The 144,179-nt window shown below is 37.3% G+C and overlaps 1 protein-coding gene across 1 annotated transcript; it reads right to left on the bottom strand.

Moving 5' to 3' along the window:
- Positions 1 to 34,505: 34,505 nt before the first annotated feature.
- On the bottom strand, positions 34,506 to 114,790 carry LOC149834556 (mitochondrial inner membrane protein OXA1-like). The gene is made up of 9 exons (XM_090011480.1): positions 114,253 to 114,790; positions 102,221 to 102,311; positions 101,011 to 101,055; positions 100,809 to 100,867; positions 43,335 to 43,410; positions 42,940 to 43,071; positions 41,589 to 41,696; positions 35,131 to 35,185; positions 34,506 to 35,030 (listed from the first exon to the last, which is right to left on the bottom strand). The coding sequence occupies exons 1-9, from the start codon at positions 114,726 to 114,728 to the stop codon at positions 34,786 to 34,788; spliced, it is 1,287 nt and encodes a 428-aa protein (XP_089867606.1). The 5' UTR covers positions 114,729 to 114,790; the 3' UTR covers positions 34,506 to 34,785.
- Between the last annotated feature and the right edge of the window lie 29,389 nt (positions 114,791 to 144,179).

The raw sequence follows: 144,179 nt of genomic DNA, 5'->3' as shown, positions 1-144,179 counted from the left end.
GAGTCAGATATTCAAATTTTTAGAAACAAACTGGTATTTAGATTTAAAACTGACTCAATTACTCAGAAAACGGGGTCAGAAGGAAAAAAAGGGAATATTTACAACATTTTGAAAAAATTGGGGTGTTCACAGATGCCCCTCTTTGCTACTAAGCCGGTTGAAAGCCGAGCTTAGTGGCAAAGAAACACTCCAAATTTTGAAAAATGACCCAGTCAGCAAATCTGAATTGGGTGTGGAAGAATTTATTCTGAAAACATGGCTTTTCAAGCTTAAAACCTTATCCTGAATGGCTTGGGAGAGACAAAATCCTCGGAAATGATATGACTAAATAATAGAAATGAGGAAATCGTGATGGGACTTTGGGCGAAGATCCCGAAATGATGAAAGATAAGAATTTTGATCAAGTCTCATGGGTTAGACAAGATCAACCTTTTGTAAGGAATCAGGTTTAGCCCTTAACCTGGATGGGACGAAAATGTATCAAGATAATCTGAATGGGGAAGGGAATATGAGTAGACTTCGATGGGACATTTTTGGAAAATGCCTTGCGAGATGAAGCTCAAACATGATCCTTTCCTGGATGGATATACAAAACATGGATTCCTATGTGGGGAGAAACCATGATGGGACTTGGAAGGAAACACCTCGTTAAAACGAGAAATCTCGTCGGAACGAGACTCAAGTTTAATCCAAACCTGAAAAGGAAGATACCTCGAAGGGTGAGGTTCAGGCTTAACCCTTAACCTGAAGGGGACGACCAAATGGAATCCTCGAATGAAGAAACCATGATGGGACCTTCGGAGTTTAGACGAACAAATCCGAAAGGGGTTTGCGAAAGGAGGAAAATGAGGTTCCCTAAAGCTTGGAAAAGGGACGACCTTGGGTGTCTCATTGCTGAGGCTGAAATAGTTTTTGAAATTGATGACCTCTCGCAGAAGGTACAGGTTTGACCCTTAACTTGAGTGGGTACAACCATGTAGAATTCTCAAATGGAAAAACCGTGATGGGACATGAGAGATACTTCAGCTGAATGAGGCAACTCTTCTGGGAATGTGAGAGATGGAAAATAAGGAGATGTGAGGCAATTCTTTTGACAAGATGAACGATGAATAAGATAACATGAGGCAAACTTTTTGATGGTGTGAAAGATGAATGAGGCGATCCTTTTATCAAGGAGACGAATCTCTTGACAAGGCGGAAGATGAAGAGGGCGATCCTTTTGACAGGAGCAAGGTGATTTTTGACAAAGCGAAATATGAGGATGGCAATCCTTTTAGCAAGGAGAAGGTGAAAGCGAAATATGAAGATGACAATCCTTTTAGCAAGGAGAAGGCAAATCTCTCGATCAAAGCGAAAGATGAGGAGGGCAATCAGAGAAGGTGAATCTTTGGAGAAGGCAATCCTTTTAGTAAGGAGAAGGCGAATCTTTCGATCAAAGCGAAAGATGGAGAAGGCAATCCTTTTTTGACAGGGAAAGACAAATCTTTTGACAAGGCGAAAGATGAGGAAAACAATCCTTTTGACAGGAGAAAGACAAATCTTTCGGCAACGCAAAAGATGAATAAGGCAATCCTTTTAGAAAGGAGAAGGTGAATCTCTTGACAAAGCAAAAGATGGAATAAGGCGATCCTTTTAGTAAGGAGAAGGCGAGTCTCTCGACTAAGCAAAAGACGAAATAAGGCGATCCTTTTAAAAAGGAGGAGGCGAGTCTCTCGACATAGTGAAAGACGAATAAAGTGATCCTTTTAGAAAGAAGAAGGCGAGTCTCTCGACAAAGCGAAAGACGAATAAGGCGATCTTTTTAGAAAGGAGAAGGCGGGTCTTTCGATCAAAGCGAAAGACGGAGAAGGCAATCCTTTTGGCAAGGAGAAGGCGAGTCTTTCGACAAAGCGAAAGACGAATAAGGCGATCATTTTTGGAAAGGAGAAGGCGAGTCTCTCGATTAAAGCGAAAGACGAAGAAGGCAATCCTTTTGGTAAGGAGAAGGCGAATCTTTTGATCAAAGCGAAAGATAGAGAAGGCAATCCTTTTAGAAAGGAGAAGGCGAATCTTTCGATCAAAGCAAAAGATGCAGAAGGCAATCCTTTTGGCAAAGAAAAGGCGAATCTTTCGATCAAAGCGAAAAACGGAGAAGGCAATCCTTTTGGCAAGGAGAAGGTGAATCTTTCGATCAAAGCGAAAGACGGAGAAGGCAATCCTTTTAGAAAGGAGAAGGTGAATCTTTCGATTAAAGCAAAAGACGCAGAAGGCAATCCTTTTGGCAAGGAGAAGGTGAATCTTTCGATCAAAGCGAAAGACGGAGAGGGCAATCCTTTTAAAAAGGAGAAGGCGAATCTTTCGATCAAAGTGAAAGACGGGGAAAGCAACACCAAGATGTATCAAAACATACATCAAGTTATTATTTCTTATTAAGAAAGCTGGAAAATATTGCCAAAGTGATAAAATTATAGTTGATTCAAGGTAATTGAAGGTAAGCACTTTTTGAAAGGAGTTCTCTCTTCTACCTAGAGTATTACTCCCAACTGGGTTAACTCTATTAAAGTCAAATTTTTGTTGTTGGTTTTCTTCAAGGAAGCTATCAATTTCCTTGATATGAAAAGAGAGAAAATATTCTTAGCTTCGTAAAAGCATTTGAATGAAAAGATATTGATAAAAGAATTTCACATAGGTAAAGAAGATTCTTGACAGTTTGGGCAGTTTGATATCCTAGGCATTTTCCCATGATGATCTTTTTGCTCTCTTTTGAGTCATGGGGCTTTCTTGGGCTTTTACATCATCCTTCATTTTGGAGATGTCCTGACTTTTCTCTCTTTTTCGGGGAAGGGTACGTCACAAACTCCTTCATCTTGGAGATGTTTTGATCCTTCTTTTATCTCAGGCATTATATTGATGATATATGCTCACAAGGTCTTTAGATGATAGCAGAAATCAAATATCTTTTAGGGTTTGTTGGTAGGTTCATCACACTCGCCTTCATCTCGACGGTGATCTGAATTTTCCCTGGAAGGATCCTTCACAAACTCCTTCATCTCGGAGATGATCCAAATCTTCTTTGGTCCCGGAGATCTAACTCGACTATTCGTCTTCGACAATTGAGAGATCCCTTTTGCGGATATTTGATTGCAACTTTAAATAAACGTGAAAATATGGATTGAGTGGATTCTGTTTATAGCTCAGGATATTTCCACTGTCTTACTGCCAAAGAATAATCTTTAAAAAGGTGTCATAGCTATGATCAATATCAGCTCACTTATGGCTTTTCAACATCATTGAATTTTCCTTCGCCAGTCATATCGAAGATCTTTTCTTCATCCTCTTGGTTGACCAACAGAGAATTTGAAGTTTGAGTCTTTCTTCACAAAAGCTTCACCCTTTTGGAAAGAACACTGAAGGAGATTTGAGGAAATTCTTTATGTAATAAAAGCTTGAGATCACAACTATTTTATGGTAATTTGGCAAGATATTCCTGAAATCCTTGATGACGAAAACTTTGCTTAACATCGAGTTTTGACACATCAGTGGGATTCTGGAGAAGAATCCAACACGAGGTTGAATTCTGAAGGTAAATATCAATTTAGAGTTCTGAAGGCAAGCTTGGCATAAAACTGGATTTTGAAGGTAAGCTCTTGAAAGAGCATTCGAATCAGGACTCAGATTCTACAAGGAAAACAGGAAAATTCGAGTCGAAACTCGAGTCTTCAAAGAAAAACTGGAAGGTTCGAGTCGGGGCTCGAATCTTAAAGGAAAACTTGAAAATTTATTTATTGAAGGCAAGAAAACTTGAGATAAAACTCAAATCTTCGAAGGAAAGTAGGAAGGTTCGAGTCAGAGCTCGAATCTCAAAGGAAAACTTGAAAGTTTATTTATTGAAGGCAAGAAAACTCGAGATAAAACTCAAATCTTCGAAGGAAAGCAGAAAAATTCGAGTCAGGGCTCGAATCTCAAAGAAAAACTTGAAAGTTCATTTATTGAAGGCCAGAAAACTCGAGATAAAACTCAAATCTTCAAAGGAAAGCAGGAAAATTCGAGTCAAAGCTCAAATCTCAAAGGAAAACTTGAAAGTTCATTTATTGAAGGCCAGAAAACTCGAGATAAAACTCAAATCTTCGAAGGAAAGCAGGAAAATTCGAGTCAGGGCTCGAATCTCAAGTAAAAAGTTGGAAGTTTGAGTTGAAACTCGAATCTCAAAGGAGAGTTGACGAGGAGAATTTTTTATGAAAGATTGAAAAAAATAGGGAAAATTGAGGAAAGATTGATGAAGATTGGTTTGAAATTGAGAATTTGAATAACTTGAAGGTCAAAATTGGATTTAGAGCTTTGATTTTTGATGAATGGTTAGTGCAAAGACTGAACCTGAGGGGTTAACTGATCGGTCAGCCAGATACTAGCATGAGCGCTAGATGTACCAGTGCGAGCACTGGGTTTTGAAATTGTACCCGCACGAGGTCTGGCTTTTCTGACCGAGAGTCAGAAGAGGAGAGCAGCATCTTCAAGACATTTGAAAATTGAAGTGAGAATGATTGACGGGATTTCAGGATTATCCTTTATCCTGAAGAGGGAATAGAATAGACATTTGAAGAAAATTTAGGAAAAATGATTCAGTTTTTATCCCTTAACCTAAAAGGGTAAAGAATAAAATTTATGAAAGTGGAGAAAATTGAATAAATTTATGAAAATTTTGTTTTTGAAAAGAATTCTCACAGGTAGCCTTGTTGCTCCTATGAGGGGTTTCAGGATTATCCTTTATCCTGAATGGGAACACCTTGAACAACGAGGGTCATGTTACGACAATGATGCCATACATGATATTTCAAGTACAAGGTTTTGATGATGAGCAAGTGGAATCAACTGCATTTCAGCTAAGGCTATGAAGAAATTGAAGAATTCAGTGAAGAATCTTTGAAGACTAGTGTGCAAATGTTTAATTCATTAAAAGTCTTAGATTCTTGTAAGAGCCTTACTTAGAGTGCATATTTAGGTTGCATTTCACCTTAAAAGACTTTAGAAAAACTTTTCTAAAAAGAACCCTCATGAAAATCTTTTTAGAAAACACTTTTCTTAAATTTTCATGTTTATTAGTCGACCAATAGACTTACCAGTCGACTAATCCTTTTGCGCCATATTTTCTAAGAAGTCATTTTTGTCAAATTAGTCGACCAAAGGTTTTATCAGTCGATTGGACAGAATGTCTGTTTTCTGGAAAATTAGCAGCAGTCGACTAATGGTTTTATTAGTCGACTGAACAGAACATGTGTTTTCTGAAAATTTAGCAGCAGTCGACTAATGCTTTTTATCAGTCGACCGAACAGAATGTTTGTTTTTCAGAAGATTTTAGCAGCAGTCGACTAAAAGGTTTTTCAGTCTACTGATGATATTATCAGTCGACTAACTTTTCTCAAGTCGACTAAGTTTCAAAAGTTCAGATTTTCAAGCGGCTCGATTAACAGATCAGTCGACCGACGATAACTGTCAGTCTACTAATAACTAACTATTAGTCGACTAACTGATGTTTCAGTCGACTAATTTTGCCGTTTTCCTGAAACTTCAAAAAGGCATGTCTTTTCATTTTTCAAACGTTTTGATCATTCGAAATTGACAGTTTTGATACCCTTTCATACCCTCAACGTATGGAAAACTTTAACTATAAATATGAGTGCATTGTACACTAAAAAATAACAAGAATTCAATCGATTTGAATCATTTACTTATTGTTTTTCACTCCTATTCATTCAAGTATTTGTTTTCTCACTCACGTGATATTTTCACTTCAGTTTTTCACTCAAATCACTTTGAGAGATAGTGAATTCGTGAGTAGAGTATTTCAACAACCTCAAAAGCCAATTGCATCTCATTTGCATTCAAAAGGAAGGCTCATAGGTTGTATTGTAAGTTGTTATTTCTTTTCTGTAAAAAGAAGGACTCCTTGGTGTAAAGGAGTTGTTTGCTTTCAGTAGGGTTGTTACTGAAAGTGGGACCGGTTATGGTCTGTGTGATCTTGTAGTTTACAAGGTTGATAGTGGAAATCTCAAGCGGGTTTTGCTTGGGGACTGGATGTAGGTCGGGTTAGACCGAACCAGGATAAAATCTTGTGTTCTTTGTATGTTTGCTTTGAGATTTGCAAAATCATTAAATATTCCGCAGACAATTTTTTAAAAGCACTATTCACCCCCCCTCTAGTGCTTGTTGCCTAGATCCTAGTGCACTTTCATTTGGTATCATAGCACATGTTTGCTATTACTTTGATTTGACCATCATCTAGCATGGCAACTACAACATCTCAGCACAAAGAAGGAAGCTACTCTGTTCGTCCTCCTCTCTTCGACGGAACAAACTATGGATACTGAAAAGTAAGAATGACAATATTCTTGCAATCCATGGATCTCGATATCTGGAGAGTTGTTTCAGAAAAGTACCAAACTCCATCAACTGATTTCAGTCGATGGACCGGTGATGAAAAGAAGACTGCTTCACTGAATGCCAAAGCCATGAATGCATTATATTGTGGCGTTGACAAGGTAGAATTCAATCGCATCTCTCAATGCTCTACAACAAATGAAATTTGGCATACTCTTCTAGTAACTCACGAAGGTACGTCAAAGGTAAAGGAATCTAAAATTGCTTCTTTAGTTCATAAATTTGAATTATTCAAAATAAAGCAAAATGAATCTATATCGGACATGGTAACTAGAATGACCGATATAACTAACACTTTGAAATCCCTTGGAAAAGAATATTCACAAGTGGATTTAGTCAGAAAGATTCTAAGGTGTTTAACTCCTGAATGAGAGAGAAAAACCACTGCTATTGAAGAAGCAAATGATCTCAATACTCTCACTCTTGAAGACTTAGTTGGTAACCTAATGGCATATGAGGTCCAACTTCAAGACAGACAAGAAGAAGAGCCTAAGAAGAAATCTCTTGCTTTTAAGGCTACTTCTGACTCAGAAAATTCAGAAGAAGATGAAGATGAAGATATTGCCCTCATCACAAGGCAATTCAGAAGATTCATCAAAAAGGGGAGATTTCAAAGAAAGGTAAAGAAAGCAGATTCTTCCAATCCCAATAAAGTTAAGTGCTTTAACTGCAAAAAGATAGGACATATCAAGAAGGATTGTCCTCTTCTCAAAATCAAGCCCAATGACCAATTAAAGAAGAAAAAAGCATTTCAAGCATGTTGGGATGATAGTGACTCCTCTTCCGATGAAGAATCAAATGAAGAAGTCGCCAACATGTGTTTTGTAGCACAAGAAGATTCGGTAAGTCAATTTGACTATGATGAGTTATTTAAAGCATTTAATGATTTATATGCTAAATTTAAAAGTCTTAGTTCTAAAAATAAAGAGTTAAAAACTGAAAATTTAACTCTTGACTCTCAAAATAAAGTGTTACTTCAAGAAATAGAAGATCTCAAGAAGGAAAATTCTTGCCAAGCACTTGAGATAAAAGAAATTGGAGTTAGAACCAATCTCTTACAAAAAGAAATATCTAGTCTTAAAAAAAAGTCAAATGATCTTCTTTCTATAGTGACCAAATTCACAAATGGTCAAGAGAATTTAGAAAAACTTTTTGGTTCTCAAAGATGCTCGGTTAATAAAACCGGATTGGGATATAGCTTCTTTGATACTCAAAATAGACCAAACTATGTGGTGAAAAATCAAAGACATTATTCTCAACCTTTTGTTCATAGAACTAAACTTTCTAGTTCTAATAGAAATGCATCTAGATATGATTATTCTAGACATGTTTATTCTAAATCCTTTTATAGAAAGAATATTTATTATCAAAGGAAACCAAAATCCAAATGGATATGGGTTCCTAAGACTAACTCTCATGGACCCGAAAATAGAAAGGGATCAAATGCTCTGTTTTCTGATTTTGTTGTAGGTACACAACATAAGGAGCAAATGGATATTGGACAACGGTTGTTCCAAACATATGACTGGAAGGCCGGAGTTATTTTCCACCCTCCAAAATAAGGATGGAGGAACCGTCACCTTTGGTGACAATAACAAGGGAAAAGTGATAGGTATTGGTAATATTGGTAATCCAAAATTTCCCTTGATAGAAAATGTTCTTTTAGTAGATGGTTTAATGCATAATTTAATATCTATCAGTCAATTATGTGATAAAGGTTTTCATGTTTCTTTTGAAAATGATTTATGCTTAATTTATGATTTTCAATCTAAAAAGATCTTTTTTAAAGGTAAAAGAAGAAACAATGTGTATGAACTATATCTAGATGAATTACCCTCTTTTAATGAAAAATGTCTTATTGTTTCAAATGAAATTCAATGGTTATGGCACAAGAGACTTGGACATGTTAACTTTAAAATTATTTCAAAGTTATCCAAGAATGATCTTGTAAGAGGTCTACCTAGAATACCATATAAAAAGGATCACTTATGTGATGCTTGTCAAAGGGGTAAACAAATCAAGAGTTCTTTTAAAGCAAAAGATATAGTTTCAACAAAACGTCCACTTGAACTTTTACATTTAGATCTATTTGGACCATCTAGAATTCAAAGTTTGAATGGTAGCAAGTATGCTTTTGTTATAGTAGATGATTATTCTCGGTTTACATGGGTGATTTTTCTAAAAAGCAAAAATGATGCTTTTTCAGAATTTTCTAAACTTTGTAGAAGAATTACAAATGAAAAATCTACATCTATTATTAAAATTCGTAGTGATCATGGTGGTGAATTTGAAAATGAATCTTTTCTAAGGTTTTGTGATTTACATGGTATATCTCACAACTTTGCTTTTCCTAGAGCGGCTCCACAAAATGGAGTTGTTGAAAGAAAGAATAGAACTTTGCAAGAATGTGCTAGAACCATGCTTCAAGATAAAAATTTACCAAAATATTTTTGGGCTGAAGCAATTAATACAACATGTTATGTCTTAAACCGTGTTCTTATTCGACTAATTTTACATAAAACATGTTTTGAATTGTATTATGATCGTATACCAAAGATCTCATATTTCAAAATTTTTTGTAGTAAATGTTTCTTGTTAAATACCAAAGATAATCTTGATAAGTTTGATTCAAAATCAGATGAATCAATATGTCTTGGATATTCTTCTAGAAGTAAAGCATATCGTATTTTCAATAAAAGAACATCTTGTATTGAAGAATCTTTACATGTTGCATTTGATGAGAATTGTGAGCAGGTTATACCTCTAAGCGAAAGAGAAGAAGTAATACCTCAAGAAGAACCCTTGATAGAGAGTACTTCTCAAGAAAATATTCCTCTTCAACCGGTTTGGAAAGAAGTTCCTAATCATCCACATGAACAAGTTATTGGTGAAATAAAGAGTGGTGTCCAAACTAGAAGGCAGTTAGAAAAATATATTGCAAATGTTGCTTTCATATCTAAAATAGAACCAAAGAATATCAATGAGGCTTGTGTTGATGAATTTTGGCTTTTGGCCATGTCTGAAGAACTTAACCAATTTACTAGGAATGATGTTTGGGATCTAGTTGATAGACCAAAGGATCATCCGGTAATTGGAACAAGATGGGTCTTCCGAAATAAGCTGGATGAAAATGGTGAAGTCATTCGTAACAAAGCAAGGCTAGTGGCACAAGGTTATAATCAAGAAGAAGGCATAGATTTTGATGAAACCTATGCACCAGTGGCTCGATTAGAGTCAATTCGAATGATGCTTGCTTTTGCTAGTTACATGAACTTCAAGTTATATCAAATTGATGTTAAGAGTGCATTCTTAAATGGACACATCAATGAAGAAGTTTATGTAGAGCAACCTCCAGGCTTTGAAAATGAGAAATATCCAGAAAAAGTCTACAAATTGAAAAGAGCTTTGTATGGACTCAAACAAGCACCAAGAGCGTGGTATGAAAGACTACGAAATTTTCTAGAACAATCTGGTTTTTCCATTGGTCGGGTAGACTCCACTTTATTTATTAAAAATCTTAATTCAGATATTCTTATTGTACAAATTTATGTTGATGACATAATATTTGGTTCTACTAATGATTCTCTTTGTAAAGAATTTGCTAAAGCTATGCAGGAAGAGTTTGAAATGAGCTTGATGGGCGAATTAAACTACTTCCTTGGACTTCAAATAAAGCAAACTGAAGAAGGAATCTTCATCAATCAGGCTAAGTATACAAAAGAACTTCTCAAAAGATTTGGGATGGACTCATCGAAATCAATAAGGAATCCTATGAGTACAACTACTTCTCTTGATAAAGATGAAAATGGTAAAAGTGTAGATACTAAGCTCTACAGAGGTATGATCGGATCTCTATTATACTTAACTGCTACTCGACCTGATATTATGTTTAGTGTTTGTATGTGTGCAAGATTTCAAGCTAATCCAAAGGAATCTTATTTAACTGTAGTAAAACAAATTCTTCGTTATTTGAAAGATACTTCAGATTTCGGTTTGTTTTACCCAAAATCATCTTCCTTTGATTTAGTTTCATATAGTGATGCAGATTTTGCAGGAAGTAAATCTAATCGCAAGAGTACTAGTGGAACTTGTCATTTCTTAGGAAATTCCTTAGTCTCTTGGTTTAGTAAAAAGCAAAATTCAGTATCACTCTCAACAACTGAAGCAGAATATATAGCGGCTAGTTTAGCATGTTCACAAGTACTATGGATGAAACAAACCTTAAAAGATTTCGGTTTGAATTACTCCACAACAACTATTTATTGTGATAACACTAGTGCTATAAATCTTTCGAAAAATCCTATTCAGCACTCAAGAACTAAGCATATTGAAGTTAGACATCATTTTTTAAGAGATCATGTTTTAAAAGGAGATATTTCGTTAAATTTTATTTCCACTAAAGAACAACATGCCGATATCTTCACTAAACCTCTTAAAAATGAAGAATTTATGAGAATTAGGAGAGAACTAGGTATTTGCTCATTTTTGGATTTATAAAAATGTTGATTTTTGAACAAAATCTCAAAATCGCACTATATTAGTCGACCGATAAAATTCTAGTCGACTGGTGTTTTAAATTTTGGAATGTATCGCACCATATTAGTCGACCGATATATTTCTAGTCGACTGATGATATTTTTAGAATGAGTCGCACATTCTTAGTCGACCGATAAAGATTTAGTCGACTAAAATTTTTTAAATTTTTAAATGAAGGGACCCGATACCCCTTGGATTTTTTTTAACACACATTTTTTTTAAAAAATGCATCGTTTTCGTACCTTTTTGTTTTTCTTAAAAACGAAACCCTTAAAAATGAAAACCCTCTTTCTCTTTTGCCTCTTTTTCTTCTGAAAAACCCTCGGAGTGTCGTTCGATCCCATTTTCGCTGGGATTTTTCTTGTCGTGACAAGGAGACGTCGGAGTCTTCTGGTTGTGATCTTGAAACGCCGGAATTCTCCTGCAGTAACTGGCGCATCTTCAAAACACGCCGGAACCCTCTTGTGTGACAGTGCATTGCCGGAATCCCCTTGTGGCCGACTTCTCACTCACCGTCAGCCATTGTATCCTCCTCTGGTTCTGTTTCACATCGCCGGACAGCGTTCTACTTCTGCCGGAAATCATTTGGAAGCCGTCATTGTTTTTGGTAACTCTATTTTTTAACCATGCCTCGTACGAAGTCTGCATCTGCAAAAGGTTTAGGTTCTCCTCCTCCTACACCTTCTTTAAGACATGGTTTTTCACTAAGATTACTTCGCAATCCTCTTCTCTATGATACTTTTGGATCAATTTCTGCACTACTTATTTTACCAGGCCGAAATGTTCTATTTCACTTATTTTCTCGTTACAATATAAGAGAATTATTTCCTGGAATTTCACATCTTTTTTATGCTTATGCAGATACCCTTCACTATCCGTTTCTTATTCACTTGTTTTACACGAATTTACAAGTGAATCATGAAACTGGAGTTTTGTCCTCTCTTGTTCGTGATGTTGAAATCGAGTTTGATTTAAAATTACTTGGAGAAATTCTTGAAATTCCACCTTCAGACACTCTTTTCAACACTATTGAATTGAATGATGAAAGAGTTTTTGAACAAATTCTTCTTCCAGGAGCACCTCACTGCCCTCCTTTCAAAAAATACTAATCTTCAAACTCGTGCACGCATTGTTGGACGAATCCTTGCCCACAATGTTCTACCCAAAACTGGTTTTTTTGATTATTAATACACAGATCTATCTACGGCTCTTTATGTTTTATTTGGAAATATTTCTGTCAACTGGGCCAATGTGTATTTTACAAATTTGTGGAAACAAAAACCATTTCTTCCTTATGGTTGTCTTTTAACCCTTATTTTTAGACATTTCAAAGTTCCTTTAACAAATGAAAAATACATTGAGCAAAAAGAGTTCTTTGATCAAACAATTTTTAAAAGAATGAAAATTAAATATCTGCCTCCTTTAAATGTTGATCAAACTGAACCATCTGATCCTAATGAACCATCAATTTCTGAACCTTCACCTTCTGCAACACCTTCATCTCATGCAAAAAGAAAGAAATTTTCGACAAGTCAAGACCATGATGAAGTTATGCAGAGACTGGAAGCTTTAGAGTTGCATCAACATACTTTTCGTGAAGATGTAACTCAACAACTATCTTCGATTCAGAAAGAGATTACTTCAATCAAGGATTTGCTCAACTCACTTTTCTAATCTTTGTTGTCTGAACTTTCATACTTTATGGGTTGTAATATTTTAAACTTGTATCTCTATTTTGCTTATGCTATTTCTGCCCTTACTCTTTTTTTTATTCTGACAAAGGGGGAGAAAAAGATGATAGCAATTACATTGCAGGAGATCTTGCATGAGAAATGCAAAATTAAGAGAAAAAGAAAGCTTTGAATGAATGTATTTCTAAATTCATGAAGAAATGATGAATGGAAATGCAAACCAATCAATATGTGATATATGTGCTTTAAATGTGCTAACTTTTAATGTTTTGCAGCATATTGATAGGGGGAGTAAAATCTCCATCTATGCATCTAAATACTTCATCTTTGATTAAGTTTGTCATCATCAAAAAGGGGGAGATTGTTACGACAATGAAGCCATACATGATATTTCAAGTACAAGGTTTTGATGATGAGCAAGTGGAATCAACTGCATTTCAGCTAAGGCTATGAAGAAATTGAAGAATTCAGTGAAGAATCTTTGAAAACTAGTGTGCAAATGTTTAATTCATTAAAAGTCTTAGATTCTTGTAAGAGCCTTACTTAGAGTGCATATTTAGGTTGCATTTCACCTTAAAAGTCTTTAGAAAAACTTTTCTAAAAAGAACCCTCATGAAAATCTTTTTAGAAAACTCTTTTCTTAAATTTTCATGTTTATTAGTCGACCAATAGACTTACCAGTCGACTAATCCTTTCGCGCTATATTTTCTAAGAAGTCATTTTTGTCAAATTAGTCGACCAAAGGTTTTATCAGTCGACTGGACAGAATGTCTGTTTTCTGGAAAATTAGCAGCAGTCGACTAATGGTTTTATCAGTCGACTGAACAGAACATGTGTTTTCTGAAAATTTAGCAGCAGTCGACTAATGCTTTTTATCAGTCGACCGAACAGAATGTTTGTTTTTAAGAAGATTTTAGCAGCAGTCGACTAAAAGGTTTTTCAGTCTACTGATGATATTATCAGTCGACTAACTTTTCTCAAGTCGACTAAGTTTCAAAAGTTCAGATTTTCAAGCGGCTCGATTAACAGATCAGTCGACCAACGATAACTGTCAGTCTACTAATAACTAACTATTAGTCGACTAACTGATGTTTCAGTCGACTAATTTTGTCATTTTCCTGAAACTTCAAAAAGGCATGTCTTTTCATTTTTCAAACGTTTTGATCGTTCGAAATGGACAATTTTGATACCCTTTCATACCCTCAACGTATGGAAAACTTTAACTATTAATATGAGTGCATTGTACACTAAAAAATAACAAGAATTCAATCGATTTGAATCATTTACTTATTGCTTTTCACTCCTATTCATTCAAGTATTTGTTTTCTCACTCACGTGATATTTTCACTTCAGTTTTTCACTCAAATCACTTTGAGAGATAGTGAATTCATGAGTAGAGTATTTCAACAACCTCAAAAGCCAATTGCATCTCATTTGCATTCAAAAGGAAGGCTCATAGGTTGTATTGTAAGTTGTTATTTCTTTTCTTTAAAAAGAAGGACTCCTTGGTGTAAAGGAGTTGTTTGCTTTCAGTAGGGTTGTTACTGAAAGTGAGACCAGTTATGGTCTGTGTGATCTTATAGTTTACAAGGTTGATAGTGGAAATCTCAAGCGGGTTTTGCTTGGGGAGTGGATGTAGGTCGGGTTAGACCGAACCAGGATAAAATCTTGTGTTCTTTGTGTGTTTGCTTTGAGATTTGCAAAATCATTAAATATTCCGCAGACAATTTTTTAAAAGCACTATTCACCCCCCCTCTAGTGCTCGTTGCCTAGATCCTAGTGCACTTTCAGGTCAGGTTTATCCCCTAACATGAGGGGGAAAAAGAATAAAGGAAATACCTCATGGGAAAGAGGCATCAGGTTTATCCCTTAACCTGAAAGGGTAAAAGAATAAGATTTATAAAAAATGGGGAAAATTGAATAAATTTATGATAATTTTGTTTTTGAAAAAGAATGCTCACAGATAGCCTTGTTGCTTCTGTGAGGGGTTTCAAGATTATCCCTTATCTTGAATGGGAACACCTCGGACAACGAGGGTCACGTTTATCCCTTAACCTGAAAGGGTTGAAAAATAAAGGAAATACCTCATGGGAAAGAGGCATCAGGTTTATCCCTTAACCTGAAAGGGTAAAAGAATAGAATTTTGAGAAAAATTAAAAGAGAAATTTATAGAAATTTACAAGAATAAGAAGGGATTGATAAAAATTGTTTTGTAAAAAGAATTCTCATAGGTAGCAATATCGCTCCTACGAGGGGTTTCAAGATTATCCCTTATTCTGAATGTGAATACCTCAAACAACGAGGGTCAGGTTTATCCCTTAACCTGAAAGGGTACACCTCGAACAACGAGGGTCAGGTTTATCCCTTAACCTGAGGGGGAATGGGATAAAAGAATACCTCATGGGAAAGAGGTATCAGGTTTATCCCCTTAACCTGGAAGGGTTAATGAATAAAATAGATTTGACCAAAAATTGATGGAAAATCAATAAAATTTGATAAAATCGAATAAAAGATGAAGAATTGACAATTTTGACAAAAGATTAATGAAAATTGATAAAAATTAAGAAAAGAAAAAAAAAATTATTTGATCCTGCCTGCATGTGGGATCTTTAAAGTGAAAGGAGAATGTTTTAAAAGACAATTGAGAAATCATTTTGAGAAGAAAATCAACCACGAGAAGGATGATTACCATGAGAGTTGATCCTTAAAAAGGGGAATCATCATGAGAGATCATCATGAGGTTTGATTTTAAAGATAGTGGTTTGAAACCAATTTTGAAAAAGAAAACCAACACTAGGGATGACTTTGAAAAGAATGGTTTCGAAACCTAATTTGGAAAAGGAAAATCAACGTGATAGTTTATTTTGAAAAAGACTAGACCAAAATATTTGAACTTTTGGTAATTCTGAAGATTTTGGGAGAAATCTTTGAGATTTTATGATTTTTAAAAAAAAATCCTCATAGGCAATATCATTTCTCTCATGATGGAGGAAAACGAATTTTTGAAAATAGATGACAAAGATTTAAAATTTTGAAAATAGCAGGCAGAATAAAAAAGAATTTGAAGAAATCAGAAGAAAAAGAAAATACACCTGGGTTTTAAAAAGAGGAAATTTTGAATATTATATACCCAGGGTTTTGGGAAATATAAGGAAGATATAAAATATCAGACAATCACAGATATACAAACAAGGATGTACAAACAGCACTCCCTAGAGGCTGACTCTAAATGCAAATATTTGAAATGGCTGATAGGACCTTAATCCTAACTCTAAGATTTAGATCATCTAATTTCAATCAAGGTATGCCGATATACTCAAGTCGAAGCTTGAAGTACGTGGAATAAAAATATTTCTCTGGTTCTAATGTAATGGCTTTCCAACATCCTTGAGCACCTACCGATATACCTCAGACTATGGCCCTTAGGTACATGGTAGGGGGCGCGAACCCAAATAAGTGGTCCAGTTGTGAGGCTCTCTCCCGAACTATGGTTCAGTGAGACAGCCCAGCAACATGAAGACCGAGACAATATAGGCAGGGATGTTTTCAAAAATATGCTCAACATGCAATAAAATCAAAAAGCTCTAATGCAAGTCCTAAAGAGATAGATTTAAAATGAAAAGAAGCATATACTTGCATACATTGTTTGCATTCAATCCCTAGAATTGAGGAGAGTTGTATTTCAGACTTTAAGTCTAATGTGAGCATGGAATAATCTCCTCAATATGGTCCTACCAAACCATACTTAAATCCTATATGCAATGATGTCAGCTTAGAACAGAGTCTAGGCTCCTAAGGTTTGCATGAAAATGAAGCTAACATTTATAGAATAAAGACTTAGATAATATCAAAGCAAAGCAAAAGGGCATAATTCGACCAGACGGAGACCTTGTCCCATCTCGGTCGCCAAAACTGTGATCATCGCAAAATTTTTCCTCTCTTTGTGGTTTCTCTCTCTTCCTTCTCTTTTCCTTTTCTAACCTCTATTTTCCTCCTTTTTTAAGGGAGAAGAATAAAAGACAGAAAAGAAAGAGAGAATAGAAAAGAAGGGAAGAGAAGAAGAGGAACTCTTTTGCGGGGTCTCACTTGACCTTAATTTGAAAATATTTAGAAAATTAACTCGCCTCCATTTTTTAAAATTTGCAGGAAAAATGGAGAGACGGGATTCGCTCGTCGGTACGAGGTTCGACCGTTCCTGGCGCCTTTAACAGGGGTAATCAAACCAAGGATCGAATTTATGCCTTTTGCTTTGCCTAAATATTATATAAGAATTTATCCTAAGTCTAAAATGCACAAAGAATCATGCTTGTGCAATGCAAGGATGTATGCTCTTTTTGAAAATTGATTTGGAAATTTCCAAGTGTTCTGAGATGAACTTGACAATAGGGTGAAGAAATGGGTTTTGAATGGTTGAATCTAACTTAGAACTTGAGATAGATCAGAGAAGTTCTAAGTCTTTGAAATAATCAGAGTTGGAAAAATAAATCTTGATTTGAAAAGAATGACTTTTGAAGCTGAGATAAAAGGGAAAAGGAAGGAAATTTTAAAGTCAGAAAAATGGACTTTGAACTTAGATTTAGGAGAAGAAAAATGGAATTGAATTTAAAATTTGAAATCAGGATAGATTTGAGAAATCCAAACGATATTTAAAAATAGAAATGGATTTAGGAAGTTCAGATGAGATCTGAAAATGGAATTGGATTTGAAATCTAGAATTGGGAATGGAATTGGATTTTGGATCCTGAATAGAATTGGATCCAAGATCTGGAATCCAAGATGGGATTAGATTTTGAATCCTAAAATGGATTTTGGATCTTAAAATGGGTTTAGGATATGAAATCTGAGATCCAAGATAGATTTGGACTTTGGATCCTAAGATGGATTTTGGATCTGAAGTCTGAGATCCAAAGTAGAATTGGGTTCTGGATCCTAAAATGAATTTGGATCTTGAAGTCTGAGATTCAAAGTAGAATTGGGTTCTGGATCCTAAAATGGATTTGGACCTGAGATCCAAAAAGTGGAGATGGTACTTGGAAATCTGGATCCAAATTGGGATTTTAGATCTAACTTTGGATTTGGATTCTGAAAGTCCAAATGGGACTTTTGAAGATGGATCTGGGTTTTGAAAACCCAGATTGAATTTAGAATTTAAGAAGGGTCAAGTTTTGAGATTTAGAATTAGTCTCAAACTTTGATTTTGAATTTTGAAGATGATAAAATAAAACTTGATTTTGAAACAGAAGATGACTTCAAAGTTAAATTGAACGTTGAAGTTTGATTTAGAATTTGAATTTTTGGGATATACAAATGAATTTTAAAGTCAAATTGGACTTCAAATTCGAATTTTGAATCAGAAGATGGATCAGAAATCTCAAAGTTTTTAGATTGAACTTTGAAATTGGCCTTGAATTTAGGAATGTAAAAAAAATGAATTTAAAATTTCAAAAGTCAATTTAGACTTTGAAATTGAATTTTGAAGTAGAAGAATGATTTTGATTTTGATATTCAAGATTACTTGGATTTTTGAAAAGGAATTTTGAAAATATGATGCAATTCTATCCTAAATGGTGAATGAATTTAAGTAACTTTGAAATTGGAATTTGAAAATCATATTTCATTCTTTAAATAAATAAAAAATGAGATTGAAGATATAATACATCCATGACTATGGTCATTGAATGTATTATATAATAACCACACTTAAATTCAAGTGAAGAATAAAATATATTTTTGGTGCTTTTATAGAATTTAAGATGAAATTGTAACTCTCAATAAATAAAATTTTAATTTTACTAAACATGCCAATAAGTTGGACTGTTATTTATAGTAAAGGCAAATCATTGTTATGTTCGCCCTTCGTAAATAAAAATCATAAAAGCGATTAGCGTTGTGTACAGTGAAAACACGCTCTTTTCTTTAATGTGACATTCTATAAGTGTATAAATCTATTTTAATCAGTGTATCACATAAATGCTACTGAACAAATCATTGTAATGATCGGCCTTCATAAATTAAAATCGAACAAGCGTTTATATAAGGCTGAAATGATTTGCATAAACATTGATAAATGGCTGAAATGATTTGCACAAACATTGACTGTGCAGTTTTACCGTGATTTGTACTCATGCACAGTGTGATTTTCATCCAGTTGTGGCCGACATAGATGTCATTGTGTAAATCATTATACCATCGCGATTTACACAATGATGTATGTCTTTTAGACAATGAGCTTTGTCTAAGTGAACGACACGTACCATCACGATTTACACAATGACGTATGAAGGCTACGTGCTATCGCGATTTGTTTTTATGGGCTATGTCTATGTCAACGATATTTCCTAATCACTTTTACGGGTGATTGGGGTTTAGAGTTTAGGGTTTAGGTTTTAGGTTTAAGGATTTTTTGTTTTACTTCAACGATACAAATTGAGTTAACTTCATAAATACAAATTGATTTCATTCACAAAGACAAACAAAAACATATCATTCTCGTTGTAACTTCATAACTACAAATCTACATGATTTACCACCTCATTCATATACAAAAAATATTAGTATTTAGTTACAATACATCATGACCAATGGTTTGACTTAGATACAATGCATGACCATCATCATCAAAGAAAACAGATATCATCACCAGTATGAAACCCACGTCCAGAATAGCGATGTGCTTCTAATGTAATCTAGGTGCGAGAATGTGGAAAGCTATTTATGGGAGAACATTTCCGTCAAACCCATATCTATCTTTTAGAGACTCTCATTTTTATAGAAGAGATCACCAAAACATCTATATCGTTCATCGTCGAGTTTATTTCCTGCTGCAAAACGATTCTATGTGCAACTGAGGATACATCCACTCCAAGAAAATGAGCTCATTAGTAATGGCAGTTCATTGCACCATTTTCCTTGGACTGAGGTTGATTCTTAGAGACTCTAGCAATGGTGCACTCTTGAGAATATGCTTCACAAACTTTAGCTCAGGCACTGTTGTAAACACCCTAAATTTTCCAAGTCCATTCCAAACACCTTCATTTCACAAATGTCAGTCCTCTACAGGGCGATATAGAGTCCCCCCTAGGTTTACCTTAGTCTAGAGGTCAGTTTTATCTCATTCAGCCAATAAAATTACTATTTTACCCCTAGGTCACCCTTAGTCCTTTCGTTAGCTAGGTTCAACCAAACTCATCTCACGTTCAGAGAAGTTAGAATGTCTATCATTTCTAGCTCTCTTGAGCTCGCGAGTAGCGAACCCTAACCGTTTCTGGCCATTTTCAGCTAATTTAGCTCATTTCAGGCGAAATAAGCTTATTTTAGCTCGAATCTTAACCAAATTGTTCTCGAGTCAGTCAAATCCATTAGATCCCATCCCAGTGAGTCTAATATAAGTTCACCAGGAGTTTGAATGGTACAGTTCCAGTTCAAAGTCACTCTTTCACACTCAGACCTTCATTTTAGCTCAATATAGCCCAGACCGAGCTGACTCCAGCTGGTTGAGCTAGTGTTTTAGCTCTGAATTTAGTTCATCTGAGTATAACTGACTTCAAATTTAGTTTATTCCAATCCAATCCAGTTCAAATTAGTTCAGACCAGTCCAGTATCGTGTTTCTGCCCCTACAGGGCGAAGACCCAAAAAAATAAAATTATTCGAGACACTGTTTCCAATAACTTTTGAACTAGGACAGACCCCAAATTCAGACTCAGGTCAATTCCTTCATCCAATATTTTATCAATATTTGAGATCCATTCTATTTTAATTCTGATATTGGATCCAATGTTGGATCTGATGTCTAATTTCTTCTCGAATCTGGATTTTTCATCTGGTTCATTCAGAAATCCATATCCAGAGTCCAATGTGTTCTTTGAACCTGGAATATCTCATCAGATATCCAAGATCTAATTAAACTATTTCAGATCCATTTCAGTCTAGATCCACCTTCTGATCTATTCAGAAGTTCAGTTCAATCAAATTCTGAACTCAGATTAATCTAACATCTGAGATTCAATTTCACTTCTGGGATTCTTATTCAAATCTAGATCCAATTTCATTCTTTGAACTGTATCCACATCCAAAATCCCAATTTTATTATGAATTTAGGGGTTTTCCATTTTCAATCTCTTCAGAAATCCATATTCAGGGTTTGATTCCCATTTCAAACCAAATTCCTTTCAAATCGAGATCCAAATCCAATCTTTTTCAAAACTTTAGATCCAGATCCTTTTTAAAACTCAATTTTTATCCTAATTTTAAAATCAAACTTTGTATTTTCAAATTCAAATCCACCATTTTTGCAAAAATATTTTAAAAAATACCCTGGATCCAGTTCAAAATTCAGTTTGGATTTTGAAATGTCGAAATGGGTCCAGATCCAGTATCAAAATCTAATTTTTATTTAAAATCAATTTGAGGATTTCAAATTCAAAATTAAAATCCAATTTTTATCCCCAAATCCAAAAATAAACCTTTGAATTTTAAAAATCTCTTGAAAAATACCCTCTATCCAGTTCAAAATTCAGTGTGGATTTTGAAATGTCAAAATGGATCCAAATCTAGTTTCAAAATCCAATTTTTATTCAAGATCAATTTGGGGATTTCAAATTTAAAATCAAAATCAAAATTTTATCCCTAATTTCAAGATAATCTTTGAAATTTCAGAAACCAAAATCAATATTTTTACAAAAAATCTTAAAAAATCAATGTGGATCTAGTTTTTGCCAAAATTGGATTTTATAAATCAAGATTGGATTTTGAAATTCAATTATTTCCAAATTCCCTTTTTATTTCTCATATTTCATTTGCCTTTTTATCTTAATTTCAAAATCCAAAAATCAAAAATGTTGTTTTTAAAGAGGGGCGCCACTTGATATTTTCAAAACCAAAAAAATAAAAATTGATTTTTAACAAAACCTTTAAAAAAACCCTTGCTTTTAATAACCCACATGAGCATCACTCACAAGTGATGCCATGTGTCAAAATTTTCAAATAAATCCTACTTTGTTCATCTATAAAACAAAAAAAAGACACACATGGGCACCCTCTTGCAAGAGGGTACCATGTGTCAAAAGATTTCACAAAGGGTTATTTTTGCCATTTACAAAGTTGGAAAAGACCCACATGGGGTTTGCGCCAAACCCATGTGAGCCCCTCCTTTGCCACATGGGCACCCATGTGCAAGAAAGGGTGTCATGTGTCAAAGATTTTCTAAAAAGACTATTTCATCCATTTGAAAAAAAAAAGAGGAAATGCCCACATGGGCTTGGCATCTCCTTCTTGAGATTTTTTAGTCTCATATCTATCATTTTGCAAAATTCACCTCCATTCTCAAACTATAAATAGACCCCTTGGGGGTCTCTCTTCTCATAAGTTGAAGAGTTAAGAAATTGAGAGAACAAAAAAAGTTCTTTCTTTCCCTTCTTTTCTTCTCTCTCTCTCTCTACTTCCTTTTCCCTTGAGGTTGACAAGTTTTCCAAAGAAGAAAACTCTCCTCCTTTGTATTGGTGGCTCAAACTTAGAGTGGTGGCTGGAGCAAGGAAGAAGAAGCCTAAGGTAGGCCCTCTCTCTTCCTTTCTTTTGATTTTTTTTTCTTTTCTTTCTATTTTTTTAATTTCTCAAAAATCGCCTCCCCCCCCCCTTCTTTCTTGCAATTTCTTTCAATTTTGTGTAATAGTAATGTAGATCTAGTTTAATTCCATGTAAATTTATATTTTCTATGTTTTGATCCATTCAAATTGTGTATTTTCATTTTAGCCATTTAGAATTAGGATTTGATATTCAGTAGATCAAATTCTACATTCCATGGGCTAAATCAATTTTCATTTATGCTCTAATGCTTTTAACTTTATTTTAGATGCTTTCATTTATGTTTTTACATCATTTTCATTATTATCTATGATCTAGAATGGTAGATCTCATGTTTGATCATTGGATCAAATCACTTATGAGATTATATTCCATTCAATTATGTTGAGATGATATTTTTAATTCTGGTCTATTTTTGCCTTCATCATTTTTCATATAATTAGATGTTATTTTGATCTGATAGTTTTACTGCATCATCATACATATGTTTTAGGTATCTCCGCAAAAAATCAAATCAATCTGAGTTGGTTTGGGTCCTCAAAAAATTTGGGATTCAGACCTTGCTGTTTAGTCTCGTCCAGATTTTCTCTAAAATTAGATCAACTTGTTGGAGTGATTTCTCCCTAACCAGAGATGATCTTTCAAATCTGTAAAAAAAGAAATGTACATCATTTTGTCTAGTTTATTCATGTCAATTTACATTAATTTATATGGTATTTTCATATATGATTTTGGCCAAAAACCTCAACCCTATTATACTATATCACTTTTGTGGTTTAGTTTTTAACCCATTTTGTTAGAGTCATATATCCTTAATGGGAGATCATTTTTAAAATCTGTAAAACGAATCTTATACATATGCATGTATAGTTTCTTCATGTAAATTTTTATTCATTTATATGGAGTATTTATATTTCTTTTTTATTTTAAGTCAAGACACTATCTATTTTCAATTACAGGCATTATTCCGACTTAAAACCAACTTGTTGCATTCATATCTCCCTAATGGGAGATCATTTTTTAGATCTTTAAAAAGAGCTTTCTCCTTAAAATGTCTAATTTATTCATATTTTTCAGAAATTTTTATTAAGTTTTTATCTATCATTCGGATCAAATATTAGAAACCTATTTATTTTTCTTTCATAGTCTTTTATAGATTTTTGACCAACTTGATCAGATGAGATATCTCCAATAGAAGATAATTTTCTAGATTTGTAAAATGAAAATGTTTCGTGGTTGAATTAAGCAACTTATCTCACAAATTTGGGATAAATTGAATCATTTTAGCCCCTAAAACTCAAAAATTATAGAAACTTGACTATCAAAGCTTAATTTCCTGATTTCACAATTTATTTTTCAATGTTTTAATCATATCTTGAGTTTTAAAAATGCTTTTCGATATATGTAAATAGGAGATGCTTCCTTAAAGAGTTAGAAATCCATGGAATCAACTTTTAGCTTAATCTGAGTTATTTTAGGCTTTCATTCATTCAAAATACTCTGACGGGGTCGATTTACATATCTCAATTTTGAAATATTTTGTTTTACTTGGATAAAAAAACTCAAATTTGGGTTTTCTTCCAAACTTTTTCTATATTTTTTGGTTCTAAGATACTTTTAAGGTTATTTGTAACCTTCAAATCAAATTTCATCAATTTCTAATATATTTATGAATTTTTTCTTTTATTTTTTAGGGAATAAAAGGCTAAATTATAGATTTTTCTCAATTTTTCAATAATTGAAGAAAATCCATAAATGCCTAAATTTATTTCTAACATGTTTGCTCATTTTGCAGGATTTTTTTTCCTTTATTTTCAATTGATGTAAATTCATTCAAGTGTTGTAATAATACATTAATGAGAATTTTATTTTATGTTTAATTTAGAATGAAGCATATTAGTTTAATTTTCCTTCAGTTTAATTTGTTGCATTTTTTTCTTAATTTTCTTAAAAATACTATGGAAATACGAATGACACGTGCACCATTTAATAAAGGATAAATAACGCTAAGTAAAGTTTGTATTTACGGCCATACTTAAAATATGAATAATACTTAGAATTATTATTCTTTATTAAAATACAAAAATTGACTTACACTTTTAAGTCCATTTTAAAAATCATCATATTTTACAAAGATGCAATTTATTCCTTTATTAGAATCCAAAATAAAGATTAATTCAGAATATATTCGTAGCCATAGTCATAAATATATGAAAATTAAATTTTGTTTTAATTCTATAAAGGCATAAAATTAATTGCATTCTTTATTAGAATTTAAATAAAGATTAAATTCGAATATGTTAGTGGCCATAGTCATAAATATATTAAAATTTAATCTTGTTTTAATTTTATTAAAAGAATGAAATTTGCTTTTTAAATTCAATTTCAAACAAATTCTTTTAATGCATTCATCATTTAAGATAGAATTGCATTATTTTTAATTATTTCAAGTTATTTTTAAAATCTCCAAGTGATTTTCAAAATAATCTTTAAAACAATTTTCATCTCTAAACTCAAAATAATTTTTTTGATTTCCATTCTTAAATCCAGACTTATTTTTCGATTTCAATTTCATTCAATTTTAAATTCTATTTCAAATCTCCATTTTTCAAATTTCAAATTTCAAATTTCAAATTTCAAATTTCAATTTTATTCTCCTTTTCCATTTTCAAAATTCTAATTTCAATTTTTCAAATATTAACTTCAAAATTCCTATTCAAATTTCAAATATTGATTTTATTTTAATTTTAAAATCAATTTCAATTCTCCATTTTCAAATTTTAAATTCCAAATTTTGAATTTCAATTTTCCATTTTCCTTCAAAATTTAATTTTAATTTCAATTTTCTATTTCTTTTAAAGTTCAAATTCTAAATTTCAAATTCCATTTTCATCTCAAATTCAAATTTTCCATTCTAAAACTTCAATTTTTGAATTTCATTTTAATCCTCAGTTTAAATTCCAAAACAAAATTCGAATTTCATTTTGATTTCTAAATTCCAATTTCATTCCCAAAATTTCAATTTCAATCTTTAATTTTCAAAATAATTTTCAAGTTTAATTACATTTTTAATTTCAAACTTCAAAAGTCTTCAATTTTAAATCAAAGTTCAAATTCAATTCCATTCTGATTTTTCAAAATTCAAATCATTCCAAGTTTGATTTTTGAATTCAATTCTCAATTCAGAAATCAAACTTATACTCTAATTTCAATTTTCTATTTCAAATCAATTCATATTTCAAATTCCAAGAAATCAACTTTGAATTCAATTTCAAAATCTTCGAATTTCAAAACTTTCAAGTTCATTTCAAATTCCAACTTCTCAATGCAAAATCGATTTCTGAACTTCAAAGTCATTTCTTAAAAGATATTTTCAAATCTATTTCAAAATCACTTGGAAAAATACAAATCTCTGAAATCCTTTCCAAAGCATACACATTTTCAAAGTTCAAAATCATAGCACAAGCCTAATTCAATGTGCATTTAAGACTTAGAATAATTTTCTAGATAAATTTAGGCAATATAAAGGCATAAATTTGATCCTTGGTTTGATTATCATTGTTAAAGGCGCCTGGAACGGTTGAACCTCGTACCAACGAGGGAATGTCGTCTCCCAATTTTCCCACAAATTTCAAAACGGAGGCGAGTAATTTCAAAATATCTTTACAAAAGGTCAAGTGAGACCTTGCGAGAGTTTTTCTCTTTCTTTCCCTAAAAAGGAACAAAAGAAAATTTTTTGCAACGATCACAATTGTCCCCTTGAAGGAGAAGGAGCCAATGGGCTATATGATAAATCACTTTTACGTATTTGTCATGAAGTATATCAAAAATTAGGCAGATATTTTTTCAACTATGAAGTATGGTTTGTGAACAATAGAGGGTCCGACAGTAGGAATAGATCAAATAGATGGACATCAACATCACCCCCTGTCTATCATGTAGAATATATGTGTTTGCTCCGGTATGACGGCAATGGTTGAAGATGATTATGGTTGTTATATTTTGTGTAAGCTTCGATATACTTCACAACAAATACGCCATAGTCATGTGTCATGAATATATCGATGTATACACAGAAGATAACAACCATAATCATCATCAAAGATTATATAGGTCTTTCCTCACGGTGCGAAACAACTACATTATCAGCATTAAACCTCATCTATCAAGCACAGGTAGAAGGAACAAAGAAGAAAGAAAAATACAAGGAAGAAGAAGAAGAAGGCGGAGGGAAAAGAAGAAGAAGAAGAAGTTGCGCTGCCGCAGAAAAGAGGAAGCGAGGTTAAATAGATTAGGGTTTTAGATCTAGACAACGGGTCGGGTAAGGTTTTATATATAGATCTATATTGGGGTTTTATGTACATGTACACAAATCGACACGATGTTTAGACTTAGTAAAGTACAAATCGATTTAAGTAAAAGTTGCAAACCGATATGAGTAAATTGCGATATTATATATTGATATCGTTCACAAAGACAAACAAAGACATATCGTTGTCGCAGTTACTTCATAAATACAATTAGACATCTCGATAATTACCTACTGGTGATGATATCTGTTTTTTTTATGATAATGGTCATGTATTTTATCTAAGCCAAACCATTATGGTCTGGTAAAAAAAGACTAGGTTTTTTCATAAATGATTGTGGTTGTAAATCACATCGATTTGTAGTTTTAAAGTTACCGCGACAACGATATGTCTTTGTGAACGAAATCGATTTGTATTTATGAAGTTACCGCGACAACGATATGTCTTTGTTAGTCTTTATGAATGAAATCGATTTGTATTTATAAAGTTATCTCGATTTGTATCGTTGAATTATTCTTGATTTATACTTTACTAAGTCTATACATCGTGTGGTTTTGTTTATTGTTTTTCTTTTCAGTCATTTATTAATCAGTCATTTCGGCCATTGGTCATAATATATTGTAACTAGATACTAATATTTTTGGTAAATGAATGTGGTTGTAAATAACGTCGATTTGTATTTAAGAAGCTACCATGACAACAATATATCTTTGTTTGTTTTTGTGAACGATATCGATATATAATATCGCGATTTACTCATTGATTTGCAACTGTTACTAAAATATTGTTTCTATATAAAACGTAAGTCGGTATCATGCTATAAATCACTTCGAATTTACCTCAATTTTTTTGTTGAATTTCACGTAGATTTGTATTTATGGGTTTAGGTGGGGGGAGTGATTGGATTGGGTTGTACAACGATGTGTATATTTGAATGCTAAATGAGACAACGATTTGTTTGTGTACTTTTATCGTGATTTGTACTCATGCACATTGTGATTTTCACCCAGTTGTGGTCGACATAGACGTCATTGTGTAGATCATGATAGGACACTACATGGTATAACATCTTACAAATCGATACTAGAAAACACATAATATCTTACAAATCGATATACATATCGCGTAATATATTACAAATCGATAAAAAAATTAAGCATAATAGCTTACAAATCGACACTACAAAATACATAATATCTTACAAATCGATATATATATATATATGTGTGTGTGTGTGAAAAAATATTTATAAATCGATACGAAAATTCAGCATAATAACTTACAAATCAATATTAACAAACAAAACAATATCTCACAAATCGGTAGTATGTTACTACAATTGTGATTTGCGATACATTGCATATACTGAGTGAATGGATGAAACCGGTGGGGTAGAGGCCCTTCCTCGCATATGTAAACAAGCATTCTTGTCAACAAGTCTCATGACTGTAGAATATTTGTCATGAAGTATATCGAAGATTAGACAAATATTTTTCCAACTACGAAGTATAGTTTTTGCGCAACGATTCAACTACAGTATATGTATAACGATTTGTATATGTGAAGGCTAGATGAGACAATAATTTTTACTAATTGTATAAGCACTCAGCAATGACGATTTACCTACAGTATCAAAATTGTAGCTCTGTAGGCTAGATGCGACAACGATTTATACATGTGAATAATACATATTACAACGATTTATACATGTGAAAGATACATTATTAAACAAAATTCATACGTCATTCATATATTCCATAGCTTTTTGGATGAAGCCATTTTCATGAACGATGATCCACAAAAATATTAACAATTTTATTTTTGTGGCTCACGATTCATGAAAATGGCTTCATCCAAAAACTCTTTCTTAATAAGACCATCCAGTGTATAAGCATATTCAACTCCTATTTTGTTAAACTCTTAACAAATCCGACAATGTAGAAATTGGGTCATGCAAAGAGGCATAACAACTAACTTTATGGTAAGACTTAAACAGAATTCACACGCGATTCTTGTGTTTCATAGTTTGCTTTCGAATTGATCTGAGCTTGTCATGAAACAGAGCAATATAAGACACTATATTAAGTTTCACAAGAAATGCAAACATCCTCCCTACATTGATTACATACCAAAAGACTTATAAACTAAAGCTATCATTCCAAAAAAATTGGTCGGGAGGATTGAAGGTTACAACATTGTAGTGCATGTTTGTAGGGTATTGATGCATGTTAGAAATTACACAAGTTAGATATTGATAAGTTGCACGTAATGCAATTTACATGGGAAGCAATATAATGTATTACATACCTGTTCATGCAAAGGGCTTGGTTGCTTTTGCTTAGAGGTTGGTTGTTTTTTAGACCTTTTCTTGCCTATTTGTCCTCCGACGACTGCGATCAGAGACAGGTTTTCTTTTGATACCCTTTGCTAAATGAATTTTTCTATCATAATCTACAACGTTCACTCCTGACTTGTTGAAGATGATGTTTATGCTTCGATGCAACTTCTCAGAAGTGTCAAGGAAAGCATGATTTTTATCTCCGTTGTTCACTTTCTTTTTCTTGGACTGGTCTTCATGAGCTGAAACAGACTGGTGGTGAATTAACTGCACATTTTCAAGTAACTCTCTTGACACTTTTCTCATGCATACATAGGCTTCTTCACTTTTCAATGCCAAATCAACAACATGCATAAGTGACCTACATAGTTGTTAGTAACGAGAGGCTATGTGGCACTTCTCATCAACACGAGATTGACCGACATTATCTGTATCCAACAGTTCAATCTTTGTTTGTCTCATTCATCTTTGCATTAAATATGACTCAGGTATTTCTTGTATCTTCTCTTGATTAAGTGCTTTTAATGCATGGCGACATAAAATACCTTTGAATTCATACATTTTGCATGTACATCCAACTATTTCGTTGTCAACATTGTACGTAACATATGCTTCTTTCCTTTTCGAATGTTCTTCGCCCTCCCATACAATATGGTATTTGTGCATATTCTTGGTTTGCACGCATCCTTCTATGTTGCAATTCATGACCTGTATAACCTCCTTCTTAATTCATTCAAATACAGTTAGTGTATACAGATCTGCAGGTCGCGTCAATATTTTTATGCCCAAAGTTATAGGGCGTGTATTGAAGCATTTCACATCTTATTCAAGCTCATTTTGTCTAGGACCGTCTACAAATAATTTATAGTGTTCCATGAAGCGAAACATTGTTAAACATTAATACAAAATTTTCTTCAGTGTGGCATGCATAGATTCAGCTCTTTGTGTGCTTATTATACCTGCACAAAAGTATTGTCTTCCATATGCCAATACCCATTTCTCTTTTTTTGCATATAAATTTTGTAACTACACACAATCTTCAGGGTCGTACATTTGAATCATTTTCTCCTAATCAGACATAAAGGTGACCTCATCTATGCTCTCAAGTATACACCTTATAAACTTTTTGTCAAACTTTGTCTTCTGATTAAATATGTGTCCTATGTTCTTTGCTGCATAATGAAAGATATACCACAAAAATATGTGAAGTTATGCATTTGGCCATACATGAGACACTACAGCCGCAATTGTGTGATCACCATCTGTAAGTACAACTTCAAGTTGCTTCCCATTCATTCCCTTTGTAAATACTCTGAACAACAACTCAAAGCTTTCCTTGGTCTGGTCATACAAAAAAGCGCTGCCTAATATGCAACTCTGTGAGTGATGGTTCACTCCGACAAACTGCGCAAATGTCCATTGTTCAATATTAATCTTCACTGTCGTATAAAAAATAAGCATATCATTGAAGCATTCATAATCAATTCTTGACTTTGAATCTGCCCAAAATATATTCACAGCATATCCATCTTCATCCAGTTGCATTGCACTAAATAAACCAGGGTCAATGATTGATTTTTTCTGTAAATAATCAACCAAAGAACATATTTCTCCATTCTTCATGTTATCTGTCATCTTCCTTCTCAAGTGGTTTCTTAGATTCATAGGTGTGAATGACACATTCTCGCAACCACCATCTATGTGAGTGCACAAATTATATGTCTTCCTTGATGCAATGTCGACGCTATCAGCAACTGCAGCATGCACTTCAGTTACTTTACAATGTGACCTTAACATATGAGTCATAAATGAAGCTGTTAAATCATGGTTATGATCACTCATTAAAGTATGAACTACATATTTCCCATTCAGAAGTCGTCTTAACACCATTCTCGCTGGACATCCACATCTTGAATCTGACTTGCTCTTTGTTGGATTTTCACTTGACTTCTTCCAACCTTCCTTAGAACAAACATATGTCTTTTTCACCATGACACCCTGTGCATTTTTTGACTAAGAATATCTGGGTGGAGGATATTTTTGTCCTTTTCTTGAATCATCATTTTCCTTTTTTTTGAATGGAGGACATTTTTGTCTTTTTTTTAACCATCATTTCATGGCGAGAATATCAGGAAAGGGTACTTAAGTTTTTGCAATCGCACCGAACTCCGATGCTAAGTGATGCCGACACACACGGGGATACGAGCCCCATGTGCTTATATACGTGGCGCTCATTCGGACCCGAACACGCACTGGCAAACAGTGCGTCTTCGGGGGAGAACACGCAACACCCTCTCAAAAACAAGCAAGACTTATAGGTGGATCGATTAAGAAGTCTATCTTTCTCATACCATTGTGTCGTATCTAGCCCCTCAGTCAAGGGACAGCAGGTAGAGAGAAAGCCCTTTATCAGGGAGCAGATCAGGTGATCTGTCAACATCTTCATCGTCCGTTGCTTCATCCCACAATGACCATGATACATTGTGGACGGTGAGGATGCCTAAATCACTTTTCTAAAAGTGAGCTGGCAGATCACTTGATATGATCTTGCTTTATCAGGTTGCCCAAGTTTTTGGGTGGAGGGCTTTGGGTCTTTTCTATCTTTCATTCGGTACTCGTTACGGTAGTTTGCTTAGAGGGAGAGGGTAATAAATTAAATAATAGTTTAATGCAATTTTATTCAATCAAATATAGTGTGTGTGTTTTAATGACGAGGAACCCTGGCCGAAGCAAGGAAAACCCCAAGTGGGGCTCCATCGCTTTATCAGGTTGCCCAAGTTTTTGGGTGGGGTGGAGAGCTTTGGATTTTTTCCATCCTTCGTTCGGTAGTCGTTACGGCAGTTTGCTGAGAGAGAGAGAGAGAGAGTGTGTGTGTGTGTAATGAAATAAATAATAGTTTAATGAGATTTTATTCACTCAAATATAATATTTTTTTTAATGACGATAAACCCTCGCCAAAGCAAAGAAAACCCCGAGTGGAGCTCCACGACCGTACATTATGCTGGAAATTATGAATTGCAATTAGTTAGTCTTAAAAAGCAGACATGACAGAGAATGCTTGACTAGTGAATCCAGTGACCGTAGTTCATGACCAAGATATCAGTTTTAAAAGTCACAATGGACGGTTGTCAGTCTATTTTTGCATAGCTTTAAAGAAAGCTAATATTTCCAAAGACTTGATTGCGAGAATAATCTCCTTGAAAAAGGGTGCAACAACTCAAAGAAGAGAAAATGACACAAAATTGATACTTCTAAAATTTTATTGTGTGTGTGTCTGCACTTGCCTTCGTGCAGCATGCAAAATTTGCACTAAAAAAGAGAAAAATGAAGTACCATTCAAGGTGACACTGTTCGGCGGTTTGCTAAGAGCGACAGAGTAATGAATTAAATAATAGTTTAATGAGATTTTATTCACCCAAATATAATATTTTTTTAATGACAAGAAACCCTCCCCGAAGCAAAGAAAACCCTGAGCGGGGCTCCATGACCACCTTCCCTTAAGTGGCCCACCTCTGAAAGTTATGGACACACCCATGCGCCCGCAGAGTTAGATCAGGCACCCTCGTCTTAGGCCCTCACAGCCACCTTGCTGGCCACACGGCGACCTCCACGGTGGTACCCAAAGATGCATTGAAGATAGTGTTGTTCAATGCATTTTAAATAAATTAAAGCAATTAACTATATCTGTTTTTTTTTAATCTCATAATAAAAACATAAATATCGTGATAAAAATGTGATATTTAGATTTTATAAAAATATCAGGATATTTTAAAATTATCACATGATTTTGAAGTCTAAAACGGTGAGATAATATATCATATTTTTCATGATATTTTCAAAAAATTGCTGATATTTGTCACTATGCTTGTAATAAACTCGAGCTTGGTCTCATGACAAGCTCATGAGCATGATTTCACACCTAACAAGCCAATCCCGAACAACTTTAGCTCCCCTGGTTTACCAACCCTAGATCATCTTTTCATGAATAACAGTTTGATAGGAATGGAGTCGGAGATCAATCCTCAGGCGAGGAGAGAAAGGAAGATACGGATAGGAAAGGATGTTTTCCATCAACAAAGGTTTCTTAGCAGGGTAATGGGTTGCCTCTGCAACCATTGGTCTCAATTTGGTTGGAAATTTGAGTTTCATACATGGAACAGTTTTGGGGATTCCATACCCAATTCAATCACATACAAGGAAATTGAAGAAATTTGAAGGCTGCCAGAAGACCCCATCTCATGCTAGTCTGATCTAGTCCCCCTATGAAATTTGAGGTAAGAAAGAAATAGCCAATGGCTAGGGGTGTCAACCGGTCGGGTTTGGTTCAGACCCAGGTGAAACCAAACCCAGGCCTAATTTGAGATGATGGTACCGGGTTCAGACCCGGATCTAATCGGACTCACCATAAGAGAAACCATAACTGAAACTTATAAGGATTTCATGAACCAGGGCTGAACCATACCCCGTAACATAATATATATTTTTATCTTTTTTACATTGAAAAAATACGGATCTTAGTCAGAACTCAGGTCAGGCCAGGGTTTGGTATAAAATTTCACAAACCATACCCGGTCCATATATTAATTGGACCCTTCGAGTCTGACCCAGATTCTAATCAGACCTTGTTTATCACCAAACCCTGACCCTACACGGTATGGTATGGTATGGGTCGGGTCAGAGTCAAACCCGACCCATTGACACCCCAACTCATGTCTCTTATGCATTCCAGCATGCAAATAGAAGTAAATGTCAGGTGACCAGACCGACATTGCAAAACCAGATCCATTCTACCCAGCCAAGACTTGACTAGGACGCCAAACATTAGCTACCCTCGTGGGTTCCTAATCCCTTAGTTGAAACTCATAGGTGAAGATTGTTTTGACCAAATCTGTGCAAAAGGATGTGTTCAGCATGATCAAAATAGTACATACCCTTAGATCATATTGTTCAACATAAAGTTATGATTTTTTGAGGGTTGAAACTCATAGCTACATGACGAAAAGACATGACCAAATGGCCGGTTTCTACTAAACGAAACAAATATATCACATCTAGGCCATATGTGCATACTACTACTACTACTACTACTACTACTAATAATAATAATAATAATAATAATAAAGTTTTCACTAGGGAGGTTAGAACCCAAAAGTGTAGCTAACACCATCCCCATCTATCTGAGCCTGATCCACTAGTCCAAATTGTGCTTTGCAGATCTTTAGATACATAATGCTGGCATTACCATGCACCAATTTCGTGTACCAACTGTAGTAGCAGATTCTGAAAAGTATCTCACTGCAATCATTTTGCTCATAAAGCACTTTTTTGTTTTGACTAATCTAACTAGATGTGTTTCACATGGTCAAAATAGTAGGAATCAACTCTTGAAGGTTGAAAAATTGGTACATTATAGGCCATTGATTTGGAATAACATGATCCAAGCACCTTCTACTTACCCAAACATGCAGATCACATCTGGAGGGTCAGATGTGCAATAAACATCAAAAAATTTAAAACATTTGTGTTTTTCACTAAGGGGTTCCTTACCACGAGGGTAGCAAACATTAGCCCTTTTAGTTAATTGGAAAAATATAGACATGACAAAGACATAGGGCACTATCAGCTAAGCAAGACAATTGGGAGAAAAAAATGCATTGTACTTTTTATTTCTCTACTCCCGTCAATAATAGTCAAACTTGTATACATCCAGTGAAAGACACAAGATATCTGAAATGAGCACCCAAGCAAATACTCTGACAACAAAAATTTCAAATAGCTAATGTCTTTGCGTTGGATCTGGTTACCAACATGATCCTGAATGTGGCTTTGTCAGTCATAACAAGATTTCATGTTCTACTGTACCTAAAAAATATTTTCATACCAGGGATCAGTATCATCTGTCCACAGTAAAGCTCTTCAAATCTTTTTGTATTTCTTTCTGCCTTTCACTGTCCTTTCTAGATTTCGAAGACGTCTACTGATTACAGTTGATGAAGATATTTGTTTCTCTGAAACTTTTGCTGGTTGTGCTGGCAACACAGCAGCAGTTGTTGAAGATTCCGATTTAGGTTCACCAAAAATTGAAAATCTAGTTGGTGGACCAGGAGGGGGCACAATTTCAGGAATACCAAGAAGCTTCTTTATTGGTGGGCGTTTGATCACTGTTGCAGATTGATCCAGCAATTGTACAATGTCAATTGGAAAGAAATTTTTAATTAATTGAAAGGTGTAACATGCATAATCTGCCAAGCAAACACATACCGAACCCATAACAAAGAGAGAACAGGTTTGAGGTGACCCAGTAACAAAATATGGCCTGTCAATTAACAAACCGGAATATCCATATGAGGAACCATATGAAGGGTATAATTGTTGACAGTGCAATGAAAAAAGAAAACATATTGGACTAATTGTAACAAGAAACCGGATAGTATTAATTCATTATAGGTTGAGAACATGCATAAAACAGGTGGTGTAATTTTTTATCTTTGACATTTATCAATCAAATGAGATGCAAAATATGTCTTTGCATTCTAAGCGTATAGAATACAATAGATATGGAGTAACAGATAAAAAGTTTAGGAATGCAAACAGGTCAGAGTTCCGACCTGGGTCTGAACCAGATCCCATGAATATTTCAGATCCACACACACCCAAGGCTAGGCATTTGGCCAGGACTATTGAACAAAGAGGAGAGTGCTATGTCGGCGTGGACAGGCTTGACTGCAGCATGTGCAGGAGTGTGCCTCGGTTAGGCGCTGCTCGGGCAGCACTCACATATTCACAAATGATTGATTGGAGCTTGGGCATTGGTGGTGCCAGCTTTTTCTTGCTTTTAGGAAGTTGAAAGGTACATGTCTTTTTCTTCGATCTCCGACTCCATTCATAGAGCTGCTTATAGGAACCAACCCCTCTTCTGTAGTGGAACTTGCCTGAATAGCACAGGAGGGTGGAGACCTCGATCTGAGTCTTGTCTTTCGAATTAAGCAGCCTACAATTTATTTAATGTTCAAAGATAATGAATGGACTCAAATGAGGATGGTAGCCTTTTTTTTGTCCAGTCAAGTAGGGAATCAAAAGCCAGGGCGGTGAGTGATACGGTTTGGGTTGTGATACATGAAAGACCGGATGAACCTTGGTTGTAGGAAGGAGGTTCAACCTATACGCGACATGGCCAATGTGTTGCTCCACCTTGAAAGGATCATAATATTTAGGAAGCAACTTCAAATAGGGTCTTCCAAATAGTGATTTTTGACCGTTGGGGAGTCTTTTTAACCACACCCATTCGCCTTCATTGAATTCTCTATTTTGTCTTCTTCGGTTATAGATTTTTTCATCCTTGTTTGGACTTTCAACATGATCCATTTCAAAATACTCAAAATCTTATTGTGAGTCCGGAGTTGTTGATCTACCTCTAACACCTTTGAACTCTCATGCTCGTAAGTAACCCAATTGGGAGGTGGGTATCTATACAATGCTTCAAAGGGTGTCATTTCAATACTAGAGTGGTAATTAGTATTATAAGCATATCCTGCCCAAGAAAGATACTTGGACCACATCCGGGGCTTTTCACAAGCAAAACACCTTCAAAATGTTTCAAGCATTGGGTTCACCACTCTGGTTTTCCCATCAGATTGTAGATGGTTCACAATGCTATATCTCATGTGAGTACAACTCAAAGCAAAGTACTTCTAGAAGTTACTTATGAATGTTGGATCACAATCACATACTATGGATTTTGGGAATCCATGTTACTTGCCCACACATTCTTAAAATCCTTCTACAACTGATTGAATGGTGTAGCTTGCCGATAGGGAGAGAAAATGGGCACACTTTGTAAATCTGTCCACAACCACAAAAATCACCTCCTTGTGATTGGAAAGTAGCAAAGATTCTATGAAATCCATAGTAGGGTCTTGCCAAGCACCTTCCGATATCAATAGAGGAACCAAATGATCGGGGGTTTTGAGTGTCTCATAATTATTCGCTTGACACTTTTTGCACTTAAGGATATGGTCCCTCATGGATCTCTTCATACCCTTCCAGTAGTAGCTCTTTTTCAGCCTTCGGTATGTTTTGAATATTCCCATATGACCCACACTTATCATGTTGTGGTGCTCATAGAGGAGTTCCCCAATTAGATCACTAGCAGTCGGCACACATACCCGCCTTTGTAGTACAACGCATCCCCTTTCATTTGGAAGTAGGGATGGCTGTTAGGGGGGGAACTCATTCCTTCTTCCACCAGCTGTTGGGCTTCACTATCATTCCTATGTGTTATATTTCTTGTAATTGGGGAAGTCAGGCCTCGGCATATTTAGATATGGGTCCGAACAGGACAAGAAAATATGATTGGTCCAGCTGAAATTGGGACTGACATGACCCTTTTATCTTTACCCATTTTCAACAGATCCAATACCACATGGTCTCATATTTGGATTGGATCCATCACTTCCATTATAAGATCCAAGATAGAAATAGATCTAGATTTGGATCCACTCTTGTAGAAATTGGATCATGTCGGGTTAAGCCTAACCTATCCCATATCCAACCTGCTATGTCACAGAGATTCACCCAATGGGGTGCCGCACCTGCATTGTGATTCGCCCAATGGGGTGCTGCACCCGCGCCGACACAACACGGGTGCGGGTGCGGCACCCGGTGTGATCAACTGCACCCAGGGTCATATTTGCCAAAATGGACTCGGTCAACTTTGAATGAGTCCAATTTTGGACAAAAAAAACTATGAAAGGGGGGTACCTCGAGCCCCCCAAGTTTTATATATATATATATATATACCCTCCTGCACCCAATTTTTTTAAAGTTCCGCATCGCCACACCCGCACCTATGTGACATAGCCGACCTGTTTGTATCACTGAAAAAGATGATCAATAAAGCCAAGAAGTAATCAATAAATAAAGGTATGTCCTAAATGGCCCACAAGGGCTCCGCTCATATGGTAGGGGAAACTTGTGAATGTCACCAAGTTGATGAGACATAACAGTTTGAAACCCACGGGTGGCATCCAAAACCTGTGTTAGGCAGGCAGTGCCTTCCAAAACATGTACTTTTAGCAAATATCAGGTCCTCTAAAAGAAATCTAATGTCTGCTGCCAGATAATCGGCCTCCTGAATTTCTAAAGGTAAAGAATTTCTATTATGAAAACCATAATCTCATGTGCTACATTGAAAACTCAATGCCTTTTATAGCATAGAAAATAGTGATGCTCCCATTTTCATGATATGCTTTATGCTTAACTGCCAGTCTCCAAACAACAATATAAATATTCATTGTAGTCGGGGTTTCATTGAAAATCTTGTATCTGATGGTCTCCTTCCAGAGTCTAGTTTATGTTCATTTTTTTATAATAATAATAAATGTTCTTCATGCGAACTCTGCAAAAGTCATGTTCTTCCTTTTCATATTATAAATAAAAGAGCTTCAAAGCCATTTGAGATTATTTGTTCTGATGTTTGGGGACCCGCACCTATCCTTCTCTTTCTGGCAGTCGTTACTATGTTATCTTTATTGATTCTTATTCCCGTTATACTTAGATATATTTCTTAAAACACAAGCATGAAGTTTTTCAAATATTTCGGGAATTCCATTCGATGGTCAAAACAAAGTTTGCTTGTGATATTGTGCATATACAATGTAATGGTGGAGGAGAGTATTCATCGAACGAGTTTATTGCCTTTCTTCGGGATAAAGGAATAAGTCGACAGGTTTATTGCCCTCATACTCCTCAACAAAATGGTGTTGTGGAGAGGAAACACAGGCATATTGTCGAGAGCGCGATGAGCATGTTACATGATAGCAATGTGCCTGTTAGTCTCTGGACAGAAGTTTTTCACACATCTGTTCATATCATAAATCATCTTCCTATGGCACTTTTGGATCGGAAATCTCCCTATTATACTTTATTCGGGCAACATCTCTCTTACGATGAGCTGCGTGTTTTTGGTTGTGTATATTATGTACATGTTGATTCATCTCTGCGAAATAAGTTTCAGGACAAGGCTGTCAAGTGCATATTTGTTGGGTATGCAGATGAATACAAAGGTTATTGATGCTATGATCCTACTACAAAACGTATTAGGACCTTTAGAAATGTTGTTTTTGACGAACAAAATTTTCAGGTCAATGACTCTGCAGCGTTGCCATCTCGAGAATTAGAAGTATATGATCCATGGATGAGCGCAGATCTTTTTGCTAATACAGGAGAAACATGTCAGCCAAATTGTCCTTCCTTCGGCTTGAGTAGGGAGTTGAATGACTCACAGATGCATGTTGAATTATCTCCAGTTGAGTCTCCAGTTGAGCCACCCCCAGTAGAACGCTTCTCTGGGCAGATATACACTAGACGAGACAAAAATACAGAGTCGAGGAATGTGGAAAGCATCGCCAATGATCCGACTCAAAGGCCGTCACGCATTAAGCATCTTATTCAACGATGGGTGAGTTATAAGACCTTCTCCCTTGATTTCCAGTTGTTTATGTCTCAGCTCACAAAACAGGATGAACCCACTTGTTTTAATCAAGCTCTTCAATCCTGTTATTGGACTGAAGCTATGAATGAAGAAATGGAAGCTCTTCATGAATGCCAGACTTGGGAAATAGTCCCTCGGCCAGAAGGAAAGAATGTAGTTGGCTCAAAATGGGTTTATAAAACAAAGTATAAGCCTGAAGGAAGCATTGACAGATATAAGGCACGACTTGTTGCTCGAGGATTCACACAACAATATGGTGAAGAATCACCATCTCAATTCACGCATAACTACAGACCTATGTCACATGGACACTTAGTGTCTTGTGTCTGTATGACACGACACTGCATCAGACTGTAGCGACACTTCATGGACACAGTCAAACCTGTGCAAGACTCGTTCGACACCATATCCTTAGTCACTTATTTCTTTTTATGATCATGAATGTTTCTTTTATATTTACATGGATGTTTTTCTTTTATAACATCACATTTCAATTTTTGAGTTTAGTATTCATGTTTCTAATGATAATGATTTAGAGTCTCTAGACTTATTTTAAGAATTTGCACTCTCCATGTCCTAGTTTGCAAAACATTCTCGTTGTACCAAGTGTGTCAGTATCGTGTCCTATATCCACGTCTATGTCTATGTGACAGCTGCAGACCATGGCATTCTCCCAGAAATTTCTATCATCCTCTTCCTGTTCAAAACATTTGCTGCAAATAGACATGAAGAATATGCAATGAGCTGATTCCTCACAACATTTGCAAAGCTAGCATGACCGCATTTGTTAGGCAATTGATGCTTATACTCCTCATCTATAGCTAGTTTATTAATACAAGCAAGATATAAAACCCATGCAGCTCTGATACATGGTTTTCTTTCCAGATAATTTTGTGTCGGCCTTCCTTGTATTACTTCTTTGTAGCTTCCCATATCATTTTTCTTGTTAGATTTGTATATAGAGTCTGGACTGCCAAATTATCTGGTCCACCTATTTGTTATGGAATTCCAGAAACTTCAAATAAACATAGATGGTGAGTAATTAGCAGCAACAACACCATCAGCCACATTATATGAAAAATGGTCATGGGAGGGCTGTCACTAAAAAATAAAACTATTGATTATTGGCGACCCAGTCCACAGGTTTGTTCAAAACTAGCCATCATTCTATTCCTATATTCCAAGAGACCATATAAGCAATTGATTTTCATCCCCATATCATGCTCAAGCCCAAGATTCTCCTTCAAATTAATCAAAATCTCATATGCTTTTTCTGGCAAGATATTTAGTATGTATGTGATTGGTTCTTGGAGATTCAAATGTCGAAATTTTCCAAGCTAATTTGTCCGTGAATGTTTTATTAATTCTCCAGTCTTTTGATGCCCACACCTCCGCCCAATTTTGCCTACAAATGCAAGTTATTTAATTTAGTGCATCTGATTGACTTCATTTATGTGCATTAAACCAAAGAATTAAACTTCAACAGATCATATTCCTCTCGGTTAAAAGACCCTTTGAAGACTAAAACAATTTGACTGTTGCATAAAATGTTGATCAGCTCGACCTGAAGTTTTATGTTTTGTTTATTTGCACTCATCTCACTTATTGTTGGACAGTGCCATGTATAAAATTAGCCATGATTTTACATAAAGAATAAAATGATAACTTTGTAATGGCTGGATGGCCTTCCAAAATCATTTTTAAAACTACCTTCCAAAATCATTTTTAAACTAAGACAGATGAACAAGTCCCAGATATAAGCTCATATCTAGGTGTTGCAACATCTGACATGAAAACAATGATGCAAATGAGCTGCATACATTAAGATTAATTACTAATTTTATGTGTAGCAAAACTACATGGGGACACCTAAACTTCTAAGAGTATAATTAGAATTCAGTTACAAAAATTCCTTAATCTAGTCATCATGTGAAATGTTCAACAAGTTCAAAGTAATAAAATAGAGAAAGGTTTCATAAGTTGATTACAAAAAAAAGCATAAGTTCTCCAGGAATATTCATTGCTCAGAAAAATAATAAAGAGAATAAATGTGCAAAAGTGTAAATTACAAAGAATTATTCAGAGGACTAACTGGATTGACATGTGAATTACCAAAGTCTCAAGAAACAAGCAGTGTCCATCTCAGCATGGCATAATTTTTTAATCCTTGGCCACACAACACATCATTAACTGAGTAAATGAACACGCCTGTATCTAACAACATTACCTTTGGGAAGTTCATGGTAAATGGTACAGTAGCAACTGCAAGGATCCTGGAAAAATTTTTCATGGTGCCAGCTGCAGGATTGCCTTCCATGCCCTCTTGCAAGTTCAACTAAATTATTAAGGAGATCAGTTATCAGAATAAGCTTTACTAGGCTAATAAGAAGCTTTAAATGATCTACTATGTCCAATGCTATATGATACGACGCCATTTTAGCTTCTGCAGCTAAAATGATGCTTAAATTATACAGCACTGCTCACACTCTTCCTAGGAAAAGCAAATAACAGGCTGAAAATAGAAATCTTGTAAATTGGAAAATACTGTACACTTTGCATCACCTGCTGTATCTTGATAACATGCTTTTGGCTAGCAAAGATATTGAATTAACAAATCAGACCAAATCCTGGTCGTTCTCCTATCTTAATTTGAAAAAAATTATAGATGACACATGTTTTGTTTCTGGGATTAACTACTCTTGTTCAATCCCAAGAAAATATTGAATCAGTTTTCTATGCAAGTTAACAAAATACACAAGGACGCTAAATTAACAGAAGAGGTGCATTCATCCATTGAAGAAAAAAGAGTGTGTTGTGAATTCTCTATGACAATAAAATAGTATTTCTTTATGTATCATGAAATGTACATGCTCTGATATTTGCCTTGTTGCGGGATATCTAAAGTTCTAAACCAATACCAATGAACTCCTACATGTACACATTCGGAAGCTGCTAAGTGCGTACTACCTATAATATTGTTCTAGTATTTGACTATCATGAGGCTTAATGATGGCCCCATCACTGCCTCAGCTTATTATATAACCAAACGGGACGAGATCCGCATTTTGGAAGCAACATGAAGAGAAAAAGGATCAAAGATAACTTTCACAATAAGAATTTCATGATGTGATAATCACAGGTTTTCTGAACACCAATATGGACAGAAGTACATGTTTTAGGTTAAACAAATTTTGATGCTGGAACAGGTTTTCTATACATACACCAATATAGACTTTTATAATAACTTGATCCAAAATCACTCTAGATTAAATCACCATGATTATCACATCTATGGTGTCTGATTTTACCTGATAATGATGCATGGAACTCACATATGTTATTTGAGTTCTTATGGCATATACAAACAGCACCAAACTATTATTTGTCTAATTCAAACTTTAACATTCTACAATACCCTTCAAAAGAATTCCCAATTGAAAAAAACTTTGAAACTACAGCTCTACAAAATACAAACACCAAGGAGAACCAAAATCAAACAACCATCTTTTGTGTGTTGAAACCTTTAAACCTAAGTTAGTAGAAACGAAAACATGTTCATGAATAGAAAAGCTGCATACCTCAACAGTTGCCAAGAAAGCCAATGCTGTGATAACTGGGAAGATGTAGTAGGGGTCAGGAGTTGTTAGATCGACAAACCAGAATGCACCTCCTCCTTTGAAAGATGGGACTTTCTCAACCATATTGGAGATCTAAAAACAGCATAATAGTGCAAGTTCCAAGAATAAATTTCATTTTAACCCACACAAGTAAGATAAATTTCTCAAAATCTTCAGAGAGCTGGCCAAGTATTTTTATGAATTTAGAGCTTTCAGATGTTCACCATCTTGCACTATAAGCACCTAGGACATGCCTACAACACACACGCATGCGCACACACACACACAAACACATATTAAGCATGTAATATTTTCTGGAAAAAAAAAATCACTAAACAGGAAATTGTGAATCTTACTGCCAAGTAAAAACTGATGAAAACAGGACCTTGGATAAAAATTCCCTTCATTGGGGTGAATGGAGTGACACCATACCTACAACAACAATTTGCCAAACAAACACATAAAAACAAAAAGAATCAAGCAAAGATGAAAAAAACTCAACCAATCAAACCAACATGAGGATTTTAATTAGTTCCACTATACAAATAAAATCGCAAAAGAGGTAAACAAAAATATACACATTGCTTGCAAGCCATATTTTACCATACCTTAAACTACTTACTTTAGAAGCATTCAACTGATACAAATGATCAAAACACCCTTAAACGCAATAGCATTTTGAAAATAAAAGTTGCTTTTAAGTGTAGAGTGAACTTTTGTATTAAAGGAAAACAAGAGGTTATTTTTTAAAAAGTAACGGTGTACTTATAATTTGAATTTAAAAAAGTGAAAGTAACTTTCTTACCATTGTTTTTAATAGTGTTTTGATCATTTCAATTAGTTAAATGTGGTTAACATTGATAATAACTAGTTTAAAGTTAGCAAACCTATATACATATGTAAGTATGAATGTATGCGTGTAGGGGAAACATTTGGTAATGGTACGATGACATCATATTGCCTCTTGAAGTCATAAGCACTGGTTGTTTTGATCCAATCGGACCTCATAGACGTGTTCAGCATGTTCTTAACTGGCATTTGAATCATATTTTTTTGATGAAAAAACATGATTTTATGACCTGAGAAAGTATCACACACTGTAGGCCGTTGATTTTTTAACCCTTATAAAAACATGCTTGTATGTCGTAATCAGGAAATTCAAAACCGATTCCCACTAAGAAAATCATGTAAGTCACATCTGTAAGGTTGGTTTCATGGAGAACAACCAAAAAAATGTAAAAAGAGGGGTTTGTACCTCATGTCACCATTACCAAATGTTACCCTATATATACATATATATAGGGCTAATGTTTGCAAGCCTCGTATTAAAAAATTTGTAATATTTTTAATTTTTAATGTTTTTTGCACATTTGACCCTCCAAATGTGATCTATATGTTTGAATTAGTAGAGATCGGTTCGGTGCTTGGATCATGTTACTGCAGTGTTTATGTAAGATTTTGCAAGGATTGAAAAATCAATGGCCTACATTGTACCAAATTTTCAACCCTCATAAAATCATATTTTTACAAAAAAAATACAATCGAAGAGTTGATTCTTACTATTTTGACCATGCTAAGGAGTTTCTTACCCATGAGGGTACCAAACACTTCCCCTATATATATATATATATATATATATATATATATATATATATATATATATATATATATATATATATATATATATATATGGGAAAATATTTGCTACTAATGAACTAGAAATCATAGGTGCAAGTTGTTTCTACTCAATCTAACCACAGAGATGTGTTTAGCATGGTTTGTTTGCTAAGGATCAAGCTTTGGATCATGATTTTTTTATGTAAAAATGCGATCTTTTGAGTTATGAAATTTTGGCATGGTGCAACTTTTCGTGAAACTATTTTAAAATGTATTTTTCAATAAAAATCATTTATGCAAACCTTGCACCAAATCTTAAAATTTTGAGCGGCGAAGTCCAGGTCGAACACAGGGAACATGTTTAAAAGCTTTTGTACCCCACACAAAGACAAGCTTTATTGCCTTGAGAAAATAAACAAATCAAACATTCTACCCTATTACAGAGGGCTCAAGCCGAAAATAAAAATTATTACAACCCAACTTAAATCAAATGGCTTACGACCCTAAAAAATAAAATAAAGAAAAAGCAAAAATCTGCAGGGCTCTATCCCTTTGCGGTCTAGCTTCCTTTCTCTTCGCACGGGCACAACGCTCGCAAGATCAATCTCTTCGCACACGGAGGTTCACTTGCAAAACACAAGAAGCAAACACAAAAACAAAAGAAAACGCAGAAACACGATTTCTAAAATAATGAAGGTTAGTTATAAAGAATAAAGAAAACGCAGAAACGGATATGAATGCTTTGAACCTCACCGAGGACATGGCATTGGATAGAAATGAATGGAGAAGGATTCATGTGGAAGACCCAGAATGATTTTCTTTGTTGGTTCATATCGCCGACCCCAATTGTTTTGGGATGAAGGCGTAGTTGTTGTTGTTGTTGTTTGTTGTAGTTATAAAGAATAAACAAAAATCAATTTTAACTATAACAATTATTAAAATATCTAAGTAACTACGTAACAAACCAAAAGAATCTAAGTAACTAACTATAAAAGAAATTAAAACAATCTAAACTAACTAACTGTAAAATATCAACTTAACAAACTAGCTACAAAAGACGTTAAATCAATCTAACTAACTGATGACATAAAGCAATAAAAAAAAAACATTTGATCTAAACTAACTAACTAAAAAAATTAAAATACATCTAATTAGCTAACACAGCTGGAAAAAATCTGTAGGCCGAAAATTGACCAGCGTCAATCACGCTCATGATGTGCGTACTCAACTACGTCTGCGTGATCTGGTTCACGTGCATGTGCAGGAGTTGAACAATGTAATGAAATGGATTGAATCCAATACACACGCAAGAACACACTTTCAATCAAGTTGAATACTTGATTGAATCATCAAACCACCCACACAAAGGGTCTAACAAATTTGATATCGCATAGATACACTCTCTAAAGAGATAATGAAATACAAGGCCCAATGAAACTATTTATAATACAATGAGGGGCCAAAGGGGGCAGACCGTTGGGGCAGCTCCAACAGTCAAATGGAGCTGTCCCAATCAATCTGAAAAAGTAAAAAAAAAAACAAACAAAAAGGTACAAAAGGAAAACGACAAAAAAAACAATATCAGCCCCTAACGGGCTGACGCCTATTAATGAAAAGACCGAAATACCCCTAATGGGTATTATGAGTATTTCGGTTTATATATATATATATATATATATATATATATATATATATATATATATATATATATATATATATATATTAACACCCCCCCTCAAACTCATGGTGGAACAACCGAGAGTTTGGCAAGTAGGAAAAGAAATCGAGGTGATGGAAGCGCTTTAGTGAAGAAGTTCGCTAGTTGGTACTCTGAGGGAACATAGGGAAATGTGATGGTCTTCTTTAAAAATTCTTCCCGAACACAGTGGCAGTCAATTTCAATATGTTTTGTCCTCTCATGGAATGTATGATTGCTTGCAATGTAGACTGCACTCTTATTGTCACAACATACTCTGTAAGGTTTAGTAATGTGAAGTCTCAGGTCCTTTAATAGTTGCCGCAACCACACTAACTCCGATGTGGCCGTTGCCATGGCACGATACTCAGCTTCAGTGGAGGAAAGCGATGTAAGAAAATGGAATCATCAAACAAACTTCAAATGTTTCTTCACGAATAAACTCTCTCAAGAACCATGAAGGTTCACACACAAAGCAAACACTTAAGAACCACTAAGGTTCACACACAAAATACCCAAAAGAGAGATTACAAATGGGAAAGTGAAGAGTAGATTTTATTCAAGTGGGATAATGTTATCGTCGCGAAATTTTTCCCCCGCCTTCCCTTCCTTGCGGAAGAGAAAAAGAGAGAAATGCTTTCGCGCCTCAAACTTTGACCGGATTTTGGAAATTGTTTTGAAATACTCGCCTCCGTTTTTGAAAATTGCGGGAAAATCCATGGGATGGGGCTCGACCTGTCGGTACGAGGTTCGACCGTTCCTGCCACCTTTAACAGGGGTAATCGAACCAAGGACCAAAATTGTGCTTGACTTAGCGAAATTATCAAAGTTATGTTCTATCCTAAATGCATAGAGAATTCAGGGATGTGCTATGAGATTTTGGAAAATGCCAGTTGGAAAACATGATGTATGCTTAGAAAAACATTTGGAGTTGGAAAGAATCTCTCAGGAAAAAGGTCAATTTCTCAGGAAACTCAGATAAAAAAGGGGTTTTTGAAAACATGAGAAAGCTTATAAAGATGTGGAAAAATCAGAAATAGTTGAAAATCTTGGGAAAATGGAAGTGATTCTTGAGAAAAGATGAACCTTTTTGAAAAGGGAAACACTTCTTAGGAAAACTTGGACTTTGAGAGTTTTCTTAGGAAAATGATGGAAATTCATAGGAAAGCTCATTGGAGAAGGAAATTCAAAACTTGGGGAATCGAAATCCTGGGAATTTTACCTTTTGAAATATTTGGAAATCGATTTTGGATCTTGAAGAAAGATTGGAAAACTCTTTTGAATATCTTAAGAAAATATCATTTTCCTGGGAAAACTGTGAAAAAAACTTGTCTTTGGAAAACCGATTTTTGAAAAATCCTTAGAATTTCTTGAGAAATCGATTTCTTGAGAATGAAGTTTTCTTGAGAAAATCTTGAGAAAATCAATGATTTCATGATGTAAATGTCATGAGTGAATGAATGCACTTTGAAAAGATTTTCTAAGGGATTTGTTGGAAAAATGTACATTAAGTCAAGATAAATCCTTCACATATCCTGACTGTGGCCATGAATATGTTCAGAATTTAGTTGATTTGATGCACATGATTTTGAAAACTTTGGAAATATGATGTGCATTTTAAGATAGCCTAAGAGTGTAGGCTCAATGTGACTAGTAGAAAGATCATGGATCTGGGTCTCGTCCATATTCCGACTAGGGCCGTAAATATGGATCCCACCGAGTCCATCAACTCCCTAAGAGTTGGTGCACGTGCCATTCGTGAACATCCACAGTGCTTTTGAAATAAGATGCATGAATCACATAAGCAGGATATTTGCATAAATTCAAACTATATGACATGCATCCTAGTCTAAGCAGGAAATTAACTCTCTTATTCCAAAATTTATATTATTACATCACTAATCAAATGAAATAAATGAAAATTTGCAGACTTCAGCTCCTTCATTTGAATGTCCCTGCCAAACTTGGAGTAAGGTTAGCTCAAATATGTGGGTTTTTCCAAGATTTTCCAATAATATCATGAAATTATTGGATTTAATTGGATATAAACCCTATTCTCAAGCTTCCTTGATATTTTGAAATGATGAAAATGTAAGAAATTCAGTAGAAAACAATTTGAAATTCGGAATTGGGGTCAAAATGACCAAAATACCCCTAATTATAAAGTTATGCTTTTAAAATCAGGGTTTTTTGAAGGAAAACTTAGTAAAATCGATATTTTGAAATTCAAATTGAATCAAATGATGATGAAATGCAGTAAGAGACATGATTAAATGCTGCTAAATACATTAAGACTGTAAAATCAGAATTTGATATTTTGCAATTTATCCAAAATAACGAATTTCGCTTGTTTTTCGCTTGGATCCGGGTCCTGCGGGACCCTGTTTTGGTATTATGGATAATCCGAACCTCAAATGAATTCCAAATTGCACCAAATTCGGTATGAAGCATCTAAACACTCTGATAAACAACCTAGAATGCTAAAATTCACGAAATGATATGATTTAAATGCTAAAATTTAAAGAAAATCCTAAAATGGTGGATTTTGCCTATGGATCCGAACCAAATGCAATGCCTAATATGATAATGCAAGATTTACACCATGAAAACTTCTGATATTTTGCAGACTGCTAAAAGACCCTAAAATGAAACATTTTTGGTTTTTATAGTCTCGGGATTTGAGCCATGGTGAGTTCAGAAACAGGGATTTAATTCTGACAGAGGTAAAAATCACTCTAATCTGATACAAAATGCTAAAGAAATACAAAAAGGCCATGGAAATTTATTACATTAATCAGAGTTATGCACGACACCAACATGAACAACTTTCATGTTTATAACTTCGGCATTTGATCAACGTAAACACAGATAAAAATATAACTATTTCTGCCTGAACTAACAGAACAGACAAATGTAGCAAAACAGAGGACTGACAAGAAAAATCCGAAGCAGGGGTCAACACTGTTCTAAAAATTACAGGCTTTTAGATTCAAACAGAGGACATCTCGGACATCACTTTCACTTTTTACAGTTTCGGATTTGGAGCAACACACAAAGAGAAACCATAGCCCTAAGTCGATCCAAGATCTCAGAGGCCCAAATTAGGCTCTGACACGTGTCTCGAACTCTCGGATTTTTGTCAGACATAAAAAAAAATCAGAAAAATCTGGAAAAATTATATTAAAAACTAGACATTCTCCCGAGTTCAGGGCATTTTTCGGATCGAAAATCGGATCTCCCAAGAGGGAGAACTCGATTTTACAAGTCGGCAAATGGTTTTCAAAACGCATCCCGGGTTACAAAACCCGACTTGTCATTTTGGATGTTTACCGCAGTAAACAAATTCAAATGGCTCCGAATTTTTGGCAAAATTTCAGGGACACCTAGGGGCGCATTGTGTGATTTTTTTGGGATTTTTAATAAAAAATAAATGCATGAAATGACGTGTGGACTGACTGACAAAAACAGAGACCTACTGAAAATAAGCAGAATTGAAATAAAGGCTAAATTAATCCTAATTAATTCATGAAATATGCTAAATGAATGAAATAAAATGTAAATTAAACCTAGCCAACTACATGCATGTTAAAATCATCAAGGAAGCATAATGAAACATTTTTATGTATGTCGTTTTATGAGAATAGCTCAATCTATCACTCGGATGAGCTCTTTCTTCAAACGACTCCCGATTCGAATTATAGAATCAAATCAATGGGAAAAGAGGAAGTGCACCTTGTTTCGTTACGCAGCGTAGGAGCTCTTGAAAGGGACAGCTACCACGAGCTTCCTTCGTCCTTCGCTCCGGGCTTCGGATGGTCCACCAAAATCGAGCTCTGTTGGAATTGGATTAGCCACAGCACGAGCTTTACTCCACCTTCTTCAATGCGCCAAAGGGGGGACGATTTCCAAGGTTCGAAATCGGGTTTTAGGAAGGCTAGGTCAGATTTTCCAAGTTCACCAGAGTAAAAAAAAAATGATCTTCTAGGCTGGGCGTGAACCCTTGTTTTTATAATTTTTCTGAAAATTTTTGAAATTCAAACAGGTTCAATCTGAGCCCTCCATGTGGCGCCATCTCAGGGGGTGCCATCTGGGGGTTTGAAATTCGAATTCTGTCTTCTGCAGGGAGCCCTCAGGTGGCGCCACCTCAACAGGCTATTTTGATTTTTTGAGAAAAATAAAAAATGGAAATTTTGTGGGTGAGACACCTCAGCAGGGGGAATTTGGAATTTTTCAAAAGTTTGCTTGATTCTCTCTGCAGGAAGCTCCCAGATGGCGCCACCTCAGAGGGTGCTCTCTTGGAGTTTGAAATTCAAATTCACTTTTTGTAGGGAGTCCTCAGGTGGCGCCACCTCATGGTGGGCTACCTTTATTAAAAATAAAATAAAAAATGAAAATGGAGCCAAGTGGAGTCCTGGAATGGTGCCACCTCAAAAGGTGTTCTGAGGTGTCAGAAGGACAGAGCAGTGGGCTCAGAAGGCGCCACCTCATAGGAATTTGAATTTTGCTTTTTCTGGTGAAAGGAGATCTGGACATGTGGCAGTCCAGGATGGTTCCAAGTGTCAACATGCTGGAGGAGGTTCTTCAGATGGCGCCACCTCAGGGGGAAGTTTGAAATTCAAATGGAGGTTGGCCCTGGAGGAATGGAGGATGGACATGTGGCGCCACCTCAGGGTGGCTCCTACAATGCCATGTGGCAAGAGGGAGGAAAAAGAGGGCAGTGACATGTGTCTCCTACTTTTCTGAAAAAAATAGGGAGAGGACATGTGTCCTCTACTTTTTCTGAAGGAGTGAGAAGGAGACATGTGTCACCTTCTTTTTCTGAGAGAAGCAGAAGATGACACGTGGCGAAGGGATGAGTAGGAGGGAAGGGACATGTGGCGCACTCATAGGCCATTTGGAAAATCAGAGCTCCGGATTTTCGCCACCTAACGCCTTGTTTGAATTTTAAATGGTTTGCTTTTTCTGAAGAAAGCCAGGAATGACATGTGTCTCCTACTTTTCTGAAAGAGGTAGGGAGAAGACATGTGTCCTCTACTTTTTCTGAAAGAAGCAGAGAACGACACGTGGCAGAGGGGAGAAAAGGAGGGCCAAGCCATGTGGCGCCATCTCAGACAGGATGAAAAAGGTAGGAGTTCTTGATTTTCGCCACCTATGGGGGTTTTTGAATATTTGAATTCTAGCTTTTCTGAAGAAAGCAGGAAATGACACATGGCACTTGCCTTTTTCTGAGGAAATGAGGGCTTCACACGTGTCCTCTGCAGGAAACACTCCAGATGGCGCCACCTCAGAGGAGACAAGCCTACCTTTTTTGTAGGAATTCAGAAGTGACACATGTCTCCTACTTTTCTGAGAAAAGTAGGAAGAGACATGTGTCAGGCTACTTTTCTAGAAGGAAGGAGGGGTTGACACGTGTCCCCTGCAGGAGACACTCTAGATGGCGCCACCTCAGAGGAGACAAACTCCACTTTTTCTAGACAGGACAACCTATGACACTTGGCATCTCCTAGTAGTCTTTGAAATGACACATGGCGCAGGATGGATAGGGTGACACATGGCAGATAAAATGGGATGACATGTGGCGGCTTCTTAAGGTAGCCCCACACTGACACTTGGCATGGAAATGGGAGGAGAGAGAAAAGACAAGTGGCGCCAATCCAGGGGACAAGGCTCCTATATTTTTGGGTTTTTCAAAATTCAAATTTTCAAAAGGGGAGCTTGTGTGACACCACCTCAGTGTGGGTCCCACATTGCTTCTTTATTGAAATAAGGATAAAACCACAACTTCTTTTTGGAATTTTCATAAAATCTTGACTGATGGGCAAAACAGGAATTTTGGAAAGAGTTGGCCCTTGTAGGGCGATTTTGTAAAAGAAAGATATTTGAAATTGTCAAAAAGGGCAAAATCTGAGGTGAAGTGACTCAAATCCATATTGAAAACTATCCAGATGGTTTTCCTGAGGAAATATTTTGAAATTCAGAGTCCTGGGGGTAAAATGGGAAAATTTGATAATTTTGAAGACCCAGGGTTTTGAAATCAATTTTGAAAAGAGTTGAAATTCTAATCTGGATTGAAGATTTTGAAATCAAGACTTCTGGACCTCGAAATGACATGATGTGCAGTGCAGTGATTTGAAATGCTCATGCAATGATATGCGATGTCATGTCTTATGAAATGCAATCTTGAATCAAGACTTGGAGATGTCTGTCTCCTGTCAGGAGTAAAATTTTGAACATCTGAGTTAAAATTAGAGAAATTTTGAGAGTTGCAGATGAAATTTGGACTTTTGCAAGGTCCGGCTCAGAAAATGACCATTTTGCCCTCCAGCGATTTCAGAGGCTGGATGTTGATGCTTGATGGAAATGTCGGGGAGGTGAGTGAAAATTTGGGGTGTTTACAGATGCCCCTCTTTGCTACTAAGCCGGCTCATGGCCGAGCTTAGTGGCAAAGAAAAACACACCAAATTTGGGCTATACATAAAAATAATGCCCCAGTTAGAAGGATCTGACTGGGTGTGAAGAAATTAGCCCGAGGAAGATGGTAGATATGAAGTGAAGAATGGAGAGAAAAGATTCACTCTATGAGAGTGAAGTTCAGGTTTATGCCCTTAACCTGGATGGGACAGAAATACCTCGCATGGAACGAAGCTCAGGTTTGACCCTTAACCTGATGGGACAGAAATACCTCGCATGGAACGAAGCTCAGGTTTTGACCCTTGACCTGATTGGGGAATGGAATATCTCATCGAAATGAGACTCAGGTTTGTACCCTTAACCTGATCGGGCGGAAGATGAAATACCTCTTTGATTGAGGCTCAGGTTTGTACCCTTAGCCTGATCGGGCGGAAAATGGAATACCTCTTTGATCGAGGCTCAGGTTTGTACCCTTATCCTGATCGGGTGGAAAATGAAATACCTCTTTGATTGAGGCTCAGGTTTGTACCCTTATCCTGATCGGGTGAAAAATGAAATACCTCTTTGAATGAGGCTCAGGTTTGTACCCTTATCCTGATCGGGCGGAAAATGAAATACCTCTTCGATGGAGGCTCAGGTTTATACCCTTATCCTGATCGGGCGGAAAAATGAAATACCTCTTTGAATGAGGCTCAGGTTTGTACCCTTATCCTGATCGGGTGGAAAAATGAAATACCTCTTTGAATGAGGCTCAGGTTTGTACCCTTATCCTGATCGGGTGGAAAATGAAATACCTCTTTGATTGAGGCTCAGGTTTGTACCCTTATCCTGATCGGGCGGAAAATGAAATACCTCATCGACGGAGGCTCAGGTTTGTACCCTTATCCTGATCGGGCGGAAAATGAAATACCTCTTTGAGTGAGGCTCAGGTTTGTGCCCTTATCCTGATCGGGCGGAAAATGAAATACCTCTTTGGATGGAGGCTCAGGTTTGTACCCTTATCCTGATCGGGCGGAAAATGAAATGGAATCCTCGAAGGAAGAGACCATGATGGAACCTTTGGATTTTGCACAATAAATCCAATAGGGTTTTTGCAAAAGGAAGGAAAATGGAGTCCCTAAAGCTTGAAAAGGGATTGGTTTTGGGCGTCTCATTGCTGAGACTAAAATCAGCTTTTGAAATTGCCTTTTGCGGGAAATGATTGGTGGTTCGACCTCGAACCGAAATGGGACTGTCTATGGTGGGACAGTGGGGACACAGGGAAGTGTGCAAATTTGAGAGTTCATGCTCTCAAAGAAGGGAAGGAATCAAGTCCTTAGGAGGGATTTAAAATTGGTGTCAGGATGCATCGAAGACGGATATCAAGCTCTCACTTCACGTCAGGATAGCTAGAAAATATTGTCAAAATATTGAGAATTTTGCTGTTGATTCAAAATATTTGAAAATGTTGCACATTGTTGCAAAGATATTCTTTCTTTTCTACCCAAAGCATTACCTCCAAACAGGGTTCACTTCGTAGAATCGAGATTTGAAACCCAAATTGCTCGCAATTGACCTTCTTCAAGGAAGTTATCAATTTCCTTGATATGAACAAGAAAGAGAATTTGATATTATGAAAGCAATTGATGAAAGAGTATTGATAATAGAATTTCACAAGATTAAAGAGGATTCTTGATAAATCTGGCAGCTTGATATCCTGAGAGCTTCTCTCTTGATAATCTTTCTGCACTCTTTTGGCTCTCTGGGTTTTTGCTACACTCTCCTTCATTTTGGAGATGTTCTGACCTTTTCTCTCTTTCTTTTTCTTCTCTTTCTCTCTTTTGGGAAGGGTACGTCACAAACTCCTTCAACTTGGAGATGTTTCGATCCTTCTTGGACGATGGGTTTGGAGATCTTTGGCTGATAGCTGAAATTAAATATCTTTTAGGGATTGTCGAGAGGTTCATCGCATCTGCCTTCATCTTGACAGTGCTTTGGACCTTCCCTGGAAGGATCCGTCACAAACTCCGTCATCTTGGAGATGTTTCGAATCTTCTTTGGCCCCGGGGGTCTACTCGCCTAATTCGCCTTCATCTTGACGACAGGTGAGAGATCCCTTTTGCGGATATTTAATTGCAGCTTAGGTTATTCTGAGGAGACAGGGCTTGGATGAATTCTCGCTTTTTCTAGCGGTCAGGATATTTCCACTGCCTCGTCTTTACAAGAATAATCTTTAAAGATGTGTCATTGACTGTGATCAATATCAATCATCCATGGCTTTTCACTAACATTGAATCTTCTTTTCTGGCCACATTGAGGATTTATCCTTCCTCCTTTTGGTTGGCCAATAGAAAGAATTTGAAGTTTGAATCCCTTTTCGCAAAAGCTTCACTTTTTTTTAGAAGTAATGCTGAAGGTAGATTGAGATAAAGATTTGTGCAATAAAGATTCTGAAATCAACAAATAATTTGATTGACAAATTGACAAAATTTTCTTGAAATCCTTGGTGAAAGTGAGTATTTGAAATCCGGCTCAACGCATCCGTGACGAAAATTCTCCTCTCTTTTTCCCCAAAAAGAGAGACTCAGGCTTAGCCCTTACCTGAATGGGAAATGGGAAATACTCCTCTCTTCCCTAAAGAGGAGGTGTTTGCAAAACGAACTTTCGAAGAGAAATTGAGCTTTCGTCAAAGCTCCCTAATATTAGGCTTCTCTTATGGAAAGGGGGCCGATAATATTGAGGTCTGAAAATTGGGTCATGAAAGAAATGAGTCCATCACACTCTCCCTGCAAAGAGGGTCTTTCATGACGAAAATGGCCTAGTATGAAATTGGGGGGTCACAAGAAAAGCGAGTCTCCGTCAAGCCTCTCCCTTTAAAAGGGTCTCTTGTGTGAAATTGGAAATTGTTTTGCAAACGGTTCACAAAGACGCGAGTCCCTTCAAACTCTCCCTAGAAAGGGGCTAAGTGAACGGATTGGATAGCATGCGAAAAGAACGAGCTCCCTCGAACTCTCCCTAAAAAGGGTCTCTCGCAAGAGAAAATGATTGAAATTGGATATTGAGATTGATTGACCCGAAGGTCGAAATTGGAAATTGGAAAATTGGTTGTTGAAAATTGAATGACCCGAAGGTCGAAATTGGATGACCTGACGGTCGAAATTGAGAATTGATTTGACCAAAAAAGGTCGAAATGGAGAATTGGTTGACCGAAGGTCGAAATTGTGTGACCTGAAGGTCGGAATTGAGAATTGATTGACCCGAAGGTCGAAAAATTGGAAATTGATTGACCAAAAGGTCAAAAATTGGAAATTGAGTGACCCGAAGGTCGAAATTGGAGATTGGATGACCCGAAGGTCGAAATTTGAGAATTGAGTGACCCGAAGGTCGAAATTGGAAATTAGTAATTGAAATTGAGAATTGAAAATTGGGTGACCCTGGGGTCAAAATTGGGAATTGATTGATCCAAAAGATTTGAATTGAGAATTTGGAGGGCAAAATATCAAATTTGAGCAATTGACAGACCCTGATGATCGAAATGACTTGGATCAATAAAGGAGAATGATGAGTTCGAATCAGAGCTCGAATAAAATATTGAGATCACGAGTCGGAACCCGGATCAACAAAAGAAAATAGAAGGCTCGAATCAGAGCACAAATAAGATAATGAGATCACGAGTCGGAACCCGAATCAACAGAGAAAAATGAAGAGCTCGAATATGAGCTCGAATGAAGATAAAGAGATCACGAGTCGGAACTTGGATCAATAAAGAAAACGAAGAGCTTGAGTCAAGGCTCGAGTAAGATAATGAGATCACGAGTCGGAACCCGGATCAACAAAGAAAATGAAGAGCTCGAATCAAAGCTCGAATGAATAGGGAGGTCTTGAGTCGGAACCCAGATCAATAAAGAAAATGAAGAGCTCGCATCTGAGCTCGAATGAATAAAGAGATCTCGAGTCGGAACCCGGATCAACAAATGAAAATGAAGAGTTCGAGTCAAGGCTCGAATAAGTTAGAGAGATCACGAGTCGGAACCCGGATCAACAAAGGAAAATGGAGAGTTCGAGTCAAGGCTCGAATAAGGTAGAGAGAGCACGAGTCGGAACCCGGATCAACAAAGGAAAATGAGGAGTTCGAGTCGAGGCTCGAATAAAGTAGAGAGATCACGAGTCGGAACCCGGATCAACAAAGGAAAATGAAGAGTTCGAGTCGAGGCTCGAATAAAGCAGAGAGATCACGAGTCGGAACCCGGATCAACAAAGGAACATGAAGAGTTCGAGTCGAGGCTCGAATAAAGTAGAGAGATCACGAGTCGGAACCCGGATCAACAAAGGAAAATGAAGAGTTCGAGTCGAGGCTCGAATAAAGTAGAGAGATCACGAGTCGGAACCCGGATCAACAAAGGAAAATGAAGAGTTCGAGTCGAGGCTCGAATAAAGTAGAGAGATCACGAGTCGGAACCCGGATCAACAAAGGAAAATCAAGAGTTCGAGTCGAGGCTCGAATAAAGTAGAGAGATCACGAGTCGGAACCCGGATCAACAAAGGAAAATGAAGAGTTCGAGTCGAGGCTCGAATAAAGTAGAGAGATCACGAGTCGGAACCCGGATCAACAAAGGAAAATGAAGAGTTCGAGTCGAGGCTCGAATAAAGTAGAGAGATCACGAGTCGGAACCCGGATCAACAAAGGAAAATGAAGAGTTCGAGTCAAGGCTCGAATAAAGTAGAGAGATCACGAGTCGGAACCCGGATCAACAAAGGAAAATGAAGAGTTCGAGTCGAGGCTCGAATAAAGCAGAGAGATCACGAGTCGGAACCCGGATCAACAAAGGAAAATGAAGAGTTCGAGTCGAGGCTCGAATAAAGTAGAGAGATCACGAGTCGGAACCCGGATCAACAAAGGAAAATGAAGAGTTCGAGTCAAGGCTCGAATAAAGTAGAGAGATCACGAGTCGGAACCCGGATCAACAAAGGAAAATGAAGAAATCGAGTCAAGGCTCGAGTAAAGTAGAGAGATCACGAGTCGGAACCCGGATCAACAAAGGAAAATGATTTGAATAAAAACCCGAGTCGGAACTCGGTTTTCCAAAAAGTTGAAAATGTACCAGCTTGAATACTGGATTTTGAAATAATACCAGTTCGAGTGCTGGGTTTTGGTTCAGTATTGGCGATGATCTTTGGATCATTAGGAATTGTGATGGGACTGTTTGTTGAAATCCCAATACCGACCAGATTGTTATTAATGCAATTGAATGCAAATGAATATGAGTTGATGCATATGAATGCACAAGTGCATGAAATGAGGAATTTGTTTATCCTGCCTGCATATAGAATGCTTGAAAACAAATTTTCAAAAGGATGTCCCAGTGTAATGGGGGAGAGATAATAACAAAAACAGAACAACCACAGGAAGAATGTCATAATTAAATGAGAAAAGTTGATGATTTTATTGATGCCTTAAAAAGGATGACGACTTGAAAAAGAAAAACCACTAGGACTATATCGTCCTGACAAAATGAGAAGGCATTGGCATTGGCATTGTCATTCTTCAGGGTGATCTGGGAGAGGCTTGGTCAGGACTGCAACTCGTCCCTCCCTTTCTTCCGGCACCAAAAGCTCTTTATCGATATAGTCTTGTACAATATTTTTTAGAACGAAGCAACGTTCAGTATCGTGCCCCATTGCCCGATGGAACTCGCAGAAACAATCTTTCCATTTCCCCATGGTGACGGGAGGATCCACAATCCTTGGAAGTTTGATCATATTCTTCGCGAGCAGATATCCAAGAATTTCTTCGATTGGCTCACCTAAAGGAGTAAACTCGCGATCATAACTCCAACCATCACGCTTTATCTTCTTCGGATTGTTGGATTTCTGTTGAATGCTGACTTCTTTGACTTCTTTCTTGGTTAGGGCTACTGGATGTTCTTCTTCTCTGCATTCAACAAAGAGGTTCTTTTCAATACAGTCTTGTACAATATTTTTGAGGACAAAACATTGATCAGTGTCATGCCCTACTGCCCGATGGAACTTGCAAAACTGATTCTTGAACCTTCCCATGATGGTGGGAGGAGTTGTGGCCTTTGGGAGCTTCACTAATCCCTTAATCAACATGTATTCAAGGACTTCGTCGAGTGGCTTGTCTATAGGAGTGAAATCTCAATCGCCGCTCCAGTTTCCGCGCTTTGGTTTTCCTTGATTTTTTTCCTTTTGCTGTGGGCTGGATAGAAAAGGTCTATTCTGGATTCTAGAATACTTTCCTTTCAAATCTTTAGACTCTTCTAACTTGCTGCTTTGACTACCTCTGTTTTTGTTGTTGCTGGGTTTAGAACTGGTTGCCCTGTTGTGGTCTCCAATGATGCTCATAGGGATGGTGATCGATGCCCCTTCTTTAACAGGAACTTTTCCGAAATTGGCTGCAGCTTGCTCGGATAATATCTCAATCATCATTCTTTTGAACAACCGATATATGGCGGGATCAATCTCCCCCTTGATGGTCTGAGCTCCCTCTTTGACAGACTTTATGGAATCCATTTCTCACTCACTGTCTGTAACTAATGTGCTGAAGTAGCACGCACGGTCTTTGATCTTGTCAGGATCACACAACTATGCCAATGCCCTCTGTAGAACCACATGGGATGTTTAGCATGATGGAAAAAAAAAATTTTGAAACCAACACTCTTGAGGGAAAAACAAATGATGGAATTGGAAAGACATGTCAAAAAATTGGATAAAATTTGGAAGATATACTGGGAGATATGGAAAAGTTTTTGAAGCAAAATTTGAAATTTCAAAAATTTGCAGGCAGGATTGGAATAAGGCTGGAAATCCGAGATCCAGTAGAACGAGAGAATGAAAAATCAAATGGAGTTTTGAAAGAAATGGGATATTTGAGAAAATCATCCAGGGTTTGAGAAAAAGACCTTGTGGAAAATAAGGATATTTGGAAAAAGACCTAATGAGTTGAAAAACATTGAGAAACATAAAGAATTGAGAAAATCATACATACAATCACATCCTGCACAAACATTTATGCACATTCAGCACTCCCTAAAAGGCTGACTCTAGATGCATCAATTTGAAAACAGCTGTAGGACCTTAATCGTAACTCTAGGTTCAGATCATCTTTGTCCAATCCAGTTATGCCGATATACCCGAATCGAAATCCAAGGTACGTGGCATAGAATTTCAACTCCGGTTCTAAGGTAAGGTTTTCCAACATCCTTGAGCGCCTACCGATATACTTCGGACTGTGGCCCGCGGTACGTGGTAGGGGGGGTGTTAACCCAAATAGTTGGCCCAGTTGTGGGGCTCTGTCCCGAACTATGGTTCTGGAAGAGAGCCCAGCAACGTGAAGACCGGGTAATGATAGGTAATGGAGATTTGAAAAAATGATCACATGCAAGAAATAGAGGGCTCTAAGTCCTAGAGAGAGATAGACTTTTTGAAAATCTTTGAAGAAGCATACATTGTTTGCATTCAGATCCTAAATTGAGGAGAGTTGTATTTAGACCTAAGTCTACGTGAGCATGAAAATTTCTCCTCAATCTGGTCCTACCAAACCATGCCTAGTCTATATGCAGTCAATGTCAGCTAGGTCAGAATCTAGGCTCCTAGGCTCACATGACATTGAAAGTAAAAGAGCTGACATTTTGTGAACATAATTTTGATAATTGAACTAAGTCAAGCATAATTTAGGTCAGACAAGGACAGGTCCCATCTCGGTCGCCAAACCTGTTATCGTCGCGAAATTTTTCCCCCGCCTTCCCTTCCTTGCGGAAGAGAAAAAGAGAGAAATGCTTTCGCGCCTCAAACTTTGACCGGATTTTGGAAATTGTTTTGAAATACTCGCCTCCGTTTTTGAAAATTGCGGGAAAATCCATGGGATGGGGCTCGACCTGTCGGTACGAGGTTCGACCGTTCCTGCCACCTTTAACAGGGGTAATCGAACCAAGGACCAAAATTGTGCTTGACTTAGCGAAATTATCAAAGTTATGTTCTATCCTAAATGCATAGAGAATTCAGGGATGTGCTATGAGATTTTGGAAAATGCCAGTTGGAAAACATGATGTATGCTTAGAAAAACATTTGGAGTTGGAAAGAATCTCTCAGGAAAAAGGTCAATTTCTCAGGAAACTCAGATAAAAAAGGGGTTTTTGAAAACATGAGAAAGCTTATAAAGATGTGGAAAAATCAGAAATAGTTGAAAATCTTGGGAAAATGGAAGTGATTCTTGAGAAAAGATGAACCTTTTTGAAAAGGGAAACACTTCTTAGGAAAACTTGGACTTTGAGAGTTTTCTTAGGAAAATGATGGAAATTCATAGGAAAGCTCATTGGAGAAGGAAATTCAAAACTTGGGGAATCGAAATCCTGGGAATTTTACCTTTTGAAATATTTGGAAATCGATTTTGGATCTTGAAGAAAGATTGGAAAACTCTTTTGAATATCTTAAGAAAATATCATTTTCCTGGGAAAACTGTGAAAAAAACTTGTCTTTGGAAAACCGATTTTTGAAAAATCCTTAGAATTTCTTGAGAAATCGATTTCTTGAGAATGAAGTTTTCTTGAGAAAATCTTGAGAAAATCAATGATTTCATGATGTAAATGTCATGAGTGAATGAATGCACTTTGAAAAGATTTTCTAAGGGATTTGTTGGAAAAATGTACATTAAGTCAAGATAAATCCTTCACATATCCTGACTGTGGCCATGAATATGTTCAGAATTTAGTTGATTTGATGCACATGATTTTGAAAACTTTGGAAATATGATGTGCATTTTAAGATAGCCTAAGAGTGTAGGCTCAATGTGACTAGTAGAAAGATCATGGATCTGGGTCTCGTCCATATTCCGACTAGGGCCGTAAATATGGATCCCACCGAGTCCATCAACTCCCTAAGAGTTGGTGCACGTGCCATTCGTGAACATCCACAGTGCTTTTGAAATAAGATGCATGAATCACATAAGCAGGATATTTGCATAAATTCAAACTATATGACATGCATCCTAGTCTAAGCAGTAAATTAACTCTCTTATTCCAAAATTTATATTATTACATCACTAATCAAATGAAATAAATGAAAATTTGCAGACTTCAGCTCCTTCATTTGAATGTCCCTGCCAAACTTGGAGTAAGGTTAGCTCAAATATGTGGGTTTTTCCAAGATTTTCCAATAATATCATGAAATTATTGGATTTAATTGGATATAAACCCTATTCTCAAGCTTCCTTGATATTTTGAAATGATGAAAATGTAAGAAATTCAGTAGAAAACAATTTGAAATTCGGAATTGGGGTCAAAATGACCAAAACACCCCTAATTATAAAGTTATGCTTTTAAAATCAGGGTTTTTTGAAGGAAAACTTAGTAAAATCGATATTTTGAAATTCAAATTGAATCAAATGATGATGAAATGCAGTAAGAGACATGATTAAATGCTGCTAAATACATTAAGACTGTAAAATCAGAATTTGATATTTTGCAATTTATCCAAAATAACGAATTTCGCTTGTTTTTCGCTTGGATCCGGGTCCTGCGGGACCCTGTTTTGGTATTATGGATAATCCGAACCTCAAATGAATTCCAAATTGCACCAAATTCGGTATGAAGCATCTAAACACTCTGATAAACAACCTAGAATGCTAAAATTCACGAAATGATATGATTTAAATGCTAAAATTTAAAGAAAATCCTAAAATGGTGGATTTTGCCTATGGATCCGAACCAAATGCAATGCCTAATATGATAATGCAAGATTTACACCATGAAAACTTCTGATATTTTGCAGACTGCTAAAAGACCCAAAATGAAACATTTTTGGTTTTTATAGTCTCGGGATTTGAGCCATGGTGAGTTCAGAAACAGGGATTTAATTCTGACAGAGGTAAAAATCACTCTAATCTGATACAAAATGCTAAAGAAATACAAAAAGGCCATGGAAATTTATTACATTAATCAGAGTTATGCACGACACCAACATGAACAACTTTCATGTTTATAACTTCGGCATTTGATCAACGTAAACACAGATAAAAATATAACTATTTCTGCCTGAACTAACAGAACAGACAAATGTAGCAAAACAGGGGACTGACAAGAAAAATCCGAAGCAGGGGTCAACACTGTTCTAAAAATTACAGGCTTTTAGATTCAAACAGAGGACATCTCGGACATCACTTTCACTTTTTACAGTTTCGGATTTGGAGCAACACACAAAGAGAAACCATAGCCCTAAGTCGATCCAAGATCTCAGAGGCCCAAATTAGGCTCTGACACGTGTCTCGAACTCTCGGATTTTTGTCAGACATAAAAAAAAATCAGAAAAATCTGGAAAAATTATATTAAAAACTAGACATTCTCCCGAGTTCAGGGCATTTTTCGGATCGAAAATCGGATCTCCCAGGAGGGAGAACTCGATTTTACAAGTCGGCAAATGGTTTTCAAAACGCATCCCGGGTTACAAAACCCGACTTGTCATTTTGGATGTTTACCGCAGTAAACAAATTCAAATGGCTCCGAATTTTTGGCAAAATTTCAGGGACACCTAGGGGCGCATTGTGTGATTTTTTTGGGATTTTTAATAAAAAATAAATGCATGAAATGACGTGTGGACTGACTGACAAAAACAGAGACCTACTGAAAATAAGCAGAATTGAAATAAAGGCTAAATTAATCCTAATTAATTCATGAAATATGCTAAATGAATGAAATAAAATGTAAATTAAACCTAGCCAACTACATGCATGTTAAAATCATCAAGGAAGCATAATGAAACATTTTTATGTATGTCGTTTTATGAGAATAGCTCAATCTATCACTCGGATGAGCTCTTTCTTCAAACGACTCCCGATTCGAATTATAGAATCAAATCAATGGGAAAAGAGGAAGTGCACCTTGTTTCGTTACGCAGCGTAGGAGCTCTTGAAAGGGACAGCTACCACGAGCTTCCTTCGTCCTTCGCTCCGGGCTTCGGATGGTCCACCAAAATCGAGCTCTGTTGGAATTGGATTAGCCACAGCACGAGCTTTACTCCACCTTCTTCAATGCGCCAAAGGGGGGACGATTTCCAAGGTTCGAAATCGGGTTTTAGGAAGGCTAGGTCAGATTTTCCAAGTTCACCAGAGTAAAAAAAAAATGATCTTCTAGGCTGGGCGTGAACCCTTGTTTTTATAATTTTTCTGAAAATTTTTGAAATTCAAACAGGTTCAATCTGAGCCCTCCATGTGGCGCCATCTCAGGGGGTGCCATCTGGGGGTTTGAAATTCGAATTCTGTCTTCTGCAGGGAGCCCTCAGGTGGCGCCACCTCAACAGGCTATTTTGATTTTTTGAGAAAAATAAAAAATGGAAATTTTGTGGGTGAGACACCTCAGCAGGGGGAATTTGGAATTTTTCAAAAGTTTGCTTGATTCTCTCTGCAGGAAGCTCCCAGATGGCGCCACCTCAGAGGGTGCTCTCTTGGAGTTTGAAATTCAAATTCACTTTTTGTAGGGAGTCCTCAGGTGGCGCCACCTCATGGTGGGCTACCTTTATTAAAAATAAAATAAAAAATGAAAATGGAGCCAAGTGGAGTCCTGGAATGGTGCCACCTCAAAAGGTGTTCTGAGGTGTCAGAAGGACAGAGCAGTGGGCTCAGAAGGCGCCACCTCATAGGAATTTGAATTTTGCTTTTTCTGGTGAAAGGAGATCTGGACATGTGGCAGTCCAGGATGGTTCCAAGTGTCAACATGCTGGAGGAGGTTCTTCAGATGGCGCCACCTCAGGGGGAAGTTTGAAATTCAAATGGAGGTTGGCCCTGGAGGAATGGAGGATGGACATGTGGCGCCACCTCAGGGTGGCTCCTACAATGCCATGTGGCAAGAGGGAGGAAAAAGAGGGCAGTGACATGTGTCTCCTACTTTTCTGAAAAAAATAGGGAGAGGACATGTGTCCTCTACTTTTTCTGAAGGAGTGAGAAGGAGACATGTGTCACCTTCTTTTTCTGAGAGAAGCAGAAGATGACACGTGGCGAAGGGATGAGTAGGAGGGAAGGGACATGTGGCGCACTCATAGGCCATTTGGAAAATCAGAGCTCCGGATTTTCGCCACCTAACGCCTTGTTTGAATTTTAAATGGTTTGCTTTTTCTGAAGAAAGCCAGGAATGACATGTGTCTCCTACTTTTCTGAAAGAGGTAGGGAGAAGACATGTGTCCTCTACTTTTTCTGAAAGAAGCAGAGAACGACACGTGGCAGAGGGGAGAAAAGGAGGGCCAAGCCATGTGGCGCCATCTCAGACAGGATGAAAAAGGTAGGAGTTCTTGATTTTCGCCACCTATGGGGGTTTTTGAATATTTGAATTCTAGCTTTTCTGAAGAAAGCAGGAAATGACACATGGCACTTGCCTTTTTCTGAGGAAATGAGGGCTTCACACGTGTCCTCTGCAGGAAACACTCCAGATGGCGCCACCTCAGAGGAGACAAGCCTACCTTTTTTGTAGGAATTCAGAAGTGACACATGTCTCCTACTTTTCTGAGAAAAGTAGGAAGAGACATGTGTCAGGCTACTTTTCTAGAAGGAAGGAGGGGTTGACACGTGTCCCCTGCAGGAGACACTCTAGATGGCGCCACCTCAGAGGAGACAAACTCCACTTTTTCTAGACAGGACAACCTATGACACTTGGCATCTCCTGGTAGTCTTTGAAATGACACATGGCGCAGGATGGATAGGGTGACACATGGCAGATAAAATGGGATGACATGTGGCGGCTTCTTAAGGTAGCCCCACACTGACACTTGGCATGGAAATGGGAGGAGAGAGAAAAGACAAGTGGCGCCAATCCAGGGGACAAGGCTCCTATATTTTTGGGTTTTTCAAAATTCAAATTTTCAAAAGGGGAGCTTGTGTGACACCACCTCAGTGTGGGTCCCACATTGCTTCTTTATTGAAATAAGGATAAAACCACAACTTCTTTTTGGAATTTTCATAAAATCTTGACTGATGGGCAAAACAGGAATTTTGGAAAGAGTTGGCCCTTGTAGGGCGATTTTGTAAAAGAAAGATATTTGAAATTGTCAAAAAGGGCAAAATCTGAGGTGAAGTGACTCAAATCCATATTGAAAACTATCCAGATGGTTTTCCTGAGGAAATATTTTGAAATTCAGAGTCCTGGGGGTAAAATGGGAAAATTTGATAATTTTGAAGACCCAGGGTTTTGAAATCAATTTTGAAAAGAGTTGAAATTCTAATCTGGATTGAAGATTTTGAAATCAAGACTTCTGGACCTCGAAATGACATGATGTGCAGTGCAGTGATTTGAAATGCTCATGCAATGATATGCGATGTCATGTCTTATGAAATGCAATCTTGAATCAAGACTTGGAGATGTCTGTCTCCTGTCAGGAGTAAAATTTTGAACATCTGAGTTAAAATTAGAGAAATTTTGAGAGTTGCAGATGAAATTTGGACTTTTGCAAGGTCCGGCTCAGAAAATGACCATTTTGCCCTCCAGCGATTTCAGAGGCTGGATGTTGATGCTTGATGGAAATGTCGGGGAGGTGAGTGAAAATTTGGGGTGTTTACAGATGCCCCTCTTTGCTACTAAGCCGGCTCATGGCCGAGCTTAGTGGCAAAGAAAAACACACCAAATTTGGGCTATACATAAAAATAATGCCCCAGTTAGAAGGATCTGACTGGGTGTGAAGAAATTAGCCCGAGGAAGATGGTAGATATGAAGTGAAGAATGGAGAGAAAAGATTCACTCTATGAGAGTGAAGTTCAGGTTTATGCCCTTAACCTGGATGGGACAGAAATACCTCGCATGGAACGAAGCTCAGGTTTGACCCTTAACCTGATGGGACAGAAATACCTCGCATGGAACGAAGCTCAGGTTTTGACCCTTGACCTGATTGGGGAATGGAATATCTCATCGAAATGAGACTCAGGTTTGTACCCTTAACCTGATCGGGCGGAAGATGAAATACCTCTTTGATTGAGGCTCAGGTTTGTACCCTTAGCCTGATCGGGCGGAAAATGGAATACCTCTTTGATCGAGGCTCAGGTTTGTACCCTTATCCTGATCGGGTGGAAAATGAAATACCTCTTTGATTGAGGCTCAGGTTTGTACCCTTATCCTGATCGGGTGAAAAATGAAATACCTCTTTGAATGAGGCTCAGGTTTGTACCCTTATCCTGATCGGGCGGAAAATGAAATACCTCTTCGATGGAGGCTCAGGTTTATACCCTTATCCTGATCGGGCGGAAAAATGAAATACCTCTTTGAATGAGGCTCAGGTTTGTACCCTTATCCTGATCGGGTGGAAAAATGAAATACCTCTTTGAATGAGGCTCAGGTTTGTACCCTTATCCTGATCGGGTGGAAAATGAAATACCTCTTTGATTGAGGCTCAGGTTTGTACCCTTATCCTGATCGGGCGGAAAATGAAATACCTCATCGACGGAGGCTCAGGTTTGTACCCTTATCCTGATCGGGCGGAAAATGAAATACCTCTTTGAGTGAGGCTCAGGTTTGTGCCCTTATCCTGATCGGGCGGAAAATGAAATACCTCTTTGGATGGAGGCTCAGGTTTGTACCCTTATCCTGATCGGGCGGAAAATGAAATGGAATCCTCGAAGGAAGAGACCATGATGGAACCTTTGGATTTTGCACAATAAATCCAATAGGGTTTTTGCAAAAGGAAGGAAAATGGGGTCCCTAAAGCTTGAAAAGGGATTGGTTTTGGGCGTCTCATTGCTGAGACTAAAATCAGCTTTTGAAATTGCCTTTTGCGGGAAATGATTGGTGGTTCGACCTCGAACCGAAATGGGACTGTCTATGGTGGGACAGTGGGGACACAGGGAAGTGTGCAAATTTGAGAGTTCATGCTCTCAAAGAAGGGAAGGAATCAAGTCCTTAGGAGGGATTTAAAATTGGTGTCAGGATGCATCGAAGACGGATATCAAGCTCTCACTTCACGTCAGGATAGCTAGAAAATATTGTCAAAATATTGAGAATTTTGCTGTTGATTCAAAATATTTGAAAATGTTGCACATTGTTGCAAAGATATTCTTTCTTTTCTACCCAAAGCATTACCTCCAAACAGGGTTCACTTCGTAGAATCGAGATTTGAAACCCAAATTGCTCGCAATTGACCTTCTTCAAGGAAGTTATCAATTTCCTTGATATGAACAAGAAAGAGAATTTGATATTATGAAAGCAATTGATGAAAGAGTATTGATAATAGAATTTCACAAGATTAAAGAGGATTCTTGATAAATCTGGCAGCTTGATATCCTGAGAGCTTCTCTCTTGATAATCTTTCTGCACTCTTTTGGCTCTCTGGGTTTTTGCTACACTCTCCTTCATTTTGGAGATGTTCTGACCTTTTCTCTCTTTCTTTTTCTTCTCTTTCTCTCTTTTGGGAAGGGTACGTCACAAACTCCTTCAACTTGGAGATGTTTCGATCCTTCTTGGACGATGGGTTTGGAGATCTTTGGCTGATAGCTGAAATTAAATATCTTTTAGGGATTGTCGAGAGGTTCATCGCATCTGCCTTCATCTTGACAGTGCTTTGGACCTTCCCTGGAAGGATCCGTCACAAACTCCGTCATCTTGGAGATGTTTCGAATCTTCTTTGGCCCCGGGGGTCTACTCGCCTAATTCGCCTTCATCTTGACGACAGGTGAGAGATCCCTTTTGCGGATATTTAATTGCAGCTTAGGTTATTCTGAGGAGACAGGGCTTGGATGAATTCTCGCTTTTTCTAGCGCTCAGGATATTTCCACTGCCTCGTCTTTACAAGAATAATCTTTAAAGATGTGTCATTGACTGTGATCAATATCAATCATCCATGGCTTTTCACTAACATTGAATCTTCTTTTCTGGCCACATTGAGGATTTATCCTTCCTCCTTTTGGTTGGCCAATAGAAAGAATTTGAAGTTTGAATCCCTTTTCGCAAAAGCTTCACTTTTTTTTAGAAGTAATGCTGAAGGTAGATTGAGATAAAGATTTGTGCAATAAAGATTCTGAAATCAACAAATAATTTGATTGACAAATTGACAAAATTTTCTTGAAATCCTTGGTGAAAGTGAGTATTTGAAATCCGGCTCAACGCATCCGTGACGAAAATTCTCCTCTCTTTTTCCCCAAAAAGAGAGACTCAGGCTTAGCCCTTACCTGAATGGGAAATGGGAAATACTCCTCTCTTCCCTAAAGAGGAGGTGTTTGCAAAACGAACTTTCGAAGAGAAATTGAGCTTTCGTCAAAGCTCCCTAATATTAGGCTTCTCTTATGGAAAGGGGGCCGATAATATTGAGGTCTGAAAATTGGGTCATGAAAGAAATGAGTCCATCACACTCTCCCTGCAAAGAGGGTCTTTCATGACGAAAATGGCCTAGTATGAAATTGGGGGGTCACAAGAAAAGCGAGTCTCCGTCAAGCCTCTCCCTTTAAAAGGGTCTCTTGTGTGAAATTGGAAATTGTTTTGCAAACGGTTCACAAAGACGCGAGTCCCTTCAAACTCTCCCTAGAAAGGGGCTAAGTGAACGGATTGGATAGCATGCGAAAAGAACGAGCTCCCTCGAACTCTCCCTAAAAAGGGTCTCTCGCAAGAGAAAATGATTGAAATTGGATATTGAGATTGATTGACCCGAAGGTCGAAATTGGAAATTGGAAAATTGGTTGTTGAAAATTGAATGACCCGAAGGTCGAAATTGGATGACCTGACGGTCGAAATTGAGAATTGATTTGACCAAAAAAGGTCGAAATGGAGAATTGGTTGACCGAAGGTCGAAATTGTGTGACCCGAAGGTCGAAATTGAGAATTGATTGACCCGAAGGTCGAAAATTTGGAATTGGTTGACCAAAAGGTCGAAATTGTGTGACCCGAAGGTCGAAATTGAGAATTGATTGACCCGAAGGTCGAAAATTTGGAATTGGTTGACCGAAAGGTCGAAATTTTGGAAATTGGGTAACCAAAAAGGTGAAAATTTGGAAATTGATTGACCTAAAGGTCGAAAATTTGGAAATAGATTGACCCGAAGGTCGAAAATTGGAAATTGATTGACCCGAAGGTCAAAAATTGGAAATTGAGTGACCCGAACGTCGAAATTGGAGATTGGATGACCCGAAGGTCGAAATTGTGTGACCTGAAGGTCGGAATTGAGAATTGATTGACCCGAAGGTCGAAAAATTGGAAATTGATTGACCCGAAGGTCAAAAATTGGAAATTGAGTGACCCGAAGGTCGAAATTGGAGATTGGATGACCCGAAGGTCGAAATTTGAGAATTGAGTGACCCGAAGGTCGAAATTGGAAATTAGTAATTGAAATTGAGAATTGAAAATTGGGTGACCCTGGGGTCAAAATTGGGAATTGATTGATCCAAAAGATTTGAATTGAGAATTTGGAGGGCAAAATATCAAATTTGAGCAATTGACAGACCCTGATGATCGAAATGACTTGGATCAATAAAGGAGAATGATGAGTTCGAATCAGAGCTCGAATAAAATATTGAGATCACGAGTCGGAACCCGGATCAACAAAAGAAAATAGAAGGCTCGAATCAGAGCACAAATAAGATAATGAGATCACGAGTCGGAACCCGAATCAACAGAGAAAAATGAAGAGCTCGAATATGAGCTCGAATGAAGATAAAGAGATCACGAGTCGGAACTTGGATCAATAAAGAAAACGAAGAGCTTGAGTCAAGGCTCGAGTAAGATAATGAGATCACGAGTCGGAACCCGGATCAACAAAGAAAATGAAGAGCTCGAATCAAAGCTCGAATGAATAGGGAGGTCTTGAGTCGGAACCCAGATCAATAAAGAAAATGAAGAGCTCGCATCTGAGCTCGAATGAATAAAGAGATCTCGAGTCGGAACCCGGATCAACAAATGAAAATGAAGAGTTCGAGTCAAGGCTCGAATAAGTTAGAGAGATCACGAGTCGGAACCCGGATCAACAAAGGAAAATGGAGAGTTCGAGTCAAGGCTCGAATAAGGTAGAGAGAGCACGAGTCGGAACCCGGATCAACAAAGGAAAATGAGGAGTTCGAGTCGAGGCTCGAATAAAGTAGAGAGATCACGAGTCGGAACCCGGATCAACAAAGGAAAATGAAGAGTTCGAGTCGAGGCTCGAATAAAGCAGAGAGATCACGAGTCGGAACCCGGATCAACAAAGGAACATGAAGAGTTCGAGTCGAGGCTCGAATAAAGTAGAGAGATCACGAGTCGGAACCCGGATCAACAAAGGAAAATGAAGAGTTCGAGTCGAGGCTCGAATAAAGTAGAGAGATCACGAGTCGGAACCCGGATCAACAAAGGAAAATGAAGAGTTCGAGTCGAGGCTCGAATAAAGTAGAGAGATCACGAGTCGGAACCCGGATCAACAAAGGAAAATGAAGAGTTCGAGTCGAGGCTCGAATAAAGTAGAGAGATCACGAGTCGGAACCCGGATCAACAAAGGAAAATGAAGAGTTCGAGTCGAGGCTCGAATAAAGTAGAGAGATCACGAGTCGGAACCCGGATCAACAAAGGAAAATGAAGAGTTCGAGTCGAGGCTCGAATAAAGTAGAGAGATCACGAGTCGGAACCCGGATCAACAAAGGAAAATGAAGAGTTCGAGTCAAGGCTCGAATAAAGTAGAGAGATCACGAGTCGGAACCCGGATCAACAAAGGAAAATGAAGAGTTCGAGTCGAGGCTCGAATAAAGCAGAGAGATCACGAGTCGGAACCCGGATCAACAAAGGAAAATGAAGAGTTCGAGTCGAGGCTCGAATAAAGTAGAGAGATCACGAGTCGGAACCCGGATCAACAAAGGAAAATGAAGAGTTCGAGTCAAGGCTCGAATAAAGTAGAGAGATCACGAGTCGGAACCCGGATCAACAAAGGAAAATGAAGAAATCGAGTCAAGGCTCGAGTAAAGTAGAGAGATCACGAGTCGGAACCCGGATCAACAAAGGAAAATGATTTGAATAAAAACCCGAGTCGGAACTCGGTTTTCCAAAAAGTTGAAAATGTACCAGCTTGAATACTGGATTTTGAAATAATACCAGTTCGAGTGCTGGGTTTTGGTTCAGTATTGGCGATGATCTTTGGATCATTAGGAATTGTGATGGGACTGTTTGTTGAAATCCCAATACCGACCAGATTGTTATTAATGCAATTGAATGCAAATGAATATGAGTTGATGCATATGAATGCACAAGTGCATGAAATGAGGAATTTGTTTATCCTGCCTGCATATAGAATGCTTGAAAACAAATTTTCAAAAGGATGTCCCAGTGTAATGGGGGAGAGATAATAACAAAAACAGAACAACCACAGGAAGAATGTCATAATTAAATGAGAAAAGTTGATGATTTTATTGATGCCTTAAAAAGGATGACGACTTGAAAAAGAAAAACCACTAGGACTATATCGTCCTGACAAAATGAGAAGGCATTGGCATTGGCATTGTCATTCTTCAGGGTGATCTGGGAGAGGCTTGGTCAGGACTGCAACTCGTCCCTCCCTTTCTTCCGGCACCAAAAGCTCTTTATCGATATAGTCTTGTACAATATTTTTTAGAACGAAGCAACGTTCAGTATCGTGCCCCATTGCCCGATGGAACTCGCAGAAACAATCTTTCCATTTCCCCATGGTGACGGGAGGATCCACAATCCTTGGAAGTTTGATCATATTCTTCGCGAGCAGATATCCAAGAATTTCTTCGATTGGCTCACCTAAAGGAGTAAACTCGCGATCATAACTCCAACCATCACGCTTTATCTTCTTCGGATTGTTGGATTTCTGTTGAATGCTGACTTCTTTGACTTCTTTCTTGGTTAGGGCTACTGGATGTTCTTCTTCTCTGCCTTCAACAAAGAGGTTCTTTTCAATACAGTCTTGTACAATATTTTTGAGGACAAAACATTGATCAGTGTCATGCCCTACTGCCCGATGGAACTTGCAAAACTGATTCTTGAACCTTCCCATGATGGTGGGAGGAGTTGTGGCCTTTGGGAGCTTCACTAATCCCTTAATCAACATGTATTCAAGGACTTCGTCGAGTGGCTTGTCTATAGGAGTGAAATCTCAATCGCCGCTCCAGTTTCCGCGCTTTGGTTTTCCTTGATTTTTTTCCTTTTGCTGTGGGCTGGATAGAAAAGGTCTATTCTGGATTCTAGAATACTTTCCTTTCAAATCTTTAGACTCTTCTAACTTGCTGCTTTGACTACCTCTGTTTTTGTTGTTGCTGGGTTTAGAACTGGTTGCCCTGTTGTGGTCTCCAATGATGCTCATAGGGATGGTGATCGATGCCCCTTCTTTAACAGGAACTTTTCCGAAATTGGCTGCAGCTTGCTCGGATAATATCTCAATCATCATTCTTTTGAACAACCGATATATGGCGGGATCAATCTCCCCCTTGATGGTCTGAGCTCCCTCTTTGACAGACTTTATGGAATCCATTTCTCACTCACTGTCTGTAACTAATGTGCTGAAGTAGCACGCACGGTCTTTGATCTTGTCAGGATCACACAACTATGCCAATGCCCTCTGCAGAACCACATGGGATGTTTAGCATGATGGAAAAAAAGAATTTTGAAACCAACACTCTTGAGGGAAAAACAAATGATGGAATTGGAAAGACATGTCAAAAAATTGGATAAAATTTGGAAGATATACTGGGAGATATGGAAAAGTTTTTGAAGCAAAATTTGAAATTTCAAAAATTTGCAGGCAGGATTGGAATAAGGCTGGAAATCCGAGATCCAGTAGAACGAGAGAATGAAAAATCACCTGGAGTTTTGAAAGAAATGGGATATTTGAGAAAATCATCCAGGGTTTGAGAAAAAGACCTTGTGGAAAATAAGGATATTTGGAAAAAGACCTAATGAGTTGAAAAACATTGAGAAACATAAAGAATTGAGAAAATCATACATACAATCACATCCTGCACAAACATTTATGCACATTCAGCACTCCCTAAAAGGCTGACTCTAGATGCATCAATTTGAAAACAGCTGTAGGACCTTAATCGTAACTCTAGGTTCAGATCATCTTTGTCCAATCCAGTTATGCCGATATACCCGAATCGAAATCCAAGGTACGTGGCATAGAATTTCAACTCCGGTTCTAAGGTAAGGTTTTCCAACATCCTTGAGCGCCTACCGATATACTTCGGACTGTGGCCCGCGGTACGTGGTAGGGGGGGTGTTAACCCAAATAGTTGGCCCAGTTGTGGGGCTCTGTCCCGAACTATGGTTCTGGAAGAGAGCCCAGCAACGTGAAGACCGGGTAATGATAGGTAATGGAGATTTGAAAAAATGATCACATGCAAGAAATAGAGGGCTCTAAGTCCTAGAGAGAGATAGACTTTTTGAAAATCTTTGAAGAAGCATACATTGTTTGCATTCAGATCCTAAATTGAGGAGAGTTGTATTTAGACCTAAGTCTACGTGAGCATGAAAATTTCTCCTCAATCTGGTCCTACCAAACCATGCCTAGTCTATATGCAGTCAATGTCAGCTAGGTCAGAATCTAGGCTCCTAGGCTCACATGACATTGAAAGTAAAAGAGCTGACATTTTGTGAACATAATTTTGATAATTGAACTAAGTCAAGCATAATTTAGGTCAGACAAGGACAGGTCCCATCTCGGTCGCCAAACCTGTTATCGTCGCGAAATTTTTCCCCCGCCTTCCCTTCCTTGCGGAAGAGAAAAAGAGAGAAATGCTTTCGCGCCTCAAACTTTGACCGGATTTTGGAAATTGTTTTGAAATACTCGCCTCCGTTTTTTAAAATTGCGGGAAAATCCATGGGATGGGGCTCGACCTGTCGGTACGAGGTTCGACCGTTCCTGCCACCTTTAACAGGGGTAATCGAACCAAGGACCAAAATTGTGCTTGACTTAGCGAAATTATCAAAGTTATGTTCTATCCTAAATGCATAGAGAATTCAGGGATGTGCTATGAGATTTTGGAAAATGCCAGTTGGAAAACATGATGTATGCTTAGAAAAACATTTGGAGTTGGAAAGAATCTCTCAGGAAAAAGGTCAATTTCTCAGGAAACTCAGATAAAAAAGGGGTTTTTGAAAACATGAGAAAGCTTATAAAGATGTGGAAAAATCAGAAATAGTTGAAAATCTTGGGAAAATGGAAGTGATTCTTGAGAAAAGATGAACCTTTTTGAAAAGGGAAACACTTCTTAGGAAAACTTGGACTTTGAGAGTTTTCTTAGGAAAATGATGGAAATTCATAGGAAAGCTCATTGGAGAAGGAAATTCAAAACTTGGGGAATCGAAATCCTGGGAATTTTACCTTTTGAAATATTTGGAAATCGATTTTGGATCTTGAAGAAAGATTGGAAAACTCTTTTGAATATCTTAAGAAAATATCATTTTCCTGGGAAAACTGTGAAAAAAACTTGTCTTTGGAAAACCGATTTTTGAAAAATCCTTAGAATTTCTTGAGAAATCGATTTCTTGAGAATGAAGTTTTCTTGAGAAAATCTTGAGAAAATCAATGATTTCATGATGTAAATGTCATGAGTGAATGAATGCACTTTGAAAAGATTTTCTAAGGGATTTGTTGGAAAAATGTACATTAAGTCAAGATAAATCCTTCACATATCCTGACTGTGGCCATGAATATGTTCAGAATTTAGTTGATTTGATGCACATGATTTTGAAAACTTTGGAAATATGATGTGCATTTTAAGATAGCCTAAGAGTGTAGGCTCAATGTGACTAGTAGAAAGATCATGGATCTGGGTCTCGTCCATATTCCGACTAGGGCCGTAAATATGGATCCCACCGAGTCCATCAACTCCCTAAGAGTTGGTGCACGTGCCATTCGTGAACATCCACAGTGCTTTTGAAATAAGATGCATGAATCACATAAGCAGGATATTTGCATAAATTCAAACTATATGACATGCATCCTAGTCTAAGCAGTAAATTAACTCTCTTATTCCAAAATTTATATTATTACATCACTAATCAAATGAAATAAATGAAAATTTGCAGACTTCAGCTCCTTCATTTGAATGTCCCTGCCAAACTTGGAGTAAGGTTAGCTCAAATATGTGGGTTTTTCCAAGATTTTCCAATAATATCATGAAATTATTGGATTTAATTGGATATAAACCCTATTCTCAAGCTTCCTTGATATTTTGAAATGATGAAAATGTAAGAAATTCAGTAGAAAACAATTTGAAATTCGGAATTGGGGTCAAAATGACCAAAATACCCCTAATTATAAAGTTATGCTTTTAAAATCAGGGTTTTTTGAAGGAAAACTTAGTAAAATCGATATTTTGAAATTCAAATTGAATCAAATGATGATGAAATGCAGTAAGAGACATGATTAAATGCTGCTAAATACATTAAGACTGTAAAATCAGAATTTGATATTTTGCAATTTATCCAAAATAACGAATTTCGCTTGTTTTTCGCTTGGATCCGGGTCCTGCGGGACCCTGTTTTGGTATTATGGATAATCCGAACCTCAAATGAATTCCAAATTGCACCAAATTCGGTATGAAGCATCTAAACACTCTGATAAACAACCTAGAATGCTAAAATTCACGAAATGATATGATTTAAATGCTAAAATTTAAAGAAAATCCTAAAATGGTGGATTTTGCCTATGGATCCGAACCAAATGCAATGCCTAATATGATAATGCAAGATTTACACCATGAAAACTTCTGATATTTTGCAGACTGCTAAAAGACCCAAAATGAAACATTTTTGGTTTTTATAGTCTCGGGATTTGAGCCATGGTGAGTTCAGAAACAGGGATTTAATTCTGACAGAGGTAAAAATCACCCTAATCTGATACAAAATGCTAAAGAAATACAAAAAGGCCATGGAAATTTATTACATTAATCAGAGTTATGCACGACACCAACATGAACAACTTTCATGTTTATAACTTCGGCATTTGATCAACGTAAACACAGATAAAAATATAACTATTTCTGCCTGAACTAACAGAACAGACAAATGTAGCAAAACAGGGGACTGACAAGAAAAATCCGAAGCAGGGGTCAACACTGTTCTAAAAATTACAGGCTTTTAGATTCAAACAGAGGACATCTCGGACATCACTTTCACTTTTTACAGTTTCGGATTTGGAGCAACACACAAAGAGAAACCATAGCCCTAAGTCGATCCAAGATCTCAGAGGCCCAAATTAGGCTCTGACACGTGTCTCGAACTCTCGGATTTTTGTCAGACATAAAAAAAAATCAGAAAAATCTGGAAAAATTATATTAAAAACTAGACATTCTCCCGAGTTCAGGGCATTTTTCGGATCGAAAATCGGATCTCCCAGGAGGGAGAACTCGATTTTACAAGTCGGCAAATGGTTTTCAAAACGCATCCCGGGTTACAAAACCCGACTTGTCATTTTGGATGTTTACCGCAGTAAACAAATTCAAATGGCTCCGAATTTTTGGCAAAATTTCAGGGACACCTAGGGGCGCATTCTGTGATTTTTTTGGGATTTTTAATAAAAAATAAATGCATGAAATGACGTGTGGACTGACTGACAAAAACAGAGACCTACTGAAAATAAGCAGAATTGAAATAAAGGCTAAATTAATCCTAATTAATTCATGAAATATGCTAAATGAATGAAATAAAATGTAAATTAAACCTAGCCAACTACATGCATGTTAAAATCATCAAGGAAGCATAATGAAACATTTTTATGTATGTCGTTTTATGAGAATAGCTCAATCTATCACTCGGATGAGCTCTTTCTTCAAACGACTCCCGATTCGAATTATAGAATCAAATCAATGGGAAAAGAGGAAGTGCACCTTGTTTCGTTACGCAGCGTAGGAGCTCTTGAAAGGGACAGCTACCACGAGCTTCCTTCGTCCTTCGCTCCGGGCTTCGGATGGTCCACCAAAATCGAGCTCTGTTGGAATTGGATTAGCCACAGCACGAGCTTTACTCCACCTTCTTCAATGCGCCAAAGGGGGGACGATTTCCAAGGTTCGAAATCGGGTTTTAGGAAGGCTTGGTCAGATTTTCCAAGTTCACCAGAGTAAAAAAAAATGATCTTCTAGGCTGGGCGTGAACCCTTGTTTTTATAATTTTTCTGAAAATTTTTGAAATTCAAACAGGTTCAATCTGAGCCCTCCATGTGGCGCCATCTCAGGGGTGCCATCTGGGGGTTTGAAATTCGAATTCTGTCTTCTGCAGGGAGCCCTCAGGTGGCGCCACCTCAACAGGCTATTTTGATTTTTTGAGAAAAATAAAAAATGGAAATTTTGTGGGTGAGACACCTCAGCAGGGGGAATTTGGAATTTTTCAAAAGTTTGCTTGATTCTCTCTGCAGGAAGCTCCCAGATGGCGCCACCTCAGAGGGTGCTCTCTTGGAGTTTGAAATTCAAATTCACTTTTTGTAGGGAGTCCTCAGGTGGCGCCACCTCATGGTGGGCTACCTTTATTAAAAATAAAATAAAAAATGAAAATGGAGCCAAGTGGAGTCCTGGAATGGTGCCACCTCAAAAGGTGTTCTGAGGTGTCAGAAGGACAGAGCAGTGGGCTCAGAAGGCGCCACCTCATAGGAATTTGAATTTTGCTTTTTCTGGTGAAAGGAGATCTGGACATGTGGCAGTCCAGGATGGTTCCAAGTGTCAACATGCTGGAGGAGGTTCTTCAGATGGCGCCACCTCAGGGGGAAGTTTGAAATTCAAATGGAGGTTGGCCCTGGAGGAATGGAGGATGGACATGTGGCGCCACCTCAGGGTGGCTCCTACAATGCCATGTGGCAAGAGGGAGGAAAAAGAGGGCAGTGACATGTGTCTCCTACTTTTCTGAAAAAAATAGGGAGAGGACATGTGTCCTCTACTTTTTCTGAAGGAGTGAGAAGGAGACATGTGTCACCTTCTTTTTCTGAGAGAAGCAGAAGATGACACGTGGCGAAGGGATGAGTAGGAGGGAAGGGACATGTGGCGCACTCATAGGCCATTTGGAAAATCAGAGCTCCGGATTTTCGCCACCTAACGCCTTGTTTGAATTTTAAATGGTTTGCTTTTTCTGAAGAAAGCCAGGAATGACATGTGTCTCCTACTTTTCTGAAAGAGGTAGGGAGAAGACATGTGTCCTCTACTTTTTCTGAAAGAAGCAGAGAACGACACGTGGCAGAGGGGAGAAAAGGAGGGCCAAGCCATGTGGCGCCATCTCAGACAGGATGAAAAAGGTAGGAGTTCTTGATTTTCGCCACCTATGGGGGTTTTTGAATATTTGAATTCTAGCTTTTCTGAAGAAAGCAGGAAATGACACATGGCACTTGCCTTTTTCTGAGGAAATGAGGGCTTCACACGTGTCCTCTGCAGGAAACACTCCAGATGGCGCCACCTCAGAGGAGACAAGCCTACCTTTTTTGTAGGAATTCAGAAGTGACACATGTCTCCTACTTTTCTGAGAAAAGTAGGAAGAGACATGTGTCAGGCTACTTTTCTAGAAGGAAGGAGGGGTTGACACGTGTCCCCTGCAGGAGACACTCTAGATGGCGCCACCTCAGAGGAGACAAACTCCACTTTTTCTAGACAGGACAACCTATGACACTTGGCATCTCCTGGTAGTCTTTGAAATGACACATGGCGCAGGATGGATAGGGTGACACATGGCAGATAAAATGGGATGACATGTGGCGGCTTCTTAAGGTAGCCCCACACTGACACTTGGCATGGAAATGGGAGGAGAGAGAAAAGACAAGTGGCGCCAATCCAGGGGACAAGGCTCCTATATTTTTGGGTTTTTCAAAATTCAAATTTTCAAAAGGGGAGCTTGTGTGACACCACCTCAGTGTGGGTCCCACATTGCTTCTTTATTGAAATAAGGATAAAACCACAACTTCTTTTTGGAATTTTCATAAAATCTTGACTGATGGGCAAAACAGGAATTTTGGAAAGAGTTGGCCCTTGTAGGGCGATTTTGTAAAAGAAAGATATTTGAAATTGTCAAAAAGGGCAAAATCTGAGGTGAAGTGACTCAAATCCATATTGAAAACTATCCAGATGGTTTTCCTGAGGAAATATTTTGAAATTCAGAGTCCTGGGGGTAAAATGGGAAAAATTGATAATTTTGAAGACCCAGGGTTTTGAAATCAATTTTGAAAAGAGTTGAAATTCTAATCTGGATTGAAGATTTTGAAATCAAGACTTCTGGACCTCGAAATGACATGCTGTGCAGTGCAGTGATTTGAAATGCTCATGCAATGATATGCGATGTCATGTCTTATGAAATGCAATCTTGAATCAAGACTTGGAGATGTCTGTCTCCTGTCAGGAGTAAAATTTTGAACATCTGAGTTAAAATTAGAGAAATTTTGAGAGTTGCAGATGAAATTTGGACTTTTGCAAGGTCCGGCTCAGAAAATAACCATTTTGCCCTCCAGCGATTTCAGAGGCTGGATGTTGATGCTTGGTGGAAATGTCGGGGAGGTGAGTGAAAATTTGGGGTGTTTACAGATAAAACCCACAAACCAAAAGTGAAAATTCAATGGAGTATCTTCCCATATTTATACACATAATGAGAGGGCTAGGGAGAGTCGTCGGACACTCCAACGGCTCTATAGAGTCGTTGGAGTGTCCAACAACTCTTTTGGCTCTTGCTTTTTGACTTAGTCAAAAAGTAAAAGGTCTATACTAAGTCCAAAATTTGTAAAAGAAACTAAAAAGTTGCTTCTTGACTTAGTCAAAAAGCAAAAGGTCTATACTAAGTCCAAAATTTGTAAAAGAAACTAAAAAGTAAAAAACTATCATATCCGATTCTATTGTAACTAAACCTAAAAAAAAGATTACATATGATGAGGTATTTACATATGAGATTACAATTTTAACACTCCCCTCAAACTTACGGTTGAACAACAAAAAGTTTGTCCAAGAGAAAGTGGAATCGAGGAGTAGCGAGCGGTTTGGTAAAGAAATCTGACAGTTGAAATTCTGAGGAGACATACGGAAGATCAATGGTGCCTTGTAGAAATTCTTCATGTACGTAGTGGCAGTCCATTTTGATATGCTTGGTCCGTTCGTGGAATGTCCTATTGTTGGTAATGTAAATAAAATTTTTATTGTCACAACATAGTCGTGATGCACTTGTACTTGTAACACCCATGTCATGAAGGAGTCGTCTCAACCAAACTACTTCCATGATGGTTATAGTCATGGCTCTGTACTCGGCTTCAATAGACGAAAGAGAGACCTTTTGTTGCTTCTTACATCTCCACGAGATCAATGATTCTTCAAAGAACACACACAGTCCAGTAGTTGAGTGTCGATCATTTGGATCACCTCCCCAATCTGCATCAGTATAAGCAATTAATTCTAATGAGGAAGTAGACAAAAACAGTCCTCTAAAAATGAAAGTTTTAATATATATAATAATGTGTAACACAGCTCCAATATGAACAAATGTGGGAGCATGCTGGAATTGACTTGTTGTGTGAACAACATGTGCAATGTCAGGTCTTGTGATGGAAAGGTAAGACAACGCCCCCAACAAGTTGTTCGTAAGGTGTTGGGTTCTCAAGAGGTTCTCCATCGTCAATTTTCATTTTGATGTTCACAACTTCAAGAGTATCAACATACTTGTCATCTATGATTCCTAACCTGTCAATAATATCAAGAGCAAATTTAGATTGAATTAGTAAATAAGTTCTAGGAGAATAAGCTACTTCAATACCAAGAAAAAATTTTAAAAAACCTAAATCACTCATTTCAAAGTTGGTTTTGAGAATTTTTTTGATATTGTCAACTCCCTGTTTATCACTTCCTGTGAAGATCATGTCGTCCACATAGAGAAGAAGAATAATGAACCCAGCGTTAGATTTCTTAATAAACAATGTGTCAGTAAGACAAAATTAAAAGTCAAAATCAAGCATAACCTTACTGAATTTATCATACCAAGCATTTGGGGCTTGCTTAAGGCCATATAAGGCCTTATGTAAACGAAGAGCTTTTCCTCGAAGAATTTCAATGCCAGGAGGTGGTTCCATATATACTTCTTCGGCTAGACTTCTATTGAGAAATGCATTCTTGACATCCATTTGAAAGATATGTCATTTCTTTATGTAGGCAGAGGCTATTAGAGTGCTTACGGTGGTCATTCTAGCGACTGGTGCAAAGGTTTCTTCGTTAGTCTATTTCATATTCTTGATAATAGCCTTTGGCGACTAGTCAAGCTTTAAATCGTTCAAGAGTGTCATCACTCTTAGTTTTAACTTTGTATACCCATCGAGATCCTATGGGCTTTTTCCCTGGTGGAATATCTTGAATAGTCCACGTGTTTGCCTTTTTTAAGGCATTTAACTCGATTTTCATGGCTTCGACCCATTCTAAATGTTCTTTTGTATTATAGTTTGAAGGTTCTATATAGAGGTGCAATAGGGCAATATATGCTTGATGTTTTGGTGAAAAAGATTCATAGGATACAAATTTTTTGGGCACTCTAGATGATTTTCTGGTTTCTATTTGGTCTTGTGCTTTAATATATTTTTCTAGAGCACAAGGTTGCTCTAGATTTCCTCGCCTCAAGTATTGAATGCAGTCTGCATGAGATAATTCAATGTTAATTACATTATTTTGATCTTCTTGATCAACTTCTTCTTCATTAATTTCTGGAACTAAGTCCAAAGAGTATTCATCAACCTCTCTAGAGTTTTTAGTTTCAAAGAAACTTTCATTTTCTAAAAAGGATACATTTCGTGACACATATAACTTTCTAGTTTTGAGATAGCCTTTTTGATTGCTTGCATGCACAAGGAATGGCACAAGGGAAAAGCTTGTCATTTTTGTTGGAGAAAACAAAACATTTGCAACCAAATACTCTCAATCGCGAATAATCTGGAATTTGTTTAAAAAGTTTTTCAACAGGTGATACATTTTTCAACAAAGATGATGGCATTCTATTAATGAGATATACTGCAGTTAGAGTAGCTTCGGCCCAAAAAAAATTTGGAACTTGACGAGTAATGAGTAGAATTCTTGTTGTTTCTATAATGTGTCTATATTTTCGTTCTGCTAAACCATTTTGTTGTGGGGTATATGGGCATGACTTTTAATGTAAAATACCATGTAGATTCAAATAATCATTAAATTCCTTTGATAAATACTCTCCTCCTAAATTATTGTGAAATATAAAGATATCATTCTTAAATTGATTTTTAACTAGCTTATAAAATATTTGAAAATGTAAAAATACTTCGGATTTATGTTTGAGAAAATAAATCCAGGTATGTCTTGTAAAATCATCTACAAAAATGACGTAGTATGAAAAACCTCCTTCTGATATGACAGGTGCATGACCCCATACATCCTAATGTACTAACTCAAAAGGTCGAGATGAGATAAAATTTCTTTCTTGAAAGGGTAATCTGTTCATTTTTCCAAGAATACATTTTTCAAATTTTATATCTCAGAATTACAAAAGTTTTCCATATTTGAAAAGAAATGAATCTTGGATATGTTAGGATGACCAAGTCTCCTGTGTCATAAATCCAAGTCTATTTTATGAACATTACAACAAAACGTATTCTTGAGAATTTCCAAAAAATCCATGTATTATAGGCCTCCTTCTCTATGGCATTTCCTAATCCGCTTCCCTGACCGGTGATCTTACACTTGACAACCACGAGAAGAGAAGGAAATGTTATATCCATGGTCAGATAATTGAAAAACGGATAAGAGATTGAGGTTCAATTTTTGAATATATCTAATTTAAGAAATATGAAACCCTTTTAAGTTTTGAGAAGTTTTTTCAAAATTCTCTATTGATTTAATTTCTAGTGATGTTCCATCAACAGTAAAAACATTGAACCCATTTGAGTTATGTCATCCGGATAACATTTCAATATTCTGAGTCACATGAAAAGAAGCACCTAAGTCAAGAAGCCATAGAGTTTTACCTGGATCGGAGGTGCTAACTGAAGAAACTGCAGGTCCCGTAAAGATGCTCCCTTGAGTATATTAAGATGTACATATATGTGTGTATATATATACATATATATATACATATGTATATGTGTTTATTGTTAACCGAAATACCCATTAGGGGTATTTCGGTCTTTTCTCTGTAATAGGTGTCAACCTATTAAGGGATGACATTTTTGTACTTTATTTCATGTATTTATTTTTTGTCTTTTTCCTTTTTCACCTTTTGTCTTTTTCGGATTTGATGGGACAGCTCCATATAGTTGTTGGAGCTGCCCCAGCAGCTATATTTATGACCGTTGGGTGCAGCTCCAACAGCCATATGGAGTTGCACCCTATTGGCTCCATTGTATTATATATTGGCCTCTTGTGGCCTTGTATTCTCAACTCATGCTTGAGTGCTTTTATGCAATAACAAGTTTGTAGACCCTTGTGTGGGTGGTTTCGTGATTTAATCAAGTATTTTTACTTGATTGAAAGTGTATTTTTGCATGTGTATCAGATTCAATCCACTTCATTACATGGTATCAAAGCTTTGGTGGTCCAAAGGCAAGTTTTTTCTTGAAAGTTCGTGACAATATCAAGAGGAGAATCGTACACTTAGGGGATTCAACAAATTGAGGATTGTTGCATCGAAAAGTGTGTCATCTCTCAAATAAGTCTTGTATTTCACTATTTTTTCTTTCTTGTTCGTTTTCTACCCTTTCTCTTAGCCTTGTAAGGAAATGGAGAATGAAAGAGAGGTAATGGTCTCCATTCCCGTACGGCTAAACAATACAAACTATGTGATGTGGGCATCCTTAGTTAAACACAAAATATGGGAAAAGGGATTATGGGATTTGGTGTACGGTACCGAAAGAGAACCCAAGTTCATTTTTACAAAAATTGAGAATGGGAAAGAGGTTACTCTTCAAGGAGAGGAAATGGGTAAAGCCATTTTCGATTATGAGAAAAAATGGAAAGAGTGGACGATGGGCCACTCCAAAATAATTGGATGGCTCATCAATAGTGTAAACATCCACAAATGTTTTAGCTTAGCGAAATTTGATTTCGCTAGTGATGCATGAAAATATCTTAAAGACATGTATAGTCTTAAAGATATTGCACACATATGCAATGTCCAAAACAAGGTGAGAACCATGAACCAAGGAGAAATGAGTATTAGAGAATATTATAATGCACTTTCTCTCCTTTGGGATGAATTGGCTCTTCTTGAGCCAAAATGGCAGTCCTCAAGATGTAGAACTCCGTGAAAATCAAATTAAAACGGAGCATTTCTACCAATGTGTGAATGGGCTTAGGCCCGAATTTGAGGGAACTAAATCAACTCTCCTTCATAGAGGAGGTGTGCCATCAATAGTCGAAACTCTTGAAGAATTGACTATGGAAGAATATAGATTGAAGAAACCATCCGCTTCAAAGGATGAAGAAACCGTGCTTGCTATGTCAAAGCCCGATAATCATACTAGGAGTTATAAACCTCCTCACTTTGTGAAAAATGAGAATGGGAGAAATCCTAACAACTATGAGAGGAATGACAAAAAAATGTGGCAAAATCATATGCTATCAATTGTTATAAACCGGGACACATCAAGTCGTTTTGTCCAAAAAGAAAGAAAGATCACCGAGATGATAAGAGAGTTGCTTCGGTGGAAAGGAATGGTGTTGACGACTCCAAATTCATTGGCTCTCTATCTTTAGCTCAATTAATAGAGGCGCTACAATCAATGTTCAAAACTCAAGCTTCTTCCTTTTTGGAGGCAACTGTATCCACAAGTGGTGACCCTGGTAAGACTTCTTGGATCTTGGATTTCGGTGCATCTTTTTATATGACTCCAAATGAGTCAATATTATTCGAATGTCATTCTAACTCAAATGATTCTTATGTTTCAACCGCCGACGGAACATCCTTAAAAATCAAAAGTTTTGGAATCTTTAAAAAACAACCAAACTTTCACATACCAAATATTAGGATTGTGCCAAAATTAAATTTGAATCTTTTATCTGTTTCATAAAATACGGATCACGGTTGTAAAGTTTTATTCTCTTCTAATGATTGTTTAATACATGATCTTCAGTCCGAAAAGCCGATTGGGCAAGGCCATAGAAGAGGAGATCTCTATGTAATGAACAATCTTTTTGTAATTTTGTGGAGAAGAAAGATATAGAAAATTGACACAAAAGACTAGGACATCCTAGTGTGACCAAATTACACTTGTTTCCATTTCTTACTTATTATAAAGAAAAGAATTTGGTTTGTGAAGATTGCATTCTTGGCAAAATGAAAGCTTTATCCTTTCGGCAAAGACAATTTATATCAAAAAATCCATTTGAGTTAGTACATTCGGATGTATGGGGACCGGCTCCAATTATATCTAAAGGCGGGGTATCTTACTATGTTATATTTGTAGATGATTATAGTAGACATTCTTGGATCTTTTTTCTTAAGCAAAAGTCAGAAGTATTTGATTGTTTTAAAAGATTTTTCTACTACGTAAAGACTCAATTCAAAACCAATATTCAAATTTTTAGATCCGATTCCGGGGAGGAATTTGTATCAAAAGAATTTAAAAATTTTCTTGATTCAAATGGCATCATTCATCAAAAATCTTGCCCTTACACTCCTCAACAAAATGGACTAGCTGAAAGAAAGCATAAACATATTGTTGAGACCACTAGAACACTTCTTGTATCAAGAAATATTCCAAAAATGTTTTGGGTCGAAGCTGCTCTTACGGTAGTCTATTTGATAAATAGAATGCCCTAAAAAACTATTGAAAATATATCCCCTATTGAAAAATTACTTAAAATTCTCCCCGATTATAAAAGATTGAGAGTCTTTGGATGAAAGTGTTTTGTTCTTACCCATAAGAACGACAAACTTTCCCCAAAAGCAATCCCTTGTATTTTTTTGGGCTATGCCAAAAATAAAAAAGGATATAGATGTTATCACAGGGAAAGAAACAAATTATATGTTTCACGAAATGTTACATTTCTTGAAAATGAAGATGGTTTTAGCAAGAAAAAAATCCAAGAAAACTATGATTATTCGTTTCTTTTTTATCTAATCAATGAACATGAAGGGTATGAAAATCTTCATAATGAGCATGAGAGTGAACATGAAGACTCTCATGATGCAAGTGAAAATATAGACAACAATCTTAACAATATCAACCCATCCCATAGTAACATACAAACTTATACTAGGCGGACCGAAGGGAACCCACCATGTGCTTTAGAAAGATATTCTCAAAATCAAGATATTGATTCTGCTAGTATTAGAAAATTGGTAAGAATTTCAAAAGCCCCTAGTAGATTTGTATCATATGATTTCTTTGAACCAAGATACCGAGCATGCTTAATGGCCATACACTCATATTTTGAACCATCATCCTACTACGAAGCTAAAAATCATCAAGAATGAATTAAAGCCATGAACGATGAATTAGAAGAATTAGAAAAGGCAAAAACTTGGGGAATTCAAACATTACCTAAAGGAAGGAAAACTATAGGATGTAGATTGGTTTACAAAATTAAAACCAAATAGGATGGGACATTGGAAAGATATAAAGCTAGACTAGTAGCTAAGGGATACAGTCAAGAATATGAAATTGACTATGATGAGACCTTTGCCCCAGTTGCTCGAATGACGACTGTCAGAACTCTCATCTCTATAGCATCAATCCAAAAATGGCCAATTTTTCAAATGGATGTAAAAAATGCCTTTTTAAATGGTAATCTGGATGAGGATGTCTACATGGATCCTCCACCAGGTTTGAATTTAGCACATGGGAAAACTCTTCATCTACGAAAAGCCTTGTATGGGTTAAAACAAGCACCCAAAGCTTGGTATGATAGATTTAGTAATCTGATGACTCGACTGCATTTTAAATCTTGTTTTACTGACACTGCATTGTTTGTTAAGTCTTCCAATGCAGGGATGGTTATACTGTTGCGTAGATGATATGATAATCACAGGAGGTGATAAGCAGGGAGTAAATCATATCAAAGATGTGCTTAAAGACAACTTTGATATGACAGATCTTGATTTTTTACGGTATTTCCTTGGAATTGAAGTAGCTTACTCACCTCGTGGTTATTTTTTGTCACAAACTAAGTATGTTGCAGAGATCATAGAGAGATCAGGACTCTCAGATGAAAAACGGGTTGACACTCCAGAGGTCATAAATGCAAAAATAAAGAAGGATGATAGAGAACCTCTGCAAGATCCAACCCCATACAGACAAATGATTGGAGCTTTGTCCTACCTTTCTATTACTCGTCCTGATATCTCTCATGCTATTCATTCTGTCAGTCAATTTCAGCATGCTCCCACTACGTTACATATGAGTGTTGTAATGAGAATTATTAGATATATTAAGAATTCTATAAGTCATGGATTGTTTTTATCATCTTCTTCCTCATTAGAAGTCATTACATATTCAGATTCTAACTGGAGAAGGGATGTAAATGATAGACGCTCAACTATTGGTTTGTGTGTTTTTGTAGGTGACTCCCTAATCTCTTGGCGATGCAAGAAGCAACAGAAGGTGTCTCTCTCCTCAACTGAAGCTGAGTATCGCGCCATGGCAACGACTACGTCTGAGTTAGTATGGTGGCGACAACTACTAGAGGATTTGGGAATTCACACCACAGAACCTTCCAGATTATGCTGTGACAACAAGTGTTGTATATATCGCGAGCAATCATACGTTTCATGAGAGGACAAAACACATTGAAATAGATTGCCACTATGTTCGGGAAGAATTCTGCAGAAGACTATCACATTGCCTTATGTTCCATCAGAGTATCAACTCGCGGACTTCTTCACCAAAGCACTTCCTTCACCCAAATTTCACTGCCTACTTGGCAAACTCTCGGTTGTTGCACCATGAGTTTGAGGGGGGGTGTTAAGATATATATATACGTGTGTGTATATATATACATATACATATATGTATATGTATATGTGTTTATTGTTAACCGAAATACCCCGGGTATTTCGGTCTTTTCTCTGTAATAGGTGTCAGCCCATTAGGGAATGACATTTCTGTATTTTATTTCATGTATTTATTTTTTGTCTTTGTCCTTTTTCACCTTTTGTCTTTTTCGGATTTGATGGGACAGCTCCATATAGTTGTTGGAGCTGCCCCAGCAGCTATATTTATGACCGTTGGGTGCAGCTCCAACAGCCATATGGAGTTGCACCCTATTGGCTCCATTGTATTATATATTGGCCTCTTGTGGCCTTGTATTCCCAACTCATGCTTGAGTGCTTTTATGCAATAACAAGTTTGTAGACCCTTGTGTGGGTGGTTTCGTGATTCAATCAAGTATTTTTACTTGATTGAAAGTGTGTTCTTGCATGTGTATCAGATTCAATCCACTTCATTACATAGTAGAGGTCCAAGAGCTTCTACCAATTGTGCCAGAGATATGCTTTCAATGGAAGATTCGCTCGATTCTTGTGGTGGTCTGACGGAGGCGACCTTTTCTCGTAGGGTCTCTTTAATTTTAGACAATGGGTTTTTACATGTCAAGGTTCACGGCAATAGTAGCAAATGATTTTTCTTCTCTCAAAATCATTTCCTTGTTTTTCATCATTTTTCCTTCCATAATTAGGGGGTTTGTAAGTCCTAACATAGTTTCCTAGTTTTGAGACGGCTAGAACTGATTCGTTATCATTCTTGGAGATTCTAATTTTGAGTCTATTTTCTTTCATACTTAACTCTTCTATTGTGTCTTCTATTGAAGGTACTTTTCCACAATAAAGAATGATAGACTTAGTGAATTTAAATTCCGATCTTAATCCACTAATGAAATGAAAAAAATGCTCCGCATTGATTTGGTTTTGGCAGAGTTCAATATCCTGCGGACAATGCCACTTCGGTTCAAGAAGAGGTAATTCTTCCCATAATTCCGACAAGCCATTATAATACTCCCTAATGCTCTTGTCTCCTTGAACCATATTTTTTACTTTAATTTGAAGATTGCACGCATGTGCAATATCCTTAAGATAATACATTCTCTTAAGATAGTCTCATGTTTCATTTGCATGCTCAAATTTTGTTAAACTTCAGCATTTCTTTATATCAACATTTGAAATAAGCCAAGACATGATCTTGGCATGTCCCATACGCCATTCTTTCCACTTTTTCTCATAAGTGGATATGGCCTTAACTCTTTATACCTCCGTAAGAGGTATTTCCCTTTCTCCTTCATCCTTTGTAAGAATTAGAGTAGGTTCCTCATCGGTTCCATCCACTAATCTCCATAAACCCTTCCCCCATATAAGAAATTTCATTATTGAAACCCATGTGACATATTTGGAATCATTTAGTTTGATGGGCTTAATGGTGACATTATCATTGTCATCCATGTTACAATATTTAGGAAAAACGGTGAGAGAAGAAAGAGAAAAAATAAATAGAAGAATACTCTACAACAAATGGTGAGTACGAATATTCCTTTAAGCTTTTTATGCCTCCACACAATCACCACTTCAAGGAAGATCACTTTCTTGCAAGAAACTCGTGTGGCATGTTTCCCAATGCACTGAAAAAACTTATCTCAAACGCTTCAACCTCACTCTGATACCATGTAAGAAAATGGAATCATCAAACAAACTTCAAATGTTTCTTCACGAATAAACTCTCTCAAGAACCATGAAGGTTCACACACAAAGCAAACACTTAAGAACCACTAAGATTCACACACAAAATACCGAAAAGAGATATCACAAATGGAAAAGTGAAGAGTAGATTTCATTCAAGTGGGATAAAACCAGGGTTACCGGAAGCGCCTAGCTAAAAGGGGAAGCGCGCTTCCCCGAAGCGCGCTTCGGAAGCGCGGAACGTCGCGCTTCCGAAGCGTGGGGGGAAGCGTCCCCCTTTTTTGGGAAGCGCGCTTCCCTTTAATGGGGGACTCGTTTCCCTTTAAAGGGGGATGCGCTTCCCTTTAATGGGAAGCGTGCTTCCCATCACGCTTCCCCTCGCTTCCCCCACGCTTCCCCCTCGCTTCCCCCATGCTTCCCCTGTTTTTTTCAATTTTTTGTATTTTTTATTTTTTAGTTTTTTTTCGCTTCCCCCTCGCTTCTGAGACGCTTCCTAGGTCGCTTTCGAGACGCTTCCTAGGTCGCTTCCGAGACACTTCCCGAATCGCTCCTAAGTGGTCCCACGCTTCCCCTCTTCCCCGCTTCCTAAAATTTTGAAAGTGCCTCGCTTCCCGCTCCCGCTTCCCGCTCCCGCTTCCCGTATCGCTTCCCGCTCCCGCTTCCTCAACTGGCAACCATGGATAAAACCCACAAACCAAAAGTGAAAATTCAATGGGGGTATCTTCCCATATTTATACACATAATGAGAGGGCTAGGGAGAGTCGTTGGACACTCCAACAACTCTAAATAGAGTTGTTGGAGTGTCCAACAACTCTTTTGGCTTTTGCTTTTTGACTTGGTCAAAAATCAAAAGGTCTATACTAAGTCCAAAATTTGTAAAACTAAAAAAGTTGCTTTTTGACTTAGTCAAAAAGCAAAAGGTCTATACTAAGTCCAAAATTTGTAAAAAAAACTAAAAAGTAAAAAAATAACTATCCTATTGTAACTAAAACTAAAAAAATTTACATATGATGAGGTATTTACAAATAAGATTAGTTATGAGATTACAATTTTAACAAACGACACCTTCTGTTGTTTTTTGCATCGCCATGAAATTAAGGAATCACCTACAAACACACATAAACCATTGGTTGAGCGTTTGTCATTTACATCCCCTCCCCAGTCAGAATCATAATATGCAATGACTTCTTGAGGAGGGGTTGGAGCCTTGCCCCTCTCGTTTCTTTTATAAAATGCTAACTATTCTTTTTCACAGCTTGTGCAACACCTCACGCTTGCCCCTACATCCTAAGTCGTCATCACCCACGCTCGGAGACGATCGTCACCTCACAACTCCCTAAGGTAGGGTAAAGTCGCACAAAGGGCAATAAATGAACCTATTTAAGTTGAAATAATTAAGATGTCCATGCTAGATATGCTTAGATTTATATTGCTTCTGCATTGCATATTTTCTTGTCTGCATATTTATAAGTCGAGGTATAATTTTACTCTTTGAGTATTAATTTGCGTATTTGCTTATGTGGTTGAAGGTGGTTTCGTACTTTTTGCAATACTTATGCCCTTAATTGCTTCCATATATACTTGCATGTACGTTCCTATGGGTCGATGTACAATTTCATTCTTGGATCATTATTTTGCATAGTTGCTTATGAGTTGAGGTGTGGTTTCGTATTTCTTGAAATACATATGCCCTTGTTTGCTTGCATCCATTTTTGCTTGCACATTTCCTTTGAGTGAGGTACGACTTTGTGTCTCGTGTATTACTTATGACCTTATGTGTTTGCCTATTTAAGTGGTCAAGGTATGGTTTTGGTACCTCGTGTGTTACTTATGTGCTTTTCGCTCGATGTGCGGCATTACAAGTCGAGAGTTGCTTATTGTCATGTTATAATCTGCATATGCTCACACTTATGGTAAATATGTACTTACATAAATGTAGTCTTGTGCCTAACCTGATTTCAGTTGTTTTCAAAACACTAGAAGTTGCGCTTGTGCGCTATAGTTCTTTTAAAGAGGATTTCCTTCTGCAAACCCAGTGCTCTTCAAAATGCACAACTTTTACAAAGTTAAATTTTAAGTTTTGTCGGATTGCGAAGTCACATTTGGGCCCTCCCAGATCCACACACTTGGGAGAAATATTTTATAACCCCGATTCGAATTGCGACCCAATTCGAATAACCCCGATCAGGGGCATGAACCTATGAATGAGTGGGGTTCTCTTGAAGGACCCATTCTTCATTTATCAATCTAGTGTCGCATGTCGATACTAAGATAAATTTTGGGATGCAAGATTGATAGTGATGTGCCTTATGTGAATGACTCAATGTGGCATTGTGGCTTTTAAGGATGAATCGTGCCAAATGAGCATTCCTATATTCTTTGGATCGTTATGAAGTTGTGTGTTGGGTGTTCCTTTTGAGAAGCCTATGCACCTCCCTTTTTCAGTGTAGCGTACTTTTAGACATGCACAACATGTTAAGTATTTTGTTGATCGGACGAGAGATCCGAGACGACCTTGTATCATGAAATAAGCAAAATATTGTTGAAATGAATTCAAGACTTATCTTGTCAAATTGTGTTGTGTTACTTCTTATGCAGATAATATCTGTTGGGGTTTCTTTGGTGAAACTATATCCCTTTTATCGTAGTCGTACTTTTGACAAGTACGTCCGTACTTTTTGACAAGTACGTCATTTTACGTTGCGATGATTGGATGAGTAGGTTGTGGCAACCTTGATGAGTGCAAATAACAAAATGCTGAGATCACCTAAATAAGTGATGATTTCCGCCTTCACCGGCAAGATACTCGAGTTGGGTCGAAAGACCAGAGTATGTAGAATAGGTCTTCAGTTAACTACCCCTGATGTACTCATTCGAACCGCTGACTCCTGTCAGGAGAGAGAACGGAAAGGTACAAAAACTTCGATGGACAGGCCAATAATGGCCGTTACGAGCAAAAGACTCGGCTTCCCCAGTCATCGGAGTTAGGGGAAAGGGACTACCATAATTATCCTAGGTGGTAGCTCTCCATGTTCGAGATGCATCCATTGTTTATGCTGCTTTGGGGATTTCTCTCTTGGTCACTGACCGTCCCCTTAGGTGCGGACTCAGTCAGCTATCCGAGTTATCTTAAAATACATAGCATAATAAACCCCCGGGTCAGTCTAGGTTGTTTCTAGAGTCGTGTCTTGTGCGTACCCACTTGGCCAGTTAATATCAAAATATAATTTAAATCCGATCACACAATTTGTTGAGTTATGCACGTATGAAAGCTATAGCATGCAACGGGTTTCAATACTTATGGAATTGTGTGTATGGTTGATGTAGCATCGTATTTTGCTTGCTTATGCAGTGCTTTGCTTATAATAATTAGCCTACTTGTGCCAGTGAAATGCTTGTAATAGTTTTAGCATTTTGCTCATGATAGTTGCTCCATGAATTTGTTGAAATTAAATTGTTATATAATTGCATGTCTACTTGACATATTAAATTATTTGGATTAACTATGTTCTATATCGTCCTGTATGTGCACCTACCAGTTTTTATTGAAACTGACCCATTTTATGGGCAGGTGATGTGTAGGTGATACACTCTGCGATGACACGATGGCGCGATGAGATCAAGATAGAGCTCTTTCCCTGACGTTTCGCTCCTGAGCACATGTTGGTAAATTTGGTATGAAGTGTATTTCAAAAATTCTAATTTAATTAAACCTTGAGTTACTAAAACTGTTTTAGTAAACTTTTTTTTGGTTTCAACAAATATAATGAGTTGCAAAATCCCATGAACAAATTCTCAATTATTGAAACTGCATTTCAAAACCATTTGATTTCAATAGTTGTGCAGGATTCGACAAAGGAAAGTTTACGTTGTAATGCGCTCAAGGTCCATTGACTTGTGGTTTTAAAAATATCATTTTCCGCTGAAGTACTATTTAAACTCTGATAATCGTATGATTTCAAACATTTCTAAACTATTCTAAAAGTTACAAGTCCTGGATTTTTGGGGCGTTACAATAGATGGAAATACATTTTTTGAATATTCGAAAAGAGAGAAAATATTTAGAGTCATATGAAAGAAGGAACCTGAATCCAAAAGCCAAGAAATCTTAACGGGAGGGGAGAAAGTTGACATGACGGCCCCAGAAGTTGCTCCTTTGAGAAGTGGTTGAAGAGCTTCCATGATTTGGCTTAGAGATAGAGCTTCATTGGTGGAAGTAGATGACCCTTCTTCCATATGTGGTTGAAATGTGGTAGACATAGCCACCATCTTTTTCCATTTTGGACACACCGGTTTAATGTGTCCCGGTTCTTTGCAAAAATGACATATAATTTTGCTATAATCTCTTCTTCTATTTTGGCCACCATTTTCTCTTGCTCCTTGATTTTTGAAATGAAGGGGTTTGTATGTTTTCAAGTTATTCCCCGGTCTAGAAACGACATATGTTCCTTCATTTTTCTTCTTTGTTTGAAGGCATCACAAGAACACTTGGATTGATCTTGCTCAATCCCATGTGAGTTTCTTATCCACTTAGTTTGGTAAGAACATCTTCAAGTGGTGGAGAAGTGAAAGAGGATAGATGAGAATATCTTATTTGTTTGAATTCAGGTCTAACCGTCTAAGCCCGTTCAAGAAATTAAAAAATCAATCTTCTTTCAATTACTTGTGTCGAAGTTCAATGGCTTCTCCACTCCATTTTGGTTCAAGCATAGCAAGCTCATCCCAAATAGAGGATAGTTCGGCGAAATACTCTCTAATAGTTAATTCGCCTTGTTAAAGGTTCAAAGCTTTTTTTTTAAGATAATATGTATGGGACAAATCCCTTGAGGTATACATCCTCTCAAGATATTCTCATACTTGAGACGCCTTCTTGAATTTCAAGATATTTGCATTAATTCTAGTCTCAACCGAGGAAAAAATCCATAAGAGAATCTTGTAGTTTTTCATCTCCCATTCTTCATACTTTATATTGTATTCCTCAAATGCTTTTGCTCTCTCCTCTCTATCAAGAACCTTTATCTCTCATTTTTCAATTATAGTAGTTTTTTGCTCGGGTTTCGAGATTTTACCTTGGATGTAACCCAAAAGTCCCTTGCCCTTGATGTGAGCTTCCATATTTCCAATCCAAACATGATAATTTGAGCCACTAAGCTTGAAGCCAAGAGAAAAATGGGAGTCTTTTTCAGCCATTTGAGAAGCTTTTTGTGAGAGACAAGAGAGGCTTCAAATAAATAAAGCACTTACCACAACATGTCTTCTTTATGCTTACTTGTAGCGTGTCTTCACTAGATGCGAATTGCAAGAGCTCTTCACACCAAAACACAAGAATGAAGAGTGGGCATGACTTTCGAGGCAACCACCGTGATGGCACGATACACAAGCTTTTCCTCTTAAAGACCTTGCTCTGATACCATGTGAAAATGTCTTCAATGAGACAACATATATATAAGAACACTAAGTTCTTATTTCTTAATAAAAAACACGTGCACAAAGGCACAATAAGAACACTTGGAACAAATGTGCACAAAGGCACAACACATTCACGAGAACTCAAATGCACAAAGGCATAAAAAATATGAATCTTTATTGAAGAAATGAGAGAGCTTTGACTCAAAGCTTAAGAGATACAAAGGAGGAAGACCCCCATTTATAATGCACAAGAGGAGACCTTAGAGGGGCTCCATATTGAGATTGGAGGGGCCCAACGTCTCTATGCGGGCCCCCAAGGCTAGAAAAAAAAGGAAAAAGATAAAAAGAAAATAAAGAAAGAAAAGAAAAAGGGAAAATAAAAAATACAATCATATTTCAAGGGGAATATGCGTAAAATGTAGAATTACAGTTTTGCCCTTAAAGGGTATTACAATTATATATATATATATAACACATTTTAACAATTATTTCTCCCCTCAAATTAGGAGATTAGCATGGGTCGAACCAAGGCTGGGTTTCTGCAGGCTGGGGATAAATCGCAGCCTGCATAACTGCGTTTGAAATAAATTTTCTTTTTATGATCAGTCCAACCCCAACGAAAGTTGGGTTTGGACAGATCTAGGGTTCGATTCATACCTAACAGGGAAACGGTCTGTTAGTTTTAGGGAGCTGTTTTTTTTTAATTTCTGCAGATTTCTGTCAGTTTTGATGTGATGTAGTCACGTTGTTCGGTTCTGTTTTGAATGGATACCTTTAACGGTAACCCCAGTCCACAAGGACTAACGCATACATACATACATATACATATATACATACATATACATATATACATACATACATATATATATATCTGCTTTGTTTATGACTGATTTTGGCTGGGTTTGTAAGTTAAAGACTTAAGAATCTGTCCAAGAATCACATGCCTGTTGGGGTTCATGGATTAAGACCCATTAAAATGCAACGTGTGGGCTGTTGCAAATTCAGGTTTTATTTAGGACTAGATAAATGTGTTCTGAACCCTAGTTATACATAGTTTTTTTCTTTATGTATTCAGAAAACTCTATTTAGCATATGTCATGTTGAAAAATATATTCATATGCACAGTCTTATCACTTTGAGGTTTAGTTCATTTTTGAAATTTGTTTTCCTTTTATCAATTTAAACCTTAAAAGATGATTAAAATTATGCAGATTTTTACCATGCTTTGAGGCTACGATTTAGTCAGCTTCTTTTGATTTCTTTGTGTTCTGTTATGCCCAATGAATGGGTGTTGGATGTATGGTGAGAATTGGCATCCTGTTTGTGTTAACTGACAGTTTTAAGTAAAAATAATATTAGAACGTGTCAGCCTCAAGCAGTTCCGATGCAGATCTAAACCTAAAACAGGTTCAAATCGTTCTCAAACTGAAGGTGTATCTTATGTTGTTAGTTCTTAACTGTTTATGCTACGCCTTTAGTTCTTTACTGAGTATATTTTACTGTGCATGTTAAGTTGTTCGCTACTGTATATGTTTAGAATCCATCAGGTTTCGGGTTCTTGATTTTCTTGATCTTCTAATCTGAATGGGATTGATGAATCAGAAATATATATATATATATACACATTAATCATGATAGATATATATATATACATATGTGTATGTATATATACTAGATCATATTTCGAAAGAAGTTTTGAAAATACTAAAAGATATTTATGCTGTCCCAAATGTTTAACTTCTTTTGGAACCACAAAATTTACGGATCTTGGTTGGATAATCAACTAAATCTGAACCGAATGATTATTGCAATTTGGTCTGTTGTGGACTATGTCACATGGGTGCGGGGATTCGGCACTTCCAAAAAACCCGGGTGCGGGGGTGCGAGGGTGCGGGGGTGCGGCAGGGGCAAAAATGTAATATATATAAGGGGGGTTCGGGGGTTCCCCCGGCGCGGGGTCCAGGGGGCGCCCCTGGCGGGGGGGGGGTAGAGGGGGGCAGCCCCCCCCCCCACCCACCCACCCACGAATTTTTTTTTTAATTCCGCAGCCCATTTCATAGGGAAAATTTAAAAAAAAAAATCCAAAAAATGGACCGAAATGACCCTGGGTGCGGTCAACGCACCCAGAGTCGGGTTGACCGCACCCGCGTCGAGTCGCGTCGACGCGGGTGCGGCACCCTGCTAGCCGAATCCCTGTGACATAGGTTGTGGATATTTAATTAAATATGATTCTAAAAGTAAGTTTGGCATGTTATAAAATTTAGTTTCAGGTATGTCATAAAAATCTGATTTCTGGCATGTAAAAGAAATTTGTCACGAAACCCAATTAGAATCTGAATTTTTGTTGCAAGTAACTTTGATTAGAGAGTGTTAAAACCAATCTGTCTTGAACAGTCAACCAAATCTAAGGATAATAGATGTTGAATTTGAATGGTTATAAAAGATGTGTTTTAAGCCCTTTCCTATTTGCTATAGTGATGGATGAGCTTACGAGATCAATTCAAGAAAATGTGTTGTGGTGTATGTTGTTTGCTGATGATATTGTTTTGATTGATGAGTCTAGAGTTGGGGTTAATGCTAAGTTTGAATTATGGAGACAGACATTGGAAGTAAGAGGTTTTAAGTTAGTAAGAGTAAGACAGAATACATGGAATGTCGATTTAGTAAGCAACGAAGTAGTGATGGGAGTCTAGTGAAGCTTGGTGAGCACGAAATACCGGTGGATGATTCTTTCAAATATTTGGGATCTATCATTCAAAAGTATGGAGAAATTGATGGAGATGTAAATCATAGGATAAAGGTTGGGTGGATGAAATGGAAGAGTGCAACTGGAGTGTTGTGCGATCGTAGAATGCCATTGCGGTTGAAGGAAAAGTTTTATAGGACGACTATTAGGCCCGCTTTACTATATAGTACGGAATGTTGGGCTGCCAAGAGACGTCATATTCAAAAAATGAGTGTAGCTGAGATGTGTATGCTGAGATGGATGTGTGGAAATACAATAAAAGATAAGATTCGGAACGAGGAGATACGTAAGAAGGTAGGCGTTGCACCCATTGAAAATAAGATGAGAGAGAATCGTTTACGGTGGTTTGGACATATTCGGCGAAGGCCTAATGATGCTCCAGTTAGAAGAATGGAGAAATGGGAAAATATATTAGTTAAAAGAGGTCGGGGTAGGCCTAGGAAGACATGGATGGAGGTGATAGGAAAGGATATGAATGCTTTGAACATCACCGAGGACATGGCATTGGATAGAAATGATTGGAGAAGGATTCATGTGGAAGACCCAGAATGATTTTCTTTTTTGGTTCATATCGCCGACCCCAATTGTTTTGGGACGAAGGCGTAGTTGTTATATAAAAGATGTGTTTTGAGTTGGCATGGTAAAATTGATATGCTCAGTTCAATGTGCATTTATTTATTTGTTATGAGCATGCATTTATATTGCATCGTGAACATAAAACTTGAATATATATATATATATATATGTGTGTGTGTGTGTGTGCGCCCTTTATGTTTATTGAAATTTTGCAATGTCATCTTACTAAATTGTATATTGGTTGTTTGTATGGACTGATGTGCCATTGAAAGTTAAGACCATGTGTTGCTTAAGAGATAGTAAGCTGTAAATGCATTGCACAACGATTTTGGAAATTTGTTTTTGAAATAGTTACATTGTTAATTTGATAAGGCAAGGGCATGAATATGTTATTGCATGATGATTTGCATAACTATAAATTAATTAAGACTGATAAAAGAGACCAAACAGTATAATAACTTTTCTTCCTTGGTGTTCATGTAAAAGGTTGGGAACTATGGATGACGGTTGTGGGGGACTGTGAAGATACTAAATACTGTGTGCATTTGTTGTCCCTAAGAACTCGATGTGTGGTTCGTGTTCTCGATCACGGTTGTAGGAAACATCTGCCACTTTGCCTGTGAATTGTGGTTTTGACTCAACCATAGTTATTGGTACATCAAGAAAGTGACGTCAATGGATGTTGATTTTCTTGTCATCCCGACATTAGGTGACGATTCTTAATGTTTTGATTGATGGTGATGATTCTTGACATCGGTCAAGAAACATGAGTAGAACCCAATAATTAAAATACAAATTGTGTGTTAAGCTACCACTGGGAACTGCCTTGAGCATCAGAAATTTTGCTTGTTTTTTAGTATTTACGGGTTTTAAGAAAATGAAAATTAAATTGTATGTATTAAATAGGGACATGCATGTAAAAAAAATATTGATAATTGAACTTAAAAAGTTATTCATGCATGTTGTATTGATTCATGAATCCTTAAATGTCTGATTTAGCATGAAATTGTTCTTTGTCTGTTTGAATTGTTTAAATTGTAAGTTTGTTCTAAATGTATGTTGTTGGTATTATGCTAATTTTCTTACTGTTGGGATTTAAGAGGGTCTTATACAAGAACTTTGGTTCTTACCCTGTTTTAAAAATCTTTTTTAGATATTAAGACATAATGATGGAGGGACCAGCTTGCTGGAGGGCACAAAGATTATGATCTGGCGGTTAGGGTTCCGACGTTTCGAGAGTTTTTGTGTTATTAGGGAACTATGTGAACCCTCAATGGAGATTATTTGATTTAAATAAATTCAATTTAGGTTTATGATTTGATTTATATTATGTTTGAAGTTATCGTTGGGTTGTGTAAATTAAATTAGTAATGTACCTAGAGTCCCAAGGATATTTTGTGCAATGTTTAAAAAAAATATTTGCATTTTTTCAAGGGTCGGTTTGGGGTCATTACAGAAAGAATAAGGAAAAAAAAGAAGAATAAAAGAATAGAAGAAAAAAGAAAGGGCTTGCAGCAAAAGGGAGAAGAAGAAAAAAAAAAGGACAAGCATGTCCCTCCAGCCTAGGCAGAAAAACAAGGCTATACCACCGAGACCCATAAGCCTAGGTGGTGGCCATACGCCTAGACCGTCTAGGCGGCCTGGGATTTATTTTTGACAACTAAGATTACCATAGATTCTTCACATGAATAGATACTTGAAATACTATAACTTAAAATGCAAAATTATATAAATTAAGTATATACTTAATAAAATGAAATACGAGAAGCAACTCAAAATCACATGTTGTACATTGAAATTTTTAAAGAGCACTCCAAACTCTTTTCAATGATCTATTCTTAAGCAAAACACAGAGCAAAAGGCAAAAGATTAATACTCTCTATACAGTTTCTTCACTCTTTGCCTGCTCTCTTGCAGGGTCTCCATATCTGTGGCCTGCATTGAATGCATGATTATTCTTAGTGAAAATGAGCCAGCAAGTTCAATGATCAGATCATATGACAGCAGCTTCTTTTATGGTAATAATTCAATTTAAGGCATGAAGCAGAAAGCAAGGAAACTGGGAGTGCAAGGCATACTCCACGCATCTGTTTACTGATTTCCTCTAAATGTGGCCGCATCAGCTGCATAAACATTCCAAAGAGAACATTAAGTTAAAAGACCTGCTGAAGATATTAAAATAAGTACCACGGAATGTAAAGAACAAAATGAAAAATGAAGAGCAAAGCAAGGTTGGCAGATATAACAATTCAGAAGGCTAACCTAATCAATTAGTGAGAACTAGGATAGGATAAAGACAAGGTGGGTGCACCAGAGATTGCAAGAGAAATTTTTTTGTTGTGTTATTTTGGAGTGAAAGAAAATGATAGCAAACAGTTATTATGTGGTAATTCATTACTAACATGAACAATAAGAACCAGGGCCTATGTTCAAGGACCTGTCACCAATAACTAGTAAACCAATCAGAATAAAATGAAGTCATCCAACATTATGTCCTGAGCCGTCTGCTTTCACTGTCAAAGGACCCAGAATGATGTAAAGAAATTGCATCTCCCGAAGTAGGTTGATCTACTTGTTACTTAAGTCAAGCAGGGAAAGGATATTGATTGGCCACAAAAGGAAGGTCAATCTACCTCATTGAGACCTAAGTGTTACTCTTGTAGCCTATGTCACAGGGACTCGGCCAACTAGGTGCTGCACCCGCGTCGGGTGCGGGGGTGTAGGTGCGCGTGCGGGTGCGGCACCCGATGCGGTCAACCTGACCCTGGGTGCGGTCAACGCACCCAGGGTCATTTATGTCCAACTTTTGGAATTATATATATATATATATATATATATATATATATATATATATATAATTTTTTATATTTTTGCCGCACCCCCGCACCCAAGTTTTTTTAAAGTGCCGCACCCCCGCACCCGCACCCGCACCCATGTGACATACTATGGTCTTTTCAAAAGTTGGACACTATGTTCCAAAGTTGAGAATATGCACAGCATATCAACATCTCAATCTAACAAAAACATAATTTCTTAGTTTTATAGTCTACAGGATGCAAGACTAAAAATAACATAAAAGATAACCAGTTTAGTTATGAAAAAATAGATCAGCAAGTAGCAAGAAAAACAAAAATTGTCAGACATTTCTTTTCGTGAAGGCATGCTAAAGTCTTTTTCAGACTCAAGAAACAATACCACAGATTTAGACAATACTACCAATTAACTAAGATAAAGTAACAGAATATATAAAGCAACAGATACACAGACAGAACTGAAACCACAACATACTGTGAGTTTTGAAGTAGCTTTGAGCTGATTTATTAGGAGAGGAATAGTTGCACCACGAATCAAAACAGTTGTTACAGCAATAGCCGCCCACCTAGAATAAGGAAAAGAAAAAAAAACATAGATAAGCATAAAAAGACAGAAAATATGTGTATTATATAAGTATATACATCAAGCTGATATAGACAATCTCTCATCAATCTGAAAAGCAATCAGCATGATGTACACCAAGATCTGTGAAAGTACTAATATCACCCACTCTACACATTACAGGTGAGATTTATTTGTCTTTGATAAGCATACCTGCGTAGCATTTGAAGTCAGTGATTAACCAAAGCATAAGATTGGTAAAAATAGGGTTACCCATTAGAGACCAAAAAAAATACACTTGATGACTAAATAAAGGTTGCTCGATTCAATTTAAAGCAAACTAAGCATTGACTATATTGTTGAAAAAGCTATCTATTGCACTCACCTAATGATAACTCTGTTAATATATATATATATATATATATATATATATATATATATATATATTGTATGTTATGTAATAGGTAATGCTCTCTAGGACCATTTTGGTCTTGTTATTTTTATGTAATAGAAAATGCGCCATGGTGTATGTTGTTTGCTGATGATATTGTTTTGATTGATGAGTCTAGAGCTGGGGTTAATGCTAAGTTAGAATTATGGAGACAGACATTGGAAGCAAGAAGTTTTAAGTTGAGTAAGAGCAAGACAGAATATATGGAATGTCGGTTTAGTAAGCAACGAAGTAGTGATGGGAGTCTAGTGAAGCTTGGTGAGCAAGAAATATTTGTGCATGATTGTTTCAAATATTTGGGATCTATCATTCAAAAGTATGGAGAAATTGATGGAGATGTAAATCATAGGATAAAGGTTGGGTGGATGAAATGGAAAAGTGCAACTGGAGTGTTGTGCGATCATAGAATGTCATTGCGGTTGAAGGGAAAGTTTTATAGGACGACTATTAGGCCCGCTTTACTATATGGTACAGAATGTTAGGCTGCCAAGAGACATCATATTCAAAAAATGAGTGTAGTTGAGATGCGTATGCTGAGATGGATGTATGGAAATACAATAAAAGATAAGATTCGGAACGAGGAGATACGAAAGAAGGTAGGCGTTGCACCCATTGAAAATAAGATGAGAGAATCGTTTACGGTGGTTTGGACATATTCGGCGAAGGCCTAATGATGCTCCAGTTAGAAGGATGCAGAAATGGGAAAATATATTTCATTACAGCCTATCTCGTTTTGTAGTTTCGCATATTTCATTACAGCCTCATATACCATCAACTATCTAATTTGAGTTGCTTATCATGAAAGAATGTAGGCAAAAGCATCTACACAAGGTGATTGGCAATAGGCTTATCAGACAAAGGATCAACTGTCATTTACAGCCAATACAATTTCACCAGTTAGTAGAACAGAAGCTTGGCAAATTCTATTGATCTTTGTTGCAGAAAGAGATCTAAAAACTAAATTTTCACATAATTGACGATCAACCTTTCTTAGTAATCCTAACTCGATCATGGATCCAATTCTTGACCACTATAAAAATGGTGAGGAGTCTAATTCGCTTTCTAAGCTAAATCCAACAAAAGCTCGTAACTGAATCAAGATCGATGTTTATTATTTTTGGTCTTTCATGATACCTATGGTTAGAAAGAAAGAGAATAATTTCTAGTAATGAGATAGAGAACATGTTCTTAATCCACAAATCATATTCAGAATGACATCAAGATGCTTACAGAAGGAAATGGGAATGGTAGGTAGAGGCATGTTATGCTAGTTAGGCTGCTGTTACATTAGATTATATCAATTACACCATTAACCAGAAGCATCTGAGGTCTTATACATGATTATAACAACTTTCCTAGCCGCTTTGTACTGAAAAGCAGCCATCACCTGTAGAATTTCAAAATTGATGAAATTATTCTTCAATAAGAAAAGGAGAAAAGGCAAACTGTACGATCTCAACCTTGGCATCCTCCAGTATTAGATATTTTTTTGAAATTTACACATCAAAGGCATTCATAATTTGATTAACCATGTAAAACAATTCTCTTTAGTGAAGCAATTGCAAAAACAATTTATAAAAGACATGCCTACAACTTCTGCAAATAAGTCATGTATCTCATTGCTATTTGACCCAAAAATGTTTAATATGAATCTAGTGGAAAAGCAGTTTGACATTAATTTCTGCAAATAAGTCATGTATCTCATGCCAATATGAGAATTTCGTTGGGGCGTTCCTTACTGAGCGACGTGTTGTACTCTATAGGCCCGGAGGCAGTGATAAATGGGCAAGGGTTGCTAGATCGTCGCCCGGAAGCGACGCGTCACACCGGTGCCTGGGTGTGGTGTCAAATAGGCAAGGGTTCCCTCACTTTGTTGGACGGGTGGGGGTAAAGAAGTTAGTCCAAGACCATAAAATTAGGTTAGCCACTTGGAACATAGGGTCTTTAACAGGTAAGTTGGTAGAGTTAGTAGATGTTATGTGTAAGAGAAAGATTGATATTTTATGTCTACAAGAGACCAAATGGGTAGGTGAGAAAGCAAAAGTGATAGAACCTTGGGGATATAAGATTTGGTATACAGGAATAAATAGGAATAGGAATGGAGTAGGGATTGTTATGAGTCATGAGTTTATAGATAATGTAGTTGAGGTCCGTAGGAAGGGTGATAGGATTTTACTTATTAAATTAGTATTAGGTACGGATATTATTAATATTATTAGTGTTTATGCACCTCAAGTAGGTTTAGATGATTCCATTAAGCGTCAATTTTGAAAAGATTTAGATGGAGTAGTACAAGGGATATCTTATGGAGAAAGGCTTTTCATCGGCGGTGACCTTAATGGGCATGTAGGCATTAGTAGGGATGGATTTGAGAGTATCCATGGAGGCTATGGTATAGGAGAAAGAAACAAAAGTGGAGAAAGGATTTTAGATTTTGGTTTGTCCTATGATATGATCTTAGCAAACACTTGGTTTAGGAAGAGGGAGTCTCACCTAGTAACATTTAAAAGTGGGGTTAATACGAGTCAAATAGATTTTTTTCTACTTAGAAAGAGAGATAGGGGTTGCATCGATTGTAAGGTTATACCGGAAGAAAGTGTAGCTACACAACATAGAGTCTTAATTTTAGATCTTAGAATTAGACAATGCCGCAAAATGGATAGACATAGGATAGATCCTAGAATTAAGTGGTGGGCACTGAAAGAAGCTAAACAAGGAATGTTTGTAGAGCAGGTAGTTAAGGAAGTTGATTGGTGTCTCGAGGAGGATTCAGAATCAATGTGGAATAAGATAGCGGGTGGCATGAGAAAGGTGGCTAAGGAGGTATTGGGTGAATCTAAAGAAGGTGCACCGCTAGGTAAGGATACATTGTGGTGGAACGAGGATGTCAAATTAGCTATTAAGGTTAAAAGAGAGTGTTATAGAAATCTAAGTAAGAGTCGTGATAATGAGAATTTGGAGAAGTATATGATAGCAAAGAAGGAAGCTAAAAAACTAGTTCGGAACGCGAGGGATAAGGTATATAAGGAGGTTTATGACAAGTTGGATACCAAAGAGGGCGAGAAGGATATTTATAAGCTTGCAAAGATGAGAGATAGGAAATCGAGAGATCTGGGTATGGTTAGATGTATCAAAGATGAAACGCAAAGGGTTTTAGTCAAAGATGAGGAGATTAAGGAGAGATGGAAAGATTATTTTGATAAGCTATTTAATGAAAGTCATGCTCAGGATCTTGGAGACTTCTCCATTCCTTTTCATGAGATGAATCGTGACTTCATGCGCAAGATTCAAAAGAAAAAAAATTGCAGAAGCTTTGAAGAAAATGAAATCAAGAAGGGCAGTTGGCCCAGATGGTATACCTATCGAGGCTTGGAAATGCTTGGGAGAGAAAGGTTTAGAATGGTTGACAAATCTTTTTAACAAGATTTGGCGGACAAATAAGATGCCTAATGAGTGGAGGAAGAGTACTTTGGTGCCTCAATATAAGAATAAGGGTGATATACAAGATTGCACAAACTATCGTGGTATAAAACTCATGAGTCATACTATGAAACTTTGGGAGAGGGTGATTGAGTCTAGGTTGAGGAAGGTTGTCATGATATCGGAGAATCAATTTGGTTTTATGCCTGAAAGATCAACTATGCAAGCTATACATCTTCTTAGACAACTTATTGAGAGAAATAGAGAGAGGAACAAAGATTTGCATATGGTTTTTATTGATTTGGAGAAGGCATACGATAGAGTACCTAGGGACGTTCTCTGGTGGACAATGATAAAGAAAAGTGTTTCTCTCAAGTACATTAGTATAATTAAGGATATGTATGAAAGAGTAGTAATCAATGTCCGCACTTATGGAGGGGTGACAACCAATTTTCCTATAACGGTTGGGTTACATCAAGGATCTGCTTTAAGCCCTTTCCTATTTGCTATAGTGATGGATGAGCTTACGAGATCAATTCAAGAAAATGTGTCGTAGTGTATGTTGTTTGCTGATGATATTGTTTTGATTGATGAGTCTAGAGTTGGGGTTAATGTTAAGTTAGAATTATGGAGACAAACATTGGAAGCAAGAGGTTTTAAGTTGAGTAAGAGTAAGACAGAATACATGGAATGTCGGTTTAGTAAGCAACGAAGTAGTGATGGGAGTGTAGTGAAGCCTGGTGAGCAAGAAATATCGATGGATGATTGTTTCAAATATTTGGGATCTATAATTCAAAAGTATGGAGAAATTGATAGAGATGTAAATCATAGGATAAAGGTTGGGTGGATGAAATGGAAAAGTGTAACTGGAGTGTTGTGCGATCGTATAATGCCATTGCGGTTGAAGGGAAAGTTTTATAGGACGGCTATTAGGCCCGCTTTACTATATGGTAGGGAATGTTGGGCTGCCAAGAGACATCATATTCAAAAAATGAGTGTAGCTGATATGTGTATGCTGAGATGGATGTGTGGAAATACAATAAAAGATAAGATTCAGAACGAGGAGATACGTAAGAAGGTAGGCGTTGCACCCATTGAAAATAAGATGAGAGAGAATCGTTTACGGTGGTTTGGACATATTCGGCGAAGGCCTAATGATGCTCCAGTTAGAAGAATGGAGAAATGGGAAAATATATTAGTTAAAAGAGGTCGGGGTAGGCCTAGGAAGACATGGATGGAGGTGATAGGAAAGGATATGAATGCTTTGAACATCACCGAGGACATGGCATTGGATAGAAATGATTGGAGAAGGATTCATGTGGAAGACCCAGAATGATTTTCTTTTTTGGTTCATATCGCCGACCCCAATTGTTTTGGGATGAAGGCGTAGTTGTTGTTGTTGTTGTAATAATTCGCATACACCATCAAATAAGAGAGATCTTCCTAAAAAGTCTACCTAACCTACATGCCCCACGAGTATTCAACTATAGATGGCCAACACTCCAACTACTATGAACACCAACGAATCTCAAAGAACATACTATAGTTTATGTTGAGAATAGGTGGTTTTAAGTTTAAGCCTTATTAAATTAGAGGTTATTTGAAATTTTATTAAATAATGGGCTTAGATGTAATTTCTTCTTTTTGGCTTATCTTTATTTAACAGAGAGTAGCTGCCCTAATCGGATACGAAGTTTACTTTCTGTGCAGCTCTCTCTCTCTCTCTCTCTCTCTCTCTCTCTCTCTCTCTCTCTCTCTCTCTCTCTCTTTCTCTACCCAAGGTTCGGTGCTTCTCATCCATCCTTCAACATGGTATCAGAGCAGTCGATCGTGGGAGCGTGATCGATCGTGAACAATCTACGGTTGATCTACACCTTCGAAAAAAAATTATATATTCAAATCAGGTCAGTTTTCTTTTAAGATGTGTCATCAGATCTAAGGGGCATCATGGGAGTGTGGCTTCAGATCTGGCAACAGTAACCCTTGAGCCATGCCGTGATTTTTGGGTTTGGCAGCTTATAACAGATTGTATGTGCTGCTGCCGTGATTTTGTATCGTGTCCCTTGAAGAAATGATCTTCCTTCTTCATCTGTCGTGATTTCTGCTGGGTCATGGAATTTTTTTTTCTCATGCTGTCATGAGTTACAACATCTATCTATATGATTTCAGCAGCAACTGTCATGATTTACAGTTGTCGTAAGTTCAGCTTTTGTCGTGATTTCAGCACCTGTCGTGATTACCTGCTGGGTCGTGATTTTTTTTGTCGTGATTTTTTTTTGAAAGCTAAGTTAGGCAGACCCTCACCAGTTTTTATTCAACGTACCACTGAGTTTTTGAACCTGCTATGTATCACCACAAGGAGACTGCATTGACAGCTCCTACCAACCATGCTGTCGTGATTTTTTTTTTGTGAAAGAAACATGTTAGTTTCGGTTGTGCTCATGTCGTGGAAGCAGCAAGCGTGAGTCTTTGCTGTGTTGAAATCAGGTCTGATTGTAATTCACTGTGTCGTTTGTGGGTGTCGAAAACAAAAAGGGGCAGTTGTTGATCTGTGTGTCGTGGTGAAGATCAAACTCAGTTGTTGATCTACATATTGGGTGCCGGAAAAAAAAAAGGGGGAGAAAGAATCAGATCTGACTGATTTCAGATTTGATTATTTAGTGGATCGTGGGAGTAGTCTTGAACTATGCTATTGCTATTGTACATTCTTGGGAACGTGTGAAGGCAAAGCTCGTGAAAGGTTGATCGCGTGAAGGTGATTTCTGGATTTCCTTTTGGACAGATCGTCTCTAGAAGATCGGATCTACAAGTCGTGATGAATCCATGGGTTCCTGATCTGGTGAGTGGTATGGATGTTGCGCAGACGTCGTGAAGCAGAGTAACAGTTTTTTTTGTGGACCTGCATAGTGTGGAGTTTTTTTTTTCGTGGTGGAGACAAATTAGTGTCATCAATATGAGGACCTGTTCGTTTTTTAACTCATTCTTTTCTTTATGGCTCAAGTGGTTAAATCAGATGCGGATTGCTCCAATGATTATATAACTCTTAGTCGGGCTGAATATAACAAGCTTCTTGCTTTATGCTCATCCTCTTCGAAGTCTTTTGTTGCTAAGGTTGCGTGCTTGGCAGGTGATGGCCTATCTGGCCAAGGTGGTAAGTGGATCATTGATTCTGGAGCATCCAGACACTTGTGCGGAAATTCGAGTAACTTTTTAAGTTTAAATCCTGTAACCGATCAAAAAGGGGTAGTCCTTGCTGATGGCAGTTCTTCCCCAATTGTAGGGCAGGGAAACATGTCTATTTCCCCTACCCTTCAACTGTCAAATGTTCTTCATGCTCCTTCTTTTCCACAGAATCTATTATCTGTCAGTAGAATGACAAAAGAGCTGAATTGTAGGGTAATTTTTTATCCTATGGGTTGCACTTTTCAGGACTTGCTTACGGGGAAGAGGATCGGTGGCGGCTATGAGGAAGGTGGTGTGTATTATCTACATCAACCAGTGGGTTCTGTCTATTCTGCTGTTACGTCTTCCTCGAGTCCTTTGTTATGGCATCATCGTCTGGGTCATCTTCCAGTGTCAAAACTTCATCGAGTCATTCCTCATATACCTCCCTCAGTTTCTTTTCAATGCGAAACATGTCAATGGGGAAAACATTGCCGAAGCTCTTTTCCCTCTAGTCAAAGTCCATCGAGTCAAAGATTGTTTGATCTTCTTCATGTTGATGTATGGGGTCCGAGTAGGATTCCTAGTAGGTCTCAGTGTCGTTATTATTTGGTCATTGTTGATGACTTCTCAAGGTTATCATGGGTGTTCTTGTTGAAAGATCGGTCTCAAGGCCCTGTCATTCTTAAATCTTTGATTGTTGAAATAAAAACTCAATTTGACATGTGTGTTAGGATTGTTCGCACTGATAATGCTCTTGAGTTCAAATCCAAAGACTTGCTTCAATTTTATTCTGATAAAGGGATTCAACCTCAATTTACATGTCCTCATACATCCCAACAAAATGGTGTGGCTGAGAGGAAACATAGACAAATTCTTAATGTTGCTCGGTGCCTAATGATTCAATCCAATATGCCTGCATCATACTGGAGAGATGCAGTTTTGACTGTTGGTTTTCTTATAAACCGCATGCCTTCAAGTTCTGTAGAAGAACAGATCCCAATCCAAATTCTCCATCCTGAGGTTCCTCTTTTTCCTATCCCCCCTAAAGTTTTTGGATGTGTGTGCTTTGTGCATAAGTTGGGTCCTGATCGAGATAAACTTGCTTCACAGTCTATTAAATGTGTTTTCCTTGGGTATCCTAAGAATAAAAAAGGATATCGTTGCTATGACCCTATATCCCATAAAGAGTATGTCAGTGCGGATGTTACCTTCTTTGAGTCTACTCCATATTTCTCGAGTACTACTCCAAGGTTACATGAGAGTCAGGGTGATGTCTTTCCTCTGCCAATTCCTCATTTTCCTTTAGAGTCGTTCACTCCACAGCCTGTGGCTCCATCCTCTGGGGAGTCTCGATACAGAAACCCTCCTATAGTGTATACTCACAGGTTACCACCTACCTCCATGTCTCCATTATCTCTTTCTCCTGAGGCAAGTATATCTGAGCATACTGAAGTTTCTGCTCTTGATAAGGATCTTCCTATTGCTCTGTGAAAAGGGAAAAGACAGTGCACCCTTTATCCCATTTCTCAGTTTGTTTCTGAAGTTAATCTTGGGGCATCCATAAAGAATTTTATCTCGACTTTGTCTGCCTCTTCTGTTCTGCTTCATCACAGTCAGGCTCTATTCGACCCCAAATGGATGCAGGCTATGCAGGATGAGATGGATGCCCTATGCTCTAGGGGCACTTGGAACTTGGTTGATCCTTCAACTGATGCAGATATTGTTGGCTGCAAATGGGTATATACCATTAAATATAACTCGGATGGGTCAATTGAACGGTACAAAGCCCAGTTGGTTGCAAAAGGCTATACTCAGACTTATAGTGTTGACTTTTTTGAAACTTTTTCCCCAATCGCTCGTCTTGGAACTATTCGTCTTGTTCTCTCTGTTGCAGTGCACTATGGATGGCCCTTGTCTCAGTTGGATGTCAAGAATGCCTTTTGTATGGAGATTTACATGAAAGAGTCTATATGCAACTTTGAGGTTAGGGGGAGTGTCAGAAAGTGTGCAAGTTGAAGAAGGCTATTTATGGCCTGAAGCAGAGTCCTCGGGCATGGTTTCAAAAATTATTTGAGGTAATGTCGGAGTTTGGATTTGTCAGGTCAGCCTCAGACCACTCCTTGTTTATCAAGCAAACTAGTGCTGGAATTGTTGTTATGGTGGTATATGTCGATGACATCATATTAACAGGAAGTAGTGCCCAAGATATTTCCGCAACAAAGAATCATCTTCAGAAATACTTTGTTACTAAAGATCTTGGTTCCCTTCGATATTTTTTGGGTATTGAGGCTGCAAGAAACAAAGAGGGCTTAGTTTTGTCACAAAGAAAGTATGTGATGGACCTATTAAAAGAGACTGGAATGCTAGGAGCGAAGCCAGCTAACATTCCTATGGATCCCAAAACTCATATGTTTGATGAGAAATATGAATATGTGGATAGTACTAGTTTTAGATCCTTGGTGGGTAAGTTGTTATATGTGACCGTTACTAGACCTGACATTTCATTAGCCATGAGTAAAATTAGTCAATTCATGGATAAGCCTACCAAAGCTCACTGGGATGCAGCTATGATGATTCTCAGGTACTTAAAATCATCTCCTGGTAAAGGACTGTTGTTTAAACAAAATCCTTCCTTGGACGTTGTTGCTTACACTGACGCAGATTATGCGGGGTCTATCGAAGATAGAAAATCAACAACTGGATTTTGTGTTTTTGTGGGAGGAAATCTTGTTACCTGGAGGAGTAAGAAACAAACTGTTGTAGCCAGGTCGAGTGTTGAATCAAAATACAGAGCTATGGCTCATACCACAGCTGAGATCATGTGGGTAAAATCAATTTTGACCGAACTTCAGGTGAAAGTATCCCTACCTATGGTGATGGTGTGTGACAATAGGGCTGCTACATATATTGCCAACAATCTAGTTTTTCATGAAAGGACTAAACATATTGAAGTTGACTGTCACTATGTACGTGACTTGATTCAGACTGGTTATATTTGCACAGATCATGTATCTTCCGAAGATCAAGTTGTTGATGTCTTTACCAAGGCCCTTGCGAGGTCTAGTTTCTTCCATTGTTGTGACAAGCTGAGCATGATCGATATCTATGCTCCAGCTTGAGGGGGAGTGTTGAGAATAGGTGGTTTTAAGTTTAAGCCTTATTAAATTAGAGGTTATTTGAAATTTTATTAAATAATGGACTTAGATGTAATTTCTTCTTTTTGGCTTATCTCTATTTAACATAGAGAGTAGCTGCCCTAATCGGATACGAAGTTTACTTTCTGTGCAGCCGTCTCTCTCTCTCTCTCCTCTCTTTCTCTCTCTCCTCTCTCTCTTTCTCTACCCAAGGTTCGGTGCTTCTCATCCATCCTTCAACAGTTTAAAGCTTGAATCCCTATACATTAAGATTCTTGGGAACATGGCCAGTACAAAGAAAAACCTTTTGTTTTTCAACTATACTCGGAAAAAGGAAGAGATGATTAACATTTCTTTCTTAGTGTCAAACACCTGACAATTACTAACCTTCTGATATCCCTTCATGATATTCTTCTCCTCCAGTGTAAGATTCTTTAAGCCACGAGCAAAATCTAACTCATAGAGAAGGGACATGTTCATATGTCTAATTCTTCTCTGGAGCCTCCATAATTACTAGTGATTGCATCTCTCTATCGGAGAACTCTCATAGCTTCATCCACATTCATGATAATAAGAACAGAGTTGCAATCGGCCAAAAATGCCTTGCAGGACACTGACATTCATAAGCATCAAATTACATAAGAGGTGAGTGGTACGGAAGTTTTTTTTTTAATCTTTCTAGATGGCTATGGAGAGAGCAAGGTCATCACCATAAATTGCACACTTTGTGATTCATATATAAGTTTTAAAAGGCAGGTCTTTGCAATTCGATGTCTCTTCAAGTGTGGAGTATGAATAAGACTATGACAACCTTGGTACCTATGTCACACGGATACTCCATTTTTACTGTCGTGTTGTATCCCCTTGTATACTAGTTACACTGAAAACTTCATAAAAATATTTGTATCCCCGTATCTTCAGCTGTATCCATGTGACATAGCTTGGTACGCATGACCGTTTTGAGCGTTTGGCTTCCCACTAGATCCCAGCAGTGGACTCCGGTTTGCCCACCTTTCCCACAACAAAAGCACCAAAACTTCTCCTCCTCATCAATGTCTTCTAACTTGTCCTCTTCTATAAGTTACCCCCTCTTCTCTTACCTTTCTCATGACTTCAATTGTGAGGTGATACTGTTTATGAGGTAAAATCTCACTAGACTTAATTCATTTGATGCATGAATGTTACTCTTTGCACTCTCACTATGAAACCCCCAAAAGAAGCCCAAAACTGTCTTATTTCCTTCGCACGTGCGCATCTTTATCTCGGTTGTAATGGCCTATGTCTTCTCACAGATCCCTGAGCTCGTTATAGCAATTAGTCGAAGGAATATCACACCTCTTGACTTCATTTGTCTTTCTTAAATATGCATCCAACACGGGGACTCATACTTATCAGTTTCAGTACTCATGAATGTTTCGCCAACGAACAAGTTCATAGATTGGATAAGCCAACCCATTACAAGATGGTTTTCCCAATCCAAATAACACGACACTTTCTTCCTGTTTCTTTTTTCCACTCCACCATTCATGTTACCTACCGAGCATCATAATTTTTCTCATCAAACTTGATGTTGGAAATTTAGAATTTTGAACTATCACTAGCAGAGTTTCCAATCCGTAACATATATACTCAAATATATCAAATCACAACCTAAGAAGGCACGAAAGCGTCCGCATAATCGAACAAAATGGCAGTTTATCTCTTTTTATTACATCAAAAATAAAATTTTAGAGCTTCCGAATTCACTAAATTGCATGATAGAGATATTTACCTACCAATTAAGCCCAGTAAAAGAATGAACACCATCGATGAAGTACTGCAAGGCGGCGACGGGGAAGAACGAGTCCGCAGCCGCGATCGCGACTTCGCTCGCGCCGGGCGCTTGCGCGACGGTCTCGGCAGCCGTCTCGGTGAGCACTCCGGCGACGTCGCTCATGTACTCGATCTTGTCGGGCTCTTCCCCGATCATGCTGCTCGAGTAGTGCCTCGTAGACGATACGACGCCGAAAGGGAGAAGGAACCCGTATGGGTGCCTCGACCGAAACGGAGCGGATCCGGAGAGGTGGTAGCGAAAAGAACCATACGGGAGAAGTGGCGGAGGCGGAGGAGAGGCATTTGAGTGGTTGTCCTGGTGGTGGTGGTGGTGGTGAATGGATGAGCAAGAAGAGGCGGAGAGGTGGTGGGTGCGGATGAGGAGGGAGAGTTGGGAGGAGATGCGCCGCCCGCCGCCGGCGGCAGCAGAGGAAGCCATGGCCGCCGCGGTGCAGGCGGAAGGGAAGGGGTTCACTCGCTTGTGCGAAGTGTGAAACCTTCTATAGCGAAGAAGAAGAAGCCGGTTCGCTGCCTTCGCTTGAGGAATTGGGCTCGTAAACGGAAATGATGGATCGGGTCTAGCACCAAATCTAGGACTAAACCAAATCGGCCTGGCTCTGCTGGCTCTAGGGATGGCATTACCAAGTCCGAAATAATCGGGTTTGGCCTAATCTGATTCGGATTCAGATTCAAATAAAAAAAAGATAAAACAAGCCCAGATCCGACTAGCTTAATTCCCAGTGTTTACACATAATCGGATCGGGTTTTTAATCTGATTCGGGTTTGGGTTTGGGTTTGGGTTTGAATGCAACAATACCAAACTTGGATTCGATTATTAATCGGGTCCAAATTTAACTAACAAACCCACTTAATGCACTCAGGTCCGGGTTGGGTATCGAGTTGCATCTGAACCATTTACATCCCTAGCTGGCTCTCAAAAACAAAACCTACGAAGGCAAAACTGTGTTTTTGCTCTAAAAGGATCATATAAACCACGAGGTCTATGCTCATCTAGTAGGGCCGACTTATGAATGTCACCAAGTTGATAGGGCATTAGAAGTTTGAAATATATGGGTGACATTCCTTGCCACAAGGTTGAAATTGGGTGTACTCTCTAATGGGCAGAAGGATCTCAAGGGTTTTTTGTGCAGGAGCAGAAGGCCAATGTCTATAAAGATTTGTTTAGATCCACTTTGATGTTAATGTTAGTGCTCTATGTATAAGGCAGATTGGAGTTGGATGCTTGATTATTTTTGTTTTGAGTTGAAAATTTTGTGGTAGATTTTTTTTAGTAAATGGATCCCTCTTGATTTACATTAGTTTTACCAAATGAAGGCTAATGTGTGATAAGTGATAAAGGTTTTTTCTAGATTATACAAACAAAATAAAAAAGTTTCATGAGATTAGATTCTCATTTGATCCGAGCAATTGGTGACAAAACCATACCCGGCCCCTATAAGAATCATATAAACCAGATCCAGACCAAGTATAATAACAGACTTTTATAGCTTCTACATGAGAAAATTGTTGATATTAATCAAGACTCGGGTCAGATCCAAGTCTAGTATGCAATCTCGTACATCATGCCATGATCCCTAATCAGCCCTTGGGCACATTTGATGGTATGTCGAGGATTGGATGAAATGAATAAAAAAGACAAAACAGAACATGGTTTTGTTTGTTCTATAACAATTGTACCGAGTCCAACATTTGTTTAAACCATACTAGGATGTGTTCTAGGCGTCCATTCTTTGATGACGATGGCCACTGCCTCTCTCCATTGACCGACTATCAACCTAAATAACCCCAAAATCCACCATTTTCTTTTTTTCTTTTCTTTTTTTCCCTTTAGTGATTTTTGGAAGATGAATAATAGAAAAAAAATTGTTTTTAGACCGCACACACAACTTCAATAAATCAATCAAGGAATTTCTCAAAATGTGAGACCTAAGGTGAGGAAAATTGATCCACTCTAGATCGGGTCGCCACATACATTAATGTAGGTCGCCACATACATTAATGTAGGTTTGAGGATAATTTTCCAGCCACCACAGACGATCAAATTATAACGCCGCCCACCTGGGGTGGTTACAGGAAGAGGGGTAAATGTTACCCCTCTCTCTCTCCCACGAAAATGGAAAGTGGGAGAGGGAATGTAACGACCCCAACTCATACCCTTTGAAAATGCATAATATTTTCTTATCTAAGAGTTGCATAAAACTTCCTAGAGACTCGGGGTCCTCACAGTTCCAATTCCAACTGGATAGCCAAACACCACAAACGAACTTGCAACCATCATCCATAAGAACCAAAACAATTTTTTTATTTATGAATAAGAGTGAATTTCAGAGACAATGTTTTATTCGACTGAAAATAAAGCGACAACTGAAAAAGCAAGAAGGATTGAAGTAAAAGAAAGAATCACTTTGTCCCCTGTTAAAGCTGTCAAGCCCAAGTATGACTCTCATCTATTCTCAGTAGCTAGTCAAACCTCATTGTTCACCATTTTCTGTGAAAAACCAACAAAGTAGAGTGTCAGAACTGAAATTCTGAGCACAACTACTTCTAAAGAAACCAGGTGAGACAAAGAACATGGATAAGATTTCATATAATGATTTGAGTGAGTGCAGATATAACAATTTGTAGTGTTTAACAATTCATACATGCGACAGATTGCATATACTCACCAGTCGAGAACAGTAAAACAGTACCATATATCAAAAACTAAATAACCAAACCTTGCAGCATGCTTTCAGGAAGTAAATTACATACCACCACCATATCATGTCATGATATAGAGAACAATTCAAATATGCATGATCTAATGCATAACAGGAAGACGCATGACTTCTTTTCAATGCATGAGTTCTTTTATTATCTTACCTTTAAGTTTCTTTTTTCATTTTCATATGCATGCCCTATTAAATGTACGCAACTTTAAGTTATTTTTTTTAATTTTCATTGCTCGCGGATACACCAAACGGGTATAAACCCCGAGGTTAAGTAGGTTCTTAGGGTAGCTTAGCACACAATTTGTATTTTATTACTGGGTTTCAACTTAGCCCTCGACCAAATCACCTTCAAAACATTAGACCTCTATATCTAATATCTGAGACACAAGGGACACCCCACGTCCACAAGTGCCACTTTCTTGGTACCAAAACAATCACAACTGTAACCAACACACCACTCTCAAGTAAAGTGGCGGACTCCCCCTAAAACTGTGGCCAGGAGAAGGAACCTCAATATCGGGTTTAGGGGATAAAATTTCAGCACACAGAGTTTTTGTATCCTCACAGTCTCCCCAAGACCGTATCTCTAAGATCTCCATTCTCCAGATGAAAGATCCTCAAACATATATTACACTGTTCTTTATTATATTTTTAATTTACCTCGATTTTTTAAGTTTGCAACGCTATATGCAAAAGTAAAGTGAAAACCCGCACCCTCCTTTGCGAGAACCCTTACGGGACTCCAGCCCGTGAGGATCACAGGAATAGTGTAGTAGTGTGCCATACCAACTTATGTGGTTTAAGTGATGCAGTCAAAAATATATGTGAAAAGAAAACAAACCCACGACTCTCCAGGCCGATGATGGTCCAATTAGGCCATCGGTGTATCACATAATAAAACCAAGTAGTGTTTATTCATAACACTAGGCTCAATAGTGCTAAAAGCATGTGCACTCATGCAAACATAACCCAACCATATGCATGGCATTTCTCAATCATATGCATTTTCACTATGCGTGTTACCTCCATCACATACGTGTATCCACCCATGCATATCTCCTTTGAGTGTGTGCATGTGCACATAAATTAAACATTTTCATCAAGTGTACACGCTTACGTAAATTTCCAAATATCAATAACCTGACAGTTATATGATAACACATGCTCACGTTAATGACTACATAATCAGGATAATTAACTGCTGCTTAACAAGGTCAATCACATATGCATATCACAGGGCAGAACTTATGAGCACATATATTAACCTACCATGGAATGAACCGTATTATAAGCAGTATTAGCCATGACGATCATAGGTATGTTGTTGAGCGTGTTCCAACACGCATCGGGCTGCTGCTATGCCTGTTACAACATCGGTCCAGCCAACACACCCCCATAGTTTCATAATAGAAAGTTTATTTTATGTTTGGCACCGAAACAACCCACACATATGCAGTTTTATGACGGGAATATCATTTTATGTTCAACACTAAAATAGCCCATAGAAGGTGGGTACTTAACCAATATTTTTTCAGTCAACATTTAGGTTAATCACTATACAGATTCCCCAAAACCAAACTGTTTGGGGAAAACCCAAATCAAGCGTCTACTGAACACCCTAAGGTTTCAGACCTTGACTATTTATATGTTTACAGGAAATTCTTAAAATATACATGCTTTAATGATATAAAACTGTGTAAGACCATACATGATCACATGAAATCGGATGAACTCAATTCTGATAATTAAGAAAATGAATAGAAATCAAGTCTGATAACAGGTAACCAAGACATATATATTCAGATTAAATATCTACTAATAATCACACAGGAATAGATTTGATATAACCAGCACCTTAATGTAGTCTTTTATTATAACATAAATTCTGGTTTAATGACAGAACACAGAGTTTCATTGAACATGCAAACTCTGAATTTAAAACAGAATGGAACCTATGATATATCTAACTCAACATCGATTTATCATATATTTCTTTTTCAGAATTATATAAACATTATCGGCTAACAATAATTAACATCATCTAGTTCCATTTTTTTTTAATAGATGTAATCGGCCAACATATATTAACACATGTATGCTCTGATTTTTTCGAATGAAACAATCATTATCGACCCACCAATTATGTAAAGAAAACCCCCAAACCTGAGTTTATCGAATCCAAGAACCGAAAACTCCCAATCTGGGATTACTCAACATCAAGAATCTGAAACCCAATATGGGTTATTCAATAACAAAAATCGAAAAACCCCAAACTGGTTATTCAACCACAATAATCGGAACTTAAACTGGGTTTACCCGATACTACAGTCGAAAACCCCCAATTTATAGGGTTAAGACTCGAAAACCCTTAAATTTGGGGTTAAGCAAAACCCTATCAGTTATACAACTATACCATTGGGATTCGAACTCGCAGCGACCCAATAAAGAGTGTTGCGCTATTCTATCCAGTGGAGCAAAGAACCCATTGGTTCTTGAAAACCAAGAAAATGTCCATCTAAAGGATTTTTGTGGCTTCTCACTTCGAATCCTTACACGGAATCAAACCCCTGTTCGATCCCTCACCAAGATTCAATGAAGAATCGTACCTGTTTCAGTGATTTTCCGGTGATCGAAGGCTACAATCGCGAGGGCAGGGTCAGCTGGTGTCGCTCTATTCACTGCCGTAACAGGGGGTGCTCGATGAGGCCTTCAATGGCAGCAAGTAGCCGGAGCTTTGCCGATGGTGGAGCTCCCTTCTGGTGCGCACGAAAATGAGAGGGAGAGATGTGAGAGATGAGTGAAGAGGGAAAAATGGCAGAGTGAAGGGGAAGGCTTCCCCTTTTAATGAGACGATCCCTTCTCCCCTCCGAAAAAAGATGGGGGGAGTCGGTTTCGCCTTGCGTAAACCCCACCCCCCTTTTCTTGATTTTTTGTAAGAATCATGCTCTAGGCATGATTCTTGTTTACGAAACCTTATAAAACCTCACACGGGTCTAGGTCCGGATCTGAGCCCCGTGACTCGCAACCCATGAAGCCGCTGGATCCATCTTTAGCGTGGATCTGGGTCACTCGTGAATGACGGATCCTCAGTTGGATCCTTGTGGGTCCAACTGTGGGTCTGACCCTTTGCACCAATTTTTTTTTATCTTATAAATAATATTAATTATCTATTTAATTTTAAAATTAACATTATACGTATAATCTAACCCCCATTTTATGGGTTATTTATGGATTCAGGTATCGGGTCTGAACTCTGCTACTTGGGATCCAAATCCCAATTTGGATCTGAGCTGGTTATAAGAGTGGATTCATCTAAAACTATTTACTGTTTTCTTTATTTTAATATGATTTTATATATATATCAAAATATATATATGGGTATATGGATCCGGAAGGTGGATCCCGGACCCATTTATGCACCATCTTAAATAGTTATCCCTTGAATTATTTAATTAATTAAAATTATTGCACTTATATATACATATAAGATTATACAAGGTAAATTTATTCATAAAGGTCCCTTTATGGGTCCCAGATCCGAGACTTGGATCCCAGGCCCAAATCACAATGTTATGATATTTGTATTATAATACATTTAAATAAATGCCCAAAAATTTGTGGTTATTACAGGGAAGGGGGAAACGTTTCCCCCCTCATTTATGGAGGGAGGCGGGTGAAGGGGATAACGGACCCCTCACCCATGGCTATAAAAGTCATGGGTGCCCCCCTCTCTTCTCACTTGATCCAACAAAGAGAGGGACGTAGAGAGGACGGGAGAAGGAGAGGAGGAAGCGCAAAGCTGTCGGTCGATAGGTAAGTCCCCCTCTCCCTCTCGTTTATTTTTAAGCAGAGGTACCCCATCCCTACCTCTCATGCAAGGGGGTAGCAGAAGGGAGAGGGGGGCTTACCTATAAGAATCATATAAACCAGATCCAAGCCAAGTATAATAATAGTGACATGGGACAGGCAACCGCCAGGTGCTGCCCCATTTACATGGGATGCAACAGTCTGGCAACAGTAAGGTTGTCAACACTGCCGCATAAGAGGTGACAAAGGGGGAGAGGATCGCTTGCCGTGAAGAGGCAGGGGGTCTGATCGCTACCTCACCGTCTGCAGGTACCGACCGAAATAGGAAAAAAAAACAAAACCTTCAGAGTTTGTGAAATGGCAGACTCAGTCTACACAAAAAACAGACTGAGTCGGCCATATCGCTTGGTTTGGGCATGACCCAGACTGAGCCGAGTTAGGTGCAAACTGGGATGACTCAATCTGGGCATGCCCAGACCGAGCCATGCAATAGAAAAAAAATAACAGTTCGACAAATCGACTCAGTTTGGACAGATCGAGTCAGATCTGATATTTGTCAGGCCGACTCAGTCTATTCGAATCGAGTTGGGTCCAATTAGCTTTAGCAGATCGACTCGGTTTTGACACACCATCTCGGTATAAACAGACCAAGTCGGGTCTATTTTCTTGACCAACCGAGCCCAATTATGTTTAGGGCAGACCAAGTCGGGTCTATTTCTACGGACCGTCTCGATCCAGACCAAGTCAGGCCTGATTTGGGTTTGACTGACTCGGTCTAGACCGAGACAACTGGACTTTGATATATATATATATGTGTGTGTGTGTGTGTGTGTGTGTGTGTGTGTGTGTGTGTGTGTGTGCACGCACGTAAGTGGAATTGGATGGGTGCAATAGAAAATCAAGATAGCAAAGATTTCGATTTTCTAATACAAATCAGATCCAAATTGGACATAAAACTTAAATTGGATCGCGAATACTCAAAGTGGATTCGAAAATAAGTAAATTTAGTGAAGCTTAGTCTAAATTCAAGACTTTGCAACATAGATGCCATACATGTGCCAAACCATCATGAAAAGGTTTGGATCGGGCGTATCGGATCCAAGATCCAGCTAGAATTGCAGTTGAAAAACTTAAGTGATCCATTTTGAAATTAGAGTGGATCTGGATCCAGAATTTAATACGAAGTAGACATAGTATAAAGATGTGGTGTAAAAACTACAATATTACATAGAATCGGGGGTAGTCAAAAAGTAAAAAGATCATTTTGCCCTCAGTATGCTTGATTAGTAAACAAGGCATAATTTAGTACCCTGAAGTCAGATTCAAGTGATTTTTGGATTCTTCGATTCTTCTCATCAAGTATGATTCATTAGAAGGGGATGCAATGACAAACTTTAAAAGAATAGAGTCAAAATTTGGTATTAAAACCCAAGGATATTTTGATATTTTTTATAGATATGAGACTGTAAATAATAATACAGAATACTCATTGATTTCATATCAAAACTTGCGAGAGGCTAAGGATATTCCTTAAAATAGGAATTTAAGCATTACAGGTAAGTGAACATTTACAAAGTTCTCCTTAGTTAAATAAAATACATGCTAGTTAGTTTAGGCATATCTCAATATAATTCCATGCACTTTAAGTATGCTAGTTTTATTTATCGTGAATAGAACACAGTTTAGCATGCTTAGGGATCCATAAAGTTTAATGTTCAGTATGATGCATAAATATGATTAGGGATGGCAGTGGACCGGGGGAAAGCGGGGCCCCGCCCCGCCTCGCCCCGTTTGGACCGGGGATGAAGGGTATGAAACGGGGATGGAGGCGGGGATGAAGGTTAAAATCCATCCCCGTCCGGGGGTGGAGGCGGGGATGGACTGGCACGTTCCCCCGCCCCGCCCCGCCCCGCCCCATCCCCGCCCCGGCCCCGCCCCGGCCCATCCCCGCCCCGCCCCCGGCCCATCCCCGTCCCGGCCCCGCCCCATCCCCGCCCCCAACTCAGATGAACTGTTTACTAACCCTAACTCCCTTCCCTAATTTCCTAACCCTGGAGCCGGGCGACGTTACTGTGCACGTAGGACGCCGGGTTCTCGATAGCGTACCGGACTCCGGCCTGGGCGGCGAGGTGCATCACGTGGGTGAAGGCGACGAGGTCGAAGAGCTTGGCCAGGAGCCGGGCGTCGTTGATGTCGCCGGCGATGACGAAGACGCCGTGGTCGCCGAGGATTCGACGGCGGGCCTTCTTGAGCGAGGGGTCGTAGTAGTCGTTGAAGTTGTCGAGGCCGACGACACCGTCACCGCGCTTCCGGAGGGCGAGCGAGACGTGGGTGCCGACAAAGCCAGCGGCGCCGGTGACGAGCACGCTCATCCCGCGGGGTCGGGGACGGGGGCGGGGTCGGGACGGGGACGGGGCGGGGGCGGGGCGGGGACGGGGACGGGGCGGGGACGGGGACGGGGACGGGGCGGGGGTGGAGGACATGAAACGGGGATAAAGGCGGGGGTGGAGGATAAAATCCATCCCCGCCGCGGAGGCGGGGCGGGGGTGGAGGATAAAATTTTGAGGCGGGGCGGGGGTGGAAACCTTGTCCCCCGCCCCGCCCCGCCCCACTGCCATCCCTAAATATGATGATACATATTTCATGTCGCTTGATTCATGTCATGATTTAATTATGAATGTAGCATGCGTGGAGAAAATCATGACATTACTTAATGCAAAAGTTTGATATATGATTTTGAGAATTAAGTATTGAGTTTCAGAGTCTCGGGGTATGAACTAACCTGAGAATGTCACGCTTATGCCTTGGGAGGGGCATTGTAAGTATCGTGACTTAATAAGTTGGTGGTGGGTTGCTATCTTTAATGTTATGACAAGTGAACACATGTTAAAAAGTAGTTAGTGGACATATATTGATGATTGTATAATGCACTATCTTTAAGATATAAATGTTGAAAGAATAATGTGTATAGGATAATCACATAGAGAATAATAAGAAACTGTGATCATCGCAAATTTTTTCCTCTCGTAATATTCTCTCTCTTCCTTCTCTTTTCCTTTCCAACCTCTATTTCCTCCTTTTTGAAGGGAGAAGAATAAAAGACAGAAAGAAAGAGAGAAGAGAAAAGAAAAGAGAGAAGAACTCTTTTGCGGGGTCTCACTTGACCTTGATTTGAAAATATTTAGAAAATTACTCGCCTCCGTTTTGAAAATATTTTGCGGGAAAAATGGAGAGACGGGATTCGCTCGTCGGTACGAGGTTCGACCATTCCTGGCGCCTTTACTAGAGGTAATCGAACCAAGGGTCGAATTCATGCCTTTTGCTTTGCTAAGAAATTATCTAAGAATCTATTCTAAGTCTAAAATGCATAAAGAATCATGCTTGTGCAATGTAAGAATGTATGCTCTTTTTGAAAATGTTTTGAAATATTCTAAGTGTTTCTGAGATGAATCTGATGATAGTGTGAAGAAAATGATTTCTAACTTTAGAACTTTAAGATTTAAAGTTCTAAGTTTTTAGAATAATCAGAGTTTGAGAACAAATTTTGATTTTGAAAGGAATGTTTCTTCAGAAGTTGAAAAAAAAGGAAAAGAAAGAAAATTTCAAAGTCATAAATGGACTTTGAATCTGAATAGAGATGAAATGGAATTGAATTCTAACTTTGAAGTTTTGAAATCATAATGAAATGTGGGAAATCTAAATAGAATTGATTTGAAAGTTGGAATTCCAAGATGAAATCTGAATCCAAAGTCTGGATTCTAAATAAAGTTCAAAATTGAATTCTGGATTTAAAATATGGAAATAGGAATTGGGTTTGAAATCTGAAATAAAAATGGAATTGGGAAATTTTGAATGGAATTGGATTCAAGATTTGGAATTCAAGATGAAATTTGGATCTGAAGTCTAAGATCCGAGATGAGATTGGATTCTGGATCCTAGAATGGATTTGGCTCTGAAGTCTGAGATCTAAGGTGAAATTTGATTTCTGGATCCTAGAATGGATTTGGATCTGAAGTCTGAGATCCAAAGGTAGAATTGGATTCTGGATCCTAGAATGGATTTTGGATCTGAAGTATGAGATCCAAAGCAGAACTGGGTTCTGGATCCTAAGTGGAATTTGGATCTGTAATATGAGATCCAATGTAGAATTGGGATCTAGATCCTAAGTGGAATTTGGATCTGTAATCTGAGATCCAATGTAGAATGGGGATCTGGATCCTAGAATGGATTTTGGATCTTAAGTCTGAGATCCAAGGTGAAGTTGGATTCATACTTGGAAATCTGGATCCAAGTTGAGATTAGGATCTAACTATGGATTTTGGAATTTCAAAATTGATTTGAGGATGAATTTCAAAGTCAAATTGGACTTTGAATTCAAGAAACTTGAATTTGAAATTTAGAAAAATGAATCAAAAATTTCAAAGTTAAATTGAACTTTGAATTTGATTGGAGTTTTGAATATAAAATGAACTTGGAATTTTAAAGTTAAATTGAACTTTGAAATCTGATTTGATTTGGAATTTTTGAATACCAAATGAATTTGAAATCTTAAAGAAAAATTGGACTTTGAGATTGAAAATAAAATAAAAATGAAGAGATGAATAGGATTTTACAAGAATTGAAGATTGATTGAAGAAGATATTAACATCACTTGGGTTTTTGAAAAAGGGAATTTTGGAAATATGTTGCAGTTCTATCCTAAATGATGGATGAAAAAAGGAATTTGAAATTGGATTTTGAAAAATCGTATTTCATTCTTTACATGAATTGAAATACGATTGAAAATATAATACATCCTTGACTATGGTCATTGAATGTATTATATAATAATCTATATTTAAATTCAGGTGAAGAATAAAACATATTTTTATGCTTTTATAGAGTTTAAAATGAAATTAACTCTCAATATACCCTGACTATGGCCATTGGTATATATCGTGAGCCAATTTTAAGTTAAACTCTAATAAAAGAAAGAAATATTTGAAAATATGATGATTTTTGAAAAGGATCCAGTGTGGATCCAGTGTTATTTTATAAAAGATAAAAATACTAAGTCTTGTCTACATCCCAACTATGGTCGTTGATGTAGATCATCAACTTAGGATTAATTTACCTCTTACGAAATGGTGCACGTGCCATTCGTGTTGCCATTTGTGAGAATTTGAGAAATAAAGAAAAAAAAATGCATGAAAATGAGCCATTTATGATATTTACAATGCTCATACTTTCTATCTAAAACAAGAAATATAAATTCTCATTAAGGTCTAATCTATTACAATAAATAAAATTTACAACTCCACATAATGACCTTTTCCACATATCTCCTGCAAAACAACTGGGTTAATATGAAAGCAAACATATATAAAATATAAAAGAAATTCAAGAGGTTACGTTGAAACTAAAATCCCTATGAAGATGCCTATGTGCTAGTGAAGGCAGATTATATGCACACTTAGGGAGTGTTATGACAGGATGTGGATGCAGAAAATACTGTAAATGCAATGAAGGGTTGTGAGGGAATGGTTATGTGATGGCTGAAGGTGGATGCTACAAGCAGGGGATGGTATGTGTTGAGTTTCAGCAAGTAGAGTGACAGTGGAAAGCACTCTAGTAGTTGGATGTAGAGGTATAAATGGAACAAGAAGAATCGACAAAAGTCAATGTGACAGGTGGATAGGATAGATGATAGGCAAAGGGGTTAGGGTGTTGACAAACAGTGAGGCTCCAGCAAGTGTAAATAGTGCACAGTTGGGCCGAATGAAGATTACAACATAAATATTGGAGGTGATTAGCACTTCTACAGGTGCCTAAGACAGAATCACAACAGTGCCTAAACATTGCTGTGAGTGGTGATAGATGAAAACACAGTAGTGCAGAGGCACTACTATAAGCAGTAGTGCTCAGCACTGCTGTAGTTGTGAGGGGATGAATGTGCACAATACATTGAAATGATATCGGAGAATGAGGGTATAAATGTTGTAGGTTGTAATAAGGTAGAAAATGTTGGGAAACTGAAAATTGGTGGCAGCTTTATGATATGTTGTGTAGGTGCACAGGTAGGGGAAGGTATTTGTAATGGTGATGACGTGCCAGGTATGAAGGGGATACATCCTAAATAAATACCATTGATGCCAAACATATATATACTAAAACCGATTTTGATGAATAAGGAGTAATGAATATATCCTGTAGCACTTAGACTTCCATCAAAATAAGTAGATGACCTGTACATAGCATTGTTTGAGAATTCTGTAATGTCTGAGCAATATTAGACAAAACACTACTCACAATTCCAGAGAAACTGGCCCCTATGATTTCTCAATTGGCCCCTTGATAAATTTAGCCCTGTACAGTATATCGCTGAGTATGTCCAGGCTGTAATGACCTGTTTTGGAATTGCTAAGGTGCCAGTGAAAATCGGGGTTGATGATGATCATAAGCAGGCAACACTACGAAATGAGTAGAATGCTGGTGATGGTGTTCAAATAAATGTGAAGGATTATGATATGGAGGTGTGGGAGATGGTTTACAGGGAAAAGGGGTGATGAATGGTGCTGTTTGTAGGAAATGCAAATGGTGAAAGGGGAAGCATAGGTATCTGCGTGACGACTACAACTTATTGAGACAGGTGGGATGTTGTTGGCAACAACGAGGTGCTATTGTGATAGACAATATGAAGGGAAGGATGAGGTGGATGCTGGAATACAAGGATTTAATGAGTGGTTGTGGGAAAGAAAAAAAAAACATACGAGTCTTCTAAAGACATTCACATCACAAGAATATCACATCAATTTCAAAGAAACATTTATATGTGTATATATATATAATCAATATGGATTTTGCAGAATTTAAAACAAACACTAACTGCCAAATTATTAAAATCAATACCAAATAAAACTTTTTACAAATTGTTAATCAGATGGAATTCAAAATTCTTCCAAATGGCAGTATCATTAAAAGAATGTTCACTACAAGTACCAGATCTCATATTATTAACTTAAAAACAACAATATCATCAAAAGTAATGTTCGCCATAAGCATGAGATCTCAGATTATCAAAGTCAGTATCCAAATGTATCTGCAAATATGTTACCTCTCTTTGATGCGATACAACCTTTTTCCTGTAAACAAATCACCTAATTTTTGACAAAACAAATTGGCAGGTAAATTCAATACAAGTTTTAAAATTTACCTGCTCCACCACACGCAAATCCTAGATCTTACCTGCGCAACGATCTATCCTACAATGACACACCTTCTCCCAGGGCAGCAACCTGTTTCTCGAGCTCTCTGGTTCTAGCTTCTGCTTTTCCACGTCTCTCTTCCACAGGTCGGAGCTTATCCATAGTGTCTTTATTCTGGAGTATGTCAACGCTTATCCTTCTTATTACTTGTATCATCTTCAACTTATCACTTCTTTCCAGAACCGTATCCTGGAAAGCCTGTTTTGTTCGTATTTGTCTATAGCTGTGAGGACTGTCACTGCTACCACCTCGCAGATGCTGTTGCTGATGGCGTTCCTGAGGTGAACCACTAAATTGCTCGGTTTTGGATGCCCCTTGTTGCAGAGCCTGTAACTGAAACTGCGGGTCTTAGGAGGGATGTAGCTGATGAGTCTTTGAAGAAAAGGCCATCAAATTGATTGTTATTATGATCCAGGATAGCGATCTGGGGATTTTGAGTGAGAATGGATGCTGGAGATGGTGACTGTAGCATAGATTTGGGAAATTGGATGGTGTTGTAGCAGGGCAGCAGGAGCATGAGGGCTCAACCGACATAGCACCAACATCATCAAAATTTGCTACAATGGTCGGATGCTGAGAATGTTATTAGGAGTTGTCCGTTGGCAACTTCTCAACCTCATCATTCATCACTGGGTATCTTTTGCTTGGGTCGAATCACACAACCAGCCAAAGTTGGGCATATTTTATTATTGGGCTCCCAATTGCAAAGTGGGATTCAAAAGCACGAACAAATATTCAAGATAATCAAACAGAGCAGGGAATCGAGTGAAAAGAGAGATCATCAGAAATCAAAATACTAAATCCAAATGAACAATATAATGATCAAATATACTGGTGTGATGCAACGAAATAGCATAGGAGATTAAGATCGACAGACAAAATAAAACAAAAAACAAAAAAACTTGCATCAATGAATCGATTCTCATAGATCAATTTTTAGCAGAGCATGCCACAAAATTACAGCAGAACCGATAATTCATAAGGAATATCAATCGTCTTATTTTCTATTGATGGATCACCAAATCTTCACAGTGAAACCGAAAATCGAAATCCTCGATAGATCCAACTGGCTTCCTGGTAGACTGATTCTGGATTGATTTAATACTTTACAAGAGTTACTAAATATGTTGATGCTAGATGAAGAGAAAGAAGACAGACAAATGATGATAGTCTTAAAACTGAAATGAAACATGTTAATACATAGAAAACTATACAATGAAGAGATCAAACAAAAACATTGAGGCTGATTCAAGGTAAAGATAAAAAAACAGGATGAGTCGATGGTGGTAAATAACAAGTAATCCGAAATCAAACGAGGAAAGCATCATACGAAATAGAAAATCCAAATTCAAAAGACAAATCGATATATAAAGTCATGAATCGACAGGAGAAACAAATTGAGGTTCAAATGAATCACATGAGAACAAGAAGAAATAAATTAGAAATGCAGAGAAATGTTGGAACCTATTAGTTCCTTTTACTGTCGCATATTTACATAGATCGACGCTTGCTATACGCAAGATCGATGCTATGTGAATGCTCCAATGGGGAGAGAAAAAAAAGGGAAAATCTAGAAGAAATCGACAACGATGGGGGAAAAGAGAAGAAGGGAGATGAAATAAGAGGGAAAATCATGAAAAACTAAGCGATAATGTTAAAACAGAACTGCCAAATAAAATAAAAGAGAATAGCCAGAGGGAGGGTAGATGGCAACTTACCTGATGGCCTGGTGTTGCAGGAGGGGTAAGGAGCGAGTGTTCCTTTTGCTTATTATGGAAAACTCCCTGCGATCCTGCTGAGAGATAGTCGGCTTCCTCCAATCGAACAAAACGAGAAAATAAACGAAATGAAAGGAAAGAGGGAAGGGAAAAGAGGAGGAAGAAGAAGAAGGCTCAGAAAAATGTGTAGAAAGATGGAGAGGTAAAGACGATGAAGGAAATCTTTGGAGGAAAGAGAGGGGTGCGGGGGTGATAACGGATCGTATGCAAGAGAGAGAAGGCTGTGGAAGGGTGAAAACGATGGATTAGGGTTTCCTCATCGTGCCCCTCTTAAGGAGGGGGGCGAAGGTTCGGGAAGGAAGCTCGTTGAAGATGAGCGACTTAGATGGGAGGTGAGAGCGGAGGAGGCGCCAGCCAACCGAGATGGACAGAAGGAGAGGATTAAGGGTGGAGAAGAGAGGAAGGCCCATTGGTGGGTAATGGAGGAGAGAGGTTTGTGAATGGAAGCCGAGAAGGGGAGAGAGGCGAGAGTGAAGAGAGAATGAGGGGCGACTCTTTTTCCTCTTTTTCCTTACAAAGGAAAACCCTAAAAAGGTTTTGCAAAAGACCCCCCTTCGATTTTTAAATTTTTACAAAAAAGGGCTTCCGAGGTCTTTAGCAAAAATCGATTTTTACACTCATTTGTTTTCCTCATAATTTTCCCATTTTTTTTTTGTTTTTTTGCGTTATCTTTCAATTTTTTGTATTTTTAGAATAAAATCCCAAAGTTTGTGAGAAAACAAAGATTAAAACCTATTTTTTGTGTTTTTGCAAAAATAGTTTCAAAAGGGAATTTTTCTGAGAATTTAAAAGCTATTTTGAGAAAATTTCTTCAGAAATGGGTTTGGATCCGGATTTTGAAGAAATATGGATTTAAAACACTGGATTCAGATCCATAATCAAATTGGATACATTAATATGGAATTTATTTTAGAAAATCTGAAGAATAACCTTATTTTGGCTTTGAAATTGCTTTTATCTTCTCAGAGAATGAGGGCCAGGGGCAAAAGGGTCATTTTTACAAAATTTTGAAAAATTTGGGGTGTTCACAGATGCCCCTCTTTGCTACTGAGCCGGTTGAAAGCCGAGCTTAGTGGCAAAGATAACACTCCAAATTTTAAAAATGCCCCAGTCACCAGATCCGAACTGGGTGTGAAAGATTTTTTTTAGAAACATGGCTTCTCAAGCTTAAAACCTTATCCCGAATGGTTTTTAGGAGACGAAATCCTCGAAAAATTATACGATTGAATAATAGAGGATGAAGAAATTGTGATGGGACTTTAGACGAAAATCCTGAAATGGTGGAAAATCAGAATTTTGATCAGGTCTCATGGGTGAGACGAGATACTCTTTTTGGAATGATTCAGGTTTATCCCTTAACCTGGATGGGACGAGGATATATCAAAAATGAACTGAATAAGGAAAGGAAACATCTCGTTAGAACGAGAAATCTCGTTGGAACGAGTCTCAGGTTTATCCTAAACCTGAAAGGAAGATACCTCGCGAAGCGAGGTTCCGGGTTAACTCTTAGCCTGAATAGGAAATCTACCATACGGGTTTCTCAAATGGAGAAACCATAATGGGACCTTCAGAATTTGGATGAACAAATCCAAAAGGGGTTTTGCGAAAGGAGAAATATAGGGTTCCCTAAAGCTTTTGAAAAGGGGAAGAAATTGGGCGTCTCATTGCTGAGACTGAAATAACTTTTGAAATCTATGATCTTTCGCAGAAGGTTCAAGTTTGACCCTTATCCTGAGTGGGGAAATCTACCATATGGATTTCTCAAAATGGAGAAAGCACGATGGGATCTTCAGAATTTGGACGAACAAATCCGAAAGGGATTTTGCAAAAGGAGAAATATAGGGTTCCCTAAAGCTTCGAAAAGAGGAAGAAATGGGGCGTCTCATTGCTGAGACTGAAATAGCTTTTGAAATCTATGATCTTTCGCAAAAGGTTCAGGTTTGACCCTTATCTTGAGTGGGGGAAATCTACCATACGGATTTCTCAAAATGGAGAAAGCACGATGGGACCTTCGAAGTTTGGACGAACAAATCCGAAAGGGGTTTTTGCAAAAGGAGAAATATAGGGTTCCCTAAAGCTTTGAAAAGGGGAAGAAATTGGGCGTCTCATTGCTGAGACTGAAATAACTTTTGAAATCTAATGATCTTTCACAAGAAATTTCAGGTTTTGACCCTTATCCTGAGTGGGTCGTCCATACAGAATTCTTTAATGAGAAAACCGTGATGGGACAAGAAGAGATATTTTCTTCAGAGGCAACTCTTTTTGGGAAATATAAACAACGCTAGGTTGCATCAAAAATGGATATTGAATGTTTATTTCATTCTTGGAATAGCTAGAAAATTTTGCCAATAAAATAAAATTATAGCTGATTCAAACGCTTGGAAATGTGCACGTATGTGCAAAAGATATTCCCTCTTTTACCTAGAGTATTTTCCCCAAATGAGGTTAACTCCTCAGTTCTAAGAGTCAGATTCAAATTTTTAGCGCTGATGATTTTCTTCAAGGAAGCTATCCATTTCCTTGACATGAGAAGAGAAGAAATATTCTTAATTTCATAAAAGCAAGTAATGAAGGGATATTGATAAAAGAATTTTGCATGAGAAAAGATGACTTCTGGCAACTTTGGCAGTTTGATATCTGGGTGTTTTCCCACGATGATCTTTTTTGCACTATTTTTGAGTCATTGGGCTTTCTTGGGCTTTTACATCATCCTTCATTTGGAGATGTCCTGACTTTTCTCTCTTTTTCAGGGAAGGGTACGTCACAAACTCCTTCATCTTGGAGATGTTCCGATCCTTCTTTTATCTCAGGGATTCTATTGATGACATTGGCTCAAAAGGTCTTTAGATGATAGCAGAAATCAAATATCTTTTAGGGTTTGTCGGTAGGCTCATCACACTCGCCTTCATCTTGACGGTGATCTGAACTTTCCTTGGAAGGATCCTTCACAAACTCCTTCATCTCGGAGATGATTCAAATCTTCTTTGGCCCCGGGGGTCTGCTCGCATATTCATCTTTATCTTGACAACAGTTGAGAGATCCCTTTTGCGGATATTTGATTGCAACTTTAAACGAATGAGAAGATATGGGTCGAGTGGATTGTTTCTATAGCTCGAGATATTTTCACTGCCTGATTGCCAGAAAGTCATCTTAAAACATGCGCCATAGCCAAGATCAATATCAATTCGCTTCTGACTTTTCAACATCATTGAAGATTTCTTTCATTGATCATATCAAGGACATTTCTTACATCCTTTTGGTTGATCAACAGGAAAAAGATTTGAATTTTACCTCTTTTTCGCAAAAAGTTTCACCTTTTGGAAGAAAATACTGGAGGTAATCTGAGAAAATTCTTTTTGTGCAGTAAGAATATTTAGAATCAACAAATGCTTTTAGCAAATTGGCAAAGTTTTCATGAATTCTTTGTGAAATAATCACTCAATATAGATTTTGATGAGATCTTGAGTTGCAATCTTTTGATTTTGGAAATACATGACCAACAAAAGCTGGAACCTTTGAAATACATGACCAGCAGAAGCTGAAACGTTTGAAATACATGACCAGTGAAAGCTGGAACATTTGAAATACCTGACCAGCGAAAGCTGAAACGTTTGAAATACCTGACCAGCAAAATGCTAGAACGTTTGAAATACATGACCAACAAAAGCTGGAACGTTTGAAATACATGACCAACGAGCGTTGATCTTTTGGAAATACCTGACCAACGAAAGCTGGAACGTTTGAAATACCTGACCAGCAAGAGCTGGAACGTTTGAAATACTTGACCAGCAAAATGCTAGAACGTTTGAAATACCTGACCAGCGAAAGCTGAAACGTTTTGGAAATACATGACCAACGAGTGTTGGATCTTTTGAAATACCTGACCAGCGAAAGCTGGAACGTTTGAAATAACTGACCAGCGAAAGCTGGAACGTTTGAAATACCTGACCAGCAAAAACTATAATGTTTGAAATACATGACCAATGAGTGTTGATCTTTTGGAAATACCTGACCAGCGAAAGCTGGAACGTTTGAAATACCTGACCAGCAAAAGCTGGAACGTTTGAAATACCTGACCAACAAAACTGGAACGTTTGAAATACATGACCAACGAGTGTTGGATCTTTTGGAAATACCTGACCAGCGAAAGCTGGAACGTTTGGAATACATGACGAGCAAGAGCTGGAACGTTTGAAATACTTGACCAGCAAAATGCTGGAACGTTTGGAAATACATGACCAATGAGTGTTGGATCTTTTGGAAATACATCAGATTTAAGTCAGATCTTGAATTTTGTAAAAGGAAAGAATTTGATCAGAACACTGAATTTAGAAGGTTACCGGCGTGAGAACCGGATTTTTCAAATGAGCTCAACATATGATTGAGAAATTTGAGAAATAACCAGTGCGAGGACTAGGTTGTGAAGATGAGTTAGATTTGGAAAGTAAAATTTGATGAAAAATTCTGAATTCAATGGACCGTCACATCCTAATTGCGTGTGGTCTGTTTTCAGGATTTATCTCCTTATCCTGAACTGGGAAGGAAGGAAAGAAATACCTCGTTAGTAGGAGGTATCAGGTTTATCCCTTAACCTGAAGAGGAAAAGGAAATACCCCATCAGCAGGAGGCATCAGGTTTATCCCTTAACCTGAAGGGGAAAGGAAAAAGAAGAAAAAAGAAATACCTCATGAGAAAGAGGCATCAGGTTTATCCCTTAACCTGAAAGGGGCACAAAAGGATTTTTAAAGAGAATAAACCTGGATTTTTGAAATTTGAAATGGATTAGCCGGAAGGCTGGATTTTGAAAGAATGTTCCGCCTGGCAGTTGGAATTTTTTGAAAAAGAAGAGAGTTCGAGTTGGGACTCGAATCTTCAAAAAATAAAAGATATAGAGAAACCCGAGTTTTGAAAATTTGAATTTTTAAAGAAATGATTAATTTCCAATGCAAGGATTGGATTCAGAAGGAAGTCTGAGTCGGAACTCGAAACTTCAAATGAAAATAATAGAGGAAAAACCCGAGCTGGAACTCGGATAAAAGATAAAGAGAAACCCGAGTTTTGAAAACTCGAATTTTTAAAGAAATGATTAATTTTCAATGCGAGGATTGGATTCAGAAGGAAGTCCGAGTCGGAACTCGGAACTTCAAACGAAAATAATAGAGGAAAAACCCGAGCTGGAACTCGGATAAAAGATAAAGAGAAACCCGAGTTTTGAAAACTCGAATTTCTAAAGAAATGATTAATTTCTAATGTGAGGATTGGATTTAGAAGGAAGTCCTGGTCGGAACTCAGAACTTCAAACAAAAAATAATAGAGGAAAAACCTGAGTTGGAACTCGGATTTCTAAAGAAATGATTGATTTCCAATGCGAGGATTGGATTCAAAAGGAAGTCCTAGTCGAAACTCAGAACTTCGAACGAAAAATAATAGAGGGAAAACCCGAGCTGGAACTCAGATTTCTAAAAAAATGATTGATTTCCAATGCGAGGATTGGATTAAAAAAGAAGTCCTGGTGGGAACTCATAACTTCGAACGAAAAATAATAGAGGAAAAACCTGAGCTGGAACTCGGATTTCTAAAGAAATGATTGATTTCCAATGCGAGGATTGGATTCAAAAGGAAGTCCTGGTCGGAACTCAGAACTTCGAATGAAAAATAATAGAGGGAAAACCCGAGCTAGAACTCGGATTTCTAAAGAAATGATTAATTTCCAATGCGAGGATTGGATTCAAAAGGAAGTCCTGGTCGGAACTCAGAACTTCAAATGAAAGAATAAAGGGAAGAAGCCCAAGTGAGAATTCGGGTAAAAGAGAAACCCAAGTTTTGAAAACTCAAATTTCTAAAGAAATGATTAATTTCCAATGCGAGGATTGAATTCAGAAGGAAGTCCGAGTCGGAACTCGGAACTTCAAACGAAAAAATAAAGGGAGAAGCCCAAGTGAGAACTCGGATTTTTGACAGAAAGTTTTTAATCAAAAGATTGAGTTTTGAAAATTTGCCAGTGCGAGGACCAGACCTGGGATTGAGAATGACCATTTAGAGGACTGAATTCATTTGCATGTGATCTGATTGCCCCCTTATCTTGACTGGGAAGGAAATAAAATCTGAGAAGGATAGAAATTGATGGGAGTTTTGACAAAAGAGAAGAATCAAGGAAATTTTATGGAATTTTATTTTTGTAAAAGAATTCTCACAGATAGCATTGCTGCTCCTATGAGAGGTTTCAGGATTATCCCTTATTCTGAATGGGAAAGGAATAAAAGTTAGGCAAAAGTTGATGAAAAGCTTTGATAAAGAATTGGAAGAATTAAAATTTAATTAAGAAATAAAATTGATAAAATTGGATGAAGAAAAAGATGAAGCTTTAAAAGAGAAAGACATTCAGGACTATCCCTTATCCTGAAGAAAGAAGGACCTCGTAGGATGAGGTTTCAGGTTTATCCCTTAACCTGAAGGGGGGGGGGGGGGAGAAATGCCTCATGGGAAAGAGGCATCAAGTTTATCCCTTAACCTGAAATGGTAGGATTTTGAAATAAGAATTGACAAGATGAAATAAAAATGGATGAATAAAATTTAATAAAATTTGATAAAGGTAAATAAAACTGATAAAGACTGAAAAAAAATTGAAAAATTTTGAAAAAGATTTTGATCCTGCCTGCATGTGGGATCTTTAAAATGAGAAAATCATTTTTGGAAAGAAAAATTGACCGCGAGAGCTAATCTTTGAAAGGGAACCATTCATGAGAGATCATCACGAGGGTTAATTTTTTGAAGCAACGATTTGAAAACCAATTTTTAGAAAATATGATCAACACGAGGGTTGACATTTAAATGTAATGATTCAAAATCAATTTTTAGAAAATATGATCAACACAAGGGTTGATCTTTGAATGTAATGAAATCAAATTTTGGAAAATGAGATCAACACAAGGGTTGATCTTTGAATGCAATGGTTCGAAACCAATTTTTAGAAAATACGATCAACATAAGGGTTGATATTTAAATGCAATGATTCAAAATCAATTTTTTGAAAATATGATCAACACAAAAGTTGATCTTTGAATGTAATGATTTGAAACCCATTTTTTTTTTAGAAAATATGATCAACACCAGAGTTGATCTTTGAATGCGATGATTCAAAATCAATTTTTAGAAAATATGATCAGCACAAGGGTTGATCTTCGAATGTAATGATTCGAAGTCAAATTTTGGAAAATATGATCAACACAAGGGTTGATCTTTGAAATATAATAATTCGAAATCAATTTTCAAAAAATATGATCAACACAAGGGTTGATCTTTGAAATGCAATGATTCGAAATCAATTTATAGAAAAATATGATCAACACAAGGGTTGATCTTTGAAAAAGGTTGTAATAAAATATTTGAACTAAAATTTTCATGATTTTTAAAAGACCCTCATAGGTAATATCATTTCTCTCACGAATGATGTCAGGATTGTCTAAAAAAAAAAAGAAATTTAATGCCCCAATATAGCAAAAAGAAGAAAGTATTGAATATCAAAGATATAAAGAAAATCGATATTTCATTGATAAGCAAAAGTTGATAACAAAACTGAATATTTACAAGTATTTTAACTAAAAAAAGTCACAAAGACTGGGCTGACTTGCCCCTACAAAGCGACTGACAGAAAGGGATGAAAGTGAAAAACTCTTGGCATTCTCAATTCTCTGATGGGTGATCTGGAAAAGGTTTGGTTGGAACTGCAGTCTGCTCCTCTCCTTTCTCTGGCACCAGAAGCTCTTTGTCAATGTAGTCCTGCATAATGTTTTTGAGGACAAAGCAACGCTCCGTGTCATACCCCCTTGCTCGATGAAACATGCAAAAGCAATTCTTCCATTTCCCTTTGGTGACAGATAGATCATCTTGCTTTGGGAGTTTGATCATTTCTTTCTCGAGCAGGTATTGGAGAACTTCTTCGATCGGCTGACCTAGAGGAGTGTTATCATCGCAAAATTTTACTTTTGCAAATCAAACTGACCTTTTGAAAAAGATTTTGAAAATAACTCGCCTCCGTTTTTAAAATGCGGGATTATTCTGAAGAATGGGACTCGCCTGTCAGTACGAGGTTCGACCGTTCCTGCCACCTTTAACAGGGGTAATCGAACCAAGGATCAATCTACTGCTCTGCTCTATTCAACTTTTCTAAATCATATTCTAATTTCTAAATGCACATAGAATCAGGCATGTGCTATGGATTTTCTGAAAATGCACCTTTGAAAACATGACGTTTGCTTTGAATAACTGAAACACTTAGAATAGATATCACATGAAAAATCGTGAATTGGGATTTGAAATGTACTTCTGAGAAAAGTAAAAATCGGTTTCTAAAGAAATCTTGAGATTTTGTGAAAAATTGATTCTTGTGAAATAACTTTGAAAAACTTGATTTCTTTGAATCCAAACTTTGAAATTGAAAATATAACTTAGAAAATCGAATTTGAAACTTGGGAAATACTTGAAATATCATTGACAAATCAATATCTTGAGAAAATCGATTTTTGAATAAGACTTAGAGAATTTTGAGAAAATGAACTTCTTTGAATTGAGATTTGAATTGGAATCGGCAAATGCATGAAATGAATGAATATGGATTTGAAGAATTGAGAAATACTTTTTGTATTTTTGAGAAATGCAGTGCATTTTGAAGTTAGCCTAAGAGTGTAGGCTGAATGTGGCTAATGTGAAGATCATAAATCTGGGTATCATTCATATTCTGACTATGGCCATAAATATGAATTCCACCAAGTTTATAAAATTCATAAAAGCTAGTGCATGTGCCATTCGTGTAGGCCATAGTGAGTTTGAATATGCATGAATCATCATCCATCACACATTAACATTATTTAAAAAAATAAACTATATGCAATGCTGCCTAAGCTAAGCAGGAAATGTAAATTCTTATTCCAAAGTTTAATTTAGTTTACATCACTATTGAAATTTAAATACATGAAAAATAAAGTCTTCAATGTACCTGCAAAACTAGAAAACTTTGTTAGTGATGATATGTTGGCTTTTCTAGATTTATCCAGTAATATCTAGAAATTACTAGATTTTGCTAGATATAAGCCTTTTTGCCATGATTCCATTAAATCAAAATGATAAAGTATGAAATAAAATTGAATAAATAAGGAAGATAAGATATGAAATTTCGAAATTGGGGTCAAAATGACCAAAATACCCCTAATAACAAGACTATGGCCTTGAAATTAGGGTTTTCAGAAAGATATTTAGTAAAATGCAAGTTTTGAAATTCAAATGCAAATAAACTAGGCTAAAATATGATATGACATACTTAAACACATGAAAACTAAGGTTAGGGATTTCGAAATTGAGGTCAAATGACCAAATTGCCCCTGATAGCAAGACTATGGCCTTGAAATCAGGGTTTTTAGAAAATATTTTGGTAAAAACTTAGGTTTTATGCACTAAATGAAATCAAATGAGCATAAAATTAAACCTAAAGCATCCTAATATGATTATTAATATGATTAAACCCTAAAAATATATTCTTATGCACGAAAATCAAAGAATATCACAAATTTTGTGATTTTTGCAGTGTTTTGGAATTCTTCGGGTGCCCTGTTTTGCAATTCAAGCCATTCAAGCATCAAACGGATTCTAAAAATCCTCAAAATTGGTACCGACACTTTTTATAACCCTAATATCAGATTAGAATTATAAAAATATTTTTTTGTCATTAAATTAATCCGAAAATTGCATTAAACCCTAAAAATATGCTATTTTTGACCTAGCTCACCAACCAGTCTCAGTCCAAGACCCGAACCAGGGGTCAAACCTCCATGAAAATTTATGAAATTTTACAGAGAACAAATAGACAAGAAAACAGAACTTTTCCTTTTTACAGATCTGAAAAAGCTTTTAAAACCAGGGAGATCCCTATCCGACAATCCGGACTTGAATATATTGATTTTAACTTTGGTCTTAACTGATACTTTCAATTGAAAATTCCGGGATAAATAGCAGTGCTCATTCAAAATATCTCAGATTTTACCAGTGAATAGTTGACAGAAAAATAAAAATACTCACGTTTTACAGATCATGAATCGGATCTGTAGTTTGGGATTTATAAACAACACAAGTCTGATTAGGGTTTTGGAAAACCCTAACGAGTTTTAAATTGAAAATCAGAGTCTCTGACAGAGGAAAAATACTAAACAGTAATAACAAATTCTGAAAATTTTACAGTAGCTAGATCTAATGAATATGAATCCATGTCACTTTACAGATCTAAAATTGGATATAATATGAGAAAAATATCATCACAGCAAGTTACCCTCTTGATTTTAACTACGATTTTAAAGTTTTAAAAACCCGATTTGATGTCTGATTTTTCTGACAGGGTTCCCGAAGTCCAAAATCTCTGATTTTTTTACAGTAGATCAATCACATATGCATGCATCACATATAAAAAAATCAAAAATTAACAGCACATATTTCAATCCGAAACAACATGCTCTTTTATGTTCTAAACTAAAAACACACACAAAAATCTAAGAAACTTGAGAAAATATGCATTAACTAATGAAAACAATAAAATAAACCATAAAATAGTAAATAAAAATTATTTCTATGCTATAGAACGTAAAACAAACATGAATAAACCATGAAAATAAAATAAAAGCAGGGAATCAATGGCTGGAATTCAATATTACCTTTAAAACATAGATTTAACCCATTAAAAGGGTAAATCATGTATTTTATTGGTTAATAATGCAAAGACTAATGCTAAAATTGATTCTAATGGATTAGAATCCCTGTAAACACCATGAAACAGAGTTAGATCACTTTCTTGAACCTCTCTTGAGGTTCTTGGACTTTAATCCATGGTTTAATCCATGAAGGGGATGGCACCAATGGCTAAAATTGATTTAAAACATGAAAAAGTATTGAATAAAACTAAAAAAATATTAAAAATATTACCTTGGTGCTTGCAGCTGCAATGGAGGAAGGTGGAGATGCTGGAGAGGAGAGAGAACCCACGAAAATTTGAGAGAGAAAAGACCCCCTTTAGGTCCCCTATTTATAGTAATTTTTTTAGGTTTTTAAAAATCACAATTTTGAAAATTTTGGACTCTTCCAAGGGGGGCGATTTTTGTAGAGGATTACCTATATACCCCTAGCCTAAATTATCCTAAATAATGCCTAATTAACCCCTAGCTAATACTAAAAAATCCCCAAATGTAATGCCACTTGGCATTTTTAACATTTGAGTTTTAAAACACCTTTTAAAAACCTTTAAAAACACTAGTTTTAAAAACTAACTTTCAAAATAAGTTTTCAAAATAAATTTTAACTCTTCTAAACCCCTAACACTAATCAAGACACTGACTAACCCTAGTCTAGCCCTGACTTACTCGAATATGGCGCCACCCCGAGTGGGCCCTACTTGAGTTTAAAAAAAAAAAATGATTTTAAAACCTGAAATTGAAGGAGTTTTCAAAAGGATTTTCAAAAGCAATCTTAAAATTAGAATTTTTGAAATAGCATAGGGTTCTAACCGAGTCAGAAATCTTCTGGATATGGTGCCAACTGAGTGGGCCCACATCGAGTTTTGGAAATTTTGAAATAAACACTGAAGACGGCTTTGAAAAGGGGTTAAAATCAATATTTGAAATTCAAGATTTTTGAAAATAGAGTCTGAGGCGAACTGGAACTCCGGGTTAGAGTCCTGAAATCTTAGGACTCTGAGATTTTGGGTTTTAAAAGCCAAATGAAAGGTTTTTGAAAGATTTTATCAGAAAATGGTGAAATGAGTTAAAAAAACACAGTCAGGGTTAGACTCCTAACTCGATCAGAACTCTGAAATAGAGTCCTGAACTAACTGGACTCTGCAAAATGACCTAATTTTTGAAAACAAATGGAAATAAATGAAAATGGAATGAAAACAGACTCCTGACTGGACTAGGACTCCAGGACAGAGTCCTGATCGGATTAAAACTCTAGATTTTTTTGGTATTTTCTGAAAAACAAATAAAAGAACTTGTCAAAATAGTGAAAACAATAACGAATATTGGAATAAAACAGAGTTCTTATTCAACTGAGACTCTGATGACAGAGTCCTGATTGAACTAGGACTCTCAGATTTTTGGATTTTCTAGGAAAACAAATGAGAGAATTTTGAAAAACAGTTAAAAACAGGATAAAATTGAAGTTTTGGTTCAGAGTTCTGATCTGATTAGGACTCTGAGAAAGTGTCCTGATTAGATCAGAACTCTAAGAAATTTTGGTTTTCTGGTAAGTAAAGGATGAAATTTAAGCAAAGCTTTTGAAAACCAGTGAAAATGAAATATGAAAACCAATTTTGAATAGAGTCCTGATTCAATCAGGACTCTGAGGTAGAGTCCTGATTTGATCCGGACTCTGGGATAAAAGCTCAGAATTTTGAAATTCTTTGATAAAAGTGTAACAATTTTGATAGATGGAAAGATTTTTGAAAGATTCTTTCAAAATTGAAATCAGGATCAGAGTCCTGATCCAACTAGGACTCTCTGTACAGAGTCCTGTTCTGACTAAAACTCTGAGTTTCTGACTCATTTTGAAAGATTTGATTGAAAATGGATAAAATAGCTGTAAAAGATTAGAGTCCCAATCCAATTGAAACTCCGAAGAAGAGTCCTGATCCGACTGGACTCTTGAAGAAGAGTCCTGATCCAACTAGGACTCTGGAATTTTGGCCAAAACAACAGATTTTGAAAGGTTTTCTTCAAAGACAGGTAAAAAGGTAGTGAAAAGTAGAGTTTTGATCCGACTAAGACTCTGGAAAAAGAGTCCTGATCCAACTAGGACTCTTAAATTTTTTTGAGATTTTTGATAAGTGAAGGAATCCAGAAGCGACACCACCTAAATGGGCCTCATCTGAGAATTGAAATCAATTGAAATTGAGTTTGAAATGAATCTAGATCGTTTTCTAAGAAAGTATTTCAAAATATAAGGTCCCAGGGGTTGGAAAATGACAAAATATTGATTAAAAACCCAGGTTTTAAAATTATTTTTGAAAGAAAAGTTTTAAAACTCAAATCTGGATTGAATGTTTTGAAAACAGGAGTGCTGAATCTCGAAAATGAGATAGGATGACATGCAGTGCTATGCAATGCGATGAAATGATATGCAAGATGTATGCCGTGATATGCAATTACATATGAAATGGACAAACACTGGATGAGAGTGAAATTTTGGGGTGTTTACAAGGAGTAAGTTGACGATCATAACCCCAACCTTCATGCTTTGCTTTCTTCGGCTTTCTTGACTTCTGCCGAGTGCTGACCCCTGCCTGGTAGCTGGACTGAGCTTGCATGTTTAGGAGATCGGGATGCCTTTCTTCTTCGTTTTTGACAAAGAGATTCTTATCAAGGCAATCCTGAACGATATTCTTGAAGATGAAGCAATGCTCAGTGTCATGCCCTGTTACTCGATGGTATCCGCAGAACTGGTCTATATATTTTCCCATGACTGTGGAAGGGCTGGCGGCTTTTGAGAGCCTGAGTAATCCGCTAGACATAATGTATTCGAGGATTTTGTCGAGCGGTTCATCTAAAGGAGTGAAATCTCGATTCTTGCTCCAATTCTTACGCTTCGGTTCTTCTTGCTTCTTGCCTTTTTGCTGAGGACTGTATTGAAAAGGTCTATCACGATTTTCACAATATTTCCCAATTTGGCCTTTATATTCTCCCAAGTTGTTGCCCTGGTTGCCTTGATTGCTGCCCCTGCTGGCTTTGGAATTTCCTACACTGATATTGCCGTGTTTATTCATGGGGAAAGTGACAGGTGCCTTTCCTTCTGTGGGAGCTTTTCTGCAACTGGCTTCAGCTTGTTCCGACAATATCTCAACCATCATCCTTTTGAATAATTGGTATATCGCGGGATCGATCTCACTTTTGTTGTCCTGAACTCCCTTTCTGACAAATTTTTGAGAATCCATTCCTTACTCTCTCTGCTTGTAACTGGGATGTTAGAGTAGTGTAATTTTTTTGCCCGACTCAACTGATAACGCCGATGCTCTCTGTAGAGCATAAACAGGTTTTTTTAGAAAAAGATCTAGGAAGAAATTTTAATAAAGGAAGAAATCATAATCTGAAAATAAAAATATCCCATCACGAGGGTTCGAGTTGTCACCAAAATTTGCGACAACCGCATTGTTTTTCTGAAAAAGGATAAACAAGTAAAATATGAACAAAGATTAATTTTGAAAGGACATTTCTTGACAAAAGATGTTTTATTGTAAATGAGGGTAAGGAATAGAATATAGAAAAGAATTTCAAAGATTTAAAATTTTGAAGAATTGCAA

This window comes from Nuphar pumila, chromosome 6 (assembly GCF_984573655.1).
Source record: "Nuphar pumila chromosome 6, dmNupPumi1.hap1.1, whole genome shotgun sequence".
Taxonomy (NCBI): domain Eukaryota; kingdom Viridiplantae; phylum Streptophyta; class Magnoliopsida; order Nymphaeales; family Nymphaeaceae; genus Nuphar; species Nuphar pumila.
The sequence above is the reverse complement of the archived record's forward strand: the minus strand, read 5'-3'. Positions and strand labels throughout refer to the sequence as shown.

Excerpts from the sequence above, each read along its gene's own strand:
- LOC149834556 (XM_090011480.1), bottom strand. The coding sequence starts at position 114,728 with ATGGCTTCCTCTGCTGCCGCCGGCGGCGGGCGGCGCATCTCCTCCCAA. Across the intron at positions 100,868-101,010 it reads TCAGTAAACAGATGCGTGGA|GCCACAGATATGGAGACCCT; the intron begins GTATGCCTTGCA and ends CATTCAATGCAG. Across the intron at positions 35,031-35,130 it reads CTCTCTTTGTTATGGGTTCG|TGATCAAACGCCCACCAATA; the intron begins GTATGTGTTTGC and ends AATCTGCAACAG.